General features: G+C 40.5%; 5 protein-coding genes across 8 annotated transcripts; 2 read left to right on the top strand and 3 right to left on the bottom strand.

Annotated features, from left to right (window-relative positions):
* The first annotated feature begins 31,680 nt into the window (after nt 1–31,680).
* On the top strand, nt 31,681–59,567 carry CPM (carboxypeptidase M). The gene is made up of 9 exons (XM_054278041.1): nt 31,681–31,705; nt 31,854–32,010; nt 46,930–47,027; nt 54,253–54,425; nt 55,882–56,066; nt 56,318–56,488; nt 57,294–57,446; nt 58,466–58,614; nt 59,285–59,567. The coding sequence occupies exons 1-9, from the start codon at nt 31,688–31,690 to the stop codon at nt 59,522–59,524; spliced, it is 1,344 nt and encodes a 447-aa protein (XP_054134016.1). The 5' UTR covers nt 31,681–31,687; the 3' UTR covers nt 59,525–59,567.
* Nucleotides 59,568–64,730: 5,163 nt separating this feature from the next.
* MDM2 (MDM2 proto-oncogene) lies at nt 64,731–78,486 on the bottom strand. Of its 4 annotated transcripts, none has more exons than XM_054273078.1 (11): nt 78,427–78,486; nt 77,839–77,908; nt 75,435–75,509; nt 74,940–75,073; nt 74,729–74,778; nt 73,418–73,485; nt 73,174–73,267; nt 70,459–70,619; nt 69,312–69,467; nt 67,897–67,974; nt 64,731–66,379 (listed from the first exon to the last, which is right to left on the bottom strand). In XM_054273078.1, exons 2-11 carry the CDS (start codon nt 77,902–77,904, stop codon nt 65,810–65,812), a joined length of 1,452 nt encoding a protein of 483 aa, XP_054129053.1. In that variant the 5' UTR covers nt 77,905–77,908; nt 78,427–78,486; the 3' UTR covers nt 64,731–65,809. The 4 variants fall into 4 exon arrangements, with proteins under 4 accessions (XP_054129053.1, XP_054129070.1, XP_054129061.1 ...); XM_054273095.1 differs by lacking the exon at nt 78,427–78,486 and adding an exon at nt 78,179–78,251; XM_054273086.1 differs by lacking the exon at nt 78,427–78,486 and adding an exon at nt 77,998–78,037.
* LOC128938907 (skin secretory protein xP2-like) lies at nt 78,141–78,743 on the top strand. The gene has a single exon (XM_054279553.1). The coding sequence runs from the start codon at nt 78,141–78,143 to the stop codon at nt 78,741–78,743; it is 603 nt and encodes a 200-aa protein (XP_054135528.1).
* Nucleotides 78,744–95,552: 16,809 nt separating this feature from the next.
* SLC35E3 (solute carrier family 35 member E3) lies at nt 95,553–100,358 on the bottom strand. Its single transcript, XM_054278681.1, has 5 exons — nt 99,938–100,358; nt 99,740–99,850; nt 98,045–98,203; nt 97,036–97,118; nt 95,553–96,630 (listed from the first exon to the last, which is right to left on the bottom strand). Exons 1-5 carry the CDS (start codon nt 100,325–100,327, stop codon nt 96,444–96,446), a joined length of 930 nt encoding a protein of 309 aa, XP_054134656.1. The 5' UTR covers nt 100,328–100,358; the 3' UTR covers nt 95,553–96,443.
* An 853-nt stretch (nt 100,359–101,211) lies between these two features.
* On the bottom strand, nt 101,212–122,886 carry NUP107 (nucleoporin 107). Its single transcript, XM_054278809.1, has 28 exons — nt 122,822–122,886; nt 122,013–122,098; nt 120,930–121,019; nt 120,082–120,197; nt 119,094–119,229; nt 118,460–118,563; nt 117,833–117,960; nt 117,433–117,481; nt 116,125–116,196; nt 115,561–115,649; nt 114,718–114,796; nt 113,647–113,760; nt 112,674–112,764; nt 111,438–111,514; nt 110,878–110,937; nt 110,389–110,534; nt 110,224–110,272; nt 109,050–109,119; nt 108,488–108,606; nt 106,839–106,877; nt 106,258–106,408; nt 105,151–105,257; nt 104,114–104,216; nt 103,775–103,935; nt 103,457–103,582; nt 102,680–102,793; nt 102,230–102,397; nt 101,212–101,537 (listed from the first exon to the last, which is right to left on the bottom strand). The coding sequence occupies exons 1-28, from the start codon at nt 122,827–122,829 to the stop codon at nt 101,430–101,432; spliced, it is 2,760 nt and encodes a 919-aa protein (XP_054134784.1). The 5' UTR covers nt 122,830–122,886; the 3' UTR covers nt 101,212–101,429.
* Nucleotides 122,887–128,018: the final 5,132 nt, after the last annotated feature.

Here is a 128,018-nt window from a genome sequence, read left to right as displayed (position 1 = left end):
TCAGAAAAAGTATGAAATTGAATTTCCAGCTTAATATCACATCCTATTTTTTGATAGCTTCACATTCCCTTGTTTAAAAACCTGTCTCTAAAATTTCATTTCTACCCTTAAGATTGTCACTAATCTATTTTTCCCTTTTGCACTTCAGTTCCGCTTCTGAATTGCTTGAAACCTCCTAAACTTGTTAATGGCTTTAAACACATCTTTCTTTCTCTGAATTGGCTGTATGCATATGCAAATAAAGGAACAGTACCACGAAGACCACTTTAGGATGTTCTTTGATATTTCAAAGAATTTAAGCTCAAAGATAACTTTGTTACATAGTTTCCGTTTACTTCTGATACCAGGAGTCACTCTGAATTTGGATAAAATCTTCACTGTTCACTCATGCATTGTGCATGCCTTAGTGCTTTGAGCACAGGCTGGCACAAGTCTGTTCTCCAGGCTTCCTCTTTGTCAAGCTGAGCTATTTAGAGATAGAGTTTCAGAAAAGAGAACCCTACTCCATAATATTCAGGTTTGGTCTTTTTTAAACTTGAACACTTCCAGATTTCAGGAGGGGTAGTATCCGTCATTACTGTGTTATAAATAAGCAGAATGAGTCTGGAACTGGAATTATTCAAAGAGCAGGCCAACATTGTCACTCTGGCCCTGATCCACGTCCCTGCAGCTTTGCTGAGCCATGTTCACATGAGCACTTGGCAAGGGTCTCAGAGGACATGCCTCTGCCTGTGCCCTCCCTCTGTGAGCTGCGGGGACAGGATAGCAGGTCCCAGCCCCTATCCCACTGCTGGATTGCACCAGAAAAGCTGAGTGTCTCATTTGTGGCACCAAGATTTTGAGAGAGGCGGTCCCATTTGTGCCACTGACATTTCCAGGAGTGGCTGTGCTGGGGTGTGGCAGGGAGGTGCCGTGGGGTGGGCTGTGCCAGGTACCTTTGCAGAAGTGCTGCAGGGAACAGGGATCTCTCTCATCTGCAGCTTTCATAGGGACCATCGTGCCTGCAGAGGCAGCAGAGAGGAACAGAGGGTCGGGTTTTCCTTCCAGCAATCCCTAGGAGTGCCAGGAACATGAGGCTGCACAGGTAGCAAGGGGTTTGGTCTTGAGGATACTGCAGAATAAATAACCATTGTAAGTCCCATGGCAGCTTCTTTCTGCTCTACAAATCAGGGACTCACCCCAGAGGAGGAGCCATCACCATAAAACAATTGTGTGTGCACTGATTGCAGTTGTTACAGAACAGAGGCTTAGATTTAAACACCACAAAGGGAAGCAAATAAGCAGAATATGAATTGATGAAAGCCATGTGCACTGTTGGGCTGATACCACCAGGCTTACTGTCAGAATACTTGGATGTCATACAGCAAAGTCATGGTTTCCCAGGCCATTCTCAAGGACTGCTTCAGCATTGTTTTCATGGATCTGAATAGAACATCCTTTTGCTGTTAACAGCTTAGTGGCAGAAAAGTATTCCTTATTCTCAGCAAGGTTAGTTCTTTAGGAATTTTAAGAGTATCTTAGGAATAAAAAATTTGCATGTGTGATAATTAACTTCTGGCATAGAAGATCTCATTCTGAATTAACACAAGTTCATTTTGAGTTACAGAAAATACACAAAATACTCATAAATACTTAGCATTTTCCCAACACGTTAAATCGGAACTAATTATATAATTTACAAGTGCTATGATTTATTCATTAACTCTCTCTCTGTGAGTTAGTTAAGAGTACCATGACACTTATTTTAATCAAAAGGAGACATTTGAGCTCAGATTTCCAAAGTACCTATTGAATTTGTGAGAATCAGACATCTAGAATGTCAGTCATTGCAGTACCAGCAGTAGTCAGGAAACACTGGTGAAGTTTAGCATCTTTTTGTACTTGAGTTGCTCAAAATCAATGGGCATTTTAAAAAATATTGTTTTTCTCTTCCTGCAGGTGTGAGGTCACAAGATATCATTACTAAAGAAAAAAAAAAAACTAGAAAATTTCAGAATTAGTGGAAGAACACCTCAATCAATGAAAACATTCACCAAAAAAAAAGTAATTTGACTAATTTAAAATGCAAGTAACTAAATATAAACTCCTGGTTTCTGCCTGGAATCCATTTGGGATAACTGAAGAGGAGCAAACTAGGAGAACAGTTGGGAATCTATTAGAAGGAAGATCTCATCCTAATATTAATCTGATACTTTATTGCAAGAGAAAATAAACAGTTCCTATTATTGTAATCTTGTTTCATATGTGTGTCTTTATTCCTTTTCTTTATTTTCAAGTAGGAGTATATAATTTTATTATGAATTGAACACATATATATGAGGAGCAATGGAGAAATTCACAGACAAAAATAAAAGAAATTGTATCTGTGTTTCAGGTAGGAGTTATGTCTCTGACATTTTGCATTGAATTAAAAATCAGACATGAAAAGATAAAAAAAGAGAAAAAAAAAAGCAAGACATATCAGAAAATATGGGATTTGTCAGCTAGATATAAAAAGGCTGTAATGGTAGTTTCTATGGCAACTAAAAATGAATGGCTCTGAAGATAAACTCAGTAATATTTTTTAGCAGAGGCAGTAAGGTTGCTGTCTACTGCCACACACCCCAAATAATATTCTCTGCCCCAAGGTTGAACATGTAAAGATTCAGTATCACCAACATATAATTTCACACAGATGAACTGCAGCAGCTTTTAGTTGGCAGGATTTCATCCCTGGAAGAGACTCAATTGCTCTGCCCTGAGCAGTAAACAGAGCTCAGATTTACTGAAACTAGGTGATTTATTTTCTGAACTGATGCTCACCAGTGCTCACCCATCTTTTACATTTCCCAAAGCCAGCTCAGCAGTTTTTAACTCCTTGGAATGACGTACTCTTTCTTTAATATGAGTTTATTACACATCATTACTGTGGGATTCACAGCACCCTTCCAAGAGTGCTCCAAGCACTCAAGTCAAGACTGCCACCGGAGGAAGGGGAGCTGGCCTTCTGCAACCCCTCCTCCTCTGCCTGCACCTTCCCTGTGTGCACCCTGTGTGCAGTGGCTGGCTCATGACACAGTTTAATCCTGAGCACCCCTGACTGGGCGGGAGAGATAAAACTTTGTTAATTCTGGGTCCCTCTATCCTATTATCAATGCCCTCCCTGGCTGTGGTATTGCAGAGCGTGCCACACATGCTCACTGTCTCATGCAATAGAAAACCTCTCCTGGGAAGCTGCAACGTGGCCATCCCATTCTTTCAGACTCTTTGAACTGAGGAAAAGCAGGCACAAGAGCAGTTATGACTTGGGGCCACAAAAGTACTATGTGTGAGCTGTTCAAGGGCCAGGGATTTGTGGGGAGGAAGGAGATGTTCTCCAGAGGGGACCAGCTGTAAAGAAAGTAGCTGCAAGTCCCCCTGCACTGCTTGGCACTCTCTCAATTAGCAGTAAAGTCCTGGCTTGTGTAGACTGTGGTGAACTGGGTCACAGCAGTGATCTAACTCAAAATGGTGAAAAGAATAAAGCTGACATGAGGCTTTAGGGTCCTTTGTGTGACTAGGTGGGAGTGGTGGGGGCTGCAGACACAAGGGTCTGGAAAGGGCAGGGTGACTTCTCTCAGTGGTGATTCTGGTTTATGGTTCCAAACAATAGTGAAAATAAGGCCTTGCTTAGCACCTTAGCTTGTCTGTTTGGTTGAAGTTTTGTTGGGCTTTTTTCCCTCAGAAGTTCTGGTGAACTGGCTATAGCCAGTGAAAAACTATTTTTATTTTTCCTTCAGGTGCATGTGCTATAAACACGTTGAACAGAGGACTTTCAAACAGGAGTGCCTTCAAGCAGTAACATATTTCACACCAGCTTACTAAAAAGCCCAGTGTCAAACCAGCTGATATGGAATTAAATCCTTAGGGGAAGCCCCATCTGAGACACAACCAACTTGCATCAGTCTTTATAGGAGATGACCTCTCAGTGAACTACAGCACCATGGGTTTTATTAAGGTCTGTTTTCCATTGCTCAGTAAAACTCCCAACATTTACGTTCACAATACAAGTGAAAAGGAGGAGGGTGCACAATGCAGTTCACTGGAAAGAGGGAATTAACCAGCTGTAAATCTCTGCAGCCTTTGCAGTGCCACTGTCAGCTGCCAAAAGCTCTGAGGAATCAGCAGGAAGGGCAGGCTGGTTTGGAGAAGTAGAGAACAAAGAGAAGGGAGCCCCATCAGTCTAAGACACAAAGCAGTATAGTCTTGCATTAAATTTGATGTTTGGTGATGCAATCAGGCACATTTTGGATGTGAATTCTCCTGACTTTATTTGGAAGCAAAGGTGTTGAGAAAATATGAAATACCATTTGGCTGCAGGTTCAGTAAATTAGTAGATGTGATCTAGAGTATGAAGAGAAATCATTAAAATTATGATTATCATACAAAACCTCACTTTTCAGGGTCATAATTTCTTTCTTTGCATCTAGAAAACTAAAGCCTGATACAGAAATAGTGCTAGCACCTTTTATTTCATTCTAGTATGTGATGTATTTACGCATTTGCATGAGAGTCTCTGGAACATAATTGTCTCTGATTTAATAAACATGTAGAAAAATTAGATGATTGCATATCATTGATTACTCTGCAGGGCTGTCCAGACTATGGCAGCACAATGAACATGGGCAGCAAAATCTGAGCTGTGTGTGTACTGCACCAGTCCTAAGAGCTGGTTATATCCCAGTCATGATACCAACATGCCTGAAAGATCTCTGAAAACTGCTTTCTCTCTGCCTTTATCTTGCTTGAATCAGAGGAACTGTCTCTGACTAACATCTGTCCTTTCAGTGTGTTCCAGTTATCTACAAAATGACAAGGTTTCCATGCCCAGTTCTGTCTTTGAGATTGCAATGTGAATGTACTGGGATATTTAATGTATGCTCATTGTATGGAGCACTGGGATTCCTGTGTATGGAAATCTACAGCTTTGCATTCCTGCTCTGGCAGATGGGCACAAAATTCGACTTTGTGGCCTCTCTTTTGATAGGAAGGTATTTAAGATTAGCAGAAAGTACATTCAGTGGAGTACAGAAAAAAGCCTTCTGTTTGGCCATCCTGAGCTCTGAAGCAAGATTTACACACCCTCAAAAATCTTCATTGTAGTTTATATGTCTGTCCTAACACTGTATTCTAACTTTTCTGTTTTAACTCTGAATGTCCTTCCATTTATATTCATATATGATATGACTTTGAGTGCTTGTAAACTCATAGATTGATTTGATTACAGTTCCAGTGGAATATAAATGAGAAATAAGCTCAGGAGAGGGAAAGTTTAGAATAGATCTGGACTCTCTGTATCCATTACTACAGTAGATGGCACTGTAACTTAAGTCAAATGAGTAAGTCATGTGGACTGTGGATCTCACAAACCTCTAAATAGTATTCTTTAAGCAATTTTAAAGAGCACTCCAACATGGAGTAAGGATCAGGCTTTTGGCATGTATCTGTGTTGTGGCTGAATTCTGGTTTTAGATTTTTCAGGTCAAATTGTTTCCTTAGGAAAACTCTGAATCATGCATTTACATAACAGTTTTTTCCATCTGCTTGCATTTTTCAACTCAGACCGTTTTTTGTTACTTTTAATACATCACTTGAAAACACATGCATCTTGTTTTCTTTATTAACTTCTGTTACAATTTTGGGCTGTTACCAACAACATACAACATGATGATCTAAACTTGCTATCTTGTTATTACTGACTGAAACAGTCATGTCTTGCTGGAAATTGTGAGGATAACATCCTGGAAAGATACTGCAAGCACTTGGCATTTACACATTAATAGGACTTATCTGATCTAGAATTGTATATCTGACTCTATATCCCTGATACTGGATCCCAAAATTGTTTACAGATTGGGCTCTCATAATATCCCAGGAGGTAGGAGAGCAATTTTATTTATATTTCTAAATAGAAAATGAAAGAGGAGACCAGATAACTTCACCTCATTCACACAGGGACTGTGTTAGAGAGGAGACTTGCATTATATATGGAATGTATCTTAGATATACATAGAGCATATTTTGGTCCTGCATATCATATTTGAAGAAAACTGTGCACTTTCCTCTACACTATTATTTAGGTTATTCAGATGTTTTACAGAATGAAGGCTTGGTGTAAAGTGATTGTTGCTGTTAAGCCATATATACTTTGGAAAAGCCTTAATGTTTGATATCCAAAATAAAGATTGTTAGACCAACCTAAGGCATTTGTAGCTGTTACTAAACCTCTTTCTTGTTACTGATCTTTTTTTCTGGTGTATTGAGAAAAATCACAGAGCTGTAAATAAATCACAATTCTCTAGCTTGATAATATATTTAAAAGACAAGCTGAATCTATCCAAGGGGCAGAGGAAGAATTCCACAAGAAAGTATAAGAGATGTAAATCTTCCCATGATGTATCATTTTATTGTCCAGTGTACACAGAAATACAGCTGTGGCAGCTACTGCATTCCATCAGGGTCATCACTTTCTTCAAGATAATTTTAGTTTTCTATGGCCCTTTGTTTCTTCACTAATACAGAGGCAAGATAAAACCAGATCTTGAGGTGTAAGTTTTTTTCCTAGTGTTCAAAATGAAATGCAGAAAGGACTCCAGTATGTTTTACCACATTTAGTTGGCGTCTGTATGTCTGTGTTCATCAAACAATTATGCTGCTGATAGTATTTCCTATAATGCAAGGGCATGGTTTTTTCTAGTATAACAAAATGAATTTTAAGACAAAAACAACTAAATCTGAAAGTCAGGGAGAACAAGATATTGCTGTCTTAGGAGTACTATTAATTTGGCAAAGACTCACAAAGCCTTTCCAAAAGCTGAATCTTCTGTGATTCATTTGCACTGGGGTACACCAGATTGCCAGAAAGAAAGCGGAGAGCCCGCTTCCATGAGGAGAACGAAAATCCTCAGAACTGTTACTCATAATGTATTTTTTGCTGAAGACTGATTTATTTTTTCCTACCTTGACACATAAACAATCACAAAGGAAACCTCAAATGAGCAACTATTCATAATTGAGACATAATTTGACACAGAAAACAACAGGGGCTGGATAAGATAAATAGTTGAAACAGTAAAAGAATTAATTTAGATAAGTACAAACTGCAGGCATGGATTTTGTTCCAAAAAGAGCAGTTACCAAGGACTATTTTAAAATAAAAGATTGCAATGAAAATCTTGAAGGAAAATATGTCCACTGTAGTTTCACAGTGTCATATACTTCATATTTAAAATCTTTGCATAATTATTGGTAATAGTCTTCCAAGCAAGATTAAGTTAATTAACCTTCAGAGGAACCTTACTCACTCCATTGACAGGGGGCTCCTGAAATAGATGTTTTAATTCAAACAGTGTGAATGTTCTTCTTGGGTTGCTATAATTTTTAAAATATATTTCATTTAAACATTACATATGTAACTTGTTTATCAGATGGTAGTTACATCACTAAACTACAAAGATTTAATAAAAGTATAAAAATACTTAGCTCCAGGGTACTGCTTTAACTCCGAATGTTTATAGTTTATTCTAAGCCATTAATATACATAATTGAAAGAATAATCTTGAAAATATATTTTTATAATAGTGGTTGTATTAATTTTATAGTCATAATTATACTTTTCATCTGACCATAACAGATTTACAAATAAAACAAGCTTGCCATGTATGTACTGAATCTCTGTTTGATTCTACTGTGCCAGAACTTATATTAAGTTTTTTATTTCTTCTGCAAGTCCTGTGAGGTTATGAAAAGACTTGTAAAAGAATTCTTCAGTACCAACTCCATATGGGTAGGCAGTGTAACTCTCTGCTTTTGATCCCTTGAAGATTCTGGGGTGTCTCAGACTAACAATTCTGCTTATGGAAAAATTCATTTTAACTTGATTATATCACATTTTAAACACATTATTTGCACGTATCTTTTCTAGCCCTTGAAAACTTGCATTACAGTTTACATCTTAAACAAGAAATTAATGGAGAGAGTGCCTATCCCTGCTCTTAGATCTTCAGCTTTTTCTTCATTTGATGCTGGAAAAAATGTGTCCTTTATACTTCTTTTGCAGGAATGGAACACCTATGCAAAACTGGAATAAAATTGAAGCCTTATGTTTTAAAATGTTTCCTAAGAGATTTGTGTACTGAGCTGCTGTACATTCTCGCTCAGTTATAATCTGATAATTAGTGAAAATTTTTACCTATATGATCAAGGAAACATGGCCAACAGACCAAAATGATAATTCTTTGCTTTCCTATTATGGGGAACACATTTTCATATACAGTCATGTTCATATACAATCCATATACATATTTCTTAATCTAGGACTATTATTTTTCTTTTGTAAAGTAGGAGAAATTCTAAATGTTTTATAAATTGCGTTTAGTGCCCTTACCATAAATAGTAGTTTTATAATAATTCTTTGATTTCACATATTACCTGATAAGTGACCATATTGACCATGACTCACAAGGGATTTACTGGTGGTTTTTATTAATTTTTCTTTAATTTTTGTGGGAAGTTCAACATTTAAGTACTCAGGAAGTTACTGTTTTCTTGTGGGCATGTTGATATGCTATGACAAATTTAACAGCCGTATGCCAAATGAAGCACATTCACATAATAGAAAAGCTTAAGGAAGTAGGAGGGAAGACTTCAATGTAACACTTTCATTTGGAGATGGCAGTAATGGGTAATCACATGGGGGTTTTGCTTTTGTAATGCTTGGTGCTGTGCCAAAGCTATCAGAGTTTTCAACTGTTTTTTTACCCAACTTCTCAAGCATCTCCCAAGCCCTCAGCAAACTCTTTATCCTTAATCGAAAACAACTCATTGCCTGTAATTTCTGAAAGGAGAGAAAATATCAAAATATTTATCTTAGAAACAAAATATTGGATCAAACTGTGTCCTGTAGATAATTTGTTGGGACAAAAGGAAACTTGGCTGGAAAGGGGGGTGATTATGTAAAAAAGATTTATGACTTATACAGTTCTCTGCACTGGAGTCAAATCTCCAAGTAAATGACATTTCTTCAGGTTCTATCTTATATTGTGTCATTTTAGTGTCTGTGTGGATGAAAGTGGGAGGAACATTAGGGAGGTATAAAACAGCAGACCTTTCTGTTTGCTTTCAAATATCTTAGGGAATGCTTTACCAACCTAAAAAATAGGTGTCAGTTTTTAATTGTTTGCTGGATCTCAGAATAGGCTAAGCATGAGATAAACAGATAAGGAGTCTAAAAAACCCCTAGAAACTAATATAATCCTTCTGGTGGTTCGGCAGCAGCTTTCGAAATTCATGCAAACCTCAGGGAACAAAAGATGATAGACACAAATGGTTGATTAAATCTAACAGGGGAGTAAAAAGGCCACTTGTGCAGGAGATAGGCAATACCTCTCCCAGTTGGAACAGAGTGCTTGAGTTTCTCAAATGAGCTTGAGCTTTTGTTGTGTTCATGCTCACAAGGGAATGCTTAATGTGGATAATCTCTCTAATCACTGTGCAATCTGAAAGTTTATTTTCTCTGGAAAGGGCACTGCAAAAGCTCATGAGACAGGATGAAAAGGGTGTGAACTCTGAGTAGATGTAAACTGAGGGGCTAGAAATATCCTGTCCTTGTAGGGCAGTGGAAAGGAGCAGAAAATGATGGACTATTAACCTGAGACCAACAGGTAATACAGCAAACCTGTTACAGGAGGCATGGAAAGCTTTGTAAGGGAATCAGTGGGAGCCGTCTGCTCTGTGCATGGCTGGCAACAGAGACTCAGGACAGCAACAAACAGTATTGAACTGAGGGAGGGAAGATATCACCAGATGTTTTTTCTCCTCTCTTGCATTCATCATTCTTTTGTCTGTTGGGATTTCCCTTTGGTTTATAGCCTGCACTTCCACCCTTCTGTGTGTGAACAGGTACACTCTACTCTAAAAGCATTCTTAGTCCCATATACTGGGAGTTTGCAATTATGATAACTGCAGAGACTGGAAATGTTTTCCCTATGTATTCCAGGGTGGGTGGGAAGGAAAGGTAACTTTAATGTGTATTTTCAAAGATACTTTGCATCTTTGCATCTCTGCATTTCTTAGTTGGAATAGTTAAAATTAATACTGTAACTTCAAGGAAAACAAGGATATTGGATGGATTTCATTGGTTTACACAACCAGGATTTATAATGTAGCAGTGTGTAGATTATTTAATATTTATCCCCAAAGCCACTGAAAAAAAATATTTTACATCTCTCTAACTACCCACTACATAGTCCTAGAATCCCAGGATTACTCAATAACTGGAACTGGAAGACATGTCAGGAAGTGTGCAGCCCAGGGGCTGCTCCAAGCAACATGAGCCATGAGTTCATAAAAGGTTACTCAGGGGTTGTTCCATTGAGTCTTGAAAACTTTGAAAGATGGAGGCTGCCCAGCATCTCTGGAAAATCTGTTCTGTTGTTTGGCTTCCCTCAGTGTGAGAAATGCGTGTGCCTATACTGCTGTGTGTGGAGTTTGTGAGGAAATGTTTGGTAGCAGGGGGGCTACAGGGGTGGTTTCTTTAAGGAACTGCCAGCAGCTCCCTCTGTGTCCAACAGAGTCAGTGTCAGCCCACTCCAGGATGCACTCACTGCTGACCAAGGCTGAGCCCATCAGTGACAGCAGCTTTGACATTATGTGTTTAAGGAGGGGAAAGGAGTAACTGCATGGGAGCAATTGCAGTGAGAGCACAGAGGAGCCTGAATGCATGAGAGAAACAGCTCTGCAGACATCGAGGTCAGAGAAGATGGATGGTGAGGAGGTGCTCCAGGCACAGAAGCAGGTTCCCCTGCAGCCTGTGGTGCAGCCCATGGTGATGCAGCTGTGCCCCTGCAGCCCATGGAGGGCCATGGTGGAACAGAAATGCACCTGCAGCCTGTGGATGACCCCACACCAGAGTAGGTGGATGCCCAAAGGAGGGTGTGAACCCATGGGGATCATGCAGTTCACAAAGAACTGCAGCCTGTTTCTCATTATCCTACTCTGGTTTGTTTGTTAGTAAATTTAATAAATTAGGAAAAGTCAAGCCTGTTTTGCCTGTGACAGTAATGAGTGAAGGATCTCTCCCTTATCCCTATCCATGAGCCTGGGGAGGGGAGTGATGGAGCGGCTTCAGTGGGCACCTGACATCCAGCCATGGTCAACCTGCCACATGGTGTATGCCAGTGAGCTAGTGTTGTGTTCAGGAAGACACACAGGTCTGAAGCATACAAGGCTTCATGTGGATACTTCAAAATATTCATACCAAGATTCCTGATTTATGTCTTTGAGCTGTTGTGTGAGTGTATAAGTATATATACTTGTGGAAGGATGCAGAGAAGGCAGAGGACTGCTGGTTAAACAAAGTGCCTCAAAAATGTCCAGCTGGCCAACACCCAGATCAGATTAATGTCTAAGAAAAGGCTGTAATCTGTACATTCAGGTGAGTATTTTATGATATGTAATACAAGAAACATCTGTGGCTCCAGCCAGCTTCTTGTGAAAGGAAGTTCTTATTGCAAAGCTGTCATAGCAGTCTAATGCTAATCTTTGTATTTAATGGAAATTTCAAGAAAAGGAGAACACTGAACAGTTTTTATCCTCTGGGGCTGGGAAGTGATGTGAATTGCAACCCTCCAAAACCCCAGAGACCCAGAACGTGATGATTCACGGGAGTAGTATAAAAATAGGGGGATTAAAATAGTAAAAGTTCTTTTTGTTGGTATGCTAGTTTAGGTCCATATAGTTCACATTTTCTGGCTACACAGGCCTGAAACATTTTGAAAAATGCAACTACTTAAAAATCATATAAATAGCAACTGAGGCCATTGTATAATCCCATAAAACTATGAACTCGGTTTTATACTGATGAACAGGGTTGTGACACTGTAAAAGGGCCCTGGTAAGAGTCAGGCTCAGGAATTCTATTCCACCCAGATCAATACCTTCTACAGGAGGATGATAATTAAACCCACAAAAGCTAGGGCATGAGTTTCTGCTTTTTATTAACAGGAATCTCAGCTGAGAATAAAGCTGATGATTTTGTTTGAAACACTGAATTCCTGATCCTGCTGTACAGACCATCCCTCTTTCCCAATTCATGTAAAAGGGCCAGCATGAGAAGATGGATGGGTCTGACATGGACCTGCTACCCTGCACACCCTGAGAGCTTGCCTGACATCAGTGCTGTGTGCTGCAACTCTAGTCTGTCCTTGAAATGCCCTTTGCACTGTGGTTTCATGGGGTTACTGGAAAACGGTCCTACAGATGTTTTCCTTAGTGCCTGTCTGTGCTCCAGAAACCATCTCAGTTACAGAGTGTTAAGGACTCTTCCAAAATGCTTTTTTTTTCAGGGTGTAAAGGCTTTAGGGTGCCAGTGAAGATCTTGTGACAAAGCAAATCCTGACATCCTTCTTCAGATGTCATTTAGATTTGACTTAGTCGAAACTCCCACTGATTTCACTGAGCCATTTGAGATTTGGCACCAGACATTAGCACATTGCAATCAGCTGTGAAAGCAGCAACAGAGCTGAATCCCATAGAGTAACATCAGAGTAACATACATTATTTCCATCCAAGTAAAAAGGTCTTCCGTGACTTCCTTTTCTGGCCAAATCTAAATCTAAACACATTATTCATCTGTGCACAAGTCTGTTTGCTTTCCAGGCCAAAATGCACTAGAAAAACAGGAAATAAGATATAAAACTAGGTTGCTCTGCTCTGTTAATTTGTCAAAGCCACAAAATGTGTTTTTCATTAGCTTTCAAGTATGGGGTGAAATGTTTAGTGCATCTGTCTACCCATCCATCCATCCATCCATCCATGCATCTTATTTTTTCTGAGCAGAGCAAAAGTTCAGCACAGTTTTCAGCTATATGGCTTAGAATCTTTTGTTTAGAGAAAGCAACTGACACCAAAATTTTGATTGCATTTTGATCTTAGGAATTAGTTTGTCCTTGTGAAATGGGAGCAAAACAGAGTCAAGAAACTCATGTTTAAATATTTGGATCTGTTGGTGCCAGTCTCATTGGTTCAGGAGGCAAAGTCCTTCCTAAATGCCTTCCTAAGGGCAGCTGAGAGCAAAGGGGGAAAAAAAGAAAAATCTCATCAATTTCCAAGTGCACTGCATTACTCCCTAGAAAACAGTGTTCACCCTTTCCACACCCCCTAACTTGCCAAACCTCCATGCAGTGAGACCCTCCTATATCTCTTAATCTACTGACTGGGTTTTTAGAACTGAATGAAATTATTTGGTGACTGATGACTTTTGGTAGACTCTTAGAGAGGTTGTACAGATATGTGTACTGCATTTAAACCTTGGAAACTGTGGCAACTTTGGCAGCCTGTGCTGAAAATAGAACTCCAAAAATTCAACATTGCTGTTTAATTTTGTAAACTCCAGAATTGTATGGATGTGGGAAATGCTCATCACCAAGCCTCAATACACCCAAACACTCCAATTTTAAACAAATAATTTTACTAGAAATACATGGTGGTGTTTCACTTACACATCTATGTTCACTGTGTTTTTAAGGACTGTATGTGAGAGATCAGAAAGTTCCATTTACTTGTAAGTATATTAATTCTAACTATAGACCTAGGCAACTCTAATTCAAGTTTTCCTCTTAATTTAGTTGTCAACTGTGTGTTGCTAAATACCATACACTCCAAAGAGTGTCCAAAAATCTTAAGCAATTCCACTATTCTTCACAGAAGCAGAGTTTCAAGATAGAACCCAGGACCAAAGCCAAAATATGTCCCAAATTGTACCTAATTTCTGTGGCAGGAACACAGTCTTTCAGTTGTAATTAGAATGAGTTCAAATGTGGTGTTGTACTTTGCCCTGGATTTTTTTCAAATCTGAACCATCATCTATTGAAGATCACATCTGTTCCTAAGGCTGGAAGATCACCAGATCATGTGAAGAACTTTGATATTCACAGTGGACTATGAACACCCTCACCCAAAATTGTTACCCTTCAGACCAGGGCTCAGATATAAGCTCAGCTGGGAGGCCTCTGAATCCTTGACTTTTCAAAGGTTCTGAAGGTTCAGCCTCTGGACATTTGCAGGAACACTTCAATTTTGACAGGGATCAGCAATTTGTTTTCTGTCTCATGCATGAACTGCTTGTGCCTCACCAGAACTCAGAAACAAGAGTTTCTGTGCTGAGCTGTGTCTGGGGCTCTGCTCTCAAAGCCCCTCTCTCATGCACCAGTAGGCACAGTCTTGGCTGCTGTTTCCACTTGAATCATGGTGACACCATCACCCTTTTCCACAGGATTGCCCCAGAGTTGCAGCTCTCTCCTTTGCCTGGGAGCATTAACAAACTCCTATTTCACTTCTCTTTTAGAGACTGCCTAACCACTAATCTGTGACTTACTCCACCTTCCAGTTGAGTCTGTGTCCTATGAATATAAGAATTAATCATTTCTGATGCCTGAGAAAATACCCAGACAGAGCCTGGCTTTGTGGGCAGGATGCAACTTGTCTGTCTCTCGGCTGTACATGAGCAACACAGGAGCCATAACAAGGCCAGTATGGGAAGGAAGGGAACCTGCCCTGGGGGCAGCTCCTGTGACACTGGACAGAGACCAGCTCTTACCAGCTGCTCTTTTCCAGACAGTGGCTGAGACATGCCACTGGCAGCAGTGGGACAGCTGCAGAAAGCTGGGAAGAAGGACACTGGGGGGGTGTGGGAGGGTGGGGGGTGGGCACCAGCACCAGCTGGAGGCAGCTGGAAGGGGCTATAAAGAGACAGAAAGCATATCAGAGGAATGAGTGTGCCCACCTTCCTCCCCATCCTCTGTGACAAACACAACAGCGTGGCTGGACCGGCTGGCTAGGGAGGAAGGATTTCAGAGTCTTGCATGTCAAAGAAGGCAGCACTGGTGAAAGCCACTTGCTGTGGCATTGATTAAACCACAAACAGCTTCTGGGAGCAGTTACTGGAGCTGAGGTGGATGCCCACCTGGGCAGCACTCACCCTTTCCACCACCATTTTTGCTACACTTGGATGTTTCCTGCACCACTGGGTGCTGAGCATGCTGTGCAAACACATCCACGCTTTCCAGGAGTGCTCCCTAACTGAGGATATGTCTGGCCATTATGTTGTCTCTGTGATTTATCATTTTCCAAACTGAATACCCTCATCAACATCCTTGTGTTCTCAGTGAGATGTTATGTGCTGGGGGAGGCTTCATCAGGGTTCTCCTTCCACATTTCTCATTACAGGCAGCCTCTTTCTTTCTCCCATGCAAAGCAAAGGTTCAACTATCAGGGGAAAAGTCTAACTTCTGGGACAATTTGTAAACTTTTGCAGCAAAAAGCACGCACAATTAAGTCCAGTGACTGATTCTTTATTACAGACTTTTCACTCCAGGTTCATGCATGGGAGGTCTGGATTCATGTGGTGCATGAAAGTGAGCAAAGGAGCTTAGAGAATAAGGGATTAAATCAAAGGGAGGGCTTGGTGGGGGAAACCGTGGGAGGGAAGAGCATGTGGGAAGAAAGAAGGAAGAAAGGGGAGGTAGGAAGGTACAGGCAGTGGAAGAATAGAAATAGGTTAGTGGGTGATTGTACAGATGGTGTGAATCATCATGCGATCTCTTCTTCCACTCTGTTGACTGCTGGAGCTATCATTTAACATTTTTTCATGATGTCTTACTGAAAATAGAAGTAACTCTCCTGTTTCCAGAAGGTGAACTGTTGAAAGTTAAAGACTAGGAACCAGTAGTTTTTTGGAAGAGATGCAGCTTCTTAGTGATCTGAAAGTAGAGATGAACTGGAAACTTCATTAAGAAGTTTATGTCCTTGCCACCTGGCAGATTTCCTACTTTTTAAAGAGGTGATTAGAGTTCCGTAATGTGTTTTGCTAAATTGCAGGAAATTATTATTTTTAATGTGGCATCCCCAAAAGAATTCTTCTGACTGAGTTTTATTTTTTCACTCTCATAATTTGAGATGTGTAAATATCAGTACGTGGTATTTGCAATTGGAGCCAAGTGCAGAATTTTCCTGATTTAAATTCACCATCTACTAGGCATCTGAGCACTTTTGTAAGGAACAGGAAGACAAGCTTCAAGGATTTGTCTTTCCTTGTGGGCTGCAGGACTTGGCTAGTTCAGAGGATATATCTGTCTGAAGACTTTTCTGGATCTGGGCAGGGAACTCTCGTACTTAATTTTCCACCACAAATATCCCCCTTGAGGTTCATTTGTCTGTCCCAGTAGTGTTGCCAAGAAGAACCAATTGAAGTAACATCTAACAGCAGTGTTGGACACTGTGCTTTTAATTTCCAAAGTGACTACAGTAATTTTTTTCAGCTGAGCCTTGCTGCTCTTGTTGGCATCCATCTTGTTAGAAATGATGACTCCTCATTCTTCTTGTTGATGGTATTTTCAAGTGTTGAGGCACCAGCTGTTCCAGTTTGGAGGCTTTAGATGAAATCTCTGGAGGTAAATGGGTGTCCAGAGCCATCTGACCCTGGCAGGATACATCTCTCAAGGCCACACAGCCCACCTGGAGTCCCTCCAGCCGCGCATCGAACAGAAGGCGGTTTTATTTTGCTTCGGCTGCCAAGCGTAGCAGCTGCCCAAAGGCAGGTTTTACTATGTGATTGTATAATTTCCTATACATTATCATTTAGAGGAAGCTCTCTTGACCTCAGTTTTGGTGATGACCACCAGGGTCATGTCAGGCAGAGGAAAAAGCCCCATCAACTAGATTACCACGACTGTGTCCATAACACAGCCATGTGTTAGGAGGAGCTCTGTATGTACACTACAGGTAGATCACCAGGCAAAGCTCCTGTACAAACCAAAACAAGTCAAGCCCACCCAGGTACTGCTGATAAGGCAGAGCAGAAACAGCCTCCACAGTCTTTGTGTGTTAGATTTACCTCCGTGACTTTGGAATGAAGAGTTCTGGAAACCAAAGAGATGTGTGATCACAGAAGCACAGTTCATGGCATATTTCCAAATAAAACCAGAAGAATCATCACATTAGAGCGTTTAAATTATTTACATCTTCTTCATCAAGTTGGTTTCTCTAAGAATGCATTTCATCTGTATCTCATTTAAAAAGGATAAATAACCTATAGTCATGACTGGATGGATAATGTTGCGTGGGCAACATTCTCATGACTCCAACATCAGCCTGTAGAACTGCTGTAATCCAGACCTGGAATGGTTCACTGAGCAACAACAGGCCCTGACTTTGTTCTTGCTTTTTAAACCTGATTGCAAATCCCTTTTTTATTTTTTCCTGAATGCTGTTCATCATACCATTAAGACTGGAAATCTTAATTAATTTATCAGTTATAATTTATCTCCAGGGAACAGTTTCATGCTGTGAAATTTATTTCCAGGGAACAGTTTCACAGTTATGCCTGCTGTCAGAACATTTCAAACTGGAGATGTATCAACTAAAATCATATTGTATATTCCTCATAACTGTGTGTGTTGTGACAAAAAAATAGAAGAGAAAGATTTATTGGAAGGAGATTGCCAGATGCTGTCCAGAGAGAAGAGAAAGCCATTAGCTCTGAACTGGGTGAGTCCCTGTTCTTTACCAAGCCAGTAAATTCCAGGCATTGTATCAAATGTTGCATGTGTATTTGAAAGTTTGAGAGGGAGACAATTAATAATAAAATATCTTAACTGGATGGGGATAGAATTACCTTCAAAAGAGCGTTTGGGGGTTTTTGTCAAATAAAAGCACATCTCATTTTATATATATATATATATATATATATACACACACATAAAAAGATCTTCAGCACTCTAATTATATGTTAAAAATATGTCCTTCATAATTTATGGAGACTGTGAGTTTTAGAAATCTGTTTCCCTTTTATGCCCTTGCTACTGCTGGAATAACCTAGAAACTTTGAGTTCCTAGGTAACAGCCAGGTAGCAATCAGCTAGTGGTCAGTGCACGTAGCTCATATCAAAGATCAGGCTTGCTCCTGAGCTGACCAGGCTGCTGTGTCTTCCACTAAACACACAGACCTTTCAGGACAAGAAAATTAATTTTCTGCTCTCTCTTCTTGGAGTAAAAGGCACAAAAGAGGGAAACTTTGCAAGAAACTACCAACAGGAATATGGAAAGCTATACCAGCCTGGAGAAATATGAGCATGTAAAAGAAAACCTCCAGAGAAAGGAATTATCTATACAGACTCATACAAAGAGTCTGCCTGAGGCATTAGCAATAAAAATTTAATCACTGTTAAGTGTTCACCATTCTAGTGGAATTTTGGGGTGAAAAGTGAACAAGAAGTTCTTGGAAGCTGCTGCATATTAGGATCTTTTTTATTATTAACTGCCAGATATTCACTTATCCAACAGTATGATGAAGAAATCTGGATGCAATACATCTATTCTGATCTCAAAAAAAAGAAAAAAGAGGTAGATGAAAGAAAGAGAAGCATTTACTTTTATTGGGGTCTCTTTTTTTAATCTTTTCATTTGCTGATTCATTTTTGTATTCATGGAACCTGTAACATGACTTCCAAAAATTTTGGAAGAAAAAGAGAGCAAAAAAGTTGCTAGCAACTTTAAGCAATTAAAATGAGGGATTCAAAGCAAGCAAATCTGAGAGCTATCACAATAAAAAAAATGTTCAGGCTCAATGACAGTAGTGTTATGAAAATCTTATATATATTTTCAATTACATATGTGAAATACATGCATAAAAGAGATCTGAGAGAAGTGTGTACATCAGCTGCACAACAGCCAGTGGAGAGAATTTAAAATGAGAACCCAAATAAGCACTGTTGATTTTGAAGTGGTTAAGAGCTGAGAGATCTGTGGAGATAGCACTATGAAAAAGAAAAGGTGAATCAGTTAGTTTTAGAAGTGCTTATTATGGTAAAAAGTACTTGGTGTAGCATCATGTGTAGTTTTGTAGCGTTGAGGTTAGAAAAGAAAGTCACTTTGTACAGGGCAATACTGGCGATATTTTAAAATGTTTATGGGAGGAAACTGATGGAAAGGAAATATATGATCAAAGCCACAGGCTGTGTATTTTGGAGAGTTTTTTGAGATTTGGTTGTTAAGTTGGTTAGGTTTCTTGTTTTGTTTCTCCCTTTTATTTTTTGGCTAAAAGAGCCTAATGGTTATTAGAAACATACAACAATAGTAGAAGAAAAGTGTGTTGCCATTGGGGTCATACAAATGAGAACTGACTTGCTCACTCAGGGTGTGGTAACCCAAAATAGGTACTGTTTTAAACTTGTTTATCTGTCAAGATAAATTAGAGCGAGAGAAAACTTTCTGGATGGTTTTACTATCCAGATATTGCTGTCCTAAATTGCAAATCAGTGTAGAATATCTGTCAAGTTCCACACCTACAGCTGCCAGATGATTGCTTGTATTTTAATTCAATCATATGTGGCTTTATAGATTGTTTAGAAGTGGATGAGTAGTGTAGGCCAACCTTGCAATGCAAAAAGTGACCAAAATGTCTGTATTTGTAGTATAATCTCCATGATGGATCATGATTACAGTTACAATAATCATAGAAATGACCACCAAAATCCATCAGCTAAAGGCAGTTGTGTGTTAACTTTAAACTAATGCCTTTAATTACCTGCTCAGCTACTGAGGTACATGCTAAAACATCCTGCCTTTACTGGATTCATCAGCTAGGTAGCTTTCCAGAAATTACAAATTACTTATATTGCAGCCATGGTGGGAATCCCTGGAATCTCTCCTAAAGGTGGCTTCCCACGGCTGCAGGCATTTTCAAATTGAGCTTTTTCTTTTATTTTAATTGTGACAATGACTTTGTTAACTGTGCAAGTTGCTTTGACGATAAAAATGAAATGCTTGGCAAGAGGAGCAGTTGATTTTGGCACACCTTAGCTCGGCGTGACGGGCCATCCGCAGGTCAGCAGCTGTCACTGCAGCACCGGGCAGGAAACAGCAGGAAACTCCCAGGAGATCCTCGGCTCAGCCCTCATCAGAAGCTTTTATCTAAAATGATGTTTGCAATGTCCTTTCTGAAGGGGAAGCTTTGGTTGCCCTCACTAATACTCTGTGTAATGTCAGAAATGCTGCCTGCTGTCAGACAGGGGATGGGGAGCCAGGTGTCATGGGCTCTCCTTGCACTGGTTTCTCTTGGAGTCACAGACTTTCCTCATCATCCTTGCTTTTCACAGCACCACGTTTGTGATGCAACAGGACAGATCTTGTAGAAATTTCCCTTCAAATGAAAAAAAAAAGACTCTAAGGCCAAATTCATGTGTACCAGAATGGAAAGGCAGTGATGGTGGGAAACAGCATCACAAAGCATATAGTCAGAGCAATGGAAACAAAACTGCAGTGTCCCAGACCTCAGAGCAGTCCAGATAGCATCAGTGAAAGGACAAGATTGGCTTGGAGTGATGTGCATCCCAGAAAGACAGGACAAAAGCCCTACTGTAGCTTATTTCTGTGAGCACAGAGCGCTAACACAGTAACAGCTCGTGCCAGAAGGCAATGGTGCTGTGTTGGTGGCTTACAGGCAATATTAAATTGTTCAGAACATAGATAAATACTCCTGCAAAACAGAGTGATTTTGGAAAGTGATGGGTAAGGGAGCCTGATGTGTCAGTCCTCTCAGGAAATTTGTTCAAAAGGCTGTCTAGAGAGTCCTTGTCATTGCAAAGATGTGCAGTACCTAGGATCAGCTTGAGGCAGCCCACAAGCCACCAGAGACAGAGATGAGTATTTTTTGATGAGGGACAGCTGTCATGTGACTCTTCCCTCAATGTGTTCATTATTCAGACTCATTTGCACCATCATTTGCAAGAGCCTGATGTTCCCAAGTTATCTTCAGCAGTCTCAGCATGACATAAGAGTGGATTCAACAATGTTTCACAGGAAATTTGAAGGGCCACCTTAACCTTTTGTGTCAGGACCTTATCCTGTACTACTGGCAAAATAGTCTTCTCAATTGTAACAACACTTTTTGGCAATTGCAACAATATTTGAAAACTAATAAATCCTCCTGAAAGATATGCTCACACATTTTAAATCCCTGTCTGCATTTTTCTTTCTTTGCCTTACTGTATCATTTGTGGAGCTACAGTAACATCAGCAGAGCTACAGCATTTATTACAGAATGAAGTTCAGAGTACCTGTAAGAAAAGACCAAATTGACTACACAGCAGTTTAGACAAAAAGCAGAATTTTCAGCACCCCACACAGGGCTGTAGTAAACATACTCTCTTTTTCTGTGTTGGTTTGCAGGACGTAACCACAGAGTCACTATGTGCTTCTTGTGTATTAAAATTTAGTGTCTCATTTTCCTAAAGCATTGGGAAGGTAATTTTGAAATGTTCATAAAACATGTGTTTTAAGTGAACAGAGGAATTTTGATCTTTGCTTAAATCTACAGGTTGAAAGAGTCAAAGGTGAAACAAGGCTGATTCAAACTCTGTTCTGTGCCCTGCAGCAGCCTTACACTAGCAGGATAAGCAGTTTATTTGATGATTCAATTTAAAGTCTTTTCTAACTGTAATAAAGTGACAGTATCATTCTGTGATAGGAGAGTTTGTCATAGGAAATTTTAATGAAAGACTATTTTGTTCTGCCTTTACTATTTGTAAAATCTGTCAATTTACATCATGCACAGCCTGAGTGTATTAAATAGAGATGAATCTAAGGTTCCATTTTTTTAGTCTAAGTAGGATTTATTGAGTTTGTCCTTTTTACAGAGAAAAGAATGAGTCAAGATAGCCAGTTCCAAGAATGCATTTAGTCTCAGGGTCTGAATTCCATGACTTACAAAAAAATTTGGTATATTTGCTTTGGGTTTTAATATTCTAATATTTTTCCTTCATTAGTAATTAAGTATTTTTACTTTAGTGTCCTGATATTGTCATTTCTCCACATACATCCAGCCATTTTTTATATTCTACTATTTAATATAAATACTTTTTACTCTGAGTATCTCCTTCTTTATGAAACCTATTCTCAATCTGTTTCAATTTACTTCAGGCCTTACATAAGTGTTTCTATGTCTCAGGAACTTGAGGGCTCTTGCTTTCATTTATGGAAACTTGAATTTGACCAACTGCTTTCTTTGCAAATAAGGAATAAATAACAACAAGGAGCTTAGGTCATTAGTCATGAACCATGACATTAGAGGGTGACACTTCACAGGACAGAACACTTGTTCCTTGTTTTGGATTTTTTCATATGGAAAACTAGATTAAAAGTCCCTTCACTAAAAAAGTATCATAGAAAGTTAAAGTGTCCCTGCAGCTTTTTCCTGGTTTTTCCTTCACACTCCACAGGAGTCACCTCCCAAAGGCTGAGGCCCTTTGCCAATCACCTTGTCCATGCCCCCTTCCTTACAAGGTGATCCCAGCTGCCTGATTTCCCTACCCTGATTCCAAGCTACCAGCCGTGTTCCCCAGCATCCCAGCAGTCAGGTGATCACCTGGGTTATGGCTGAAATCTCTTTGCATATCCCACAGCTCTCTCAGGGATAGGGACTGAGTGGTTCCCTCTTGTTCCACCTCTTCCTCCTGCTCTTGTGAGGGCCCTGCTTTGTTCTCCTTTGCTAAACAAACTCCCTTGTGTCCATTTCTCCTGGTGGGAAGGAGTGACTGATACCAGCAGCACTGGTTCTCTGGGGCAGCTGCAGGGCCTGGGCCAGGGTTGGAGCAGCTGCAGAGCCTCTCACTGCCATCAAATCCAGATTCTTTTCCCTTGGGGACCCTGAATTAGTGTTGAACTGGGCCCATGGGCCAGGGCCCAGCACACTGCAGTGATTTGTGTCTCTCTGGAACTGCCAGGCTGGTGGCATCCTCTTCCAAGTATTTTCCTATTTTTTTCTGAATCCTACACTTGTTCAGGGGGACGTTCCAAAATGCTGGAGGTACCCAGTGTCCTAGGCACTTGCCCACACTATCCCACAGCCCATCCACTCAGACCTGTCCCATCTCAGAGCAGATCTCTGGGGAGTTTTCTTAAGTAGGTGTTCAACAAGACCTGGAGCACAGTCAGAAGACACAGCAATGAAACTGTGCTGGTTTGAACATCCCAAGGATATTTGACATTTGCAAGAGCTGTAGTAACTAGCCTGGAGGAGAAGGGAGGTGAGAGGAGGTCTCCCCCATGGAGTATGTCCCTCACAGTGGGAAGAAGAGGAGAATAGGTAAAAAGGTAAGACTTGTGCATTGAGGGAGCAGGTAGTAATTGCAATGAGGTAAAAGATGATGATGATGATGATGATGATAGTGATGGAAAGGAAGATAAGAAGTGAGAGAGGAATAAATCCCAAGAAAGACAAGTGATGCAGAGTGCAATTTCTCAGCACCCACTGAGCAGTGCCCAGCCAGTCCCCCAGCAGTGATGAGCCCTGCTTGTCCAAATTCCCCCCACCCTATATACTGAACAAGACACTCTGTGGTGTGGAATACCCCTTTGAGCAGTTCAGGTCAGCTGTCCGGGCCATGCTCCCTCTGGCTCCTTGTGCACCTCCTCACCGGCAGAGCATGGGAAGCTGGAAAGTCCTTGACTTAAGGCAGGCACTCAGAAACTACTAGAACACCATTGTGGAATCAACAATATTCTCATACTAAATCCCAACCACAGCACTGTACCAGCTACTACTTGGACATGGTCTTTGCAGAATGCCAAATGATAGTAGGCATATTATCTGCAGCCCAATCAATAGATCGCTGCCAAATGTATGAAAAATGCTGATTTATTACTTTTGCACACTCTTCAATTACTCTATATACATAAATGACAACATAGGACAATGCAAAACTGAGTCTAGAATCTTGGATGGAACAAAAGAAAAATCATTTCCAGTTCTTTAATTCTCAAATTCTCATGGATCATCTCTGTTTTAATACAAAGCTATGCAAACTCTACAGAAGGCAGACATTTCCAGAACAGTAGATGCCCCAATATGAAAGTTCCCAAGCCTATTCCATCTCCTATGAGACAGTTCACATCATCTTAACTGTGATTGAAATCAAGACAACCTTGGCATAAGTTTAAAGTTGTTGAACATATGGTTGTGTGATTTACTGGCTCAGATTCTCTATTTACAGCTGGGTAAAGGCTGGACAACACATAAAGATAGAGATCTTTTTTGTAATCCTAGATCTAGACAAAAGTACCAGAATTACCAAGAGTAATTAGGACAATGCTGGTTGGAGAGGAAGAAATAAATTTTGGTTCTTTATAAGGAATCACGTCCTAGATATAAATTTACTCAAGGGATAATATATTTTGTGTTTTCACATGCAGTGAAAAGAAATAATTCTTTGTTTAAAGACAAAGACAGAAGTTGGATAAAGTGGTCACATATTTTGGTTACATTTAGTCTACAAGGCCAAATTTAAAGGTCCAATCTCAAAAATTATGACTCTAAGGGAACCAAGAAAAATTTTAAAACTGAGTTTAAGTTAATATAACATACATCATAGGATCAGGAGATGATGCAAGTTCTGTTGACTCAGATTCTCCTTTACATTTAGTCTAGTCTTTAAAATTATAGTAAAAAGAAGAACTCTCTTCAGTTCACATGAGAACTGGCTAACATTCCAGTCCTATAAAACATCTGTCTGTCACCATGAATCTAAGATCTGTACCATGACTCTGTAAACCAGCAATCACATTAAGCTTATACTGTAATACATTTGTAATTGTGATGGTTACTTTGCAATAATGCCAAATCCTGAAGCACAACAGACCTATGAATATTAGGACAAGGTGAAATAATTTATGTTCAAAGACAGCAAATATGGGAAATGTAAATTTTTTAATGATCAAATATCTATATCCATGGCAATCCATGGAAAGGTTTGTAATATAGAGTGGAATTTGAAGTATCAGCCAGTAACAGGATAGTTTAAAATATCAAATACTTCTCTCAACAGTTCAATCATATCAGACTCCCATGAACTTAGGTTTGCATGGGAGCAGTCCAAAGGAGAGGCTCAAAAAAGCTACTCTCTGTATAATGAAAAGAGCAGATCAAGGCTCCATAGATATGCATTAAAAACCCTGTAGGATGAACAATAATTAAAATTATATGAACAACAATCAACTACCAAAAAGGTTTTGTCAGTCTATGCAGTTCATGCAATATTCAGCCTTGCTATCTGTTATGGGGATTTGAATACATGCCTTGAAATGAGGATATCTTTCAAGTTATCTTAATTTAGAGATCTCCTTCAGGGTCTCTGGTGAATTAATGTTTTTCTTGTGTATTTTCAGGCTTCCTGTGTGTGAGACTGCCAACAAGGATTACTAATGCAAATTACATGAAACTACTTTTTCTTAAACACTTGAAATCCTCATTCCCATTACAGAATTTTATATTATATTTACAGAGCCATATACTAGCAAAATAAAAATTGAGATATTGAACCCCATTGAAGATTTGTCTCCTTCTGTATCTGGTACAGGAAATTGCTCCAGCCTGGGAATTGCTCAGATGTCAGTTTGGTGCCTGATGACTCTGCTCCAGCCTGCTGTAATGTATGTTGTTTTGAAACATCCATACCAAAGATGTGCCAAGAACACTAAAGTGTCTCTTATCCTATATATCTTCTCTGTGTGTGGATTTGGCAGGAAAGGTTGCTGAGGGGTTAATTTTAGGGAAGAGTTATTGTAAAAAAACATTTATTTTTTCATGATCTAGTTTAAGTATAAAGCAAGAAAACTCTCAAAAGTATTTGCAAATAAATAACATTGGAAGTTCAATTATATACAAATTCAGTGAACCAAGACAAAATTAAGGCTTACCTGGTCTTTCTTGCTTCATATAAAACCTTGTCTACTTTTATAGCTTTCTAAAAATCCTGTAAAAGATTAACTAGCAGGGAAAAAATTCTCTGCTGTCCACAAGACAACTTTCTTCATCCTGACTTTGGATTTTCTGATTAAGATATTCATGACCTCAAATAAACTACCTTCTAATACTGAGTAATGGAAGATCCTTGCTGTACAGGTTGTGTCTTGATAAGTGCTGCTCTTTAGCTAGCTTCCCTAGCCACCATGGGAGCAGCTTTTCTTTCACTTACAAGCATTGTGAATGAAAGTTATTATTTCCAGTGCTCTTTTATGCAGGCTGTTGTGTCTGTAAATACTGTCTGGATCAAGACAACATTAATAAGGTTTATGTCTTGACAGTCATCTGGGAAGGCTCATGTGGCTGGAGGAACTATTCTTATATTATCATCATTTTCTAGACCAAACAGGCCATGGTATCAGACTATGGATAGCAGAGGCTTCAATATCTGTTAGAGGGTTCTTTTTCTCAAATTTCAGTTTAATTGGCATTACAAGACTGCTTGACAAGCACTAATTATTCTAGAGTTACGTTCAGCATTAATATTCCCATGTCATTAGTGGGGGAGGAGAGTGACAGCACTTCAAGTATCTCTAGGGAACAAGCCATTGCCAGGAGAGAGGCAGAGCACAGCAGTCTCTCTCTCATAAGCTCAGCTTGTTCTTCCAGAGACCCTCTTTCGACCTGTGGCATCCCACATGTGCCTCCCCTTAGCCAGCAGTGCAGCCTCAGCTCACTCTCCCTCTCCAGGAGCCACCTGGCTCCTGGCTCTTGTGCTCCCCCAGCAAAGGCCAGCGCCTGCATGGATTGGGCAGCTGAGCCAGGCGAAAACAGGGATCCTTTCAGTGGTCTGTGTGTTTGGGTTAGCTTCCAGATGCACCAATTCCCCAATCCCACTGACCACACAGCTGCTCCAGGGCTCACACTGGCAAAAGAGAGGCAGCAGGGCAGCCTCTCTCAGACACAGCTCCGTTTTAGGTTACTTTAGGCTGGTTACAAAACAACACCCATATCTTCAGAGAAATGGAGCCTACACAGAGCCATATGGCTTCATAAATGACAGTCTAACCAGCGCACAGCCAGTACAGATTAACCCAAGAATTCTTGCCATCTGCTTTTGCTGCGGTCAAACAAGTGGCATGTTTGTTTATTGCACCACTAAACATTCATTTTTAAATAGCCAATCAGCAAATCTATAGCTATTGTATATCTGGAAAGCTCCCCTTTCATTTCGTTCCCAAAAGAAAAAGGTTAGTGCCAAACATCATAACATGCACTTTTCACTGAGATTTCAGTGCACACTGTTTACTCAGTTGTCTGTGTAGAGGCCCATTATGCATAAATCAGTGCAGAGAAATAAAGGATTGGTTTATTACACAATGAAATTTTCTAAAAAGGATCCTAATTTCCTGTTCAAGAAATTGCACCATTGTTTACTTGAAACACATATGCTAAATAGCCTGGAGGAATTTTGACTTTAGGAGACAGACTTGCCATCGTTATAAGTAAGAGTGTTGCATTGCTCATGACAATGGCAATTAAAACATATTTTGATTTGAAGGTAATTAGCAAAAATGGCAAAACGCTATTTCAAAGCTTGACAAATTTTCCAAATAGCTAAGGCTCAAATGAGTCCAGTTCTTGGGATAATTTTCAGATTGCTCAGAAGTATTGCTTAACATCTACAAGAAATCAGCTAAGAAGAATCTCTGTAAATTCCATGGTATTAACCGCAATGCATTTCATATACAAATTAGCAGACCTGACAAGATGCTATGTCAACATCTTAAATCCCTCAAATTTTGTAACCCTGAGGTCAGATTAGCAAGATGTTAGTGAGCAGAAAGACTACTCTCAGTCCTTTTCCTTATGAACTCACCTGCAAAATCTTCTCAATTGCTTTTTCTCAACCACACTATCTGCAATTCTTCCACTTCCAGGCTACTCTCACCTCTATGGACATTTCCTCATCTTCCTTCTTTTTACTTCCCTGAGATGCATCTGTGCCACTCAACCCTTCTGGCTTTCCTATCCTTAGTACCGTGCCCTTGCCTACCCAGGGACATGTGATTCCTCAGGTGTTCTGCTGTTCCAAGGATAATTTATTATCAAATTACATCTAATTCTGTGTGGACTGTTGAAAGGACAAGTATAAGCCAATTTAAGAGGAGGAAGATAAAGCTGAAAAGTGCTACAATTGCGTTACAATACCCAAGACACAGCACTCAAGACCTTTGTCTTCAATGAGATCATGTTTCCACTTTCAAGCCCCTGTGGAGCAGAACAGACCTGTTCTACCATAGCACATGACAGCACGTTGTCATACAGTAGCTCAAAATCTCTGCTGTGTGCAGATCCTGCTGTTTGCAAGATGGGATGAGTGAGAGGACTGCCAGGCAGCTGGTTGTGGTTCCAGATTCTCCAGTGCTTGTCTGGACAGCTCTAAACAGTACCAGCTGCTAATAGTTCCCCTTGGGATCATTTTCTAATTGCAGATTACGAGACACAGCAGGGCATCCCTTTCTTCTCCAGGGGTAATTCTTATGCTGGGATGGAGGGGGAGGAAATTTATGAACCAAATATACTGAGAACTGTCAGCGTGGTAGAGACAACTAATTAGTTGGTGAATATTTGAGAGATTTCTGATATTTTAGTGCTCTTTCTTACAGGGAATCTATCTTTCGTCATACTAATAATATCAGCCTGTTAATTCACCAGTACAGATATTATACATCAGAATGGTTTCATTGATGTTTATTCAGGTGATTTGTATCTGGGTTTATGCTAATCCAGGGCTGTGCTGCCTTATCAAGTTGATATGTCTGTGTCCTCACTTGTCTGGACTCACTTGAGAATTGTGATTTTCCCCCAGAGAAATCTGATTGTCAGGTCCTTAATGTTACATCAATGTAGAGAACATGTAGCTGTAGTCTGTATTCCTAGGACATGATTTCAGATGAAAGTTACAACAGCAGTGGTGATTCTTAAAAACTTAATCTTTGTTAGTGACGTCTTTTTGGATTTCTAGCCAAAAATATTTTGACACTCAGTTATAATGTGATGCACCTATTTTTTCTCACTGATCTTTGGAAAGTGCAGGAATCCTGCATGAAAGATGTCAAAACCCTGATTAAGATTTCAAACTCCAAGGCCTCCTCAGTGAATGGCTCGCCAAAGCCGCAAAATTTTCCAGAAGATTCTTTTGCTGCCGTTACCCATCTCATCGGCGCCGATGAAGCGTCGGCGCTGGGTGGTGCCCAACACTCTGCGAGAGGAGCTGCCGGTACCTGTTGCTGGGGCAGGAATTTCTGCGCCTGTCACTAGAGGGCAACGCAGCCGCTCCCCGCACCGCGCCGGGGAGCCTGGCCCTGCGGACACCTCACATAAAAAAGATTTGCGGGTTTTTCTCCGCAAATCCCACGCTCAGGCGCTAACCTAAATAATACCAGTTGCATACTTCTGGATGGACGGTCCGGAATGACGCTGAGAGGAGAATGATGCTTCCTAAAGCAGGAGGAGTTGGCTTCTGTGCGTGTCAGCTCCTCAGGAGGGTCACTGCCCGCTGCTGACAACAGCTGCGGTCACCTTCGGACACGCAGTCCCTGACTTTGAGCTACTGGTGCTAACAGGAGATTTACTGCTGGTTTAGTTTCACTCAAAGCAGGATTTGATCTTTGGTACTGACTTTTACCCACAACTGTGTCTACCAGAATATTACTAGCCCAGGCTGGCTAAAACTGACCTTGTGAAAAGCGATTCAAGTTTATCTTTGAATTTTGTGCAGGCTGGGGGAAAAAAAAAAGTTTTTGATTCTGTCACATGTAACTCAAATATTGCCAAAGAGCCTGGCTTGTCTTGACTCGCAAGTGCCTGGCACAGAAACAATCTATCATTTTGAACACTCCTATATGCAGTAATGTTCTCATTTAACCATGACTGTGCTGGCTACGTGTGAGGGTGGTGTAATTTCCAAATGAGATAACGCTGTGCGATTACCCAGCATCAAACCTGAAAACCTGAAATAACCTCAGTTATTTCACTGAGGTTTTTACACCCCTTGTGATTTTTACTGCCTTGCCAACACCCTACTCTGTCTCAAAGTTAGAGTTCTCTGATTTCATGTGATTATCTTGGGAAGGTTTCCAGGTAGGTTTATGTGGGATTACCACCTGAGTGTATTTTCTTCCCTGCTTACTCAAGTGGTGTGACCAGATCATCACTGAAGGAGCCTATAAATATGTATATTGTAGCCAAATAAAATATGAAGCTCACATACTCGACTTCTTCCTCCTGCTTCCCTGGAGACATGTTTGCAGTGTAACCCCACAGTTTCTCCCTCATTTCACATAGTAGGTAACTATAACCAAAATCAACTATTAACTTTATATTTTTTTACAGAATGTAAAAGACATCCATATTTAAGTCTCACAAGAATTTTGTTTTGTGAATAAGAGAGAGAGGGTCTTGTCAAGTTAAAAAAGTTAAAATGAGGTGGAGTCAGTGTATGGGAGAAAGGCTCTGGGTCTGTCCCCTCCCTCAGAATACCATACTGGAAGGAACCCAATCCAGCAGAAATATAATATTACACATCTCTTTCAATCAAGTAGCCTTATAATTTGCATACATCCCTTGTTGTATGTTATATATGATTTGGAAGTCCTTCCCATGAACTAAGTGAGGTCTGGATGTGGACATCTTGCATCTTTAGATATATGTTCCTCTGGTACATTGGGATACTACAGATAGTTGCATAAAAATATAATTTCAAGCTTTTTTTCTTAAAACTTCATGGTAAAAGAAAAAAGGTACTTATAAATTTAACAGTAACTTTTTGTTTAACAAGGACTTTTGTTAAATATAGTGTCTTCTATTTGGAATACAGCACTTGTTATTTGAGGTTGGCTCATAGGTTCATTTCCTTTAGCATCCTTTTCTGACATTAACCAGCATAGTAAATTTCAGAAGAGAGCAGATGAAATCCCACTGGTGGTTATAACTTTTTTCTCAGTAAAATTGTACAGAATTTACAAGTAGCTGCATTCTAATACTCAGCTATATCCATATTCATATTTTAAAATAAATGCAGACACTATCCTAATTTTTGTTGCTGGAAGCCAGCTTAACATTCTTTCTCTTAGTTCTTTTCAATCTTCAAGACAACAAAAGGTGCTGAAAGAGCCTTTGTGGTGAATTCCAAGACCAAGATATCCCCAAGGCAATGTGGTTAGCGCAGAACCAAGAAAAGCACTTAATTCTGTAGATAGAATCCAGTCCTTTTAGTAAGCAAATACAAGCCTATTAAAAACCCATCTTTAAACAAAAAAGCCAAAGCAAAAATAGCGCAAGGTGGAAATTTAGTTGGATTTACAGATAAATTCTCTCACGGCTTATGCAGCAGGCTTTGTCTCTGGGTCCCCCAGGCGCTGCCGTTCTGATCACACGCCACGACCACACAGGTGCTGAGGAGGAGCTTGGATTTTATTGTGAATCAGAACAACACCAAAAGTCAGAACGTGAACGTTCACACCCCTTCCCGGGTCGTTGTTTGGGGTTTTTTAATCCCTACAGACACCGCTCACCCCCTCCGGTGATAAACGAGGGAAAAGCAGCAGGGGCTGATGCGGGGAGGGCCGCGCCTGACGGGAGCCGAGCCCCGCGCAGGTGGGAGCTCCGGCGAGGCGGGAGCGAGGGAGGGGACGAGCGACACGGGGCGGGAGGGGTGTCTGTCCGTGCCCGGGCCGCGCCCCGACCCCTGGGCGGGCCGGGGCAGCTGAGTGGATGGAGGGCGCGTCACTCAGGGCAGGGCAGGGCGAGCGGGGATGGCGGCCCCCGCCCGGCGCGGCGCGGCACAGCCCCGGCGGCAGCGGCGGCAGCATGCGGGCGGCGGCCGCGGTACGGCGGGCACCACCTGCTCCGGCGGGACGGGGACGGGGACGGGGACGGGGGGAGGGAAGGAAGGAAGGAAGGCGGGAAGGCTCTTCACGGGCTGGCCGCTGCCCCGGCGGTGCCCGCGGAGAGAGCTTCATCTGTCTGTCCCTAGGACGCGGTGGGCATCCTCATCCTCTGCCTGGCTTCTGCGGCGGCCGCGCTGGACTTCAAGTACCACCACACTGAGGAGCTGGAGGAGTTCCTGAGGGGGGTGCACGCCGCGCACCCCTCCCTCACCCACCTGCACAGCATCGGCCGCTCGGTGCAAGGTAAGCGCGCTGGGACGGGAGGAGAGACGCTTTTTGTTCTAACTAATTCGGGGCAGGTGTGGGTGAAGGTGGCGTTTCGTGGCTGCTTGCTGGCGGCGGGGCTGCTCTAACCAACCTCTGTGAAGTTTCGTGTTCCTCTTGCTTAAGCGTGAATAACACACTCTGGCTGAAGCATCGTGCGTGTCATCAGGGTTAAAGTTCTGCCAACACTTATGTTTCTGAGAATTGGAAACGTCCTGAGTGGCAATTTCAGAAAGAGGGCTGTCTTTATGGAGCGTAGAACGAGTGGGACCCCTTTGCCAAGTGCCCATTCTGGGAAGAACTATAATTAAAGAAGTGTGTTTCCTACTTGTGGTTGTGTTAAAAATACCTCCTGATACAAGCTCCTGTGCTGTAGATGAAGAATAGGATTTCAGTCTCAAATGTTACAGGAGAATGTACTGAAATCAGTAATTACTTTTCTGACCTTATATTGATATTTTAATTTATCCCCCTGTGATTTCTTACCATAAATTTGGGGAGAAGTGGCTAATTTTTCAAAAGAGATTTAAAAGATTAAAGTCCGTATGCAAATAAACACTATTGTACATTTTTTTTAATTCTAAGAAAACAAACAAACAAAAAACCCCCCAAACTGCTTTACTAGATTTCAGTTCAAGAAACTAAATCACTCTAAGAGCTATAAAACAAGATAGAAAATCCATTCTCTAGAAACATCATCTGTTCCTCTAATCCCATTTCGTACCACTGGAAGGAGACATTTGTAGCATCTATTATCAAATCTACACTTGTGATTTAAAAAAATAAAAATCTGTATTCTTCTTGCTAGATGATCATGAGCACATTTTCATGGCTTCTCACTTGTTTTACTATGTATCTCAAAGTAGAAGAGGAATCTTAAAGTTATTTCAACTGTGTTGGTTTTGGTTTCATCAAAGGCAGAATTAGATTGGATTATGTTATTCATCCATGCAAGAGGTTAATTCCTTTAAGTACAGTTCCCTCCAGTGCAAACTAGCAATTATCCACATCCTCATTTTCATACCTTTAGAGAACTTAGCTAACATTGTGATGATAGGAATAGATTATGACTTTTCTGCCAGGAACTCAGCTGGCTTATCTTTGTGCGGGTAGGCAGAAACCTTTCATTCAACCTGGGAGATTGGAACTTTGGCTTTTACATATCTAGATACCTGAAAGCTGATAACGTGAGGTGTTCAACTTGTCTGAGTTCCACCAGCATGAAAACTGGAAAATCATCATCTCTTGGTTGTGATTGAGCAATGCACGGAAACATCATTCAGATTTTGATATATTGCCTTCTGCTTTGCCAGACTCTGAGAATTGTGTGGGCTCTCCTTGTTATTATTCTCAGTGCCACGTAAAGCAGAATGGCAGTGAAAAATGCGTAGTGCTCCTCTAGTCTTTCAGTTTTTTCTAAAAGTTAAGAGATTTCTACCTTTGTTGAGAAATGAGCCTTCAGAGTCATCTGCAATATGGCAGGGGACAGTACTGAATTAGGGTCTAATTTGGGGGGGGGTTTTTGCTCATGCTAAAAGAAAGTTTTATGATAACAGTGGTTATAGAATTCTGGTGAAAATGAAGTTTCAGTTTTGGTCCATGGGTTGAAGTTCTGTTCCTCTATTCTCAGTTAAGCTGCTGCAAGCAAGGCTGTCTGTGCGTGCACACGCCTGTGTGGGTTTACTAGTGTTGTTTTCCTACCAGTTAGCTAAACCATGGTTGCAAAATGTACTTCTTGATGATGAGAAACAAAAATTAATTTAAGTACTATAAAACTGAGATCAATGTGATGTAGTAAGTTGATAGTCCTGATATGAAAATTCTTGGTGATGAATACAATATCCCATGGATCAAAGTAACACCTATAAAGTCAACAGACATTATTTTACTATTATCATGAATGGCTATTGTTGCCATTTTATTTGTTAATCTCTGCCAAATTTTATATAATAATCTAGTATTTTATACTGCCATCTAGACTTGGATTATGAAGAATGTGAAGTAAAGGCTTGACTTCTGGTCAGTGTGTGTAGATTCAGAGCTCTGCAAGGATGTAAAAATCCAGCTCTTAGAAGTTGTGGAGGGTGATAGGGACCTGTGTATTACCACTTCAGAAAGTGATCATATGTAGTTCTTTAAGAGAAGTATCTAGACACTCTTCATGTCAGAAGCCTCACCTGCATCTGAGGCAGATCATAAAGTAATTTAGGTCTGGAGGCTATCTAGTCTGAGCTCCTGTTCAAAGCCAGGCTCACTTGAAAGTTAATTATGGTGCTCAGGGCCCTCTCCACTCTACTTCTGAATATCTGCAAGGGTGGAGGTTCCACAGAGTCTCTAGGTACCTGAGCCACCTTGCAGCCCTTCAGCTGCACAGCTGCAACCCAGCCAGTCTGCAGTCTGTACCTGCATGGGATGATTTTCTTGAGTTGATAATCCATACATGGGGTTCTTTGGTTCCAGGTGCAGGATTTTGCATTTATCTCGGTCAAATTCCATGAGTTTGCTGTCAAGAAATTCCTTCAGTTTACCAGGGGCCCTCTGAATGGCAGCCTTGGCCCTGATGAAGATATTAAACAGCATCAGCCCCAGTACTGACCCTTGAGGATGCTGCTAATAATCTGCTGCCTCTTGAACCACCAGTTGTTCAGTCCAGTCAGCTTCTAGCCTACTTTACTGTAATCTAATCCATAATCCCATAATCCCATATCCATAATCCCAGTTTGTTTACAGAGACACCATGAGGGTGACTGGACACTGGAACAGGCTGCTCAGGGAGCATCCTTAGAGATATTTAACATCTGTCTGAACTCAGTCCTGGGCAGCTGGCTGTAGGTGGCCCTGCTTAAGGAGAGGAGTGGGACCAGGTGACCTCCAGAGGTCCCATGCAATTCCTGAATCTGTGATTCTGTTGAAAGCCTTGCTAAGGTCAAGACTAAAGAAATAGGGTGCTTTGCTCCCTCTCACTGTCAGTCATTTCTGCATAAAACCCAAACAGTCAAATGTGATTTGTTAGGGATAAATCTGAGGTGAGATTTACATAATGTGTTTATTTGATGCATGTAGACTGTAATAGCAGTGTGCACAGCAGAGTGTGTACCAAGATCCTCAATGGAAAACAAATGGAAAGACGCCCAATTTGTTTTGTAGTGGTTTACATCACCATATAGAAATTTTCCCCTGCCAGATTACTAGGAGCACCTCTGCCAAGTTACTGAAAACAATGTGTTCTGGACTGGCAAAGGCCTGTTCAGTCTCCAGATCTGATTTGGAAGCTATGATATTTAGTTATGTATCTCATCTGCTAAGCTGTTATCCTTACATGAGGGGTGAAAGGAGCTTAAAAGATGGAGCTCATTGGCTGACAAAACTGAGTGTTACCTTTTGGTCTAATTTAGTTGGTATCATCACATCCCTCGAGATTTGTAGGTAGTTTGGTCTGTGAGAAACTGATAGTCTTAGCAGAGATGTGTGATGGCTCAAAAAACATCTTAATTCTTTTACATTGTTTCAGGTGTGTTGTTGAATAAAGTTATAAAAGCTTTTTGTCAGGAGTTCAGTTTTCTGGTATATCCAATATCCAACCTCAGAACAGAGTGTTCGCTCTATAGTAATAGAGGAACCTGCAGGGCTGCATCAGTCTGGGATGGGAGAATGGGACCTGGTGTAATCATATTAACCCATCCTGCCTAATGCCACCCCAGTGAGAAACAGACTGACTCTTCAGCAAGCAAATCATAGAGTGCATTACCAAAAGGAAAATAGTCAATGTACGTGTATGATCTGTGGCTTTTCGTTGTTCAAGTTACAGTGCTGTTGTTATTCTTTGAAAAGAAAATGAGGGTGCTGGGAAGCTGACTTAAGGATTCTAACTGAACTGATGACCTCCTTAGGAGGACAAAAACAGCCAGGTATTGGAAGAATAGAGTAACTTCTGTAGTGGATCCACACTCTAAAAAGCCTTTTCAGATACACTCTGGATTGAGATAAAGTGATAGCATGCTAATTACAGCTTGGTTTAGATCTAGGTTTTCTGGAGGCCAGTCTGCATCTTTAGAATTCCAGTCAACTTTGGGACAGTTGTAAACATCCTCAGGTCAGATTCTGCTCACTGAGGGAAAGGTTGTGTATGGTTAAAGTACCCTGTCTTTACTTAATGAAGTTTCAAAGTTGACTTTGTATATTAGTGTCCCTTTGGCAGGTTTCATCACTGGAGAGACAAAAACTAAAAGAAACTGACCAGATTTTGTTCTGGTTCCACTAGAAATTCTCAGAAATACCTTGCAAAAGAGCTGTCCTGAAAGCTTCTTTGGTTGAGAGCTATGTGGCTTAGTCATCCAAATCTGACGCTTAGTGAACACCAATACTCAGTTGCTCTCTCTGTTGCCCTTGGACAGACACATTCTGTCCATTAATCTTAAACACTTGGCTAACTTTGGGGGGAATTTTTTGGTTTTGAAGTAGTGAGTCTTGCTTATTAGCATTTTGCTGTCCCTGCTGTGTGAACAGGAGAGGCTGAAATGTGCAGGGGGTGTGTGTGTGTTTGCTGTGGGGTTTGTAGCTCAGGAGTGCAGGACTGGCCCGTGGCTGCGTGCGTGGGTGGTGCTGTGGGCTGCAGGGAAGGTGTGCTCAGCAGGGCTCCCACAGGCCAGGTTTCCCAGCGATAAGGTGCCTGTTGGAGCACTTTGTCCCCTTCCTGCCTGCATTCATGTGTTTTTCTCCTTGGGAAACAGGAGGGAACGAGCATGCCCAGGTTTCCATCTGATAAGCAGCTGTGACTTTGGCAGTAGGGCGTGCTAGGGATTGGGACTCAGGTAGTGCTGTATGCAACAAGTGCCTGATAAGAGAGTCAGTAGAAAACCTGGGCACTTAACCTGTCCATCATTGCTCACCAGCATCAGTGGAATGTGTGCCCAAGGTGTGCCAGAGGTCAGCTCAGACCTCCTGACCCCTCTGACACTGTGCTGTTGATACCCTCAGGCATTCATGGGTGCCTGATACTTTAGGCATTTATGGTGACCAGGGGAGTGCTGATTTAAGGTTCACTGCACTTCAGTGAAAATATTTAATAATAAAAGGCCAGGTATTGTGTTTGTCTCATCTACACATAAATAGTATGTGTATGTAGCTGGGAACTCATTTTAAGTTATTTATTGTGACACAGTATGGAAGAAGCCTGAGTTACTGCAATGCTACTGTAAAGCGCATTGTAAATTCTATTGAATTTACATTACAGACTTTTATGTTCTGGATGTTTTTACTTTTTTTAAAGTACTAGAAAACAAGTTTTACTGCTGGGGAAAACAAAGCTGAAATACGTTACCCATAAAATGTTTGTTTTATTGTTTCATTGGGAATTATTTTTGGGTTGGCTCAAGGGTTCTGGCAGTGCATAAAAATAGAATGGGAAGGTTTTATACAGCCCACTGTACTTCAAGGTGAATTTCTTGGTGTTACCCATTATTAAATGCTAGTGCCAGTGTTTTTAAAAGTAGGAAGAAAAATGAAAGGTAACAGAGAGAATTCTTTTTGTCTTAAAAATAAACAAATTACCTGGATGAAAAATCCATAGCAAGTGTGTTGTCTTTAAAGACTATATTGCAGTTATTTTTTCTGTGGTTACATTATGCAAGGTATATTTGTGTTGAGGATTGTTACCTTAGGTTTGTTCCATTTGACTGCTGCAGATTACTTTCCTCCTGTCTCCAGTCCTTGATAATGTCTCTTCTTCCTTTCCCTCCTCCTTATCCCCACCCCACAAATTTCCTTACAGGCTTGTCATGCAAGCATGGTGTGTACAGATGATATAAACATCGAGGCTTTTCAAAGTTTGTTTTTAGAAACAAGAATGAATGAGGCATTTTCCACTCTGGGGGCCCCATGATGCAAATAATACTAAAGTTGCTTAGCTCCAGTCCAGAATTCCATGTAAAAATGGGCATTCTAAAACTTACTGTGATAGTTAAATTCTTATCCATGCTTGTGAATTTTTTTGCCTGTTATGGGTCACGTGTTCTTTCATGTCTCTCCTCATAACCATCTTGTTCTTGTCTTTGACAGTATGTGTGCCATATAAATGCATGTTAATAAGATTTTAAGTAGGTTTACATGTTCATTTTAGTATTGCAAAGGTGTTTGGGTTCACAGATGGGCTTGATATTAATAGCCTTATAGTCTTTATTTGCAGCACATAATGTCCCTCACTGTGATGGGAAGGGGAAATAAAACAGGAGGAGTACTGGCTCCTTCGTGGTTTATCTAGTGAAAACTAAATCATGACTTTAAAAACAAGAAATATTAACTTGTATTCTTAAGTCTTCAGCTCCAAACTGAGCTTTGCTCTAAATCATGTGTTTAAATAGAAGTCACCATTACTATATTAGCTTTAGATTTTATTTGTCCTAACTGAAGCTAAAAATTCTTTAAATGCTGAAATATAGATTCATATACATTATCTGACTGCATCCTCTAGCAGTTTGACTGCTGTGGTGAGACTCAAGTAGTTTGTGTGCAATCAGTCCTCCAACAGCCAAGGACTAAGATTTTATCTGATGATAACAGACCTAACTTTTCCTTCCTGTCAGTACAGCTATGCTTTTTATATGGGTCATTTATAAAAAGCATATAGTTTGGTCAGCATCAGATGTTTAAAAGATTGATAAGCTCAGACATTCCTCTTGGAGATGCAGTCACTGACTCTGCATTCCTATTCTCTTGCAGTGAAAGTAAAATTATTTGCTTAAGTTTTCTCTTCTTTACACTTGCTGTGAATTGGTCAATCATTTTTGTCCTGCCTTCTATGATCTCTCCTACTTAAATACACTTCTTTCAGAAAATTTTGGAGGAAAGTTTGTTCATTTGTTTTTTTCCTGTGGAACATGCTGCATCAGAGATTTCTGTCCCAGCTTAAATAAATAAATAAAGTGTGAGGGGAATCTATCCTAGCAACATAGATCAAACATTTCTCATATATAAACTGTTATCTAGTACTGAAGTTTTAATGTTGTAACTTCTAAATGGAAAGATCTGATCTGTTTAGAAAAAGTACAATGTTCACATGAGTAGCATTTATTTAGAATCAGCCTTTTGAGAAAAATCTCTGTTCTCCTGCTTCCTCTCTAGCTTTTGCTTTGCAGTTGTCTGGTTGCAGCATATATGTGTCAGCCTTTTTTTCAGAGCAATAAAAGTCTTAGGGCTGCAACCATCCTGTTTCCCATCAGCAAGACTTTGCAGCTTTCTGTGTTTGTTTAGAGACAGGCAGAATTGACTACTGGATATTGTTACTCACACCAGTGAAGTTAGCAATGCTCTGGAGCTTGTGTAACACAGAATCAGGAAATCCAGCTGGTGGATGCAGTATCCATATCCCTTTCTGGTGTTGAGGAAGTAAATGTGTAAGATATTTTATGTTTGAGGGTTTTGTTTGTTTTAAAACCTAAGTAAGATATAGAACTCAGGGTACTAACAATGGTGCACAATGGACATAAATGAATGGGTTTTGCCCCTCACTTGTTGTAGGATTCTGCATTCTGGAGCATTGTGCATTCATTTTTAGCCCTGTAAATGAAATGTGATCCTAATCACAAGCTTACTTAAAGAACAAAAAACTCTCATCTTGTGTCTGAGTTTTACCCAGATGGTCAATTTGTCTGCATTCTCCTTTTAGCTTGAGAAGAGCTTAGTAACACATCCCTCCTACCCCACTTCAGACAATGAGACTTTTTAGTAGAAAAGTGTTTCTGGTGCCTTTCCATTCACTTCCCACAAAAGAAGAAGAGCAGTGTGCCCTGCATCCCTTCTGCCCAGCCTTTCTGCCTTGGACCTCTGGCTGTGGGTCCTTGAAGGAACCAGTCTTGCTTATTTTCAGGGCTACCTAATTAAAGGTTTGCTGTGTGTAGCTATGGCATATTGTGTTCACATAAGCACATGGAGACCTACTTATGATACATTAATTAATTGTTTGCAAGACTTCTTACAGTGAAGCATTTTGTTCATTAGACAGTCATTCTGCACATGTTTTTGTGTAGAAGAGAGATCTGAATGTGCATGTGATTTCTAAACTTTCTGGAAGTTCTGCTTTTGGATCTTTTTATTAATTAGAAGATTAATTTTAAGAAGTGGACATGGAAAAACATAATGCATTGGACTGGCTGTAGATCTCTTCCCCTCACAGCTGAGAGAGCACCCTCCTTGTAAAACTGTTCACTCTTATAAGCTGTGCAGTGGCTCAAATGGGAGAAAGAGGGTAGAGGATGTTTCTAAGCAGATGATTCTGCAGTTTGATATCTAGGACTTACTTGTTATGGGAAAGGTCAGACCATGGCAGTCAGAGGCAGTTAATTAAATTACTGTAGCTGCTACGTAACGTGCTGAGCTCACAGTGGATCTAGGACAGTTGAGTTACATTTCCTGTTTGTCCCTGGCCAGTGTGTTCTGCATCCATGGCCTTGCAGTTACCTGGGGCGTTTAAACAGAGCTTGAGCACATCTGAAGAAGTAACATTTATCCTAAATCTAAAATAAAAGCAAATTCTGTTCTCAATAAGAAATGTACTCCTACTGTGTCCATTATTCCGTTTTCCAAAGAGCAGCTAGAGAAAATTAGGGGAATAAGGTAGGCACAGATGCCTTCCCTGCTCTGCACTTCAGCAGTGTGCAGGCAGGATGGTTCTGATGAAGCATTTTTCCTGATTGTGGAAAAATAGAGTACAAAGCTTGCTTTGATACACAATTGCATTAGGCTAATCTCAAGAATAAACAAAGACCATCATAATGTGTTTGTTCAAGAGACTAAGGACCAAATTACTCTGCTTGTAGGTGGTAGCACAGCCTGATCCTTGGTTGCTGCCTTGTGTCTTTGTTTCCTTTCCTGAAAGCCGCTTGCTAGTGTTTCTAGAGACATTTGTTACCTGGTTTAGGAGAGAATCTGGAAATGCTGGTCAGACTAATGTAGCTTGTTAACTAAACCAGAAACAGATGATCATGGCACAGACTGGATTAGTTTTTAAAAATTTATCTAGTCTCCATTTTTCCCCCTTTATTGAGTTAAAAGGGTGGGGGGAGCTACTCAGTGTCTGGATTTGTAGGAGTCTGCTTGTCAGTGTTGAGATGTGTATGGTTTTGAGCTTCCTGTTCTTGAGGCAAACACAATGTCTGAGATCTGACAAGGATTTTTATGGGTGTAGCAAGTCTCTTGGTGAGGTACTTCAGTGAACTCAAATCCTCAAAGTGCACCAGTAACTTCTCAGCCACATATGAGCCACAACCTGTAGAGTGCTCCTTCTGTTACCTTCAAGTGGCAGAAATAGTTCTGCATCCTCTGTCTCTGGTGGTCAAAGTGTAGGCTAAACAAAACTATTGAATCTGGATAAATTGCACTTTAAAACAAACAACCCCCTGTCCCTTATGACCAGCTTGTGTTACAAAAATCACTTTATTCATGATGATCCAATGGTACTATTGGTAATATTTATTACTGTCAAATATACAATAGCTTTTCTGAAAATTACTAGATGCATACCAGTTTCATAACTTTCTCAGAATATAACATACACCTTTTTAGAACTAGGTTTAAAAACCCTGTGATGATAGAAACAACAGTTGGTGAAAAGGGAAAAATAATCTATTTGGTTTCTGGGTGTAAATATGAGCCCAGTTAGTGTTAATAGTAAAAAATAGCCTGCTCAGACTTCTCATCTTCTTAGTAAGCAATGCAGAGTAAGGTTAGTATATCTTAATTTAAAACCAGTATTCCCTCTGCGTTTTCTTTGTCTTTTACAAATTTATTTTTATTTCTTGATTTTTTTTTCAAATAACCTGTAAGCTACTATTGTAGAGACTGTGTTCTGCATTGGCAATTTTTCATTTTTGTATAAAGAGTGTGTTCAACTTGATTATGAGAACTGGAAATGGTACAGTGATGACTCACATGTACATAGGAAAGAAAGGGTTGCTGTTCTCATAAGATCCAAGTCTTGTGAAAGTGTCCAAAGCAGCTATGGATCCCAATCAACCAAAGATTTAGTTAAACGTTTAGGAAGATAAGCAAGCATGTGAACCATGAATTGTTTTGACTCCCTTCCCTTCTCAAGTGCTTTGGATACAAATAAACAGTATCTAGTGTTTTTTAGAATCATTTTTATTCCTTGTCATGTTTATTCCTTCAGTGCTGTTTATATGGTGCTGACTCTAATTTAGAGTGACTGGTGTTATCTCTTGGAGTAGATAGGAGCTGATTAAGTAGTGGGAAATTGATATTTCTATTTACTTTTTGCCAAGAGAGAGTGCCTTAAGTCTGTAACAAGGGGTCTGTGGAAGAGGCCAGAAGTATTAAGTTTAGCAGGGGCCCCCACATAGTGACTCAATGGCTGTCAGTGGATATAGCCAGTGACAAATAATAAACCTGTAGCCAAATGTTACCTTGGGTGCTTTTGCCTTTTTTTCTGCTTACTAAGCACCATGCTGAATATTGCCAGACACACCTGGTTGATGTATGTGATTGATCTGTATCTTTATTCTTTAAAATAACTTGAAGACTTATATTTAAAGTGTTCTAGCTCTTCTTGGCATATCAACTTTGTTCATTACTAATGCCAGTGCTACTGCAGGCCAAGTCTTTAGCTAATCCATTCTGTCTCAGTATACCTGAAAGTAAAGAAAAATGCTCACAAAAGACTTTGATGTTCAGTTGTTCTTACAGATGTTTGTCTGATTTCAGCTTCAGGTATGTAGCTTATTTTGGCAGTGTTTTACTCGGTCTGGCTAGATTAAAATCACATATTTGTTCATATTTTTAAGGCAATACTGCTACATCAGTCATTCTGATTAACCATTTCCGGTTATACAAGTAACGTACTGGTACTTCAAATTCTCTTAGAATCTAAATCAAGCCATGTGTGGTTTTGGGCAGTCACCTTGCAGAAGAAAAGTTCCCAAATGGCATTAGATTTTCCATCTTGAATTGGTAATGACAAATCAGAGTGCCTGAGGGCAAGGGTGCTGCTGATGGTAGTTTAGCAAAAGGAATTACTCCTGAAGTCCTTCATTAGCTGTGGTAGTGTTTTGCTGGAAGACAATGTTGCCCTGAGGAGGCTCATCCGCCTGGAGAAGAGAATGCTTAGGGTGGAATCTTGTCACAGAATTCTAGCACTTGAAGGGTGGCTATAAAGAGGATGGATCCTCTCTCTTCTCAAGAAGCCATGTGCAAAGAAGCAAAGGGCACAAGTTGCACTATGAGAGGTTTCATCTCAACAGAAGAAAATTTTGTACAGTGAGAATCCTTCACTGGAATGACTTCCCTAGAAATGAGGTGAAGTCCTTCCCACTGGAGGTTTTAAAGATGCAATTGAACAAAGTGCTAAATAATCTTATCTAGGTTTCCTTTCCCATGTAGGGTTGGTCCAGATGATCTCTTCCTTCTAACCTGGGCTGTTCAATGATTCTGAGATCAGTTCTATGATTTAATTCCGTTGGGACCTTGCATTCTAATGAGAGTTAATCTCTCTTCCCCTCCTCTCTGTCCTGCACCTTTCTAGGTGTGGGCTGCCTCAACACAGAGCAGCATTACAGCAATTCCTGCCCATGAAGCCAGTGTGCAACTCAAGGCCAACCCAGGAGGACTGTAGCCAGTCTATTGCTTTTTCTTGGTCAAAGTGGTCCTCCCTGCAAACTCTAGAATCAGTACTCTAGCCTGACTGCTACTGACAGCGGGTCTGAGCCATTCCCCAGTCATTTCAATTCATTTTCTAGACATAACTTTCTTTGAGATTAGGAGTTTTTCATAAATGAAGCTGTGAAAAACAAAGTGAAGAAAAGCAGAAATAAAATTCAGAACAAAAACAGGGAGCACAATCCAGATTCTAACATCTACACATTGATTTGATTTCTTTCCCAGTAGATCTGGAGGTCAGTTTCAATTCTTCATTTTAATTATCAGGTTTTGTACATCTGTAGAATATGACACTACGTTGTGAACTAGTGGCAATGCTAGAAAACTTTTTAAAAAATTAAAACGGCTTCTCATTCTAGTAGAAGCTGTGTGGTCTGGCTCTGCTCCAATACAAGTCTTGTTACTTGTCCTGAGACACAGAGTTAGAAACACAGGTTTGTCTTCATCACTTGAAATATAGTTCACTAATTAGTTGACGTCAGCTTTGCTTTGGCAATTTGGCAGTGAGAAATGGCTTTTCAAAGCACGAGAGGAAGCTTAGCTGTTCCCTTCAGGTACCAAACCAGAGTTATCTAGGCTTTGCTGATTAAAGGAAACCATCCATATGCTGAATCTTTTTACATGCAGTTAATTACAGCCGTATGGAAAGAAATCTTACATCATCCCTCCCAGATACACTATCCAGTACTGCAGGCTGAGCAGACCCAGGAATGTATTTTAATTGTTAATGGAAGGTTTAGTACTTCTTACAAGCTGGAAATGCCAGGAAATAATTGGTATCTCAGTTCATGGGAGTGTTTATCGTGTGGATGGCCCTCACACAAACTAAACAGTCTGAACACTAATGCAGGAACAACCAATTTGCATCAGTACTTAATGTTAGTCTATACTTAGCTCTTCCTTGTGTTTCCCATGAGTGCAATCCACAGTGAGAGCAGCAGGAACAAGTACTGCTGATGACAAGACACTGGAAGTACTATTTTTTTTAGTTTGGTATCAGAATACGCTATTATTTGTAGAAAATCTTAAGTGATGGAAACATCTAGAGCACTTTATCTCTGCGTGGACTCTTTGCTTGAGTGTGTATGGTGAGCTGCACGTTGTAGGTTTGCAGCAGCCGCCTTTGGGCTGGGCTGTGGCAGAAAGGCTGCAGTCACTGCTGTGAGCAGGTGTGCTCCTCCTGGTGCAGAAGCCCACATGGCAGCTGGCACCAAGGAGGGATGTCTGAACTTGCCTTCCAAAAGAGGGAATGGGAGCTGGGAAGCAGGCCTTAGAGGGCATAAGGGCAAAGAATCATAGGAGCATTCTGGAAGGACTCCTTGGTAATTCATTGCAAGTTGCCCCAGGATACAGCTATAGAGAGAATGACACATTGCAGAGTTGGAAAATTGAGGTTGTTGTCCACACTTGATTATGAATAACAGTTTTTTCACTACCAGGATTGTTTTCAGTTCCAAACATATGCTACTGCAGCAAGATTTGTCATCTGTTTTTGCAGAGCTGCAGGATGGTTGAGATTAGAGGGGCTCTGGAGGTTTTGGAAGGGAGAAGGGCTAGGGTGAGAGATTTGTGTGTTCTCTTTCTTTCATTTTTGAAGAATAATGTGATTAAAAGTTAGTGTCTTTGGGTTCTCCACTCTGCAACTTGTTTAGGCTTACAGAAATCAAACTTTTTTTGAGACAGTGGCTCTACATACAACAAGGCCAAATAACTAGCTTTCTTTCTTACCAAATCAGTTGCCACAAAATTATTTTTAAAAGTATGATTGCTTGCTCACATTGTCCTTTAATGAAAGAGTCAGTAGCATCGTCTCACAGCTTTGTGCATGGCGTGGTTACAGGGGTTGAACCACGTCTTCAAGAGCAGCTGTGAAACCAGGGGATACTGAGATCACTCTTGGTTGAATCTCTCAGCACTGTCTTGCTGCTTCTTGGTCCTAAGACTCTGATTCTGTTAACTGAGAATTTAGTTTGGCAACCACTGTCTTCAGTTTTGCCTCTCTTACAACAGTTTCAGTGCATCATCATCCAGTGTTGCTTTGTCCACTTCAAGTTTTTCTCCCATTCCCAAAGCCATGACCCTTGTGGTAGAGCTGCTGCGAGCCAGTTGCACAGCTGGAAAAGAAAACAAAAATGCTGTGGCATGTGCATGACTACAGTGGTCGTGTCTTTGGGAATGGGAAGCTGATACCTTCCAGAGTTTGTTTTTAGTGCAGATTTGATGACCCACAAAGCCTTAGGAAATAGGGCTTTTTATAGCACTGCATGTAGCAGTTCCTGTGTTCTGTCTGTCCTGCCAGCAGCAGTGGTGGCTGGGCTCCTCTCAGGCAGGCTGTGGGTCCCAACAGGACCTGTGTGGAGCTGGGGGCAGCTGCCACCCTGCAGGGCCTGGGCACTGGCAATCTTTAGCCTGTCACTGCCATTATCAAGTCCAGTTTCATTGCTGCCATCTGCTGAAACGTGAGTTTTCCACCTCACTGAGCAGACTAATGGGAAGCACAGGTTTGCAGATGAGGTCTGAAATGCCACAATATCACTAAAAATAATAACAAAAAATTTCCTCTCCTCACCCTTTCCCCCTGCTTAAATGTGGACTTCCAAAATGTATGTATATTTATTTTGGTGCTTAAAGTTCAGCTTCTTGTGCAGCTTTAGTGGTCCTAACTAATACTCTTTCTGTAGCTATTAATTCTTTCCCTGCTGATGTATTTGAAATATGTTTCTGATACGGTTCTTTCTGGTACCTCCTGTTTTCTGAGTAGTAATGCATGAATATGTTTAGCTTTTTTGTGTTGTCTTTAGTACAAAACCAGATGTTCTGTCTTTGTGATAATGAAAATTTCTGTATATATTTCAGAAAAGCCTTATGATTTAAAATTTGTGGGGGGGAAGAGTGGTGTTATTTGCTAAATTTAATTTGAAAAATGTTTATTACAAAAAAAAGAAGAGCCTTCTTTTCTAGTCCTGGTTAAATGCTTTAGAAATTGCAGGGTTTATTATGTACTTGGGCAGAAGGCAAAACATATTTATTCCTATAACTAATATTGCAAATATTCATAGAATAAAAGAACCCCACAGTCTACTTTGATATGTTATCTCTGTAGGACTGAGTGGGCACCAATGAAATACGAGGATTTGTACAATGGTCTTAATGACCAACTCTTTTTATTCTTCTAAGGCTTGTATAATTTTACACTTGTTTTGAAAAATGTCTTTTCCCCTTCCCCTCTTAAAGGTAGAGACCTGTGGGTTCTTGTTCTGGGAAGGTTTCCAACCCATCATAAGATTGGCATTCCAGAGTTCAAGTATGTTGCTAATATGCATGGGGATGAGGTACGTTTCAATTTTTGCAATGTCATTTATACCAAATACACTGTACCAGAGGTTCAGAGTGAGCTTCTCTCAGGCATGTTCTTTTTATTATTGAGATATTTCATAACTCAAGGAAGACAAAATATGTGTGTATTTATTGAGGAATTTTCAGATAAATAAAGTTCCCTTGTTTTGGTGGAAGGGCCTTAGGAGACCTTACATCATGGTGCAGAGTCCAACAATCCTACACTCAAGACCTCTCTTAAGTAGAGAGCTTTGTCTTCTCCACCTGAGCAAACCCAGAGGCTTTAAGTTTCCCAGCAACGAGTCAGATGCAGTAGTTTGCTTGTACATTGTTATTGCCTAGGCATGAAATATGACGGATAGAACTCTTCAAATACATCCTAAGATTAAACAATAATTGCTGTGAAGCATCAAATTATTTATTGTAGGAAGAAAATTTATCTTGGAAACCTTAAGCTAGGAACAGCTAGATTCACCTGAGATAACACAGTACAAAAGAAAAAGCAATGCCAGAACAATAGACTTGCTCTGGGAAGAATGCCCACTTATTAATGATCAAGGCGAAATTATGATTGTGAGCCTACCTGGTGCACTACTTGAATCTGAATCAGAAAGAATCAAAGCTTTACTGTTCTCTATAGTACTTTTTTGCTTTATATTTCTTTTATTCTTTGCCTTTACCTGATTATATTAGTCATCTGCAAGATAAGTTGAAACTGCACAATATGTGCAGTTTCATGTGAAGGTTAAATAATTTAACAGCAGTAGCAAGGTGTATATGTATATATATGTGCTAGACTGTGAATTGCCAAATTAAGAAAGACGGATGTAGTAGAAGGTGTATCCTGTGCAAAGGGTAACGTGTCAGGAGTTATTGCTGTGTGTGAGCACTTGCACGCCTACGGGCACTTGTGACATTATGTGCCAAGAATTTTCCCCAAGTTAGACTAGTTTCACCTTGTTCAACACTGGCCTTGCTCAAAGTGCTGCTGGGAGTTTGACTGCTTGGGAATTTAACTCTGTGTGGGAGGAGGCTGGTTCGTGGTGTCAGGTGGGTACATGTGTTACTGGGTGCCCAAGGTAGGGTTTGCAGCTCCCGGAGCACACCTGGTGTGGTCACCAAGGTATCCGGGAGCTGAGGCTCCATCCCACGGTCCCTGCAGGCTGCTGGAGGGGATGGCAAACCTCTGACTGCAAATCACCCTGCTTTGGTGGGGAGGAGGTGGAGGGCAGGATATGATCTCATCCAGGATGGGCTGGCTTGCAAATCCAATATTGCTGGACTGCAAAAGGCCACACGTACCGAAGTCCCCACAAGGAAGCACCCCTGTCATTATCACTGCCCAGCTGGATGTGCATAAGGAGCTTTGACCATAGAAACACACATTGTTTGCACATCCACAGAGCTGGGAATTGCTGGGGATTGGCAACTCAGATCACTGCCTAGGATCTGAGTTTTTTATTGACTTCATGAGGAAATTAGGCTAGATTTTCTTTTAAAGTCAGACACAGTGCCAGATGGTGTGAGCAGGGTTGATCCTTGAGCTGCCTGGCTAAGGCGTCCAACATTCCAGTTGTTTGTCAGACCAAGCTCATACCTAGGGAACATTCCAGAAATAGAGCTATTCCTCCTTTTCAGACCCTCATCATGATTTTTGCTATATGTGGTTTTTGGGTACATACAGGTGAAACAAATAAACATACAAACCCAGTGGGTGTTTGGGGCTTTTTTAAATCTGATCATAAATGTATTTCAGATGGCAGGAAATGAATTCCTCATAGAGAAGCATTGGAGAAGTTGAATATTTTTTCCCCATAATCTAAGATTCTGCTGGACTAGTCTCTGGGGATAGATTCAACTACCCCTACAATATATTAGGCAGATAAGCTTTGCATTAATTATAAAACAAGCTTCAACTTGTGTGCCAGAGTCTTTCATAAATTGAAATTGTGGGATTATGGCTTCATTGATCCAGTCAGGCCTTTTGTGCTTCAGTGACGTTTTCCACAAAAGATAAAGAATGAGCAGTTCTGTTCTCAAGTGTTGTTTGGTGAAGCCGCCCTTCCAGCCTGTTATGATCACGCATATGACACTTAACTTTGACTCAGCTGGCCCACTGCTCCAAACACATAAAAGTTGGGGTGGAACCTGAATTACATGTGTGTGGGCTGTTCACACGTGCTGCTGGAAGAAAATCTAGGTTATTTGGAAAGCTGCCCAATAGGGAAGTTCTAATAAAGTAATCTGAGTATGCAATACCATGAGAGGAGTATTTTTTTCAGAACTGAAAAGATTTATTTTTTTAAGCAAGTTTATTTTTCTTGATACTGTAAGACATAACCAGTCAAGACCTAAAAGATTGTAGTTTTGTGTTCACTGTTGCCAGATGGAGTGAACTTTTGCCCCGGATCCACTGAGAGGCAACAAAAAACTTCTCCCATTCTTTATGTTGCCTGCATGAAGCTGGACACCATTTTTAGCAGTACTTTTTGTTTAACCTGAGCCAAATGAAAACTGATTTAAGCTAACTTTAATCAAGATTGTGGTAACTGACTGCACAAAATGCATAAGCCTGTGAAATGTTGTTAAAGTCTGAAGTTGTTAAAGTCTGCAGGGGGAAGGTGAGGGAGAGGGTGCCTGATCTTCTGGGGCAGCTCCATTCTGAATTAGACAGGAGCCTCTCTTGTCCCAGTCTTGTGCTCTTTCTTGAAAGACCTTCTCTTTCCAAGTCATACACCCCTCCCTGGGGAAGAACTCCTTCTGCTTAACACCAACCACAACCAAACCCCCAGATGCTCCTAAGTCACAAATGGAGCAAAACCATTTGGACCCTCTGTGCCGTGACTGGAGTGCATTCTATACAAACAGGATCTAGCTGGAAGGCTCTTCCTGAGCCATGGATATCACTGCAGGGAAAGCCCTTAAGGAAAAGCACATCTGAACAAGCTGTAAACTTCCTGTGTGCTTCTGCTCTCCCCCTTTCATGTGCTGATATATGGCTTTAGCTTTCTGCAGCTGTAGTGTAACTGGGTCATCACAAGATAGACTTTTTCAGGGTGGCACTGCTGATATCAGGCCTTTTCTTTTAAAGTGTCCACTTCTCATCACTTTATTTTCTCAGCATATAAAATAGCAACAATGCAAATAACATTAAATAACACAATTGCTTATTTATAATAAACCATAGTTTATTTATAATAATATAGATAAATTACTTGTATATGTAATATAATAATATAGTAGTATAAAATATTATTAAAAATAGTAGTATTTTTCCTCTTTCACTGTGTGAAACTGAACCTATACTGATAGGTCTGGACTAGCCTATGTGAAAGGATATGTTTACCTGCTGCCTTATCTTGTGAAATAAGTTAAAGCAACTCTACCCCATTTTCCATGTCATCATAGGCACAGTCATATCCACAGTAAGGTTTCCTGAAATATTAGGGCTTAAGTGATTAAGGGCTGGAGTAGATTTATTTGTGATCAATATAATGGAGTCTTAAAAAATCAGCAAACAAAAAGCTAATGAGGCTTGTGCAGAATTTCTTACACTTATTTCTAAAACATTAATGGAAGCTGCATTTACACTGTCAAAATACCACTGTTGAAAAAGAGGCTGTTTTTTTATCATCTGATAAGAAAAAATCACTGCACAAAAAGAATACTGCATGTACTGCACAACTTATAGAATACTTGCATATACTGCTATGAGAATCCTAAGTCCATATTCCCCTGTCCCAGTCCTGTGTGATATGTTATTGAAGTGATATGCAGGGAAACAGCATGTGCTCTAGGAAAAACCCCACTGTTTATAAAAACATTTATTGTATAGTAAACTGTTTTCCACCTAGCTTCAGTATTAGCTGATGTGATGTGAAAAAAGGTCAGAAGCACCAGAAATTTAAAAATTCAAATCAATCAAATCTCAATGCTAACAACAGACTTTGAAAAAAGCTGGATGTTGCTGGTGTCTATTTCAGCACATTTTAACTCTGCCTTGCTGCAGTTACTTTTTCCTTATCTTTCTTCACACTCTTCTGAGTGGGGAAAGAAAAAGCTACCCATGTCTCAGCCAGGTAAATCCTGAAGCTGGTGGAGTTTGTCCAGGTGGTAACAACCTGTGCCAGTTACTGGTTCAGAAGCATTTCCTTCAGTGATAAACCAGAGAGCTGCACTTCCTGTCACGCATGTGGTGTTTCTCAGATGGCCACAGAGATTGCTGCTGCAGAAATGAAGGGACGTGTGCCAAACTTGGCACAAGCCAGTGGTGTGTTTTAGCCAAGAAGGGCAGCCCCAGTGGGGTGTGTCCCAGCAGTGCATGATAATTAGTGCAGTACAAGTGTTAAAAATAAATAACATCCTGCAAGTGTAGCATTTCAGTGGGAAGCCAGGCTGGCCTGCTGCTCTCACAGAGCTTCCTTAGGTGGGGTTGTTGTGGCTGGTATGCTGAGCCTGGCCTGTGGAGCAGCCAGGGCTGGAGCAGGGAGCCAGGCAAGGCTGTGCTGCCCTGGAACAGGTCCTGCCTGACTGTTTGCATCTTTCTTTCAACATCGTTCAGCTTAAAAACCAGGCCATGTTTAAGGAAAGAATTTTAATAATAAAAATGGGCAGAGTCCATCCACCCATAGTCCCCTGGTATTAGGTCTCTGTCGTGTGGTAAGAGCACTGCTCTAAACCCAGGGCTGCTGCAGTGAAGTGTTACAGCACAGGTGCAATTGCTCCTCACCTTAATCTCCTGACTGGTTGCTGCTCAGGCCTCTTGAGTAATCCTGTGGCGCTGAGCAGGGTGCTGACACAGCCCTGCCAGCAGGCAGTCAGGGAGTTTAAAGGATTTGTGTACAGAAGCAGCAGTTGCACCCTTTTCTGCAGCATTGATCCATGTCCTGACACACGCACGCTTCTTCATTCGAGGCTTCCCTGAGGATCACTGGAAGCCTTTCCTGCTGACTTTCTCCCTTTGGGGCACAGGAGGAAGCTGACAGCTGAAAGTGCACAGAGAAACTCCATGTCTAATTGTATCCCTGAGGTGGGAGAAAGGGATTTCCTTTGCTTTTCTGTTGCCCTTCCTGTGAAACACAGTAGCACAATCTTCTTTGGCATCTCATCTCCCCTGGGATACTGCAATCAAAGCTAAATGTCCATGTCCTCTCAAAGCCCAGAACACATTCATGCTGTCCCCTGCTCTTCTCTCTTTCTTCATATTAAACCTGAGGCTGGTAAAGGTGTCGGTCCAGTAAGGTTACTGTCAGCAGCCTACCTTCAGTGTGTCTAGATCCTTTATTTGAAGCTCTAAAGTAAAACTAAGTGACTCATAACTCTTATCCAGAGACACTCCTGACCTCTCTGTAGCAACAGGGTAAAGCTGGACTGAGCAGCAGATGCTTTCCAAGGGTTGATCAAAACTCGACCTTGAACTTGAACTTTCCCAGAAACAAAAATTTTCCCTCAGATGCTTCCAGATGTGCTTTCCCAAGCAATGCAGGGTGCTCTGGACCAAAACAAAACCACCCCTCTGTTACCACACCAAAACAGTGGTAATAAGTATATTCTTCTCTCACAGTGTAATCACCCAAGTGCCAGCACTTTTATGATAATCTGAACTGCCTAATGTCCTGAGTACAAAAGCAGCTACACCAGGAATCCTATAAAATAGTTGGTAAAACATTGTACATGTAAGTAAATCTGGGATTAACTTTTAATTGCAAATAATATAATCTGTGAAAATCTGGTCATCTTTCATTCTTTGTAAACGTTGTTCTTTTCCACCACATTCTTTTGTTCCTTTTCTTTTCTCCCCTTTCTGCTCCTGCTTCTCTACCCTTTCTTTTTGGGACTTATTTTGGTCAGGCACTGAAGAGCAGTACAGCAGGAGAAGAGCACTTTCCCAGGTTCCCAGGCAGCAGTCCAGTCTTGTCTCTGTGGTAGAGCTGTTCTTGCTGATTCTGAGTCTGGTAACTTCATCTCTCATGCCCAGGGCCATGAGTTGGCTGATTGCTCTCCTCTCCTCTCCTGTCCTCTCCTCTCCTTTCTTCCCCCACCCTTATAATGTTCCCAAGATGTCTATCACCCTTTTCAAGAGCTGCCTGTACAAGACAGGTTCTGTTGCATCCCTTCTTGGATTTCACAGAGGGTATTTATCAAACCTGCAGAGCAGTCTGTTTTCACATACTCAGGTGCTGGTTTAGATCCTGTTGTGATATACCAGGCTTTGTTCTCTGAGATAAAGTAGAGATAGGTTATCTCTAGAACTCATCTACTTGCAAGTCTTGGTTGTTCCCTTTCCAGACAGGGTTTAGGAAGCCTAAAGCACCCTTGAGGCATGGGTCACAGTGCTGTGGAAAGTGCCCCTGGAAAGTAAGGCTCAGTGAACACTAGCAGTGGTTTCTGGGGTACAATAGAATTGTCCTTAACTCTTGACACTATTTTGCCTAAAATCTGATAGACTAAAGGGAGTTGTCAGCTTTCATGACTTACACAAACTTACATGAACAAAAATGTTTAGCTTTTTCTCTGCAACTACCTCTCCTTGATCCAAAGTCTGTATCCAAATGTCTTTCCATGTCCTTTTCTAAGGATTTTTTTGATTTCCTCAATGCGCATGCTCATGACATTAAAATAAAGCAATGTAACAGAAGTATCTACGTGGCCTCTTTGATCTTGTATTAATATTGACTTCCATAAAAGAGGATCAACAAGAAAAAATCCTGCTCTGTGGCATCCTGGAAGACGTGGCAGACTTGTCCTCCCTTCCTTCTGAAGCTCCACTGCCAGGTGGTGCCACACAGTGCTGGCACTCGTGTGTGGGGCCACAGCACAGAGGTGGGACCCTGCAGTGGGACTGAGAAAATGCAGAGGAGTGTTCCCAAGCCCACATGATGTTTATCAGGCAGCTTCAGTTTTTGTTATAGCTGTTCCTTATCCATGCAAGATTTTAGCAGTGTATCTGACACAGTCAGCTTCCCATTATACAAAAAGGTCTGGTTGATCTGGATTTAAAACCCTTGTGAAAACCCTCCAGTGATTCCTTTAATCTATTCAGTTGCTTTAAATATATTTAGGGGAGAGCATAAAACAAAGTAATGTGGATCAGTGTGCTCTCATATGCTTTGTATGTCTGTGTAGTCCAAAAGAAAAACCTGGAAGTTCAAGGCAGTAGATATTTATTTATTTTCTTCTTCCATATCAGACTTAAAGTAAATTTTGTGCTTCTTTACACAGACTGTTGGGAGAGAAATCCTGCTCCATTTGATAGATTTCCTGGTGACCAGCTATGGACGTGACCCAGTTATTACCCGCTTGCTCAATAATACCCGGATTCATATCATGCCAACCATGAATCCAGATGGATTTGAAGCTACAAAAGTGCCTGATTGTTATTACACACCAGGAAGGTAAGGGTGGCTTAGGAGGGTGGGAGAGGTAAAATAAATGGGTGGGGAGTAATAATTGCAGCTAGCCAGAAGACTGAATCACACTTGGTAGAGAGCAGAGTCTACAGGATGTGCTAGGGCTAATTTTTGCCTGTGCCCTTCTGAAGACACATTGTTATGGCATAGAGTTTCTGGAAGATTGAGTCAGACTGGTGTTTATATGTGGTGGAGCCAGAAAAAAATTGGTCAGAATTGGTGTAATGACCTCACCTTTTAGGCAGGAGACCCAGATTGCAAATACAAGCACAGTTCCCCATTCTGTAGCACCTTTAGAGTGCTACAAGAAAAGAAGGAAAATTCCACCCACAGGGATCTGTTTCAATTGGAGAATTCTGTAACCCTTCTTAATGAGAAAAGGTGTGTCTAAGCTTGTTGAATGGACTTTAGCCATGTGTTTAAAAATAATGTTGAATGTGGATTTAGTAAGAAGGAGGAGTTACACAAGCAGAGCTGGCTATAATAGGTTCTGATGGTAGGGAAGAAAACCTACACAGATGCAATTGACATTGCATCCTGTGCTGCTTTTGCATTCTTCATTGTGACTATTGCAGAGACCAAAAAGGGGATGAAAAGCTTAACAAGCTAGAAGAGGGAAAGAGACAGTGAGAGAATGGGAATAAACGCCCAAAGGACAGATTTGGAATGTGCAGAAAAAGCAAACCCATGAGCTGGAAGTTCTCTTGGATCACTGGCCTTGGCAACACCAGAAACAAGTGAAAAGAAAGTTTGGTAGTTTAGTTCTTCTTTAGGTGACCAGTATAGGCCCTCCTTTTTATTAAGAAAAAATGTATTCCTCGGCAAATAGATGGGACTTGTATGGAGGCGGGTATTTTTTATCCCCTCACTGTCAAATAGACAGAGTTTAACAGACTGAGCTCAAAAATTATCACGGTCAACAGTGAATACCCTCTTCATTCCTGTGCTGACCTAACTGAGAGAAAAAGCAAGAGAGTGTTTGAACAGGCTGGGCATTAAGGTTCAGGGAGAATAAATGCATCCTGTGTCCAACTCCATTTTTTTCTGTCTGTTGAGAGTGAGAACAGCCCAAGGGATACGGCCATTCAATAGTTACCTTGGGCCTCTATACAAGCAGGAAAAACACATACAGGAAGAGGACAAAGTCCTTCTGATCTGGCTCTGGTTTTTCTAATTCAGTTATGAGTAGGTGTGCATTCTGTGTGCAAGTTAAATATTCTCTGTTTCCATTTAGAAATGTTTTATTGTGGCCTATGAAAATTCCAGTGCTGCCAGAAAGCAAACTGGACTCCACCACTGTAACGCTTGAGAAATAAAAAATGGTCATCTTCCCTGTTCCCTGAAAATACTAGCACACCACAGCCCTGGAGAAGTGGGAGGCTGGTGATGTGGGAGCATCCACAGGCAAAACAGTAATGGGAATGTGTTCTCTCTTTCTAAGGTACAACGGGAATGGAGAAGATCTGAACAGAAATTTTCCCGATGCCTTTGAGGACAACAGGGCCAGCATTCAGCCAGAGACTCAGGCAGTAATGGACTGGATCAAAAGTGAAACGTTTGTTCTCTCAGCAAACCTGCATGGGGGTGCCCTGGTTGCCAGTTACACCTTTGATAATGGTAACCCAGGTAAGCTGCTGGCAAACTCTGTTCTCCCACAACTGACTGGGTTTAGGAACATTGGCTGTACCGAAGCAAAATTTATAAGGATTCCTGCAAAGTTCCTCTAGCTTTTGAGCTGGTATGGGCAGAATTTTATAAACCCCATCAAAATTCACTGCCTAATATGGCCTTTTGGGAGATGTTTATCCTGCATGTAAGCCAACACTGTGTGTTTCACCAGTAATGAGAGTTGCACAATGGCTGTCTTCACTCTGCAGTTACCGGCTCTTTGAAAGGCTATAGCAGATCTCCAGATGATGATGTCTTTATTCACCTGGCAAAAACCTATTCTTCCAACCATGCCAGCATGTACAAAGGGACGGGCTGTGACAGCAGGCAAACCTTCCCAGAAGGCATTACCAACGGGTACTCTTGGTACCAGCTGGAAGGTAAGAATGGCACTGATATTTCGTTCAGCTGCTCCTGGTAAGGTGTTTTCTCACTTTCCCCTGCCATCTCTGATGGTGAAAGGGCAGTGATGTTAGTCAGAGTAGAGGGCTGATGAGGGAAGCAATTCAACTCATTCATGCAGATTCTGTGAGTAGGACCTGGATGTTTTCAGACTCCTCCAGCCAGCAATTCCACAAGTGAATGAGGCAGGCACTGCTGTTTGCCTGCTTCTGTGCCCTTGCTTAAGGCCTGCAGTAGCTGTATACATTACATACACGTGCACACTCTGCTTGGCATCAAGATCTTTCAGAAAGAAAACCATTAATATGTTGTCAATTTTTCAATGTTTAATTACGGAAATAAAAGTTTTCTTTATTGTTTATGTGTAGCCAGATAGAATATGGGGCTTGTGCACTGTGTATGTTGTTTTCATTGTATTAAAAGACTTAAAAGGGTCTTGGAATGGCTTTGGCCGTGGCAAATCCTATGCCAGCCTAACTGTCCCTTTTTAGATGGAAAAGCTTGAATGAAGTCAAAGACCCATCCTTTCTCAGCCACAATCATCATCATTTCCAAAATGAAGTATGTTTTAGAAAACAACACTCTATGAGTAACTAGAGTTAATAATTAAGTTGGTTTTTCACAGGAGGCAGTAAATACAAGTGTGGCATTGAGGCAAAATTTATCTGAATTACTTTTCTTACAGGTATGATGCAAGTACCAACATTTTAACTTTCCTATTTGTATTTTAATTTGACCTTAGTGTTTCTTTGCAGCTGAAAACACTTTTATTTCACTTTTAAGGTGGAATGCAAGATTACAACTATGTCTGGGGACAGTGTTTTGAAATTACACTGGAGCTGTCATGCTGTAAATATCCTCCGGAAGACCAGCTGGGAAAGTTCTGGAGAGACAACAAAGTTGCTCTGATTGAATATATCAAACAAGTGCACCTAGGTGGGTATGGGAGTGGGGGCAGAGAGAAAACTGGGGCCACCTTAGAGGGAGCTCCTCAGCAGCTGGGGCAGTGTCACAGCTCACAGGGGACAGATCTGGTGGTAACTTGGGAGCTTCTGAACAGGAAGTGCTACAAAGCCAGGGTGGGTGAGGCAGGAGAACTTACAAGTGTGTCAGGTGAGGGGATACTGCAGTGTGCAAGGGGTTAAAATGCGCTGGGGCAGGAGCAGGGGGCTGGCCCTGGGGGCTGTCTGACCATGCACTCCCCCCTCCCCTCTATTCCTGAGCAGCCTTGGGATAATAATAATTTCAGAGGTCTCTAAGTGTATGTGTGCCTCAGCACTCGTGCCATGGGTCTTTGCTGCTTGGATTTTGTAAACTTGAAAGGCTTCTCTAGGTGTGATCCAACTTCACATTTGGAAGAGAACTGCTTAGTGAAGCTGTGGTGCTTTACAATGAGTTGAAGGGTTTGCACAAACCTGTTGCTTATCTTGCATTTTGTTACCCTAAATATCTAACTGCTATTTTATCTCTGCCTGTGTTGCCTTGAAGATGGTGTGTGGGAATTAAGGGAAACTACTTCATAAGCAGACATTGTTGGTATTCTGCCTTTGGGAAATACTAGACAAGAGGTTGACTTATTTTAAATCACAAAAAAGAAGGGGGGATGGGTGTGTGGGGTGTATGTGTGTGTGCGCGCAAAAATTGCCAAACCTGTAGCGAAGATTGAAGCCCTTCAGTAAAGGACACACAGTGTGTATGATACCTTCAGCAAATGAGATTTGGAATATTAGGAGATTACAATGCTGCTTTCTAACTTAACATGGGGGTAAACTATTAACAACAACAGCCAAGGATTTTCTGGTTTAATTCCCTCGAGCAAGGCCGAAGTGACCAGTGCTAATACCAGATGTGCTGAAAAGTGGTGAAATAGCCTTTGAGGGCATCCAGCAACAGAACAGTCTGCCTTTCTCAGAGAAGGAGGCTCACCAGTTACACCTCCTCTCCCTTTTTCATAGGTGTCAAAGGCCAAGTTACTGATAAGAATGGGAATCCTATTCCCAACGCCATCGTGGAAGCCAAAGGAAGGCCACATGTCTGCCCCTACAGAACAAATCAACACGGGGAGTACTTCCTTCTCCTTTTGCCTGGGACATATGTGATCAATGTGAGTACATATGTGATCAATGTGACTATGCAGCCTTACTGAAGTATTGTTTCCAATTGCATTGAGGTCCTGAGCACAGTGAGACTGCAGCCTTAGAGGTGGGTGAGCTGAGCTGCTCAAGTCATAGATAGGAGGTGTAAAGACTCTTTAGCAGACTTTTTAAAAAAAATGTATTTAAATATTAGTCAGCAGAAGGGGAGTTGTTTGGTACAGTCCTCAGTGTCCAGAGCTAAGCACTCCTTGGACCTTGGTGGTGGAGCCAGCTGGGATGAGTCTGGAGCATGGCAACAGGAGCTTGAGGTGTTTGCAACAAACCAGGAGCCTTGCAGGGTGAGAGGGTGGAGCCTGGGACCTGCAGCAGGGGCTGACACCACCGTGGGTGACTGTCACTTCCTTGTGCCAAAATGGTTTCCCTGTGGAAGTCCAAACATCCATGCCCTGTAGGCTTTGCCTGCTGCCAAAGGCTTATGCTTAAGCATCACTGCAGGATTCTGACTCTTGTACAGCAATAGTCTTACTGCTATAACATGAAAACTTTATTTTTCCCAGTCCACATTCTCAATGTATCTTTAGAATATTTTGCCCTGTACATTTAAAGTGTAAATATTAATTGTTTCACACTTGAATTCAATGTTTCAAACCAAGGAAGAACTCTTGTGTTTGCTCCTAGGCTACTGTACCAGGATTTAAATCCATGCTGAAGACAGTGGAAATACCTGATAACACTGGAAACTTCAGTGCTGTGAAACAGGATTTCTCTTTCCCAGAGGTCTCAGATAAGATCAGCTCAAAAGTTGCTTCATGTCCCAAAACTCCCCTCTACCAAGAGCTCACACGGGCTTCAGCTGCAGTAAAACCAACAGTACATCTCTTGGTTTTAATGACCGTTGTGCTTGCAATTTTCAAATAAAGTCAGGAATGGCAAAGGCAAAATCTTCCTGCACAAATGTGGCTTTTCAGAGAAGGAACTGTATATGCAAAAGAAAGTGTTTTTATAAACCAGATTCTCAGATTCACAATCGTGTTTACTGTATTTTGCAAAATACTGGTTTGACAATTGAATGTTTTACTTTACTTATAGTAGACATATTTTTAATTGTAACAGACTATCATATTTTTCCATGTAAATATTTTACTCTGAAGAAATTTCCTACACTCTATGCTGATAACTGTAGAATTTTGATGCAGAAAATACAAATATATTTTGAAGATTTTTCCCAAATTCCAAAACACTGAGAATTGTACTGCAATGTTTCATGCAAGCTCAGGTGCCACACAACTGTAAGTCATCAGCTCAATACTAATTTCTCATAATAAAGCCACTGCTATAAATGAAGAATGGCATTTCTATATATGCTCTTTCTTACCTGGACAGATGAGACGGCTCAGGGCTCAAATGAGGTAAAGGCCAGTGACACAGACATGTTTAAGACAAGAAGATGAAAATGAAATGTGAGTATCTACCAAAGGGCCATGCTGTGGAAGCTGGATGATAATCCACACCAACAGGGAAAAGGGAGGAATTTGTGGCTCTGAAAACCATGTTCTCCTGTGGCAGAGCTGCTGAAAGCAACGTGGAAAGAGTCACTGACAGCTTTATACTGTGTCCATTTTTAACTGAATTTGCTGTGGCACAGAACCACATACAATTCAGAATTCTTTGAATAGTTTCAGCAATGGCTTTATACTGTTTCAACAGCCTCACAGCCCTGCTGCTGCACTGTGGGGACTGTTTAACAGCCTTGCCAGGAGCTGGCAGGCACATCAGCAAGGCACCAGCCAGCTCCAGTCACAGAGGGTGCTTTCACTGCCCCCCTGGCTAGGCTGTACTGCAGGCAGGATTAGCAGATTCCTTTTGCCTGGCCAGTTGTGAGTCATTTTCAGAGCCCTTTGAAGCTGCCCAATTAACAGAAAATTTTTCAAGAAAAGCCAGTTAGTACCATCTCCTGTGTTTATTTTAAAGCTTTATCTGCCAGTAATTTTCTTGAGCAATTTCAAAAGTAAAGCAGCAAAGATTATCTTTGGAAACATCGATCTTTTCCTGTATACAGTAAATAAAAAATGCAGGAATTCAGTTAATCCTTTAATGCCTTTTAAAATCTCTCCTGAGGCATTGCTGCCTGTCACACCAAGCCTTTCCAGCTGGGCTGTGGCACTTGGGCATCAGCCACTTGTCTGCCAGACAGCCACATTCAGTGTGCAAATCCACTTCAGAACTTGAAACAGCAATGCCAATAGCAATGAGGACTCTGAGCAAGAGACTGGTGTTTGAGTATTTTCCTCATATCCATTTGCATTTTCTACCTTTCCTCACCCTCTGATCCACTGTGGGTTGTTTACCACACAGAGAAGTAATTATCCACTAAATCCCATCACTGCTCCTGCCACTTGTAGCAGGAAGAACGAGAGATTCCTTGAGTTAAAATCTCCCAAACCAAAGAAATCTGACATTAGTCAGCAGTCCAGCAGCTGAGTGGGGGCAGAAAGAGCCTGTGTGTTGGCTCACAAAAGTAAGAATCTTTGTGAAAACAAAGTACCAGAACTTCTAACAATCAAGTGATTGACATGAAAACAAAAGAGCACCATGGAGTATATAAACAAATCTTTATTTAAAGCTTTTAAATGGAACACAGTATTCAATTTTCATCAGAAAAAGAAAAACTGAAAACTGAAAGATAAACGCAGGACACGTGGAACTTCTCGCAAATAGGTCTATACTGTGTGCAATTGGAGTGGATACTTGCATTTTAATGGTCACTGACTGTGGTCATACGTGCACTGGGTAGCTGGAAAGTAATGCACCAGGTCAAGCTCTTGAAAGCATGTTGCATAGTTATTTAAATTCACTATGAGCTATTCTATTCAACAGTCATCCCAGCTATGTGTAGTCAGACAACAAAGACTCTGGTTTTAGAAAAGCTATTGGTATTTTAGGTATAAATTAATCATCATCCTGACAGCCACTACTGCGGCTCAAGACCAAGAACCATCCTTTAAAAGCAGGCTGTTAAGCTAAAACATCTACTCAAAAGGGGAACCACCACCTTTTTAAGTATCACTGACAAATCTCACATGTATAATATAGCTCTAGATACACCAAAGAACCATTCACTTGAAGCTTTCAGTGCATCTATGCTAAAAAAAAAAACCCTAAAGTAAACCCCCACACTGTAGTTAAAAGCAACAATTTTTCATGTTCTGTAAGTGCAATCCACTATTAAAACCTCAAGCTGGGTTTTGTGCTTTGCTTGTGCAACCTTTACAGCACAAGATGTGCCTTGGACTCCGGTGTGGAGGAGCTGGAAAGGCAGGGCAGGGCAGGTAATGCCCTGGAAAGGAGAGGGCTGATGCTCCAGCAAGGACCAAGGCTGCCCTACAGCCCCTCCGTGACAACGCTGCCTCTCCTCAGGTCCCCTCAACTGTCCAATATAATCCTCCCCACAGGGAAACCTCACAACAGCAAATGCCCCTTTTCAGGCCAAATGTTGCACAACAAAATGCTGTACCTTCCTGGGATAACTCCTGCCCCACCATGTGTGTGGTAAGTTAATGTGCTGAATAAATTACCTGCTTTAAAATTATAAACTCTACCTAACGTTACACCCCAACACAACAGCAGCCTTAGATTAAGATGGAAAAGAAAAAATCTTCACCCCTATTTCCATCCTATTTATTCAGTTTCATTAGGGTCTTAATAATTTTCTAATCTTTCTTTTATAAGATACATTTTTCTGAAACAATTCTTCTTATTGCCACTCTGTAAGAACGAGGAATTTTCCTCATATTAGTCATAAGAGAAAAAAATCTGAAAAAAATCTTCATGCCCACAGACACTTCAGAGACAGCGACATTTGAACAAATGTACAGCAAACAGACCTCTGATAAAATCGTACCACACTCTTAAAAGGAATGTAAGCTTTTCATCAGTGAGCATTTTGAAGCACCTTTACCCTTTCTAAATCATCTGCTAAGGGGAGAGGCACAGGACGATCCTGCTGGTGTGAGGTGGCTTTCAATACTAATATAATGGTAATACTAACAAATAGGTAAATAGTTAAAGACTTGTATTTAAACAAAAAGTAGGTTTATTGTACTTTCTAAAAAAATAATTGCAAGTTCTTGCACCATTTGTAGATAACTATTGTCTACCTGATGTGCAAGAAGGAAGAGACTAAGAAAATTACTGAAAATCACATACAGACGCATCCTGCGGGCATCTGGCCTCCCCCGCAACCTTCACAGTCATGTGTCCAAAGGCAAAAGCCATTTGCACCTTTGCAAATTAACCTGAAAGCCTCTCATCATCATCCTGCATCTCCTGGACCATCACCCCAACCTTACCAGCACCCAGAAGCAGTCAGTCAGCTCCTTGCCTGTACTGAGGGATGCAAAAGCATTCCAAAGGAAAGCAAAACACCACCAAAATATTTTCACTAAGCTGAGGCTGGACCAGCACCTTCTCTATTCAATATATCTTGTTCAGGTTCAATGCAGAAATTGTTTTAAGGGAAGGAAAAAAACCTATAGACATAAATCTCCCTTCTCAATATAATACGAGTATTTCTCTGAATTTTAATGCTACATTTCTTAAAATAATCCTCTTGTGCCTGTGATTTACTAAATAAGCATATTTATATAACTACACATGTAGCAGTAGACTAATTCAATAAATTAGAGCTCAAAACATCAACTGTGAGCACAAGTATATTTACAAACAGCAATAAATTATTGATCAAAATGTGTACGATATTACATAAGGATCTCTGACGTTTTGTACCAGTGTTTAAGGGCCAGAACAAGCAGGGTGCTCACTGCTCGTGCCCACACAGGAGACAGGGTGGAGGCAGAGCCAAAGGAGTCCCCACAGGAGCCACTGTGCCACAGCCCCGGGCACCAGCCCTGCACCGGCCTGCCAGTGTCCCCTGCAGGAACAGCCATCAATTCCCATCACTTCCACTTGGAAGGCAGGCACCCACACCAAACAATTCAAAGTTGCACTAGAAGTCATTAAGAATAATATTAGGCCATAGAATGTAACTCAAACCAAAATACTCGACACAGTGATTTGCAGTTGCAGAAATGAAAATGGCCCATTTCCTCCCCATTGTAGCGAGTGGAAGGTATTTCCAGGGCTATTCTCTGCAACAGAAGGCATGTGACTGGAAAGGATTGCCGAGAGGGATGGCACAATTTGTCCCAACAGGCAGAAGACAAGGACAGCTGCTCCCCCAGCATGCAGTTACACAGCCAGGGCAGCCCCTGCAGAGAAGGCATCGTGCTGAGACAGGGGAAGACACGGGAGACAATGGAGGGGACAAAGCTTCATAAGAACAAGATGAAACTTTTTAGGTACAATCCCCATGTTATTGATGCTTCTGCATATACACATCTATAATTCTCTCTCACCTGCAGGTGCAATGAAGAGCCTCTGCAAGCCTCACAGCACCTAAGTTTATCAAATCAAAAATTAAAAAAAAAAACAATAGGAAGTGCAAAGTAAGGCAAGTAGCTCTGTAATAGTATCTCTCTTTGAAAAAACTAGCTATCTGCCCAAAAAACTAGCTATCTGAGGCTGAAGGATTATCAAATCCTATAAAACCCATGAAAGGTTTTTGCCGATCAAAAAACTTCCAAAAACTTCAAGCTACCTGATGTCCCTTTACAAATTACAGGAGGCAAGAAACTTGCAAGTAAGAACGTGAATGAATACAACTGGAGTTTATATTTTGTAAACTTAAAATGAACTATGTTAGAACTTTGGTACACCGCTTTCTTTCACTAGCAACAAAATAGCTCAAAAAAAATAAAGTATGAACAAAAAGTGAATGATGCCAATAATTCAGTCTTTACCTATAAAGTTACTACTTTTCAACCAAGTCACAATCAAAGATTTACTAAGTCTTTCCTCTATCTCCTTATGTCCTTTTCTGAGTACTTCCAGACATTTGCAGCCCTGCAGAGGGCAGGAGGAGTCTCTGTGCCAGCTCACAGGCATCAGCAATTTTATACTGCTGGTGTTAGGGAAGCAGTTGAGCCTTAGCCCGTAAGATGGTAACACTGCCCAATTCCTGCACTTGGACTACATCTCCACTCTTGGCACTCCCCTGTTAATCTGCCATTCCTATTGGTCACACAATCAGCAACCACATGTAAAAATAAAAGGTACTAAAAATATACAAGTCCTCTTGTAACATAGTTTTCCAAAGGAGTAAGAATCACTCGCAGGGTACAGAAACTCCATGTGAAAGGCAGCTGAGTGAATTTTACTGCATCCTGGCTCCCACACTCTACCTTGCCTTAAGGCCCCCAGAACTGAGGCAGGCAGCAGACTCCCTGGGCACAGAACTGGTACGTTTCACCAAGTTTTTGACAAAGTACAGTGAGGAGACAAGAGCTAAAAGCAGCAAATGACAGGTCTAAAAAGACCAACTTTGAATTGGCCAAGCACCTTGCAAAAGATTTTCAGAATTCTTGTGACACAGATAAGAACAGTGAGTTGGAAAGACTACTGCACTTAAAGAATGTGAACTGGAACTGCACAGCTTAAATGTTTCTACAGGTGAAGGGGAATTTCTTTTCTATTTTTATTACAGTGAACGCAGCAATGCAGCTGAATGTATTCTGCTAAGTCAGAAACAAGTGCAGAAAAAGAAAACAACTGTCCCCTACTACTACCTGACATGACAGTTCATAGCATATCCTTCATTTATCTTGTCTGTTGAGACTTGTTTCATGCTGCACATAGGCAGAGGAGTCTGACTGAGCCTTATGTTTTCACCAAGCAACAAAAACTGGAACCTGGATAATCATATATTTTCTTAAATGAAGAATTTGCAGAAATACACACTTCAACATGTCTCTCCTCCAACAACTATTGAATTTGGGGTTTTAATGCACGTATTTAATTCAATAAAACAAATGTCACTAACTTGCATGGAACATTAAAACACTTGGAGATGAGGCGGTTTACAGGACCTGGTTACTTCTACTGAGAGGGATTTAAAATCTCCAAGTTGACTTCTGAGCATTAGGCAAACCTCTTAATAACTCCAGTGCAGTTATGTCAGTAATTATTTTTCACACAGAACTCGAAGAGACACAAAATATTAATTTTCCAATAAGCATACAAAAATAATTTCTTACTCTCTTAACCAGTTTCTGAAGTTTCTTTTGCTGCTTTCCAGTCAACACATGTCTAACTAAAATAAGTTAGCACAATCATTTGTATGGGCTGCCTGCACACTGGGCAGGGTTTGTTCCTCTTCTTGAGCTTTTTTGCACAGGTAAAACATGACATGAGGTGTCCCGTTTTGCCATGTACTATGCAGCCATTTTTAGGTCTGCTTTGACATATGACACACGGCTCTATGCTGGTAACAGGCAGACTGGACTCCATGCTTTCCTCTTTGTCTTGCATTTCTCTCTTCTCAGGTTCCTTAAAGTCCTCCTGACTGCTACAGAACATGCTGCTTGATGTTGATGGCTGGGAATAACCTTCACTTTCCTGGGACTCAGAAAGCTGTACTGATTTATCCTCATTCTCATCCACAGCTGGTTCTTTATCTTCAGTCATTTTTGCTTTCTTGCAATCAGGAACATCAAAACCTTCTCCAGACTCTGCAGAAAAGGAGGTTTCTAATTTGCTCTTTTCCAGTTTCTCACTCTTTTGATCTGGAAGCCAATCCTCACGAAGGGCCCAGCATCTGTGGCAATGTCGTGGAAGCGGAGGATTCATTTCATTGCATTCGGGACACTTCCAATAATCCTTCAGTGAATCAAAGGTTGGAACAGCTTAAGCTACTTGGAACACTTACAACTGAAGTATTCAGAAATTATAAACAATTTATTACTGCCAAAATAATTATTATGTTGAGCTATCAACTTGTTTACAATTTTAAAATTCCATTCAGTGGTTTTGGCCCCATTTTACAATTCTATATTAAAATGCTTCTTATTTTAAAAGGACTCTGGCTTTCCTTCGTTTTGCAATAGGTTTATGAATAGAACACTTCATTATTCCTACGCAAAACTGCAGAAACCAGACCACAGAATTCTTCAGAGGCCCTCATGAAAACTCGTTAAAAAGGTCATAATTTCCCTTTTTTCGGCTATGGACTCCTGCGACGGGAGCTATTCCAGGCGGAGGGGCCCTTGCCCGGCTGCGCTGCTGGTGCACACCGCGGCCGGGAGAGGGCGCTCCGACACAGCCGCAGCACAGAAACAGCGGCCAGGGCAAACACGGACGGGAAGGGGAAGGGGAAAGGGAAAAAATAAAAGGGCAAAACCAAAGCGGTGCATCCGCCTCTCACAGGTTACTCCACGGACTACAATGAAAATAAACCACTGTTTCGTTAAAAATACATTTTGCTTTGAAGGACAGAGACCCTTCTTAGAAACAATGCAAGCAAGTACAGAAAATCAAAACAAAAATAACCCAACCCAAAACTTACTTAGGCAAGTCCTAAAAAAAAAAATCAGTAACATCAAAAACTTATAAAACAAATTTTAAATCCTAAAAGTAATGGACAGGTCTCTTTTCCTACACATAAGCACCACTATCTTTTCAGAAGGTGGCCAGCCCTGTCTTTAACACACCAAGTCCCTCAGTCCTACAGACTATCACGGAACTGGAACACTTCACAGTTCCACAAAACAGCTTTAATTCAAGTATCAAATGTGAAAAATATAAATAAGGTGATAGGACACACTAGAATTAAAATGCAGTGTTTTTTCACAAACATCTCCATACTTTGCCTCAAGACTGTCAATTTCTTCCCACACCTCAAGAAGGGTCTCACAGAATGTAGTAAAGGCCTCTTTTACAGTACTGTTCTGAAAAAAGGCTTGCCTTCACATCTCTATGTTACAGACACCTTCATTCAAGCTGGACAGTAAAACTAGGTATTCTGACTTCTATAAAGAGTTTTTTAAATGTACATGACTAAGATTTTAATTTTTTTCCATTTTGTTCAGAAAGTCAGATTTAGGCTCCAAATAATTTTCTTCCATTAAGTCAATGAAATGGTAAATTAGTGTGGGATTGGGGTTTTTTTAATGGATTAGGAAGTTTATTACCCATTTTAAAAAAACCCCCAAGATATCTTAATAATCACATGTTCCTTAATAAGCACAGTAATTAAAATATTGTATTGGAACCTTCACACAAAGTCAATTTAATTCTTAAAAAACCACTGGTAGCAATAGAACTCATCTATACTTCTCCATCTATTCTATGTCAGTTTACCCAATTTACGATGCTTCACCAGACAAGTTTTTACTCACAGCTAAAGAAATCTCTGGATCTTCATCAAATGAATCAGCATCACTATCTTCATCCTGGTAAATAGTCAGCTGATAAACCTGGTTTAAATTTAAAAATATATATATATGTATACAGAACTGGCTTTTGGCATTTAATTAAAAATGCAAATATTTTTAACCTGCTAAGATTTTCAGATAGCAAGCTAGTGGAGAGTCTCCAGGGATGGACTATTAAGATAATTAATGGATTAGAGGAGCTGTCACGTGAGGAAAGCTGAAAGAGCTGGGAATGTTCAGCCTGGAGAAGGCTCAGGGCAGGAGGTAAAGGATGGCATCAAGAACACAGAGCCACGCTGTTTTCAGTAGTGCCCAGTGGCAGGACAATGGCAACTAGCACAAGTTAAACACAGGAGGTTCCCCCTGAGTATCACAAGACACCTTTCACTGTGAGGATGAAGGAGCACTGGCATGGCTTGCCCTGAGCACCTATGAAGCTTCTATCCCTGGGGATATTCAAGACACTTGGACATGGACCTGGGCAATCAGCTCTGCCTGAGCCAGGGCAGGTGGGTAAGAGAACCTCCAGAGGCCCCTTGGAACACCAGCCATCCAGCAATTCCCAAACCTACTGTCTGGAGCAGGAGCTTTCCTCCTCCAAGATACCATCCTCTCTCAGGGTGCAGCTCTGCTCTACACTACAATTTGGTGCACATCAGTACAGTCAGTCCCATTCAGCCTCCCAGCTACCACAATCATGTACATCCCTGGTGAATTCTGCCTCTGGTACTCACCTAATCTTGCCACGAGCTGATTAACCTCTTTAAAGTAACAGAAAACTAACCCAGGAAGAAAACCCTACATACATTCTCACTTCATTCCCGTCATTCTAGAAATCTCTTGAAAATTGCAGTAATCACAATTTTTCTGTCTTCCTGCCTACTAATAAAGATTCCTAAAACTTTGTTTCAACATCTCTATGAAACATTTACATTCACAGAGGCAAAAAACTTGGACATATCCCTTTGGAAAGAGTTACTCAGAAAGGTTTCCTTTGGTGTCAAGGGTTGTCAAAGCTCAACATGTACTTCTAGAATTAAAAATGCAGAAAGGCTATAGTACACATGCTGCCACTGACTTCAACAGCTGGTGAGAGCAGTTAAGCACCCAGACTTTCTTATCCAGCCCTTTTCAGAGCCTGCAGAAAGCCTCAGCACCATTTCAGTAGCTGGCTGGTGAGTTGTAAACAGGTGACCCAATTGCACCAATATGTAATTTGATTTAATGAACAACTGGCTGCAGATTGTGACACCAGCACATGCAGTTTGCAAATATACCTGAAGAGTTCTCCTTGGAAACTTGCAGTAATTTTTCATGTTGAAATTCCTTTTCCTTCTCATCCCCTCCCCCCAGGGTCAAACAAGGAAAGCAGATAGTACCTCATCATCTTCATCAGTGAGCTCCTGCCCTTCTTCATTATGGCTGTAATCTTCTGAATAAATAGACTCAACTTCAAACTCCACACTGAACTGGTCTGATACAGAACCATGGTCAAACCAATCTGAGTTTTCACTTAATGAACTAGCATCAAGATCCTGAGGAAAAGAAAAAAGAAAGCACACATTCAACCTCACCAGTCCATATACACAAGACTACTGATAAAACAACTCTCAGGATAAAACTGCACTACTCAGTATAATTAGCTATGGAAGAAAAAGGACCAGCTGCTGTGAGACACAGTACTTTTTATGAGATAAACAAATTATAGGTGGGTAAAAAGAAAGCTAGGCCTGGAAGCCTTTTGCTGGCTCTAATAAGAAACTGCACTCAGCCTACAGGCAGCTGAAAGGCTGCAGTCATTATTTCAGAAAGTCCCTCCTAAAACGTGAAAGAACAGATGAAAGAAGATGGTATCTTCTGGCTGCATGTCATTAAATTCCCTATTCTCATAAACTTTGTTTAATCTGAGATAATTTTTTAACAACTACAAAACATGAAGACTGAAAATACAGTATTAGTGCTGTCAATTGAGAACACAGTATGTGACCAGGAATACTGTTAGTTCAGCTCTTCATGACTTAATCGAACCACAAATTTGCCCTGGTGTTGGCTAAAAACAATACAAAACTTCTGAATAATGGCATGGCAAACTAATACAATGCACCATCAGCACCCATTCCACTGGGTACAGTTACCAAAGCTGTACCAGAAATAACACCTAACTCTGAATTATGGAATATCTATGACTCTTTTTGTCTCTTAGCATTCTAACAAATATTTATTTTAAAACACAAAATATGTCTGACTTTTTTCCATACTGTGCCAAGTAGCGAGGATCTTGGTTTTTAAAGAATATTCAACATTAATATCTTTTAAAATTTCACTTCAGCTTTGCCAGCAGACCTATGAAAAACCCCACTCCACCCACACACCTACTTTTCTTTCAACCTCTTTTCTTTCCTCAGACACCACTGAAGGCACTGCTGCTTTTAATTAAGAACACTGTGTTTTCAGATGCATGTTTGCACTTGTGGCATCTGCAAAATTTGTAACACAAAAATACTTTACTTTTCTATTTTGACTTACAGGAATGGAAAGAGAATCTGTTGAATCACTGCTATTGCTTCTTTCACGGCACAGACCACTGACTACACACCATGAGAGACTTTCATCAAATGTCACCGAAATGTTCTCTGACTTGTGTCGCTTTCTTCTGTCACTGTGCAGGTCATCTGAAGAACTTTTTTCTGAGCATAGTCAAGAATTTTTTTATTACTCAAAAACATCTATGCAATGCGCAGTTTTGAATTTTCTAAACAGAAGCTTAAAACACAATTTACTACAAAGAAATCTAGTAAAGTAAAATATTACAATATTTTTTTATAGGGCAAAAAGGCACTAAGACTTATTTTAAAAGATACAATAACTCTTATATCCATACAGTGTGAAACATTTCTGAAACCATATTTCAGGGGCTGGCTTTCCCCACTTGTCTCATCAGTACACTTACAAATGGCAGTCTCCACATGGAAGACAACAGCAAATCTGAAAGAATTTTTACTCCACACACAACATGTTAAACCCTTCCTAATTTTTAAGAAATACAATTAAAATCTTACTTGTCCTCACTCCCTCTACAGGCAACAGACAGAAAGGCACTTTCAGAGGGCTTTCGAGTCCAGAATTTGTGGGGAGATAGTGCAATTAGCTCCCAGTTCACAGGCCTCCAGAACACCTTGTGCTAAGCAAGGTAATTTCAGGTTCAAGTTTCAGACAACTCAACATATTTATCAGTGAATAGTTGCACTATATGTAATTGTATTTACCCAACAAGATTTTTGTAACAAACTCTTAGAACTTTCATAGCACTCTAGCAGGAAAACCTTCAAGATATACTATGCAAAAGCTGAACTCTGAAAGCATTGCTTTAACTCTGCTTACTAAGCATGCTTGGTTTGAGGGCAAAAAGGCAATGCTTTGTAAACACATCGTGTTTTGGAACAATCACCTACAGCAGCATGAGGACTAAGGGCACACCATTTTAGGGGTAGGCAAGTCAAAATTCAGCTCCATTGACTTCTAGAGCATTTGGTAAAAAACAATCTTATATAAAAATGTGTTGCAAATTCAGCATGTCAGCGCAGGGGAGTGAAAACCTCCCAAGATGTCAACAACTTTTGGTTCAACAGGCCTTGGTACAAGCCTGCTGGCTCCCCTGCAGGTGCCTTTTGCACCCACCCTCTGTTGCCCACCTTCTCCCTCGCCTTGCAAATCACACTGTGACAATCCAAAAGTCTTCAAGTCTTGAATCTTTCATTATAAAAAAACAAAAAGGAAAAAAAAAGGAGAACAAAACACTTGTACATACTTTGAGACTTCTCTTACTCTCCCTTGGTGCTTCTTGGCTCAGCCCCTTTCTTTTCTTTTCTTTTTTCCGCCCTGAGAGAGCCCCACCAAACTTGGTGCCCCAAGGCCCAAAGGATGCTCCTGTCCATCGTTGTCCTCATTTAGTTGTCATGGCTCCATGCCGTACTGATACTGTATCACCACAAGGTCTCTATACTCTATTTAAGGGGCTCCAAAAGAGCCACTACTATCCCAATTTAACAAGAATAGTGGTTTAAAAGGAAGATTTCCTATAAATTAGAAAAAAAGTGTATATAAAAACACTATATTAAAAGAACTCTTAAGGTTGTAACAAACTAATAAATGGATGCAAGGCAAGAGTTAATAATCAAACCTATAATAAGTAAGCACAACCCAGGACCTTATGTGCTCTGTGCCATGCCTAAATATTACAGGTTGTGATGTTTAACCAAGACTTTCCATCCTTTCATCAGTTTTAGTTACAACATTAAAATGTTCTTTTAATTTAGTGCAAACCGCTCAGCAACGCAGCACTGGTTTGGGACTGACTTAACACAACAGTCACCTATGAGGGACACAAAAACTACTACTTGAAAGCTGAGGAACAGAAAAATGCTCCTGAGCAAGTGAAGAAAAGGAAGTTCTATGCAGTGACAGGTGGTTATCACTGCCCAGGTAAGTGAAATCACCTAGTCATGAGGCAAGACAGTAAGTGATGGAACAAACTAATGTAAGAAATTCCACTGAAGAATATTTACATAGAACTGTAGAGAACACTTCCATTGAGAAACTAAACCAGGTTTACAATGTTATTGTTATTGCTACTTATAAGAAACATTCTGTGTTTTGAAAATGTATTTGCCAGTGATTATTGAATAACCACAGTAAAGACAAATGGGAGGCCGATATGATGCTTAGGTCACCAGATGTTTTAACAAGTGCTTAATGAATGGGGAGGTACCTGAATATATCCAAAATCATCCTGTGTTACTACCACACCTTTGATGCCTCCCACCAGTTGAAATCCAAAGAAAACTGGCATTAGTGAACAAACAAAATTTCAAATTTTGTGGCTGTCTACAGAGGGAATTGAAATTAATTTGATGGTATCAGTAGATTACAAACAAAAGTGTTCTCATAACGTAGATAACACAACTGATAAAAGTTCTGCTGATGTGAAAAAGTTTAACAGAGCCGTGAAGTAAGTTATTCCATCATCTTACTAACAATTCTAGACATCCAAACTGTAACATGACATTGGAGCAATGCAAGAAATTGTGTTTTTCTTTCAGACTGAACATTTTGGTTTCGGTAAGCAGAGAAACAAGAGTAATATTTGCCAGCATCTTCCAAGTCAGCAAGGCAAGAGAATGTAGTTTTTCCCTCTAAGTGGCCATGCTACTGGAAAACTCTGCACCATAAATCTGCAGATACCAGATTCACTGTGTGTCCTCCTCCTAGAAGATGTAGTTGGTTGGGAAGTCAGGCTTGATGAAGTCTGGTTCTCTTCTAACTCTTGCCTAGATTCCTGAAAACAGAAATACTGAGTAAGCCTGAGCATAAATATGAGGTAAAATTCAAGAATTAACTTACTAAATTAAACCATTGATACGATCATGCAAAACTGAATAGAATGTACAACTCAGAATAATTTATTCAAATAAAATAAAAATGGCACCTTAACAACATTTTCTTCTTCAAGCTGAGATGTGGCATCATCCTCAGGTGTGTCGCCAAGGGTAGAGTCTGAAACCAAACCAAAATAATACTTATAATACAATATAGCAGAAAAACTCAATTTCAGGCTGAAAAAGTAAATTCTAAGTAAAACTTAAAATCCAGACATTTTGCAACAATGGAAAAAACACACTGCTCCTTTGTTTTCCAGGTGTGTGCAGCACCTTCCCTGCAACATTACTGAAGTGGAAATGTGGGGAGAAAGAAGAAATGTCAACAGAAAGCAGCTCAGAATTCTGTTACAAATGGCTTCAAATGAAGTCTGTGCATAAACTGTGATTCTGCAGATATGAAAGAATATAAGCAGGAAATGTAATTACTTGCTCCTCTCCAAAGTGCTTTCTACTACTTATGGGAACCCTGAGTTAGAAAGACATACAATAGAAGAAAAATTAGCTGTTGTTAAAGATATATGCTTAGTAACTGACAGATCCTGAATTAATAAAGAGTCTTTCCTGAAAAAATAACTGGAAGATAAATTTAAGTTTGCAAGCTTAACAATGGGGATGACAAAGAGAGCAAGTTTCCCATCTTCAGCAGCTGAACACTTGCCTTTAGGAAAAATCAGAAACAAAGGGTGTCTTTATAGAGATTTAGAGGCCAATTTACAAAATGGTTTCCATTGTTTAACTTCTGTTTCAGACCCCATATAAGGCAAAAATTACAGCTATACTGAGCATTTTTATACTGCAGGACTGTGTGTAACAACTCTGCATTCAAGGAGTGGCTATCCACAACATCACCACAAAGATACTTTTTAAAAGTATACAGCCCATTTAAAACAGGGCTGAGTATAGCTCAGAATGACCAGTTCCAAATGAACTTCACATTCAGTTGTGAAAATCAAAACAGAACTTTACCACAAGAAAAAAAGCCTTTAGCCTAATTTCATTGCTGGCATAAGTTTAAGAAGTTTATTTTTCATATTAAAACTTTGTACGTTGTTGAGGGCTTTATCAATAACAAATACAAGCAAATTACTTAAGTTTGTAATTTAGTAGCCTTTTTGTTCAGCTCTGTGTTTTTTCTGGTTCTAGTCCAATAAAATTACCCAATTTTTTTGTTCTACTGAGGAAACAAGTGTTTGCTTTGGTTCACCATTTGTGATTGCTCTGGATTATAGTGAGCAAAGCCAAACAGCGAATAATGGAGAGCTCACTGTTGTCAGATCACTGTCTGCAAGAGTCACCATGAAAATTCTATTTTCCCTACTGCTGTTTCCCAAACAAATCACCCTCCTAAGCTAGCTTACCTTGTTGATTGATTGCTATCAGATTTCTGGAAATCATTGAATATAGCCTCCTTAAATAGGGATAAAGAAAGAGATGATACAAGTTAGCTACACGTAACCATAAAAGAGAGCTTACCATCTTTGAAGATGCGGAGAGTTAAAAAAGGGACATATGCATGATGGTCTTCATTATTTCCCAACCAGACTCTCAGAAAAGAATCCCATTTTTTACCTGTGTTCTTTTACTGAAAAGCTTGTTACTCCAAATAACTCCCCCAGGAGATCATTTGCACAGTGTACAATATGCTGCTGTTTTTCATCATATAATTGCTTAGACATAATATACTGTCCAATATAGAATATTACCTGTGAAATAAATTAAACACAGATGTTAAATATCCAGGTTGTTTCTTAAAGTCTAAGAGACAAAGCATATTAAATACATTGAAATTTACTCTTCAAACTCTGCCTAAAACTCTCTTTGAGCTGACAGATTTTCATCCATCATTCCAGAAGAACACTACTATTCTACTGACCACCAGAAACTTTTGTTCAGATTTTTGAGAAACTTGCTAAATACCCAACTACAAGTCAGTAGGAGAATAAACGCTGTCTTATCTCAATTTCTAGACAAGCTATGAAAAACACTGCCCCTCCCCATTTACCCAACCCAAAACAACCTATCTGTACTCACTGTAGTCTACCTTTAGTGGTTAAAAGTTCTCACCTCCTTCATAGTAAAAGTGTCCTTTTCAGCACCAGCTAACTTTAACAATTTCAACAGCAGTGGCTTTGGTTTAACCTGTGTATGAAAGGAGAAAAAATACACTAATTATCACCAAAAAAACCCATTTATTTATACCAGCTGTTTTCCTCCTTCTGTATTAATCTGATATGCAAACATACAACTGCATTAAAACCTATCTTCATTCAAGTTTTTCACTTTGTAAAGTTCAAACTTAAAAGCAAATAATATGAACCAAATCATACTAAACTTCTCATACACTGTTCATCTTAGCTCAAACCCCAGTTTTGCACTGTCCCCTGGTTTCAGCTGGGGTAGTTAATTTTCTTCCTAGTAGCTGCTACAGGGCTGTGTTTTTGATTTAGAGGGACAATAATGTTCCCAGCACACTGAAGTTTTTGTTGTTGCTAAGTAGCTACACTAAATCAAGGATTTTTCAGTGTCCCATGCTCTGCCAGTGAGGACATGCACAAGCCATGAGGGAACATGGCCAGCACAGCTGACCTGAATCCCCTGGGGGGATTCCACACCATGGAATCCCAAGGGGATATTCCACACCATGGAATGCCAGGCCTAGTGCTATGAACAGGGGAGTTGGCCAGGGGGTTAAACCTCAACACACTGGTAAATACAAATTCCATAACTGGAGCTACAGAATTTGTTTATTAGCTCCAAGTCCAGGGCTGGGTCCTGAGGAACTCAGCTTCACTCCTTTAACCATTACAACAACTCCCAAAGGGGAGGGAGGATGGAAACAGACCTCTGTAACTGCTAGGTCCACAGTGCAAGTCCTAAAACACTGGTCCATCTCTTTCTTGGTCTCTTTCTGTGACAGTTTCTGAGGTTTTGGTTTTGCATTTGCCAGCTGGGCTGCTTTACCTCTCTTAGCTGGGACCAGCACACCCTGTCCCTTCTGTCATACCTCACTCACACCCACCTCCCACCCAATGGCCTCCCACCCAGTCACTGTGCCAGCAGTTTAATCTGCAGTCAGTCTATGACAATTTCCAAGGCAGAGGAAGGAAAAGTTAAACAAGAAAAATCACTTCCCCCATACATACATACATACACACAAACTGCACCGTCCCACACAGCTGAGCCAGCACCAGTGCAGCAGATGAGAACAAGCTGCAGGGACTGCCACAACAGCAAAGCCTGTGGAGCCACCGATGCTCCCAGAGCAGTATATTCCAGAGTCACCTCTTTAACAATAATGCAACCATTCTAAAACCGGGCTAATATTTAGCTATCCTGATATATTACATAAAATAAAATGTAAAAAATAAACACACAGAAAGTAAAAAAAAAAAAACCAAACCAAAATAGGGAAGTGTGAACAAAATATCATGGGACAAGGAATTAATGTTTGAGGAAGGGTGGAGGAGGGGAACTACCCTTCATTCCATTCCACAGATCCACTAAAACCAACATAAGTTTCAGTGAGTTAACAAGATATTAGCTGCAAGAATCACACATTATGAAAAAAAAAACTAAGCTCCTGGACAACATTAGCTGTCCATTCACCCCCTCCTAAGAACTGAATTATTTAGAACATGTGTCACATATATTAGTTTCATAAAAGAAGCAAACAAAAACTTATTCAGGTACTACTGACAGTTAAGCATAGCAAGGCACAGTTTCAAAACTGAATCCACACCTAAGCCCACTTTTACTCCCCAGCCCTCTCCTCCTGTCTCCTCCAAGTTCTGCAGCCTTGCAGGTCTGACAGCAGACAGTACTATCACAATATGATGATATTAAAAAAAGGAAGACACAAATTAAAACAATTTTGAACAGCACTGTTCTGCAATTTCACTTTTTTGAAGTTCTACTGTCAAATCCACACTTTTAAGCTTAACCCTTCTACACAAGATAATTCAGTTCAACCATCATTGTACGTATGCATTTCAGGTGTAAAAGGCTTCAATCCTCAGAAAAACTAAGGACAAAACAGCAGAACTATCACTGTATTATGGAAAGCCTAGAAATGCAAAGCCATAACACAAATCGAAAATCTTCCCATTATTTCACCAAGAGTATGTTTTGTACGATGGAGATTTTCTAAAGCTCTTCAGCTATAGGATCTTTAACAATTACCACCCGAAATACTTACAACTATCAAATCTGATCATAGGATCCTTTTTATTAAAAGAAAGCAAAAAACATCAAACGTCTCCAGGAAACATTCTAGACCTATACCATCACCCTGTACTCTCAATTACGCTGAAGATTTGCTTCCTACAGAAACAAAGAGAACCACCTTCTCTGGCTGGACTTCCTGCCTTTTCTCCAGCCATCGCTCGGTAAGCACAGGATTCTTCTGAATTAGCCGCTAAAAACTCTGCAAAAAGCACGCAAAACAACCACGCGCCCAGCAGCTACTGACCAGCGCCTCTTGCTCCGAAGTGGCGGCAGAGGCATCCGTAAGGGAGGACATCTTGGTATTGCACATTTGCCTGCAGTGAAGGGAGAACAAGTCAGATCGCGGCACGCAGCGACACAGCCCGGGGGGGCGGCAGCCGCCAGGCCGGCGGGGCCCACTCACCTCGGGGCCTGCTCCAGCCCGCACGCTGGGCTCCGGCGGCGGTGTCTGTGCCGGGCCGGGCCGGGCCGGGCCGGGCCTTATATAGCGCTGCCCAGAGGAGGCAAGTCAGGGCTTAGCTCCGCCGCGGCCCGGCGCGGCCCGACATGCCTGAGCATGACCCGCAGCGCCGCCGCCGACTCACCGCGGGGGGCGGGCGGGCGCCACCGGCCCGCGCTGACTCACCGGCGTGGAGAGACGGCGCCGTAGAGGAACAGCGGCGATCCCGCGCCCCGCACCCACCCACCAGCCCGGCGCGGTCTGCCTGGCCTGGCCTGGCCCCGTTCCGCCGGCGGGAGCCCCTCCCCCCAGCACCGAGGGCCGCACGAGCCACCGGCGAGACCCCCGGCTCCCCCTCGGCCCCCGAGCGCGCCGCGATCGATCCCCACGCACCGCCAGCCACGCCCGCTCCGCTGCCCGGCCCGCGGCGGGCGGAGCGCCGGGAGCGCCGGGCCCCGGCCGGACCCTCTAGCGCGGCCCCGGCGCGCCGCGCACGCCGCCCGCCGCCATGTTGGTGCCCGCAGCGCCCCCTGCGCCCGTTGGCCGCGGGAAGCGGCCCCGGGGAGGGAAAGGCGCCCCCCGCCCGCCGCGCAGCGGCAGCGACACAGCCCGGGCCGGCCGCCTCAGGCCCAGCAGCGCCTCTGGGCACCAGCTCCGCTTCAGCGGCCGACCATGCCTTCTGCGTTGGTTTCATTTCCAGAGGTAGTTAAGAAATGAAACTAAGAGAAAACTCTGCATCCAGAGATAGTTGGACGTTGTCGTCCTATGCTCTTGTCATCTCCCATTCTACAATTTTCTGAATCTTTTCAAATGTAGGCCTTTTGGAAGTATGTTACTTTAACAGGTACTTATTAGTTGCTACACTTCAATTCGAACTGGTTCGTTTTTAGTCTGCCTTTTCTAATTCTCAGGGTTTTTTTTTGCCCATGACGTTTTGAAATTATTTTTGAATAATGAAAAGCTTTTTTCAGAGAACATGAGTGGTGCAGACAGTGTTTAAAGATAGGCTAGAGCAGAGGGAGTGTAATGCTACTTTTCCATGACAACTAACTTGTCCAAACAAGCAGTGGATAATTGCCTGGACTTGTCTGAGCTTCTCGGCAACCATGGCACCTTGTAAATTTCCAGCAACAATTTAAATCTAGATATTTGTGTGTGACGACAGATTTTCAAGATGACCTTTTTATCTCTCTAGAGCATAAAGCTCAAGGTCTAGTAAGGGACAGCCGAGAAGCTGCTAGAATTTTGCAAAGCCTGCTCACCTCCTTTTAGTGCTGGGATTTGAGGGCAAACAGAAATCTGTTTTTAGTGGAGTCAAGAATGTCCTGCAGCAGGCAAAGTCTGATATCTGCTCTTTTCCACCCAGCACCCCAGTTCCTGACATCCTTAGCTAATTTCATTCTTAGGAGAAAACTCCATCTACACAAAAATGCAAGAGGAAGGAAGTGAATGGCTGCTAAATACCTCAACTACTGATGCTCAATCTTGTCCTCATGTAGACTACACAAAAACTATAATTCCAATGCAAAATGTATTTTACTGAACAGAAACCGAACCAAACAAAACTGTTTATGTAGTTCTCCCCAAGCTATCACATTATTGATCATCATCTTAAGCACAGTATCATTTTGCTATGGCTGTGTGGCAATTAAAAGAGCTTTTTAAAATTAGCAATAAATTTTCTGTAGTCCAAGACTTGCCAAACTCATAACTGACTTTCTTTTTCCACTTCTCTACCAGTAAGCATCTTCTGACCAATGGCTTTGAGTCTGAGATTATTTAAATAACAACTTCCCTTACTGATTCATTAACTGCTAAGGATAAAAAAAAACCCAACAGTTTCTGTCTAGGTTTTTTATCAGCCTTCAAGGACAATCTTATCTCTTTTCTCCAACAGACTAATCTTGAGTTAAGGGAAATTGCAAGTAGGTAAAATATGCTGTCTGTGCTAGCTGATATGCAGTGCTGCAACACTTGTTTGTCACTAGTACAGTTAGTGCTGCTATGTGATCAACATACATAATTATTTTCTTGTGCTTGATTATTCAGGAGAAGTATAATTTAAAAGTTTTACTTGAAGGGTGAGTAATAAGCTTCTATAGTTACAAGAGCTGACTTCTCCACTATTTGAGGGTTGAAAAAAGAAAAGGAGATATCAGTACACCTGTGTACTTTACTTATAATGCTACAGAAAATATCTGGAGTAGTTAAGGTCCAGCTGCCTTAACTGGAGATACTCACTTTACACTGTGGTTAGCTAACATTGTATGAAACCCTTTTTAATATAAACTCAGATTCTAACTGTAGACATTTTACTGTTTAATGCTTACAAGCTAAATTATTTCCTGAGATGGATCTGGTCTACCTATAGGCACATGTGCCAGAGGAAAGGCAGGCCCCAGTGTTGCAGGAGTGTCCAACTCAAGTGAATGGACGGACTATTAAAACACTTCAATTTCTGATTTTTGTTCCTCACTGTAATTTTTTTCTCCCCAATATGTCCTACTTACCTTTCCTGGCAGCTGCCTGTTCAACATCCAGCACATGCACAGTATGGTCCTTGCCAGATGCTGATTGGTGGCCAGGGTTTGTCAGGATTCATCTCCAAGCCATTTGCTCCTAATCAGATAGAATAATCTCATACTGTCTATGAACTGCTCCCAGACAAAAAAGAAATAAATTCAGAGCAACTCTCCAGGGTTTTGCACTGTGCTGATGTATCCTTTCTGAAGCCTTAGGCTGCATCTCTATTACTGTGACATAAAGCTGGGATCCACTGTGTGCTGCAGATTGCCAGGCACCTCAAGGTGAAAGGACAAAGGAAGAAAGATGCTAAAATGCAGCTGGAGCATGTGTTGCTTGATGTGGCTTTCTGCCAGGGCTGCCTGCTGCAGCTGTGACCCCTCGTGCCAGACAGTGGGTCAGTACAATTCTGTACAAATACAAAAGAAAGAACTTTGTTGCTTTCTTGAAACGGCTGTTGTGTAAGAAAAAGCACAACGATAAGAGATCCTCATGCCAGTAATAGCATATTTGATTCAGGGAAATTCTATGTCACAATCTTTCACCTATCCCAATGGAGACGTCTGTCAGCACCTCCCCCAGAAATTCATACTAGAAATGACACTCAGGTTCTACTAAGTGAAAAGCAGATGCAGCCTTCCTGGGAGCAGGTTTGGACAGACAGGCAGGAATCAAGAGCATGGCTCAGCAGCAGTGGGAACCCAAAACCCACACACAGTGCTGTTGCAGTGGTTTAACAAGGAACACTAAACTCTCCTTGCTGTCCAGCTTGTGTTTTCCTGGTGTGCAGGAGCCATGTTTGAGTTTCCCTGGGCTGCACTGCCCTTCCCAACAACCCCAGTTACTCTGCAGGCTGGGTGGCATGGCAGGCATTCTACACCTTCACCTGGGAGCACACCCTGGGCTGTGGTGTCTTATCACAGAACCACAGGATATTCTGATTTGGAAGGGAACCCAAAAGGATCATCAAAGTCCAGCTCCTGGCCCTGCACAGGACACCTCTGAGAATCACACCATGTGCCATGTGGGTGCTTTGGGTACATGATCATCAGTTTCCTACATTTCCATAACTTCAGATGTTTATTTTGAAAAATGTAAAATCACTTCAGGTGTACTGGAAAAGAGGGTCTCAAAAATTATTTTTTTTTCTGGCAGCTGTTCATGAGCTCTTACCTCCCTCCCACACACCCTCAGTTCAGGTGTGTCTGCTCTCCAGCACGTTAACTCCAGCTGCTTCAAAACCACCTGGACATGGAATAATCCCACATCAGAAAACAGCAGCTCTTCTACTTTTGTTTAATTGGTGCATTTATTCCTTCATCCATCTGGGAGAGCTTGGTAATCTGTCTGCCTAAATCTGATTCCTATTTAGCAGAGCACAGTCAGCCACAAGCACAGTTACATGAAACAATAGTGTATGCCTTCTGAAGGGAAGCCAACTGGCAAAAATACAAACCAATGAATTTGAACTTCTGCTCAATATCTAACACAGAATGAAAGGGTTGGGTATTTTTTCACACTCTAGTTTTCTGTTTAGTCCTCACTTTTGAAAGAAGCTCATGGAACAGCTCTAAAGAACTAAAAGGCAGAAATTTCAGGAAAAGACTCCTCTTACTGTCAAACAGTTTTTGTTAAGCACATCACTGAGTGAAGAAACAGGCTTTTTTTCTTAAGCAGGGGTGAAGTATGTGACTAGGTTGTGACCAAATCCTGCTTTACTAAACTGTGAAAATTAAACAATCCAGTGATCTCTCCTTTCCCACAAATACTTGATTGTATGTAATTAGATCAGAAAACCCCCAGTATAATCATGCTCATCTGCCTTATGTAATCAAACTAGGATGATGCCAATTCAGTTTAGAATTTTTCTTTTAATTTAGTGCTCATTTGTCATTCAAATGTGCTGTTCAGTCCAGCACAAAAAAACATTTATGTTCAAGGGAGTGGCCCAGAAGGGTGTGTGGGGTGTGCACAGGCTATTAGGACTCATGTGAAACACTGAGGTTTCTTTCACTCTGAAACTGAAATGTGTTCAGGGACAATCTAGATCCAGAGAAGCTGAGAGCAAACACAGCACGAAATCTAAATCCAGTCTGTTTGGAATGCTATGCCTGGAGAGAACTACAGCTGATGATGAGGTCAGGCCTGAAGTACTATTCAGGTCAGGCTGCAGGTTAGAGGAAGAAAAGACAAAAAATTAAATGTCTGGCTGTTAGTTGAACTGTTTGTTTCTAACAACAAAACCCAGAAGGGATTTTATTACACAACCAGCTTCTAACTGAGACCCATTCTATGTACCTGATCATTTATCTCCCAGAATTGTCCCAGTCTTGCTGACCCAGCTGCCCACATCTCCTCTGCATGCTCCATTCTTGCTTTCTAGCTGCCTGTTATACAAATAACATATGCTTTGCTTTGGGTTGCAGCATCTATAACAACCTTCCTTGCAGACCTTCTTCTGGTCCGCTCCACAATTTAATGTTTGGTTGATGCAGTCTTACTGACTGGTGTATGATTTTACTTGACACAGGATGAACCATCCATTCCTGACAAAACCTCAGCCCTTTTCCTTTCCTAATACACTTGATTTACTGATGAATTACAAAGTCACCTTTCTGCTGGCTCTCTATGTTTGAGAGCACAACTTCTTCAGTAGCATTTTTAGCATACAGTTGTAGCACATGCAGGTAAAAAACAGTGCAAGTATCTAGGCAGGTAAAAAACAGTGCAAGTAGCTAGACAAGTAGTTTGGAACATTTACTAGAAGCATTAGTATCATAGCCTGGCCTGAAACCCTCAATGCTAATTTGAGTAGTTTCCCTCCACTAGTTCGTTGCCATCACAAACAGGGCTAAGTTATCAACCTTGGATGTATATTCTGAAGCCTGCTTTGAAAGTAGATTTGCTGTGAAGAGTTTCCTTGAGATTAAATATCCCCCTCATTCTTGCTAAGTCATCCTTCTGAGAAACCACATTGTTTACCCAGTCTTTTTTTTTTTTTTGCCCATATGCCCTCTCTTGGTTCAGGTGGATCCTGATCACAAGTCACCTCAGCACCCAGGAGCTGGCATGCAATAACTTGTTGCCAAGTGAGAGAAGTGGTTTACAGTGCCCAGTTGCCTGCCTGTGAGTTAGTACCTGTTTAAACACAAATATGAAACAACAGCATGTAAGCAAGGAGCACATCATGACACCGAAACAGAAACAGAAACAGTTGTCTCTCTAGAGCAAGAGAATAAATAGTAACCTCAGCACAGCACTCAGAACTGGTGTAGAACTGCGCATTCCTGGGAGGAGTTTTGTGACCCACAGAGATGCAGCACAGTTCCACTGCAACAGCAATAATGGTTTACCTGCTTGTTCTGAGCTGGATTCCAAGGCCCTGGAACACGACAGTCACAGAAATCAAGGGAAAATGTCCTATTTTCCCCCTGGGTCAAAGAAAAAGCTCTAACACATGTTTTACATTCTCACATCTGCAGTAAGAAACACTAAGGAAGGGGAACTTTGGCATCTTGCAGTTCAGGTGCCAGACACTGTTTGGGATGACCAGCACTCTCTTGAGCTTTTTTTTAGGTTCACCTCTGATTTTCTGTTTTACTTCCAACAGAGTTTTCTTCCCAGTACTTGTGTATTCCTGTATCCTTCTCTCCTCCATGTCATTTCTGCTTCTCAGATTTTGTTCATATTTCCACAGTATATTTTATATATATAATATACACTCTACAGATATAAAAAGTAGTTTCATACAAAGAGCTCACAAACTATTCTGCAATAGTTTGTTGCTCTTATTGTGTCCTGATTTTTGGTAGTTATATGTGAAAATGTTTGTAGAATTGGATCAATAAAGAAGCATATAGCAAGAGGGCTTGCTCCTTCTTAAAAGTATATCCATATATTTCACACTCTATTTTTGTTCTTTCATTGTAGAATTTTAATTTTTCATAACTTCCACCTGAAAGCCAGCTGGTGGCACTTTCCAGTCTGTGGCATACATTAGCCTGAGAAGGACTGTGATGGGGCTATCTGCACTAAAGACATTTTAATAAGTAGCAGGTAGTTCTTGTCCAAATCCATGACTTGGGTTTTTTACCAGAATTTTTAAAAAATAAATATGAAATAGCAAAGTTAAGGGAAAGCCCCCATCCCAGCTGCCTTTCCAATTGTAATCTAAGTATCAGGGGGCAGTACAGATCAGGATAACATCTAGAGTCTTTATCAGGAAGGCAATATTCGAAGAAAGGAAGTATTAAGCCAAACGGTACATGAATTTTTGAAGGTTGTGTGTGCCACTAAACTCGTTTTTCTGCTACCTCCCTGATTCCATTAGCCGGTCTGACAGCCACCACCGCAGTTCGGAGCCTTGGGACTCGGAGCCCCCGCCCCGCTGTCCTCGGCAGGAGCTTTGTTAGGGCAGTTTCGCTGGTGGTTGCGCCACCTGGTGCAGAAAAGGTTTTTTTCCCATCTACAGCACCCAAAAAAGGCTCTTGGAATTAATGCATAAAAGTTGCACAAACCCATTGATGCCACTGAAAAGCAGGACACAAACTAAGCTCCGACTGCACGTGATGAAGCCGTGCAAAATACTATTCTGTGCTTTGTTTGGTTCCATTGAAGCATTAATACCTTGGTTATCTCCTGTCTCCACAAAAAGCAAGTGCAAGGACTTCTTGGAATGCCTTCATTCAGCTGGTTTTGCAATATCCATCCTAACATCTTTAAAGGTTTAAATCACCTTTGTAGTTTAAAAATAATTTGGAAATTTCTTCTCCATTTGTTTGTGTCCTGGGAGAGATATGCAGGCACCGGGCTTTGACTTCTGACCTACCTTATTTATCTTAACCACATGTTGTTCACCTATGAGCCAAGGCCAAAGGGTAGGACACCTAGAGAGAAACATACCATGTAGTGCTACTCACAAGGGGAAATCCCAAATCCACTGTTGTGGGACTGAAAGGTATTACTGCCTCATGCCTTTGCTGCCAGAGGACAGGCTACAGTTTGCTCACATAAGCAAAACAAACCTCACACAAACACACCCTGAAATGTACTGCAGTGAGACATCTGAAAGCACAGATCTGGTTTTCATGCCAAAATACAGTTTCAAAAAGACTCTCAACTTTTCAAAATATTTTTTCTCAATTTTCAAAATATTTCAAAAACACTTTCCCCCATATCTTTTGAAGAGAGTCTATTGGAATACAGACTATCCTTTTTGGCAGGTAATTGCCAATCCTGATCTTTAACTCATTCAATGCAGAGGATATCACAATATCTAATTTCCTCTTTCTTATTGGATGGTGTATATGTAGAGCTGCAGGGAGTCTTTGACTTGGGCCTGCCTTACTATCTCTCTGATCCTTAAATAGAGCAGTTGTGGGGCTTACTCAGCTGCACAGCCACACTGAAATGGTTGTGTTTAATGGCAAGATGATGAAGACAGCACACATCCCTTTGTAAAGGAATTGGTGGCATGCTACTTCAGAGACATCTGTTCCCAGCCATTTCTTCCATCCTCTTGCTGCCCCTTGTTATTTGTGCACCTATGGTATAAAGTGGATAAAGTGACCTAGCACACCTGAGAAATAATGCAATTTTTTTTTTTTGTAGATAAGTTCCCTGAGGCAGTCCCAAGCAGCTACACTGCTGCTTGGGACTGCCTCAGGGAACTTATCTACAGAAAAAAAACTACTACCTGCAGCTCTACATATACACCATCCAATAAGAAAAAGGAAATTAGATATTGTGATATCCTCTGCATTGAATGAGTTAAAGATCAGGATTGGCAATTACCTGCCAAAAAGGATAGTCTGTATTCCAACAGACTGCACAGCAGCTGGCCCAGGACATCACTGGAATGGCAGCAGGCAGGTAGGCAGGGAAAAGGTGGGATCTGCTTCAGCTATTTTATCAGCATTACTAGGAGGAGGAAGATTACATTATGCTTGGCTGATTTCAGGGCACACCACTGCCAGAGGTGCTCCATTCTCCTCCTTGTCTCCTCACTTAAGGCTGCAAACTGATGGGGAGAACTGATGGAAGAAGTGTGGTGTTGGATTGCCTCAGCCTCCTTGTAGTGTTTGGTGATGCAGCTGGGCCCATCAAATACCTCACCGAAAGAATGCCCCAAGCTCATCTAATGCCCCGTTGAAACAATGGCCTTGCCAGGAGCTGTGCATTCCTAGCCAAGTATTTCTTTGAACTGGCTTTGGCTCCTTTGACCACAGATTTATCTGATTCAACAGCAGGATATCTACTTGTATTTGCTGCTAGTATGTCAGCTTGCTTTATCAAGAACACATAAGACATCATAAAGAAAGCAGCAGGGACACACAGCTGGAAGCAGAGAAACGGAGATGGAAATGGGAAATAACTCCTTCTGAAGGCAGGGAGCCTCAGTGGTCTTTTCCTTATCATCTAACCATACCTTGAATGTTATCTCCTGTATCAGTCACCTGGGTTGATAAACCAGTTAGAACTGTGACCATATTCCCAGAAGTTTCCCTCAGGTGTTACTCAGGGAGAAGCAAAGAGTGCATGTAGTATCACTGGTAATTACTTTAGCCCCCCAAGCCAGCTTTTCCTGTGCTGCAAAGGAGCCGAAACGTTTGCAAGATGAGATGTGTTGATACTACCAAAGAAGGCACTTCTGATGGTAATTTGCAGGCCGTGGTGTTTTATAACTCATTTTCTCTGTACTTCAAACTGAAATTGCTCTTTCTGTGAAAGCTGATGTAAAAATACAAGACGTCACCCCCTTCTGCTGTTGTTGGGACTTTGTGACAAAAGTTACTGCCTTAGCAATGCAATTTATGTTGGAGGGATTGTTGGAAATGATACAACTTCAACATTTTTCATGTAACTTCAGTCAGTTCATCTTTGCCCAGGGGGAGGGGAATTGAAGTTTCTCTTCAAAGGACGCTGTTCACCCGGTGGGTCTGATGAGCTCAACATCTACAGACTGGGAGTGACCAGAAGATGCACAGGAGAGAAGCAAACATTAATGAACATGACCCCCGTGCGGGAGATAGGAGACACCTGGTCCGGGAAAAGATCGCTAAGAGAACCGAAGAATGAGGACCAAATTAGCATCGAAGGCAAAGGGATAAATAAGCAACAGGAAACAGAATACCAAGACTTGTGTAATTTAAGACCAATGAACGTGAATTTCTTTGGGATTAGTCTGTAAAAATATGTGAAATGTGTGGTGAAAAACCATTTGTGATGGAATGATTTTCACTGCACAACCCAAGTGGGATGAAATAATTTCTATTGCACATCCTGGCTGAAATGACATCCTGGCCAGAATAAAGTACTACCTTGATTCTCTAACAGTGCAGAGATGTGGGAGAGTTTCTGGTTTTTCCCCTGCAGCCTCAGTGACAGGATCACTACCCATATCTCAGTTCTCACTCTGTCATGTTAAACTGATACCCCAAGGATTGTATCCAAGGGAGACCACGGCATGGGCGCACATTCCTCTTTACTGACACAGACAGGAAAAGGACAATCGGCTCTGGAAAAACAGAAGCCTGAAGTGGCTGAGGAGCAGTACTGGTACACACCACTGGCAACCTTCGCACACAGACTGAGTCCTTTCAGTTCATGCAGCCATAAAATTATTTTATTCAACACTAAAATGATGACTGGGCTAAAACTAAGAAAACTGTATGGTTTTATCTATGTTTTATATATGCATATCAGCTCTCCATTTTTACTAGATTCTCGTTCCAGTTTCCAATGCAAACAACCCTCTTTAGATCTCAGTGTCTCTGGCTTCTACTACAATCCAATCCTGCCAAACCCCTTTTGCAGCAAAGTAAGTTTTAATTCATCTCAGTTATTCCTACCAACCCAAATTTAAATCTCATTAGACAATTAGGACATCACGTCATAAAATAATTTCCTCAGACATCTTTGCATACCCTGATTTACATTAATTTTTAAAAGGAAGCTCCGAAGATGAGGGGATTTGCTTATTGTACTTTTACACTCAATGAAAATGCTGAGAATACTTAACTTGAATGCATTTAAGTCCTGGCTTGCTTAGAGACAAGTAAACTGATCAGAAAATTAACCAGCCTTTATAAGTAATATCCCAGTGATTTGTGATTTGTGTAACACCCAGTGAATTACTATAAGCTATCCAAGAAGCACAAACAGATGATGTAGCACAGACTGGTTCAGCTAAATAAAGCACACTGAAAAATAGGATCAACATCCAATTTACATTCCAAAGATCCTCCCTTTATACGGGGGACAAGGGGAATAGAGAACTGCCAGTCCACAGGAGGCTGCAGAGCCTGGAAGCAAACTACTGAGGCTCAGAGCAGAGCCTGTCTCCCAGACTTCAAGGCCACTTAAAGGCTCATAAATATGTTGAGTGCTTAAGAACCTCTTTGAGGGCTTCCGTGTGAGAAGCTGGTAGCTGTACATGCAAAAGAGTGTTTTCTCACCATTCCGTTTGTGTGTGACACTTCCTGGTTCAAAACCTGTCTTGTGAGGCCCAAGTTCCATCCGGACTGTGGAACGAGGCGCCTCCCGCCCCGCTTCCCTCGATCCTGTTTCCAGCCGTGTGGGGTCGCCCTTCCCCCTTCTCCCTGCACGGAAACTCGCCTGCCCGCACAGGAAGGCTCTACAGCCACTCGTGGCCATTCTGCCTAGCAGAGGGCCATATAATCCTCCCAATTCAGACACATCAAGGGGCAGAAGCAAAAGCCTAAACTGGGTCCAGGGGAGACACGTGCCTTTAAACAGGAACGTGATGTTCCACTGATGCTGCCATCTCATATAATGTGTGCTAGGAGCGTGTCTTCAACTACATCTGCTAATTTCTCAAAGTTTCTGAATTTATATTTCTGGCTTCAGCATCCAAAATGAGGTTTGAATGACATCCAAATACTGGATGGTATGGTTCTGTAAACTCGCATCTGTTTCTGTAAAACTAACTTGGTGCAGGTGCTCAGCAACCCCCGCTCAGGGCCAACCTCCCACGTGTCCATTCACACTGCTGTCAGCTGGAACTCTTTGAGACTGTAGGTTCAGGGGTATAGAATGAAGGTTTACATGTCTATCCCAATGGAGAAAAAGTTATTAATGAACTGGAAAATGCTTTGTGGAAAAGTTTTGCTTAGGCTTTGTTTGAGAAAAAAAATCTACTGCATCTCTGGGGAATGATACTAGCTGAAAAACATTGGTACATTGTTAATCCTGATCAGAAGGACCACCTTAACAGTCAGAAAAGCAAGACTGTGTTTTCAGAAATGTATCATAATTTCCTGAAGGGCGTATGATCACCACTGTCTGTTTCTGCTCTCAACTGGATTAACAAATAGGAAATGAATTTCTGACTAACCACCACAAGAGATGCACTTAACAAGTAAACCACTTTGGATGCCAGACCTTAATAGTGCTTTGGACTCTCTGGAGAGAAGCATGTATTTCACAACAGTTGATGCTGCATAATAGGAGCTGGAGAGGCTTTTTCCATTCAGCTCAAAGACAGAAGCTTGATTAAGAAGATCTTAATCCAAGTTTTAATACACTACTTCGGTGTATTGCAAACCAAAACCCATTCAGTCACTCTAGTTAGAAAATAAAGCACACAAATGGTTTCTTTTCCCCAGAGAGTAAGGAGGATTAAAAACATTGCGGGCAGAGTAAGGAAACAGAACAAGGACTCAGTTTCTTGTTTGAGTAGGATACCAAATTTAGTTGGAGACAAAAAGAAAATGTCAAACTTGACAACTATGCAGCTTCCTTTCTGGAAGTGCTGAGTGAATGCCATTCTCTATCAAGTTCTCTTGAAAGGGAAGAAGTTCACACTGACAACTCTGGCCCTGTTATTAAGCTGCCTAATTGTGGAGTTAAGCATCTAAACTTAGACCTTTTATTTAAAAACCTGCCTGGATGTGTATTTGCTGTTTACTCAGTTGTTTCTTAATCCATTGTCTCACTTTTTTTTTCCTTTAATCACAACCACCTCTATTCTATGATCTCAGTATCTATGATTTTTCCATGTTCTTCAGAACACAGCTCCTTTAACTGAGTTTGCTTCTCAGTCTTTGCTTAGTAAGAAAATAAAACACATTTTTTTGTGCCAAGGTAATTAAAAATTACATTCTTATGCTCTGCTTCAACCAGAGATCTCCTCCCTGCACTTCCTGGATGAGACACAGCCATCTATGGTTCTAAAAATAATCCTGCTCTTTTCTGCAGACACACTGCTTAGCCTGCATGTGCATCCTGCATGTGCACGTTACCCACACAACCGTGCTGGACTTCTTGGAACTCCTTGAATATAACCACATACCTCCAGATGAATGGCTTGTATTCATGTTCCAGTGAAGCCAGAGATCAGAAAACATCTTTGCAATGCCAATCCTCCAAGCAGCCTTTGGATTCTTCCCCCTACTTGCTTCTAAATATGTAATTTACTTTAATTACATTATGTTTAATCTGCCCATGTCTGTTCCTGCCTATCCATTATAAAGGCAGCACATTGTGCCCGTTTGATACTGAGCAAGTGCAGTTGGGAAGGCACGTGCAACTCCTGAGCTGACTAATTACCTCTTAATTCAAGTTAACCTGACTCCTCCTGTATTTTAGGCAAATAAGCTTTTCTGGATTGGAAGGCTGACAAGGGCCTCTATGTAAAAAATCAGCAATAGTGGGGGAGGTCAATGTATTTATGTGAGCAATGATACAATTTCTGTCTCAATTCCAGAATTCCATAAGCTGTATCATAACTATATAGAAAGGACAGACTGGAGTAAAGGGAGTTTACTTATGCACCTAATGGAGAAATTACAAAGATTAAAACTGGAAAATATTAGAAAATGTGTGGCAACTAAAACAATGAAAAGGGATCACATTTCTCCCTTCTTTAGTCCTTGCACTGTAGATTGTAACTATAACCCCTTGGGCTGGATTCCCTGCTGCTGACTGGACACTGCAGCTACAGAAGGGAATGGAGTATGTTCCACTCCCCAGGGCCACAGAATCAGAGCAGAATCGTTAGGTCCATTAGACCTTTCAGGTCGTTTTACACACAGAAGGAAGACAGGAGAACGATCCACGTCAGCTGGATGCAAGCAGAAACAGCAGCTTCAGTGCTTCAGTGAGACAAGCCCTACAGGGAGAGGTGATATGTTTTCATTGGACCAGCTGATAGAATGAAAAAAAGCAGAGCAGCTTTCAGGAACAGAAACCCTCCTTCAGCAAGCCCAGCATCATTGGAGCAGGGAAGAAACAACAATAGGTCCCTTCTCTCAAGGAAGGTTAATCACTGCTGTGGAACAAGCTTGGCAAAGATCTTATACTGTCTGAATCTACCTTTTTTTTTTTTTATGGCACTGATATTTTCAATTTTATATTATTAAAAACTACTTTATACTAAATTTGTCAACTACTACAGCACAGTAAGAATGCAAGAAATTAACCTCTTGCATTCTCTGCAATACCTGCTTGGAGATGAACCCGCACCTCTCCCTGCTGCTTAGCACAGGCCTGTTTGGTGAGATGTCTCTATGTCTTACAGTAGAATTTCTCATCACCCAAGATTATATCAGCTCCTGCTGATAGTTTTTTCCTTTATATTCTTAACCCTCTGCAGCTGACATCCCAATCATCTTTGCGACAACTGAGCTGTCAAACAGAAGGCTGACATTGCGATCAGAGGGAGAACACCTGCAGAAGAAACTGAATTTGTATGAAGCAGAAAATGCTTCTTTTTGGCTGCTTGATTGTAACAGTAGAAAAACAAAGAACTGCATCTTCAAAATTAGAAGAGTGAAATTCTTTTGCAAAACATATTTCCATTGTATATACACAATAGCCTTTAATTTATTAACATAATTTTCCTTTTTGTTTTCTCATTAAACAGGGAATTTGAGTTTTGAAAGCCTAAAATAAAATTTGAAGAGGGAAAAACCTCACAACACAAACACCTTCAAGTCTTTAATCCAAACTCTGATTCTTTCATAATCTAGGTAAGATATAACTATTTAACTGGACTCAAAACTGACATCTTGTAAGAAAAATCTTAGTATGAAAGCTGATAGGAAGAAGTAAGTCCTGCTCCCCAAATTACCTTAACCTGCAAGCCTATTGTTGAAAGCAGGAATATAAAAAGCAGATGTTAAAAAGCTCTCACCAATCAGTGAGTCCTCTTCCTTTCCCAAGTACATTGGCAAATTTCAGGCCAGATGTTCTTAGTCCCTGCCCAACACCTGAACAGTGTGGCAGTGTCCAGTACTGCTCAAGGGCAGGCCTCTCCTCAGCAGCCCAACTGCACCAAGATGTACAGCCAGCTATCAAATCCAGCATTTTGGACACATTTTGCAAATCTGACAAACTAGATATGGGTTAGACATTAGCTCAACTCCAAAATGTTAAAAACCACTCTTTTGAAACTCATTATATAAGAAAACATTATAAAAATGAGATTTTACCTTAATATTTATTGTAATTTTTTTTAAAGTTTAATATAATACTGTCTTTTTTTAGGGTAACCTATACAAAGTTTTAATGTTGCTTTAGTCCCAGGCCATTGCCGGGCATTCATTTCATGAAATGAGACAGAGAGAGGATACAGTCCTGCTGAATTGCAGTTCTGTCCTGAGCGCTGTGGACTTCCTGCAAGACAAACCTCCTTTTCATACATGTAACAGCAGCAAACCACACTCCTTCCACCTCAAGCCTGAGAGAGTAGTCATTCACCCATCTAGAGGAAAACTCCTCTGGCACTCTGCCCCAGAGCCTGAGAGAACTTAGCCAGTTGTACAAAACCCCATGCAAAAGCTGTCAAACAAGAGCCAAGTTACCAAAGCTAAAGGCAACACAAAGCTTTACACTGAGTATCTCTTAAATGAAGACATACTTCCTACTGCTTTGGGGAAAATGGGGAAACCTTGTGGATGTTGGTCTAAAGTGTTTTTGGAGACAAGTCTAGATAACTTGCCACCAGTCACCCACATTTTAACCAGAATCATTGCTCTCATTTTTAAATGCCATCTTGGTATCTTCGGTTCCATTTGAACTACATCAATGGTAGCTTTATAAAGTAAAGAATGCTAGTATAGCAGCAAAGCATGGCATGGCAGAAAAGGACCAAAGCCTACCCTGTTACCAAAGTTTAGTCATATAAAGTATGACTACAAAGTAAAATGAAAAGCAGAAAGCAAACACTAGGGCATGTATGGCACAGCCTCAATTGCAACAGCTCACACAGGGAGATGACTACACCTTGCTGAAGATGGCAAGTCTCTGATTTCTCTTTTAGAAAAGCCAAACTTGATTGAAACACACACAGTCAGCAGGAAAACACATTCAAGTGATGTAATGAAAATCAGAATAAACAAGTATCAGTAATTTTTGTAGGACTCCAGTTTTACCTCAGGACTCAGTTTTCCTCATTTGTGCCATGAGTCCAAAAAGTTCAAACCCCCTGCTGTACTCATGTGGACAGAAATCCATGTGGTACCATTTTGTGTTATACACACCTAGACCCCCAAAGTTATGTAATTCAAACAGAAGAAGAAAAAAGACAAGAACAACTCCTCTCTTCTGCAATAAGCAGGAATCAGATAAATGATTAAAAATTTATTCCCACCCTACACATGGTATCCAAAGAAACAATACATAGAAAGATCTATTTATCCCACAATTACACAAGCATCCTGGATTTAATATTTTGAAACAAATGACAAAGTTCAAGATACTTTCTTTATTAGATACAAGAAGTAAATCTCAAAAGAGAGTTCTTGAATGCATGAAAAAAATATCACATCACTTAAGTGACTCATACACACACACACACACCTTTCAGCACCAGATTATATTTATAATGTACTTTTTAAATGATGCTCTTAACTTTCTCTTGCAGATCTGCTCCTCTCCTTACGGAGTCTTTTGGATTTCCAGGCATGGTTGTTTAGTTCATTCTACTACTTCATATATATATATTTACATCCATCTCATCTCAAATATTTTTGTCATATAGGCATGTGATTCAGTTGTTTCCTAGCTGTTTCTCTGCAGTCTATCTACATCTCAAAAGAACTTGTGCACAGCACAAATTAATGGAAATGGCTTTCTCAGTGTACATACTGAAGGATTTGCATCCAGAGCTTGACCATCTGAACACATCTTTCAGTAGTCCAGGCTGTATTTTTAAACTAATTATACAGATCTACAAAACTGTACTTAAAAAATTATTCTTGGACCAGTACAATGTCCAAGAAACAGTTGGTAAAGATGTAAAATTTTTCAGGTGTTTGTAGCTCTGAAATGATATAGAGTATTACCGTATAATCTTAGGTTACACAGAGGAATAACTTTTTCTTAAATCAAGAACTCTGTAACAGAATAAATAAACAAGCTTGAGAAAGGTTGCATTGTTTCCAACACAAAGACTTCTTGCCTCTATTGTAAAAAACTTAGAGGAACTAAATATTATTTCTGTCAGTGGCTGCACAATTTAAATACTTGGTTTTGTCCACACAATTGCCCTCTTTAAATCTGACAGAGGTAGATGAAGACTAAACAAACCCCAACATGTAAGGATTAAGATACTGCAATTAAATTCTAACCCTGCAAATCTAGTGAACATATGTTCTCACCGGATTTGCAGAAAGCAGTTATTTTTTCTTTCCTTTTTTTAACTAGAACAGCACTGAACTTCTTCCATCCACGTTGTCAAAATAAGTGCCTGATACTGTCATAAAAAAATTTCAAAGCATTTCTAAATTAGAGCAGCAGGTCCCACCTTGCACTCTTCAGTCATTCGGATACATTTCCCGGGACTGTCTGTTGGGGAAATGCTGCCTCACACCCAGCATTGTCCAGCCAGCCCCTGGGCCTCTCCCCAGACGATGACAAAGCTGCAGATCCCACCCAAGGTAACTCTTGGGGAAAGGCGTGGGAGCAAGGGAGGTGGTGCTGAAGGCAGGAGAGAGAACTGGGCAGCCTTCACACCCGTTAAAGACGGTGACCTTTCCAAAGCCTTCCCGAAAATATATTTTAGCATGGGTGTCTGTGTGCAAGGGCTGCAAAACATTTGGTTACTACCACAAAACCAGAGATTTTATTGGGCTCACAGGTAGTATTTACAAGATCTTGTGTAAAGTCTTGGTTTTGGCACAGAGAAAATGATAAAGCAGTAACAACATTTTCAAAACGTCAATTACTTCATGAATGTCCTGACAAATTAGAAGAAAAAATTAAGATGAACTGTTTAGATCCAATTTCCTACTTTCCCACACCTTGGCCTGTGGCTTCAAGTTTTCTGTTTTTCTCTTCACCTGTAATTTTATCTACTTTCTTCATCTAAAAATCTACCCCTGTGTTGAAGTCATACATAAGAAAGCATATACAAGAAATAGGAATGAGTCTGGCAGCCTTTTTTTAAATGATTGGACAAAGTATGTTTCCCTCTTCATTGTTAATCCGACAAAAATGAGGAAGCATCACTACACACCAGAACATCTGCATAAAAGTGTCTCCAAATTTCTTCATAATGGCAATACTGGCTTGATCACAGAGAAAGGATTCTTTTTCTTTCTCTCTGTACTATAACTGTAGCCATCACGATCTCATTTGGTATGCAAAAAATATAATTACTTCAATACAATTTCCACAGCAATTTGAAGTGTGCCTTTTTCTCTTTCAAGTTAGTGTTTTAATTTAATGAAAGTGATAGGACAGACTGAGATGGCAAAACCCCAGAATTTTACATCCTTCAGTTTGTTTGGTTTAGTTACAGAATAACAATCCTGGCACTTAAACTAAAACCATAGATCTAAGTGGATGAGGCAATTTTGTGCATTCTAAAATCAATGCATATTTAAATACTTGTTTTCCTTCACAACAGTCTTCAGAAACTTGCTCTATGGACGCTGGGCCAATTTACTCTTATTGCTTTCCTGCTCACTAAGCTTGAAGTGGGTGTAGGCTAAAATGCCAAACAGTGTGCACAGAATCCCAAGGCCTTGGTTAACAGACAATGGATCCTTAAATAAGAGGCACCCTCCCAGGAGGGTGATGCAGAACTTGAAATGTCCAAACATGTTATACCTAGACATCTGTTAAGGATAATAGCCAATAGCAGTATTATTTTTTGTAAAAATACACCCTTGGAATTTTCATTAGTTCCACTCAAAGCATGCAATGGTACACACTGTGTTGACTCAACTCAATACAGTTTTCTCATACAGATCTCTGTGGCTGTATTTACCCCCACCTAAAGCCTTTCACCCCTTTTCACTGCAGTCTGATGGACATGCCAACACTTCCCCAAGGCAGCCAAAGCGTGAGTTAATATTCCTTGCAGGTATGAAGGTCAGTGAATGAACAGCCATTACCTATACAAATCCCAAACCAGGAAGGTTATCAAGCAATTTTCCCACATTAATCAGCCCCAATGAATTCCCACATAATTAATCTGGAAACAGGAGAAACCACCAGTGTTGCAAAGGATACGTGACAGGTGATGTATTTCCAATGATCCAGTAAATGGACAAGTTTACCATAAAGGCTATTATTCCAGACAGCAGTACCATTATCTGTGGATTAATGGACACAGTCAGTAATCTGACTTGCTTTTGGCAGTTTGTAGATACATTCCAGGTTATTTATTTAGTTTCATTTACTTTCAAATGCAAAATATCAGGCAAGAAAAACATATGGAGAACAAAAATAGAAACAGTTTCAAACCAGTACAGACACTGGTGAGGTGTATAAGCAGCTCAGTGACATGTATATTTATGACATCCATAAATATACACTGACAGAGCCACAGGCCTTTTCTCCTTTACTCTTGGTGAACATTTAAGAGTGATTTGGAAAATCTGGATACTCATTCACATAGAGGTTGTATACTTTAACTTTGAGATAAAGTCTAATTTATGGTCACAACAAAAACTATTTCAGCAAAATATCTGATTTTATTACTGTGAATACTTGCTATCCCATTCATAAAATACAATGCTACAAGAGATGACCCATCACTGAGGGGCACAATCAGCAGTAGTAAGAATATGTCACTGGCTCTTTTTTGGACAGAAGGATATTGAGAGAAACTGTAGTCTTCTTGGAGAAAATAAACTACTAATTCTAGAGAACAATCAATGTTGGCATCCTTCCACAGAAGAGAAGTTGAGAGTGTCCTTCTCTGAGTGGACAGTGAGAGCTAGAAATAGAGCACTTCATACACTAGGGGAAGCTTCTGGATTTTGATAGATTTTCCTGTTGTTCAGATGCCCTCTAAACAGAAACAAGAATAAGGAGATAAATCAATTGACAGACTCGCTCCTCTCAGAGGAAGCAGGGCAGACTCAGCAAGGGGCTTTTTGTCCTGCACATGTCCCTCTCATCTCACCATGGACAACAGCTGGACAAAAATCTTTCTGTTCCACAAAGAAACGAATCTTACTATCAAATTTAACTACACCAGTGATAATTATTCAAATAAAGTCAACAAAAGCCTTACCACAGCAGAAAGCGTCCAGGGCCCAAATATTCCCCCCTCTCCAAAGACTGGCTCGAAGAAGGGTATGATGAACAACAGCATGGCTGAGGACATCGGCGCCTGATAGTACAGCAGCTGCATGGAGTTTACCTGCAACTCGTGCTGCTTAGCACCTACCCACTAAAACCAAAAGAGAAAGCTGTTAAACATGAGAAAAAAACCCCCATAAACTGAAAAACCTGAGCAAAAGCAAACTGGCCACTAACGCAGAGGGAGTCTCACGTGGACAACACCACTTAAACAGGCTGTTGAGCCTCACCTTTGCCTCAGTGGAGGCCCCACGTGTTTGTCTCTTTCAAGTGAAAAAGACATGAGAAAATTGTATGCAGGGGCAGTGAAAAGAGTGCCTCAACTTTCCTTTTCACCTAGCCTGGGGGTAAATTATCATACTTGACGAAAAACAAGTAGGTTGAGGAGCTGGGAAGAAAACAGCAGCTCCCCTTTATTTTATAAGTTCCAGATCCTGCCTGTGTTGGACCTGAGTATCCTTTCCTAAGCAGGCACTGGATTCTGCTCCTTTCTTCCTCATTTTCTTGTACATACAAGCTAACAAAACCAGTACACATTTGTCTTTTGTCAGTTTATTCTGGATTTAACAGATTTCATTTCAATATTGATTATAATTGACTCAAACTTCAATTTTTAAGGTTGCATGCTTTCAGAAATATTACTTATCTATGGCTATGAAGACAGACGTTGCAGCCAAAAGAACACATTTTTCCCTTGTGCTGAAAACTGACATTTAATACTTACTTAAATCACATTAACTGGTGACATGGATTCTGGCATATAAACTTGCTCACAGTTTTTAATCTAGATAATTTTACCCAAGTACCATTATTTCTCCAGCACACAAATCATCAGTTAATGTCATTATGCAGCACCTCTTTCCTCCTCCTGCCCCAAAACAGGTCAAGAGACCATTATTTATCATCTTACACACTACGGGTCAAAGAGCCTCACTTTTTTTTTTTGAGGCACAGTATGCCTCCTAAAAGAAATTCACGTTTAAATCTATCACATTGACATGACAAGAGTTTCTAATCTAGGAGGCTCTTACAGTCATGGTTAATAACAAATCGGGTGAGCTATTAGCACAACGTTACAGCAGAAAGGGCTGAGGCAGTCCTTGGCCATATAAATTTTTAAAATCACGATTATCCAGGAAGGTTGTATTGTGCGTTTATGTATTAATCCATCCTCTACAAAAACACCTTAGAATGTATATAGTTGAAACTGAAGGAGGATACTGATAAAATGCAAATAGCTCAAGGATAAACCATGGGATTGAAGGACTGGAAAACATCCTTTCTAGGGAAAAAGCTCAAACGCAAGGCACTTGCTTCAGCAAGGAAAACATCTGTTCCCTCTAGAAAAAAAGGAGTTTTACCGCTAAAGCAATCTTCGCCCCTTGAAAATAACGCTCACGTTAAAGATGACACCCCAATTTTTAGCAGCAAGGACGATCAGGAGTTTGTCTCCTAATTTACCAGGAGTTATGGTGGACTATCATAATTTGGTGGGGGTTATAAAAAAGAAATAACGGAGCAGGGAAGGTTTCCTGGGGGCTGGGCGCTACATAAAGGCGACCGAAGCGAGGGGCAGCATCCCAAGGGAGCCCAGCCCCCGCAGGCTCCCGCGGCCGCCGTTACCCACCACTTGGTACAGCGAGGTCACCAGCACGCCCAGGGTGGCGAACGCCATCCCCAGAACATTGAACTTCACGTCGTAGTAGGAGTTGAGGAAAACACCCAGCGTGATGGGGACCTGTGGAGGGGACACGGCGGTTTTAGGCGGGGTCGTCGCCCTCGGCGCTGTCCCTCCCCGCTCCCCTGGGCCCCACCGCCTCCTCACCAGGGTCAGCTTGATCCGCAGAGGGAAAGTCTTGCCGTAAGCCACGCTCTGGATGACCACGATGACCGGCGTGGTCATGGCCTTGGCCAGCTGGTAGGTACCGATGGTGTTGCTCTGCAGGGAGAGGTTGGTGAAGACGACGAAGCCGCAGAAGCTGAGGGCCAGCGGCAGCACCTGCGCGGGCTGGAGGCTCTTGGGGGAGAAGGCGCCGAGCGCCTGGCACAGGTAGAGACCGAGCCAGGTGATGGCGAAGTGCACCAGGGTGAGGCTGAGGTTGGGGAAGCCCAGCCGCACGTACAGCCATTTGTTCAGGAAGACGATGCAGATGGAGGCGGCCAGATTGACCAGCAGCCCCGCCGCCAGCCGGCCCTGCGCCGGCAGCCAGCCCATGGCTGAGGCAGCCCGGCGGCCGCCCGCGCACCGGCCGGGCCCGCCGCCGCCTCCCCGCCCGCTCCGCTCCGCCCGCCCGCCGGGACACGTGGGCTCGCGCCTTCCGGTGGCCCCGCCCGCTGCGAACGGCTGCGCCCGCCCGGCCCGGGCGGCAGGGACGGCCCTGCGTGTGTGTGTGCATGTGAGAGCCTGTGTGTGTGTGTATGTGAGTGTGTGTGCGCCCCCATAGCCTGCCCAACAGCCCCGAGGCGCAGACACGCACCCCGGCTCCAAGCCACGAGTACCGCTCCACAACGGGACTGGGCATTTCCACAAACACGCCATTGTACGCACGATGTACAGCACAAAGTACGTTCCTTGCCAGGTGTCAAGAGACAGCAACTAGGGTGAAGGAGCCAAAGTCCTTGCCTAACTGCACTACGTGTCCTCTGCACTCTGTCTAGCTAGGGGAAAGGCAGCTAAAAGTGTGTGTGAACAGATAAACGGGGGCCGAACAAGCTTTCAAAATAAACTACGAAATCTCAAACGGAGGTGTTTCAAGGTATGATCATCTTTCCTCTGGTTCAGGATTTCATCAGCGTTTTAGCAACTCCTTCATGTACAGCAGAACAGGACAAGGCTGCCTTCTCTTCTGAAGGGCTGGAAGTAACCCCTCACTTTTGCTTTTTGGTTTTTCTTTCCTCCAGTGTGTCCCTTTTCCTTCTCCCCTACTTTCTCCATACACCTTCTGGCAGTCTCTTTCCTTCCCCTTTTATCCATGCAGTGTATGGGCAGTCTTTGTGGCATGTAGCAAATAAATTAAGGAGTTCATACAATCACCAAATTTATATAATGCCATTTTATATTAGAATGAACAAACATTTTCTCTTTTTCAAGCACTTTTATTAGGAAAAAAAATATGAAAAACGTTGTGTAACAAATAACATTCTGAAGTTGGTCATACTTTTTCAAGTTTAAATTGAAACCTGAAGGTTGGGGTTTTTCACCCCACAAGAAGAGAACACTTTGTCCAAGTAATGATTCTGTTGGGGTCTTTTGTTTGTTTTTGTTAATAACCAGAATGTCCATGCTCAGAAGTTTTTGAAAGTATCTGCATGAAAACTTATGACTGAATTTCATATCCCAAAGGATCAAGATCCTGGTCCAGAAGTATCAGAGAAGATTCCCTCAGCTTCTGTAGAAGCTTTCGGAGTTCTTCTTTTGAAAACACCTGAGAATAAATAATAAAAAAACCAAACATCATAAAGTTATATTTATTTGCAATGAATAGCACCGATGAAAAAAAGCAGCGGTTAAATAAGTTGCTATTTTCTATTTGATTATTTATTTCTATTTAAGATAGTTTGATCATCAGGCATTTCAGAATGACATTAAGTAAGGCATGGGAGGTAAGACACAGCATCCAAAACCTGAACATAGGCACAAGATAGCTCTGTCTCATTCTGGGGGTGTTTTTAGGCATTTGGAGGCCAAGATAGTCATGGCTAAACAAAATGCTCTAAAGCAAAACCTGCTTATATAGTGTTTGAAATGTAATGGAAATAAAGAAATCAATTACAATACTACAGCTAAATTTAGAATCACAGAATCATTTAGACTGGTAAAGACCTTTAAGATCATAAAGTTAAAATTCAATAGCCCCCATCCAAAAACCAGTAATTGCAGTACTCAGAACTGGTTGTAAGAACACTGGTCATTATCCCCAATATTTCAAAGTTAACTCAGATTCCTTAAGTCATAACACAAGGAAACCTTTTACTACTGCAGTGAATGGGAAGCGATCAAGAAACTTATGATGCTAAGGAACACATGGTGTCTTCCTCCCTATATAGAAGCTTCTTCCACAGGCAGCCCACAGAGCTCTCAGTGCAGGCCAGGCTGTGGCAGCCCTGCCCAGCTCACCCTGTAGAGCTTGTGGCGCTCGGAGGCGACCATGTCGGCGAGGCGCAGGCACTCCTGGTGCTGCCCCGTGCTGTGCAGCACCGTGTGCAGCAGGAAGCACATCATGGGCAGGCACAGCTTCCGCAGCAGGCTCATCTGGTGCGCGCGCTCCGGGTCCTCCTCGGCGTCCTTACCAGGGCAAAGTGACATTGTCAGTGGTAGGAAAATGGACCTTTCGCAGGCAGCTCAGCATAAGCACGCAATTGGTACTGTCGGAGGCAGACAATGGCCTCAGCAGCCTGGAGGGGACTGTCAAGTGTGATCTGCATGGTTACTCAGGGAGCAAGCTCTAAATGCTCACAGCAAGGCCAGAGCCAATTGAACAGGAGCACATGAAACTAAGTCACAAAGGTACAACTACATGCGATTTGTGCTTTGTGGTCTGCATCATGACATAAAAATTCATTTTACCTCTCTGACGTCAACCATCCATCCTCCATCAACAAACAGCAACACATTGTACATTTTCTCCTTAACATCAGCTGTAAGAGCATCCAAGAGGCCTTTCCAAATGCCATAATCCATCTGGCAAAGAAACAAAAAATAAACTACTGCAGAACAGGATAATTTCCAAGACTATTTTAAAACAGACTGCAACAGGCAGTACAGCTCCAATTCAAATTAGAATCTTCAGTCAGTGGCTAAAACTTAAAAGCCTGCTGCTCGCAACTATTTCCATCCTTTCTTAATGCCCTGTCCACAGAGTCAGACAGGTTGTTCAGAAACAAAGCCACGAGAGGAAGATAATTTTACACAACCTATTCTGCCATGCTTATAAAACAAATGTTTATGTTAACTGAATAGGGTATATTTTTACTGACCAGACCTGCAAAAAGAACTTTAATCAAAACAAAACTGCAGCATCTTTTAGAAAACAGAAGGTGATAATACTTAATAGAATTAATAGCAAAATCAAGCACTCACATTCATTAATAACACTGACAATCAACACATGATAATATTTACTATTACAATATTTTATGTAAAGCTGAGTTATTAAAAAAACAGAATTTATTGTGCAGTTGCCTTATAATTCTGTTGTCTCATACTCTCTCAACATAAAAATAGTTTATAATAGAGTCCTTAAATAATATGAAATAGCAGTCTTCTACTTTCTTTCATTGAACTAGACTGCCTCTAAAGCAAGAACATAAAAGTTGACAGTAAATAAGATGGACTTCCACCTACCTCATACTTCTTTTCTTTATGTTCATGGGCCACTTTTTCAGTGAAACTTGCTTGTGGTAACAAAGATGGCTTCTGTGGAGCTGAGTTCATGTGTTTAAACCATTCATTAAAGGTTTCATGGGCTTCCTGGATTGCATTGGAAACAGTGTTTGGGTATTTTTGACTCATCTGATAACCAGAATGTCATTGCATGCACAGGTTTAATGAATCAAAGAATCAGAAGTTAAATCAAATGGACAAAGCTAAAGTTTCACCACCAAGACAAAGCCACCAGTACTACTAAACAATAACTTGGAATATTGCATATTTGAAACTCACCAAATATGCACGAATACATAAGTGTTCCCGGATAGCATTGTCATCTTCAGCTGGAAGCGGAGTATCCATTCCCTGTTCCTCCCACTGGTTATATATTTCTGCTATGGAGTCTTGGGGAATCTTCACAAACACATCTTTTGCAGCTTCATGTTTCTTGGATGCTATGAGAATTTGAACTGGGTATCAGAGCTTTGCAATTTCCATACCTTATCTTCTTAAGCTGGCAAACCCATGCTTTTTAATAGACTAGATCCAGTTATATCAAATGTACTGCCAAGAGCCAATGAGAACAAAACCAACATTTAAAAATAAGTCTACAATATTTGTGAAGCTTAGTACCCAAGAACTTCCTCATGATTGCATTGCTTTGTTTAAGTGCTTCTGCCCTCTGTGCAGGATCGAATACGAGCCAGTCAATTACATCTATTTTCAGCTGATCCGCCTGTAAAAAACAACACAGAGATTCATCACCATTTCAAGCACACAACTGATGCAACACACATTAGATCTGGTCAGGGAAATACACAAGTTTGGAAAGCATTGCAACACAGTAACAAGGATTGCTTTATTCAAAAGGCTAGAAAACCTCTGCCATCTGGAATAATTTAACAAATTTAATTTTTAAGTGTTCCCAAGATATTCAGATGATCATCTCTCAACATTTTTTATGGATTATGATGCGTTTTCCTCAAATTTTAATACAAATACATTGTACCAATATGGTACATTTATGGAGCTCTTGCTATAATCTTCAGGGGTGCCATCAGCCTGCAACCACAGTTTTCCAGCTCTTGTTAGATAAACTACCTTTTTGTCTTAGGGAGCTTAAACTTTGTACTGAACTGCAAAAACATTACCACAGATTTGCAAATGATCAGTTGCTTTCTAAGCAGTACTTTGAATAGAGCCTATTAATATTACCTTGGTGTCCCTAAAGCACTGAGTTGGATCCAACCAATGCTCAACAGCAGTGACAAGGAAACTGTCAGCAAAAGCAGTGTCTGCTGTAGCTAGAAATGCCACTTCAGCATCTTAAAAGGTACATCTGAGATCCAAAGTACTAATCTTCATAAACTGCAGAGGCTACAACAACACCCTACTCCCAGCTACAGCATAGGGTGCTGCAGTCGTTTCAAGGGCCTTATCTTCACTTAATGTTTATATTCAGGTAAGCACACACCCAAAGAGCAAGGAAAAGCAGAAGCAGAGTTACAGATTTGTGCACTGTCCCCACTTGGTCACATGGAAAGTGCATCTCCCTCACAGGCTTTTTCAAGGCAATTTTCACCATTGTTGAAAGAAAAAGAGGGCTCATACATGGTCAGAGACTCCGTAGCTGATTGCAAACTGCACTATGTGCTCTGTAAAGCCCTCACCTCTGTTGTGCCTGTGTCCAGCACGTGGTCGTGGTGGCTGAACTCCCCGGCATCCTTCTTGCGGATGTTTTCAACAACGGTTTTTGTTATGGTTGCAACGTCCAGACCTGAGTTAAAAGTGAACTGGGTAAGAACTATCATGAATTCAAAACTTAACACAAATTGAATTTCAGATTCCAGTTGTTGATCTTATTCCTTACTACTGGTAATTCTTATCAGTCTGTTCAAACACACACTGTCAGAATAAATTACAAGCTTTTGCACTATCTCATTTATTGCAGATATTTTACAAGAATGAGATTTGATATAACACAGAATACCAAATATAAGACAACCAGTAAGTTCTTCAATCTGTGCTGAAGACAGCATATAGATATATCTGCTAAGATCACTGATTCCTACAATTCTGACAGCAAGACTATGATTTGACAAGAATGTACCAGGAAAAGCTCAGAATAGTTCTTTTACAGATGCTTAAGCAGGATGCGTTATTTTTGATACCTTAGCTGAGTTTAAAAGAAAATGATTGAAAAATGACTGAAGAGAAGTTAAGACATGAAATCTGCAGGAAATCTGCTTCTTTGTGCATTCTGAGTTAGCACAGAGGCATTGTCAAGGAATGGACAGTGTGCTGCTTCATTGTAATTCCCTTCTAGTTTCATGTACAGGCCCTGAAGGAAGTTTACAATTAATGCAAGAAAGTTACCATGGCTAAGAACAAGCACTATAAATTAGACAAAAAATTTAAGATACTCATAACCTTCCTAAAGCCACAAAAACAGTGTGTATTTTTATAATTAGTTCTCTGAAATAATATGAACATGTCAAGTTTCAGAGCATATATTTGAGATAGACAGCTGACTTTTACTTCCTGGTGTATTTGGACATAACCCAGAAGCAGTGATATTTAGTTTAACTCCAGGTTAATGAAAACACACCTATACACCTACTTGAAGAAGTGATCAGAAATTAATTTTATTTATCTGAAAAAAAATAATAGGGGAAGGAAAGAGTGTCATATTCATAGCTAGGTTTTAGAGCAAAAACTACTGAAAGACAAAATAACCCAGGATATAAAATGATAATTGGACCATCAGGGTCTCTCACCTGCTTCTTTTGCTAACTCCAGGCAGTGGTGGCGTTGATCGCTCTCAGTAACATCTTCAAGGAATAAAGCGTACTGAGCCACAGCGAGCTCTGGGGGCAGGTGGCTGACATAAAAGGCTATTAAATCTGTGTGCTTCTCAGACACCAACCTCTGCACAGCATGAACCAAACACACAGAATGAGAACCACATATGTAAGAAGCAAATATACAGAAGATATCCACTAATATATAAATATATTTACAGATATGCATACTATATTCCTTGGTGTAAACACCAAAGTGCTTGCACTTAAGTGAAAACATGTACTGGGTACACCCAAAAATGTGTAACCAAGTTCTGATTAATTTATTCTGACACCGGAAGATTCCACTCAACTTCTAAACAAGGATCAATACAATTGTCTCATTTAAGAACTGCTGACAGAGAATTTGTGTATTAGGCAAGCTTCCATGTATCTCCTGAGAAAAGAGCATTAGCTGCATCATAGCTCTTATCATCCTGTAACCTTAAGTCTGCTTTTCTTCCTCCTTTACATCTAAATCACATCAGAGAAAACAAACAATATTTCTGAAAGCCTACCTGAATGTAGGTCTTCAGGACTTCAACAGAAACTTCCTCCTTATTGCAAACAAATAGAAATTCAATTTTAAATCAGATGATGTGGAAAATAAAATAAAAGATACTTGACAGGCTATCACTATTAGAACAGCCACAAGGTTATTTGCCTATTCCTGCTTCAGTAATCTACACAAACAGGCTCAACTGGAAGAACTGTTTCTCTTGGAGCATGATTAAAAAAGCATGTCTCCTGATTCAAAGATTTAGTGTTCCAAGGATTTTCTTTTTCAGCAACTGGATAATATAGCCTTTGGTCTAACTGGAATGTTATTTTTTACAGGATTTAAAAAACTTTCTATTTTACTGTATATTTTAAAGTAATAAACAAAATGTCAGGTACACAGATTACTACCACAGTGTAATACATGCCCTGTTTTATTATGGAAAATGATAATGTAACAGGGTATAAATATCACCTGACTCATCTGGAATAGCCTATACTAAACAACCACTATAGGCTGAGCACCTGAAACTGCTTTAGCCAAGACTCAAGTGTTTGTTGCTCTCATGAATTATAATTTTAATTTTATATGTGTAAATTGAAGACCTTCATCTAAGCATTTATCTATATGAGCTGTATACAATCAATATACAATAAACATCATAAAAGCTTGCATTTCTGCCTCCTTCCCATGAAGTCTACTGAGGGTTGATTGAGTAATCATACAATAAAGTCATCTACTCTAAAACTGTAAAGGCAGAATCAATTGTTACAAATTCCCACAATGGAATTCATGTAGGAAATTACATGTTTTTTGTCCCCTCTGCCAAACATATGCTAATGGCTAGTTCTACTGCACTTCAGCTTAAACACCTACTGCATAAAATTTTGAGTCTGGCTAAAAAGTTAATATGTATACATACACACACACACACATCATTCCTCTTATTTAGCTAAATGTTAACTGACTTCAAAACAGATTTCCACAAGGGATTCAAGCAATGATTGCAAGTATGAATAAACAGTAACTCAGAGCTGTATTTAAATTATCTAATGAAAACATTTGTGTTTTCCCAAAAGAGGTTACATTCAGAAACTTGACACACAACAGCTTCTAAATTTTAAAATAGAGAAGGTGAGCCCCAAATTACTTGTGATATTGTCCAAAATGAGTAACTACAGCTATGTGACCCCTATGCTCTGTGTATTTAGCATAAATAGGCCAAATAGGTAGTAGGCTATGCTTTCTTTATACTTGGAGATAATAAGAAAGTTTCAGCTGGTACTAATTACCTCAAGCAGAAGCATTTATGAGCTTACAGCAGCAATAGGTACCATTCCAGCAACTGTCTATAAGAACAGGTTATATTTAAGACATCTTGGCTGCTATGAATAAGCCTAACATGAAGTTTGACCAAGGACCTTCTCAACAAAGGGTTTCTGAGTAAAATCCACCAGCCTCAAACCCCAGTTTTTAAGCTCAGCTGGAAGGGAGGAGGATGCTCTTTTCTCCTTTAGGCTCCAAGATCAACACATACAGTATTGAAGCATGCAGCTCCTCCTCAGCCTGGCAGTAATTTACCATCATTCCATGTTGTCCATGTACTTGCACAAAAGAATTTCTACTTCCAAATGACAATGACAGCAAATCAAGTACAAGTGAACTGACCTTGGTCTGCATACCCAAAGTGCGGAAAAACAGAATAAGATGTGTCATGAAACGAAGGAGGTGTCCTGGGAGCACACTTCTGTCCTTGGAAAGCCACCTGCTGACTTCCTCCATCAAACCTATAACCACCAAGGAAACATCTGCATTAGCCATACCATGGAGAAAAAGAAAAAAACACCCAAGAAATATTTCCAAATTATGCATTTATTCAACAAATGTAATTTAGTCTCAGAAGTCCAACAAAACAGAACAGCAACAATTGTGGAAAGATGTAGCTGTTTGCCTTAAAAATGTACTGTATGTATCCCATCATTTCTCAGCAGAAGTTATAGCTACAGTCTGGCATGTATCCTGACACATTTACAAGATTTCATTACTTCTTTGAAAGCCACCTTGTAGGTCAAACTGTTCCTACAGTTCTTGATTAGAGCACAGCTTTAAGGCAGAGCTTGCCTACTGTGTGCTTCTAAAAATCCATTAATACAGAAGTTTCTGGAAAGGTTCCTCAAAACAATGTAGTCAGCTGACAATAAAAAAAAAATCACTTAAGAGAAAAGCTTACCATCCACATCTCCAAGTATAATGAATTTCTGAATCACATGATAGTGTTCTTGATTCTCCTCTATAACCCTCTGGAGACAAAAAAAGAAAATTCAAACTTTGAATAAATCTTCTAGCATAATGTATGAAGAAAACAAACTTATAAATAAAGCAAAGGTTCCTCAGGGGAAAAAAGCTATCTTATTTCAAAGGGTATCCTTCATAAAGAGCAAGAGAAAAGGCACTTGCTGTCTCTGCATCAAATGACAAGAACATTGACAAACTAAAAGAAAGAACTGGAATATAGATCTGTGCAGTTAATACTTTCATGGAAGACAGCCAACTCCAAGGGCTTTTTACTCTGAAGAGGAGAACAAACAATGATGTTACAGATAAGATTTACAAAAATCACAGAAGAAGCAACAATGTGTACAAATCCTTAAAGAAAAGGCCTGTGAAAGTTACTTCAGGAAGAAATTCCACCCTCTCCCCAGAGGAATCAACACATTAATGCATGAAATGCAATACAAATCTAAACTTGCTTTATGGTGAGGATTGCACTATGTTGCAAAGGCAAATACAGCTGGGTGTATCTGTAGCTGACTGCATGTCTTTGTCTTAGCAATATGATAAATGCTATGTGTCCATTCCATCAAATAAATGTAACTGTAGTTTCAATTTAATCACTGCAAAATAACCTTCAAGTTTTGTATCCTCATCTTACACGAACTGAGTATTTTGGGTGCTAAAAATAACAAAGAATCACAGTCTAAGCAAATATGCTTTTAAATTTTGAAAGGCCTGTTCTGAAATATGCACACAAATCTCCTATGAAGAAAATAGAGTGAAATCGATTTGGAACATTTTGTTGAAGTGTTGAATAGTTGATTTGTCTGTCTGCTTTGTATGTCTGACAACATCTGACAGCCATCTATTTCTTTTGCACACCCAGCTAGTTTGGCAGATACAGGGCAGGGCAACATAAAACCTGTATCACTTTCACTCTTAAGAGGGTGTAGCATGAAGAAAAATCTATTTGAATTTGGAAATCACACTATTTTGGGGATAGAAAACATGAAACAAATAAGTCATTGTGCATATTTGAGCATTTCACTAAAGAGTGAAGTAAAAAGTAGAACCCAGTGAATAATTAAAAATGGTAAGCAGTGAGGAGAAACATGGCAATTATTACATACCCTTTTGTCTGTTGCCTGAAGTTCTTCAAAAACTTTTTCTGAAGTCCAGCTTCAAAGCAAGGGAGAAAAGACAAAAAATGTTACCTTGAATAATTCCCACACAGATTCCATACAGGATACTTTGTTGAGTGTAGCAGCAGCAGCACAATTTTACTTGAAACTTACTTTGTTTCTAAGTAATCTCTAGGGAGCTCTTCCATCTCCTCTGCAGTTACTACTGAGGTTCGTATTTCCTGCTCGACTAGAGTGTCCACCATGACCCTGAAGTATGCCCAAACAGTATCTTCCCAGGTATCACAAACTGGAAGAAGCTACATATGAAAAAAAGTGTAAAAATTATAAAGAAATGGAGAAACACCAGAACCCAAACAGAGCAACTATAATTTAGAATCAGATTTTCAGGCACCATAGCAGTGTAGTAACCACCTTAAACAGCAGCCTTTCCTTGACTGAGAAGTCTGTAATATATTTAATTAAGACATGTCAGTACTAGAAAGAGCATGTCTACTAAAGCAATGTTTGTTATTGTTCTGTTTACTAGATCTTTAAAAGTACAGAAACCAGTAACTGCAATATTTCTGATGATATCATTGCACATATGAGAAAGGAAATACACAACAACCAAACACTGTTTAATTAGGAGGGTTGACATACCTGTTTGAGGTTTCCACTCAGGGCTGCATAGATTGCTCTTTCATATCTGTTAAACTGCTCCTAAGAGAAACAGTAAAAACACCCATACTTTAAATTACAAAGCATTTAAGTTTTCTAGTCACTTTACATTTTATTAGAGATGGATCCATTGCAAAATGTTCCATCTAACAGATTCCAAGTAAAGTTGGAAAATCCAAAATAAGAATAGCAAGTGACACTCCCTTCACTAACATCCTCTTGTAACTTAACTGAAAAATTTACATTGACCTGGAAAGAAAGCAACGTTTTCTTTCCCATTCAATTAAGTCAAGATGAAGGCAGTGTCAGTGGTTTTACTTTCAACCAGAAAAAAAGGGAGACGTTTCCTGAAAAAGTGGTGCTGATTATGTAGAATTCTCACAATGCATAAATATGATATTTCAGAAATCCTCTTAGAAGCATTAATTGTGAATCCTCTAAGCAGCAAACACAGAGTGGCTGTGTTTACTTAAAATCGCATTTCAGAGTTCAGAAAAGTTCAAATTTATGTATTAATAGAAAATATAGCAGCATTGTCTTACCTCTTCAGCCATGCGCCAACAACTAATTTTCCAAATGCACCTGTATGGATTGCCTTCAACAGGCTCCAGCTCTTTTCCTACATGCAAAGAGTAATTAAAAAAAAAGAAAAAAAGACAGGGAAAGGAAAAAGAGAGAAAATGTTATTTAAAAAAGAGAATGCAGTAATGTCTAAAAAACAATAAAGTCTATTTTTGTTTCATAGCTCAATTTCATTCCCTTTAGAACTCTTTCTAAAGCATTTTGATGCTTTTGACTGGACTGCAAAACCGCTTTTCTGGCTAGTTGGGTGAATTGCATCTATAAGTTACAGTAATTTAAAAACTTGGCTGCTATCTAGCTTTTAAAAAAATAATGCTTTTGGCTGTAACAAAGCTACAGTGTCTACATTTGAAAAAAAAGCAAAGTTAAGGGAAAAAAAAATTTATATCTTAATCAAAGCTTCTTAAAAATGTTACTGCTTCAGTGCTGCTACTTTGCATGCATCAGCATGGGCATTTATACCTGTGTAACAACAGCTTAGGTAGGCAGACTCAAAAAAAAGCTAGGACAGTGATGTGGCATGCAGATAAAAGCGACAGGCTATCAGGATTTGAAAAGAAAGAAATCAAAAGAAAGAAAGCTTTCCACATCCAGCTATAAACAACACTTAGACTCATTCTTGAATTCCTTGCTAAATCCTGCAATGTACTGAACACAGAGAGAAGCAGCAAGGTACTGTGTTATAAATGGGGAACCATGTGCAAGGAACCAAGGAGAAAGGTACTTTAAAATTTTCAAATATTTTAAAAGCATCTCTTTCTCCTGCATTTACATTTGCTGAACTCTAGTCCTACTACACCTTTCTGAAGCTGAGTATATCGTCCAATTTGAGTCTGTAAGCAGCAAAATGTGTGCTAGGTGGCATGAGCCAGATGTTAAGAAAATAGAAGACCCAAGTTATTGTATGGAGGTGGAGAAGATTTGTACAGAACTCTGAGACGTCTACTTCCTAACAGTTATGTCTGAATTTAAGAAAGGAAGTGGCTTGAACATGTGTAGATGGATACAATGAATTCACTTTCAACTAAAATAATTTCGTGTTAGTTTTTACATGTTCAACAGATATGGTAAAACATTCCAGACATCAAAAAAGGCTCATCTGGTGAAAATAAAGAGCAATTTCTCTTTGCCACAAATAGATACTATGAGATCTTAGTATTTTTATATCTGTCTCAAATGCACTTTGGAGCAGATACCTCCATTTATGTTAGGATCATGATACAATTTCCAGCCTTCCAAAGTTGCAGCTCTCCAGGCCTGACCACATCGTTTGCATAAGCGCTGTGCCTGAAAAATAACACATTTTCTTAGCAACACACTTCACGGTAGGAAAACCTCCAGCTGCTTCTTTAAAAATGTGAGTATTATTAAACCAGTAAATTTGTGTAGAGATTCTACTATGTGAAAAATAAGCACAGAGGATCTTAAATTCAAAACAACTGAAAGATTTCAAAGTAAATGCCATCCTTTTTTCACCTTCAGTCAGAATTTACAGCAATGTAAGAAATGTGCTACAGCCTTGTCTTTGTTAGCTGAACAGCTGTTATGCATCATTCTGGTAAGTCTAGTGTAAAGCACAGCCCTTTTGCTTATATGTTTAATTGTTGTCTTCATGCAGTCATCTACTTTCCCAGTTCACTCAGCCTTCCCAATCCCAACTGAAGCTGCAAATCTCTACTCACAATGCCCTGCAGCAGTAGGCTGATGTTCCATACCATCAGAAAATGAATATATGTGCACCATATTGGAACAGAATATGAGCAAGTACCCATAGTTCTCACTTAAGGTCTTTGGCACGAGAATCTCAAATCCGCTTTCCTCCCCATTACTCAAATGTCATTATGTATACACACCTGATAATCCATTGATGATTAGAGACACAATTAGGAAGCCCTTTAAAGCATTCTGTCAGTTCATCTTGGCAGTATGTAGTATCAAAACACCACAGTGAAAAAATATCATCACACAACCCAAACACCCAAAACTACATTTTTTCCATAACACCTATTCTACACCCAAAATTATTTAACTAGAAGCAAGTTTGATTACAATGCTAATTTGGCAGTCAGTATTGACAACAAATTGAAAACTGAATCGCTACAAGCCAAATTTAAACAGACATTTTAGTACACAGCTTATTTGCTTTTACTTCATTAAAGCTTACACTACCTCATCTGTCATTCCTGCTCTGATGAGAGTGAAGAGATACTTCAACAACCTTGCATCATCTTCTTGGTCCAAATCATCAAGTGGCAGTTTCTGTCGAATAGGAGCATCTGGATCCTAAAAGGAAAAAAGTCATCACTCAACCTACACAATAGATGTCATCGCATCTACACAATACCTATATGTCTCTTCCATTAACATCCTGCCCTGTTTTATAATTTGGAGTCACTTTTTCATGTTGGCACAATAATCTGTACAACTCATGTAATATTGAGCATGATACTTCCGTTTTTCCTCTAATTTCTCTTATTCCTCTTCTGTCACTGTTCCTATCAAGAGTCAATGTAAATAATTTACTCCACTGCCTTGTTTTTTGCCCTAAATTTCTTATCTTCCAGCTCTTCTCACCTTCAAACATCCTTTGCTCTTCTATCTGCCTACCAGACTGTTTCTCCTCCTTCACCTTCCATCTGAGAAGGTTTTTCACAACAGCTGCACTTGCTTCTATGTAATCCAAAGAGATTTTTCCAAAGCCAATCAATACCTCAGATCACTCCCCAATTGAATTAACCTTCTATGGCTGCTGTGCTGTCACTGAAGCAGCTCATCACCTTGTTCTAATGGACAGCCCTTTCTTTCCTTGACTTCCCTCCTATTAGCTTTTATTACAGAGCTCTCCAAGTACTGCACTAGGACTTGGTTTTATTGTACTGGTTACTGCATAAAGACAGCATTCCCTTATCTGCAAGGGCTCCTCAAAGAGTTTTAGAAGCTTTTCTGCTTAGGAACACAGGTTTGTTGTAGTCATAATAAAGCCATTACTTTGCCAAATAGATCACAAGTACTTGTGTGGGGGGTGGGGGTATGGAAGTGACTGCTGAAAGAAAACACAAGTCCACAGTGATCCATGAAAGAATTTTTGAGGTGCCCTGCCTCACAATTTCTGCAGCCATTTTTAGATACTACAACTACTTTTAGAAAGCACAACTATCTAAGAACTGGTGGCAATCTGTGAAGATAGCATATTTCTCCAGCCCATTTTGAAGCCAAGCCTTATTTTCATATAATCCTTACCAACTCTGTCACCAGAGGACGAGAACTTCCCATGTATGTACTTGACTGTCGCTGCTTCAGGGCATGTAGTGTGTTATCCCTGAAAGCAGTGAAATGTTTTACAGAAAAATTACTTTTTTAGCAAGCATCTTTGAGTAACACAAATACTGAAAGACATATTTTGTTACATAGAGTATGTTTACAGAACAGACACTTGGTTTAGCTGATATATCCATGGACTCTGCTAGTGTTGTGAAAACATAACATTTCACAAGTACAATATTAGAATTAATGCACATATATTTGATTTCTTTCAAAAGCATCCATTATTTCAATCATTCATATATTCCACTATTAACTGACTTCTGCAAAAGGAGCCTTACCCATTATCATTACTATAAAGTCAGTCTAGGGCAGAAATTTAATTGAGGATAAACACATAATTCCAAAAGCCTGTATTCACCAGCCATTAAAAGCAGGTTAACTCCAGGCATCTAGCATGGAAGGTAATCTTTGGTCCATTCTGCCATAAAACCCATCAGTGATAATACAGGTGACGATGGCTTCTGCTGAAGGTAAATGACATCAAGTGATTAAGAACTTGGGCAAAAACTAAAGCCAGACAAAGATTAAATTACAATGGTCTGATGGTTTTTCCTTTCATTTTTGCCACCCAAAAGGCATTAACTGACTTGTGAGATTTACTTCAGTGGATGGGTAAGAAGTCTCAATGTAAGAATTAAAAGAAAAGAAGTGAATGAAATGAACAACCTAAAAGACCACTTCTTTTCAAGAGTGATTCTGTGACTGTGAATTTTACGCTTGATGGGAAAATGTATATAATCAAAGAAAGTCTGAACTCACCAATATACTGTTTTTGCATAAAACTCAATATTATCGGAGAAGTCCCCAATTTCATCCTTAGCAATGCTCTCTAGCCAATCCACCACCAGCTGGAATAAAATTAAATCGCATTTTTAAAACAAACATGTAACAAATAATACTTTTACTACGTTCCTCTCATCTCTGGATCCACTTGTTATCTAAGCAGCAACCAAAAGGCTGGCAGATCCAGAAGACTATTCCACTTGCATTTTAAATATGCAATTGAAGGTGGTTGGCACTTTATGTGTGTTTCTCAGTGGATACTGCAGTTAAACACAGTGCTGCTTAACAGCTTATCAATCACCATCAACAGTAACAGATGCTGCAAATGGGAACAGCTCTCAGCCTTTCATCCTCTGCAGAACAGCCAGAAAAATCCTTCTCATTTCAGCAACTAAGGAGCACCATTTTTATGCATACAATTCACACACACTTGAGTGAATGTTAAAAAATATTAGAAACAACTCCCAAAAGTGCATAGAGCATTAGTATTATGAACATTTAATCTATTTTCATTCCCATATTAAAAACTTTCCATCATACCTGACTTTGTCGAACAAGAGAATCTTTCTGAAACAAGTTGTCTACAGTAGTTTTTTCACTAGCAGTTAAAGCCTATGTAAGAAAAAGCTGATTATTACTTCATGGAAAATAAAATTTCTACAGAAGCAGAAATACCAACTCGAACACATACTAATTCAGAAATTTGCTACAAGTTCAGTATGCTGTATTTCCCCTCCCCTCCCAATGTATAAATGCCTTATACATTATTTTATTTGATCATTTACATCCAGTTACACTGAAACCATAAAAATGCGACTTAGAATATAATTCACAAATTATATTCTAAGACCACAAGTAGAAAGATTCCACAGAGTAGATTCGTTGATTCCTTGACTGCCAGCATATTATCTTAAATCCCATTTGCTACCTTAAATTAAAAGAAAAAAATAACTTTTCAATGTCATACACACATTTAACATCAAAAAGCGTGAAAAACAAAAAAATACCAACCCCAGAGCCCTGCTCCTTCTATTTGATCTCCTGCATTAATTTAGCTTTCATTAGACTTTCAATAAAAAGAGAACAGAAAATGTGCTTTCCTAAAATACAGAGGTAGGAGGAAACTGGGTATTTTTGGCACAACAGTGATTAACACTGACAACTTAGCAGTGGGAATTGTAGAGGAAGCTATTTTATGACTGGGAAGAAAGATCTGCAATCACAAATTTTACAAAGGCAGAGTCACTTTACTTATTGTTTTGTTTTCCTAAGCATATTCTGGCAGCAAAGGCTGGAAGCACTGTATTGACATAGACAAGATGACTACAGCTCTAACGGGAATGCTAAAAAATTTGGATTTCTCTTCAGGTAAATTGGAATCAGGACTGCAAAGGCTAGACAGCTAGAGACCACATTCTTCTTTTAAGCAAAGCAAAACTATCTCTGATCTATGGGAATGTCACAGCTACTGAGGCAGCTTTTAAAAATAAATAAATAGTTATTTCTAGTTAGTTTAGGGTTGCCTTGTGTAGAGCCAGGAGCAAGACTCAATGATCCTTGTGCATCCCTTCCAACTCAGGATATTTAAGGAAACAAAACAAAGAGTAGTTTGCAATAATTTTTACACTAGCAATCTCTCTTTAGAATGAAACATTTAGATGTACTTTTCACAATAGATGAAATAATTTAGTAATTGCCTTGATAAAAATCAGTCTCATTTTTCACTTTTGAATTTTAAGTGACTGCCACTTTGAGATTTTAAAAGTAAAATACAAGCATGCAGCCTATATTTTGCTTATTTAGCTTCTTATATCACTTTAAAAAAATGCCAAAAGAGTCCATGCTTACAGTGATATCAAATGCAGTTTCATCTTCCAGTGCAGACTGTATTCTGTCTCTAGAAATAAAAATGCAAACCACTAAAGATTAAAACAAAAGCTGAGAAAATTTAGCAAAATGTCTACGCATAAGTGATTAAAAAACTTTACAAAAATGTTCTTAAAAATGCTAAAAGTTGCAAAGGTAATAAGAACACTCCTATTTATAACTTTAATTTCTGTAAACAGATAACGAATAGACATATATATCAGAACCTACTTCAATAAACAGCTTTTAAACTTAATAACAACTTAATAAACAGCTAATTAAGCTTAATTGCTTGACTCCATATTTATAAACTCCTAAAAAATTTGTCCAAGAAAGTTATCTCAGTACAAAAATGCAGTAGTGTGCTTTTCTAAGGAATTACCTATAAAGTGAGGACAGCAGTCTCCATGTTACCATCTCCTGCTTGAGAAGCCACAAGACACTGGCAGTTTTGGAAAACTTCTGCTGTCCAGGAGTTGCCCGATAAACTATTTTCCCTAATATATTCACCTGAGAGAAATAAATTTATACAGAGTTAATATTGCCAGAGTTAATTTTTTTGAATTTTTCTATTTTTTTCCCAAACCATTACAGCAATCTTTTTACTATCCTGAATGTTTTCCAACAAATGGGTTTGATTACCCATTCAAATGATGATTTTATTTATAAAATAATGATTATTTAATTTATTTACATATGAGAGAAATAAGTACATTTTAATCCATCTTATTAATAAAAACATTTATACATCTGCTGATGTTTATTGCCACTTGACACTTTCAGTGGAACAGCAACCAGATGACAATTTTAGTATTCAGCAAGCCACACCATGGGTATTCCCATGCCAAAGCAGTGTTTGAGGAAAGTGAGATGCTACTCAACACTAGTGTTCAGCAACTCATAAGCTGGAAGATTTAAAGTATGTATGTTAAGCCCTGTGACTTCCCAGCAACACTGCTTGGGGAAGGGAATGTAAAATAAAGTAAATAAAAACGAAGTAGCTCCTTACCTGACTGTTACAAATATTTTCATACTCATCCACAAGATCAAAAATGGTAGTTGATGTATGCTTCAGAAAGGAATGCAGAAAGTCAGAGTACATGCTCATAGTAGCTAGGACAGATATAAGAAGAAAGAGCCATATTAGTGAGTCACAACTTGGTAAAAAAGCCCCCACTGAACTACAAAAACATCCTTCTGATGGCATCTCAGTTTTGCAAATTTAAATGAGTACAATGATGATATGAGCTATCTCATGAAGTCAGAAGTATTTATCAGCTAAGACAGTAAGATCTACAGAAGCTATGGGCTATCTCAGTTATAAAACTTTAGTTGTAAATATGCCACCTGCAAGAACTTCAACAGTAAACTCATTTGTGTATCTCCACAAAACTAATGCACTTTGCTTCCCACATCACTAGAGCATCACCTTTATTCCATCAGAACAAGCTCCATAGAAAGCACAAACTCACAAAACTCCAATAAACTGGAACAGGGTAATTTTCTGAAGTTTTAAAAATAGACTGTTTTTGACTAAGAAATACCAGCAAAATAATATTGAAATTTTTTAAAAAGGACACATATATTTATACCCACAAATCAGAACTGGGATCAATTAATAATAAAACTCCAGATTGTCTCACCAGCTTCCCCAGGATCATCCTCACGTAACAAGACAGCACTCATAGTGACATCTTCTGTCAGATTGGACATGTCTGCATTTACAAACATCCCTCTCTGCTGGGGCGAGAGTGCCATTGTCCAGTTACTTTCATCCAACTGAAAGCACAACAAGAACATAATGAAAATAAATTTTTGCCTTCTATATGAATGGTATATAAACAGAGAATCATAAGAATCTAATATTGAAATAACTGCCTTTAGATAAGGTACAACTATGCCATAAAAGTTACCACTGTGTCTGGTTTAGGGCAAATTTAGTCACCCCAGGACACAGTGAGAGCTCTGTATACACACTGATCAATCCAGAAGCTGAAAACTTATGAAGAAACAAATGGCCTGTATCAAACCACAGAAACTAAAAAGGAGAATGAATTAAAATGTAGACAGAGAAAAACACCTTAACTTCTTTAGAGTTAATTTAAAAATAAATGGAGATAAGATGCTTCAGAGGTCTCTACTGATAACTTTTGCAATCAGTACTTTTCCAAAGACATTGAAGTAGAAGATAGTCAATGTCCTCTAAAAAGTCATCAGAAGGGCTTGTTCTTTGAAGTCTAAACTTCAACACTCTAGTGAAGCCTAATACTGGAGAATGCTACAATAAGAAAAATTCCAAAGTTTTAACTTGCTAACATAAAAGAATTATCTTTGAAGAATTTGTAAACAAGCACAGTCAGGATTATTGTAGTCACAAACCAATGTTATGAGGACCAGCTTAACACACATGGTGTATTTGGAAAGTCCTTGAAAACCTCTATTATTCCTCACTGCATCATCTCAAAGAACAACACAGTAATAATTAACACCAGCAGTAAACAGCAACAGCAGTGCCAGCAAGATTGTACCACTCACAGTTTGTCTTTGGAGCAAAAAACACAGAAACTCTGAACTTGGAATTTGTTATGTTTCACAAGGACAAAAGAGAAAAAGATGCTCTGACCATCTTACCATCGACAGATTGCCAAAAAGTCCAGAATTTGGTAGAATAAGAGGAGATTTCCCTCCTGTTCCCAGCATGGCAGACATATCTGATGGCTTCATGGAGCTGCGATGCAATGCAGTACCTGAAAGAGAAAGAGGCTTTTCTGAAAAGTATTTAAAGCTACTCTGCTCCACCCAGAAATTCCAAAAGAAATTTTTAACAGGGACTGAAGTACTTATGCAGTGTAGATAGAAGCCTGAAAACAGATTATATATATGCACCAAACAGGAAACATCCCTTCAGCTACTAGAGTTCATTGTAAACACACATGAGCATAAAGGGCAGCACATCACCACTCATTCTTTCTTGGAAATTGGTCTCCAAACCCTTAACGCAAAAGGCAGCCCAAAGATGTGTCAATTAGAAAAGATTGTTCAGGACCTTGTCCAACTTTATTTACTCCAAGGATAGAGACTCCATAGACTGTCTGGGCAACCAGTTCTAGCATTCAACTACCATTACAGAAAAAAAGGGGGTGTTTTTTAATGTTCAAACAGAATTCCTTGTATATGCTGTTGTGCCTATTGCCTCTTGACTTTTCAGGGCACCAAGAAAAACTTGGCTCTTTTTTTACTCCCTCCCATCAAATATTTATATATATTTACAAGATCCCCCAACCTCTCTCTCAGGATAAACAATCCCAATTCCTTTCAGTCTCTCCTCATATGTCAGATACTTAACCTACTAACCAACTTTGTGGGCCTTCACTGGATTACAGCACATCCACGTCATTCTTATGGATTGTTATTAATTATTAAGTACAACCACATAAAACCTTTAACTAAATAGTAAGCAAACAAGCAAGCAGTCTTACCTGGCTGGTGAAGTAATGAATTAGGAGTTCGGGAAAGAAACTGGCTTTTGGGTGTCATGTTTCCAATGGTGTCATCCAGGGATGTAAGAACTGATTAATAAACTAGTTAAGAAACACTCTCCTAAACACACTTTTGGATTTATTCTAAATGAATGTGATTACTTGGAAAGGAAAAAAATTTTGTCGTAACTCAAACGTTATGAAAATTACACATCTTGTCTTTCAAAATAAAACAGTTTCATAAAATGTTTCATCACAACCTTAAAAGCTTGAGGGTTAAAAGGGACACCACAAAGTGATGTTCAGAAATATGAACACAACAGGTCTGGGACTCCTCACAGTGGCTCAGGTCAAAGAGAATCTGCCCCATGAGGGGCTGCTTCACCCTACATCAACCATAACAAGAAAATCTGAGCCTGAATATATTTTTTAAAATGTTCCCTCTCTCAGTTCCAGGTGCTCCATTGCTCTACTTTTCTTCTTCCCATCAGTAACCAGGTTAGGTGCTCTAGGAATGATTTACTAAGAAGCAATTGTATAAAAGTTTCAGTAGCTTGTGCTATTAGCATTCAGAAACATCCCAATTCGTAGCCACAATATAATCAGGGCAAATATCTCACTAGCTTTATTTTAGATGCAAAATCCCTAAGAACAAGCAGATGTACTGGATTCCTTTGCTATCGCAACCACGAAAATACCACTATCTTAGCTGTTAAACTACATGATGGGGGAGTTCCTTATTGTAAAAAAGCAGGGGGGGAAATTTCTATGGAATTTAAATCTATGTCTGTGCACAACTCTTGCTATAACAGTGGTTGGAAAGTTAAGATACACTAGATCATCATAATACTCTGATACTACAATACCTACAAATAAGTTTACAACCATAAAATTAAGATATAATGAAGGAAACTTATTTTTCTTTTCCAAAAGCTCAGAAATGGAGGCACAGAGTTCTCAGATAGTTCTGGGTGGAAAACCACTTGAGTTCATACACCCATGAAAATCTAAGCAGTATTAAAAATATACACACCTGGTGAACACAACAGTAAAAGATAAAAATTCTTTACAGAAAATGGATACTAGAAACTCTTTTCTGAGAGCCTTGCTTTTGTCCAGGTCTGACCATCTCAGGATCTCGGGGGGATGACATGTCGTCAAAACCATTTCTACAAAACAGCAGCATAGACAGAAAACAAGCAAATGAATTCAAGCAGGACATCCAAGATCTTACTCTCATACCAAAGTAATTCCACAAGCAGGAAACTTAAAGCGTTAAGTCATCTCCAATCTTAGTTGTTATGTCCAGCCTCCTCTGGAAAAATCCAGCACTGCTTATCAGCTTAGGGAAACGAGCTTGCGTGAAAACCCAGATTTTGTTCCTCCTACACCATAATTAACATTTTACTATTAAAAAGAGGGGGGAAAAAGGCTAGGAAGAGATGCAACAATAGGAAATTCCAATTTTGAACTGAAAAATTAAACTGAAAGAATGGCATGACTTCACTACATCATTTTTTCCCCCCGGATAACACAATCAGCACAGAGCAGCAAAGCTCACGTGTTTGCGGAAGGGAAAACACCCACTCACTCGCTCCCAGTTACTGGGAGCCGAGCAGCCGCTCCCGGTGGGCCGTGGGGGCGGCGCGGCCTGGCAAAGGCCCGGCCCCGCGACCCTCAGCAGCTCTCGGCTCCCGGTGAATCCAAAGACAAACCCAAGAAGCAACAGCCAGACTTGAAGCTCCCGGCTGACTAAACCCCTCCGGTACGCTCAGAAGCCGCTGCAGGCCCGCTGCGTTTCGCAGCCCGCACTGTGCGCACCCGCTCCCGCCGCCGGGGCGCGTCTCACGGCCGGCGCGGCCCAGGCCGGGGCTGCCGCCGCCGCCCCTCACCTGTCCATGGCAGCGGCCCCGGCGCGGCTCGGCCCGGGCTCAGCCTTCCCGCCGCCGCCAGCGCCGGCCCGCGGCCCGGAAGGACACGGGCGCCTTCCGCCCGCGCCGCCCATGCGCCCCGCCCGCCCGGGCCCGGCGGCGCTGCTGGGGCCCGGCAGGCCCGTGGGGAGCGAGCGGGAGCGGCGCGGGCGGCCGCAGGGTGCTCTCCGCTGTCAACCCGCGTGGAGGGTCAGAGCTTAAAAAAGCCCCGTAGTGTAAAAGTGTCAGGTGCTGTTGGGCTCACGAGGCGCGCCAAGGGTTTCATACACTGGGCTGGAGCAGCCGCCGTCCCGGCTTTTGCAGTGACGGGTTTTTCACCAGGCTGCAAACGCGCGTCCGTTTCTCTCCCCTTTCTGCCAGTGTAACTCAGTCTACAGGCACCAACATAAAGGCTAAAGCAAGCACCACACAGCATCACTCAACTTTTCAAGGCTGGACAAACTTAACAGAATTATGAACTAACCTCTCCCTTTCCTTCCCTTTACTTCTTACCTAATACTTTTTACCTAGAGAAAAACATTGTTACTACTTTATAAGCACAAACGACTGTGCAACTGACCGTGCATCGTTTAGTTGCACTCTAGGACAAGGGAAAGTGTCCAAACCGAATCTTTTAACATAGACAGGCAGGTTCCGAAAAACACTTGCAACTACTTGAGTATTTTTAGGGCTACAGCGGGATACTTCAAGCAAATTAGACAGAAGGATACACCTGACAACAGCTGCAAAAGGCAGCAGAAATGCAGCTCTGAAGTCCTCCAGCTTGCTTGCGATACTGATAAAATACCATGATGCCCAAGCATAGGGGTTCACTGAAGCCGCCAGAGAGTCTAACTTCAGACGGCTTCACAAGAGGAAAGCTGATGAAGACTGGGTATGCAGAAACACAAGCAAGCAGACCTATGGAGAGTAGATTGTCACTCAGGAAATGTACTGTTGGATTAAAAACACCCCAAAAAACCAACCACCAAAAAACAAAAAAAGGTCGCCCTTCTATCTTGAAGACTATCAAGAAAGCACAAGCAAAGGCAACAACCTTCATGATGACAGAATATTAAAAGAGTGTTTAAGGAATTGTTACATCCTAGTAATATATATTTCATAGAATTTACCCCTCGACATATCCTTCTGAAACAGTGTAGCGTTATCGTCTCCAGGGCAATGGGAAATTCAGAGTAATGCACAAATCTGTCTGGTTCAATCATTTGCTAACAGCTCACACCCTCAGGCTAGCCCTGCCTCAGGGCACAGGGTAAACAAGTGAGAAATGTAATGATGACAGAGCAGATGCTTCCTTTGTGTGCCATCTCAAGTTTATTCAAAGCAATGACAGATGAGAACAAAGCAAAGGAAATAAGTTTGAAATTAAGAGGGCAGGATGCATACTTTAAGAAAAAAAATCCCCAACCCGACAAACCTGTAAAAGTATATGAACGACTGGGGTCTTTGAGAGAACTTGCCTTAGCCTCTCCTAAGGGAAGGGGAAACACCTTAGAGGCTCCAGGGGGAACTCGATAAAAATCTGGAGGTGTGTTTCAGTACTTTTTGACTGGGATCCCATTTCATATTTAGTTACCAAGATGGAAATAGGGGGTAAAAATGAAGAAAAAAATAACTGAAAATCTCATTAAAGCATCTTATGCTTCCAAGAAGCAGAAGAGAATGCATTTTTTATTCAGTCAGTGATATAAAGGACTGTAAATTCAAATTTATCATTAAAATTCTTATATCTGTCCTAAAGTTTCACATATTTGGATCAGATACACTAATCTTAACTCCAGTTGTTATCATAATATCAAGGGAGGTAGCAATGCTCCTTACTTAGGGGCAGGACAACCAAAGACGACCCAGCAGCCAGCACAACTAACACTAAAACCTGGCATATTTATTGCCAATGCCTAAGGTTCCTCTGCTTCCTTGTACCTTCTGCAAAGTTAACAGAGCCTACAGGATGTAGTACACTAGGCTAATTTTGATCTAGTATATCCTGAACTTTAAACAAGTAAATTAACTCAAAACTCCAATTACCCTTCACAAAACACGTTTTAAGACAGTTCATAAATTAATTTTCTTAATGCCCTGCTAAGCTGCATACATGTCATCTGCATTTACAAAATTGTTAATTCAGAATTGCCAAAAGCAAGAGCTCAACAAAGTTCAAGTGCAATGTGTGACAGCAGCACAACTGCACTCAGTACAAAGAAAACTGGAAACTACACTATACCTTGCCTTTACGTTACAGAAGCAAAAAAGTTCATGTTTTAGCCCATCTTTTCTTAGCTGAAACATGTTTCTGGAAGTATGTAAATTTTAGTTTTTTTATTTAAGTGCATAGAAACTTTTAAAAAACCAATCTCAAGAAGTTATGTAACGTGTTCATGTGATTGCTTAGTATTTAAATACATGTTGACCTTCAAAATGTTTGCCCAGGTTCTTACCAAAACAAATTGATTCTCATGCTCTATTGAGGCCACTCAGCTAAAACCATTTTTTAATTAAACAGGAAAAAGAAAGAGACAAATTTGTAGCTCATTTTATTTGTGTCTGAAAATCATGACAGTACTGCCAATGGTCTTTGTTGCTTTTGGGTGCATTACAAGCAGTAAACCCAGTTGATTAGAGCTGGAATTTCACATGTAGAGATTTTTTTGTACTTAGTATGGGAGTGAAGCTATGGAGCCCTCCCTACTAGATTTGGAAGGTTAAAATGTCACATGGTATGAAAAGGTAAAGTATACTGACAAAAGAAGGAACTGTAACGTCCACTAGGATTTCACTCAGTATTCAAGACTGCAGAAATGGCCCACACCTCCAAGTTCACAGTAAACAAAAGACATTACATGAATTAATTAGAAATCACAATGATTCTCAAATGAAGTTCACCTCAGTCACAACTTCAACGAAAAAAAAATCCTGGTGGTAGTAAACTTTCTTAAAACAATGAAGTGTAGCGCTTGTTGTTTGGCAGAACTAGGATCTCTTAAGACTGAAGTGAGTACAGTGGAAGTGCAAAGACATTCTTTTATCCATTCACAAATCTCTCCCTAAAGAACAACTCTTTGAAAACAGGAAGTCACTCTCTGCTTGATAACTCAAAGTTCTGAAAATAAATGGTTTTGGAGGTTATTTAAAACAAACAAACAAACAACCCCCCAAACCCCCAAAGACAGAAACCACAGCAAAATCCACATTTATATGTTGTTTAAAGCCCAGATATTGAAATATTGTGAACAAAATCAAGCCTACAAAACAACTTTGCTTGTCTTTTAGTTCAAGACTCAGAAAGTAAAGTTTTCCACAAATATAAGCATCATTCCAGAGTTTACTTTATAAAGTGGAAAATATAGATGAAGTTTTAGAAATCTTCAAGTTGTGCATAAGCTTTTGAAAGAAAAGCATAACATGCTTGAGATTCAGAAATATAAACCTAATTTAATAACTCTGGTACTCTAATGCTACCTTAGAGAACAACTTACAACTGCATTTTGTTATATACCTAATCAACTTTTTATTTGTCTTTATTCTCCTCCCCACACGCAGGAAAAATAAAAGCAATAAATTGAAATATAGCCTAATGCTGTTGGGACAGCAGTATAAAATTGAACAAAAAGCTTTTTGTCTACACTTGGCCACATCATCAGATTACAGTTTAAAAAGTGCTACATAGGTGTACATAGACTATTTTTGACCGTTCACATCTAGTATAAAACTTTCTACTGCTGATATATCTAAACTGAAGTCTAGAACTAGTGCAATATTGTGGACAAACTTCTTTCCAACTAAGCTCTTTTCAAAACTGGCAAAAATGAGAAAACTTGGGGAAAAAATTAATTATGTTTGATTCATCTAGTTTGTTGACACCATTTTAAAAGAAGAAAATTTCTCATCTTTACTGTTGACCTGTAAGAAAATGGCAATTGTACTTAAAACATTTAATCCAAATTTCAAACTCCTGCCACCTTTAATTTCTAGCATGACAGAATCAGTATGTCTTATGAAAGAACTGTAATATGTAATTCCACAATACTTTTCCAGAATTTAAGTCTCTTATGCAGGAGAGCAGAAGTAGCTTGAGCTTATACTTAATTCATTTGGACATCTGAAAACATCTTGCAATGTCTCAAATTGTCTTCTAAATTAGGCAACTAACATTCATTTCACAGAATAATTTGAGAATGAAAAGGGCACTAGGATAAGGTAAGATATAAGAGAAACTTATATTGCAAGGAAAGAGTCCTAATATGAAGAGTGCAATTCCATTAAATAATACTTTTGTATTTCAGGACATAAATACTACTTTTTCCATAGAAGGCTCAGACTTTAAATACTGACATATATCAATTTCAGATTAGAGAGGAAATAAAGCAGTGTGCACTGTAAGCATAAGGTAACTTTACAAGCAGTTACACGTGTATTAACAGCAAATTTGCAAAAATGCTTGCATTAGTTCTCAAAATGTGTGTTATGCATGTTTTCATCCAAAGCTTTAGGAGAAGTGTTCAGTTTCTGTACAAGTAGTTCAAGTGTGAACTTCTTAAGCATTGGTACTGGAATTGTCATGAAGATACATAAAAGTTTGCTCAAAAATGTCAGCAGACAGGATTGTTTTCTACAATTGGTAACTGCTTACATACTTCCCATTCCCATGGGGAACTGGGTCCTCACTTCCTCAGTGGGAACAGCATTTCATACCACAATTATTTAGACATGAAGAGAATTCTAATGTGTTTTTCTTTACACTTCATAATTTCATTAGCAACATAATTTCATTAGCAAGCATCTTGCCTTTAACAACTGGGACACTGCTCCCTTCAAGCTTGCCTAAATTTTCAAGAATACTGGGGTTTAGGTGTTACCTGGGTTACAATGTGCTGGCTTTACACATCTGAAATTAGTTCTAAATACAGGGGATGGGGGAACACATTTCCCTTCTTTAGCACAACATTTAGATATTAAAGCCTAGAGATTCTGAAAATTTGACTTCCTTAAGGGTTTGATCCAACTGAATACCTCTAATGCTGAAGAACAGAACCACCAAGAATGCTTCAGTACAGAGCTTTTCAGGACAAAGCCTGATTTTCCCTGTTAACAGTATTCTTTGGCTGGACACCAAGACCAGACCAAGGCCCCTTCTACGATGTTCTCAAAAGAATTTTCT

The sequence above is a fragment of the Melozone crissalis genome, unplaced genomic scaffold, assembly GCF_028551555.1.
Source record: "Melozone crissalis strain CALT ecotype California unplaced genomic scaffold, PUWL_Pcris_2 ptg000004l_1, whole genome shotgun sequence".
NCBI lineage: Eukaryota > Metazoa > Chordata > Aves > Passeriformes > Passerellidae > Melozone > Melozone crissalis.
Note: the sequence above shows the minus strand (reverse complement) of the source record. Positions and strands in the feature narration are given on the sequence as shown.

What these genes read in the sequence shown, in the direction of transcription:
- CPM (XM_054278041.1), top strand. An exon ending in CTTTGATAATGGTAACCCAG is followed by an intron (nt 56,067 to 56,317) that starts GTAAGCTGCTGG and finishes TTCACTCTGCAG; the next exon opens with TTACCGGCTCTTTGAAAGGC. An exon ending in TATCAAACAAGTGCACCTAG is followed by an intron (nt 57,447 to 58,465) that starts GTGGGTATGGGA and finishes CCTTTTTCATAG; the next exon opens with GTGTCAAAGGCCAAGTTACT.
- MDM2 (XM_054273078.1), bottom strand. Translation starts at nt 77,904, where the DNA reads ATGTGCAATACCAAGATGTCCTCCCTTACGGATGCCTCTGCCGCCACT. An exon ending in ACACTTTTACTATGAAGGAG is followed by an intron (nt 75,074 to 75,434) that starts GTGAGAACTTTT and finishes TTTATTTCACAG; the next exon opens with GTAATATTCTATATTGGACA. An exon ending in TCACTGATGAAGATGATGAG is followed by an intron (nt 67,975 to 69,311) that starts GTACTATCTGCT and finishes AATTTAAACCAG; the next exon opens with GTTTATCAGCTGACTATTTA.
- LOC128938907 (XM_054279553.1), top strand. Translation starts at nt 78,141, where the DNA reads ATGCCTGAGCATGACCCGCAGCGCCGCCGCCGACTCACCGCGGGGGGC.
- SLC35E3 (XM_054278681.1), bottom strand. Translation starts at nt 100,327, where the DNA reads ATGGGCTGGCTGCCGGCGCAGGGCCGGCTGGCGGCGGGGCTGCTGGTC. An exon ending in TGCGGATCAAGCTGACCCTG is followed by an intron (nt 99,851 to 99,937) that starts GTGAGGAGGCGG and finishes TCCCCTCCACAG; the next exon opens with GTCCCCATCACGCTGGGTGT. An exon ending in TGACCTCGCTGTACCAAGTG is followed by an intron (nt 98,204 to 99,739) that starts GTGGGTAACGGC and finishes TTTTGGTTTTAG; the next exon opens with TGGGTAGGTGCTAAGCAGCA.
- NUP107 (XM_054278809.1), bottom strand. An exon ending in TGATCCTAACATAAATGGAG is followed by an intron (nt 111,515 to 112,673) that starts GTATCTGCTCCA and finishes CTTTGCATGTAG; the next exon opens with GAAAAGAGCTGGAGCCTGTT. An exon ending in AATCATGAGGAAGTTCTTGG is followed by an intron (nt 103,936 to 104,113) that starts GTACTAAGCTTC and finishes AAATTCTCATAG; the next exon opens with CATCCAAGAAACATGAAGCT.